The sequence below is a fragment of the Athene noctua genome, chromosome 12, assembly GCF_965140245.1.
Source record: "Athene noctua chromosome 12, bAthNoc1.hap1.1, whole genome shotgun sequence".
Lineage (NCBI taxonomy): Eukaryota > Metazoa > Chordata > Aves > Strigiformes > Strigidae > Athene > Athene noctua.
The window spans coordinates 17451840-17593012 of record NC_134048.1 but is presented as its reverse complement, the minus strand read 5'-3'; the positions used below and the strand labels follow the sequence as shown (position 1 = coordinate 17593012).

Below are 141173 nucleotides of genomic sequence, written 5' to 3'. Positions count from 1 at the left end.
AGCCCAACTGAAGCAGTGATCAAAAGGAATATGAAATTAAGAAAAATGTAGGGAATGCACATAAAAATGTGACCTGGGGCGATTTATCTTTCAAGAATTGCAAAATCAGAGTTTCTATGATTCTTAGGAGCGCATTACTGAGGCTGACAAAAAGTGGGCTCAATTGGGAAATGGCCATGGTTTATGAGGTAGGCCATGAAATAGAAAGTAATGTAACTTCTCCATGGCCAGTACCAAAACTGGATAGTCCCTGACAATCACCTACCGTGCAATTACCTTGGCACCAGAGCATCTGGGAGGCGTATCTAGCCCAGCTCCTGTGAGACTTCAGCATCGCTGCAGCAAAGTACTTCATGCGCGTGTCCTCACTCTGTGTCTTAATGCTGCCTGGAGGAATGTGATGTCTGTGTGGTTTTATGCCCCATCAAATCAAGTTAAAACTAGCCAATAGGTTAAAAAATTAGAGGGAATGGTACTGAGACAAGCAGACCAATCAGCAAAACACAGAGCCTGGGATCATATAAACCATGTTCTTTAGATCAAAAAGTGGTCTCTGCTCTAGAAAGGCTGGGAGGGCTTGGGCACGGTAGGATGGGATGGGATGGGAATGGGATGGGAATGGGATGAGATGGGATGGGATGAGATGGAATGGGCAAGCATGGTGGAGATGTAGCCCCGAAAGGGGCCAGGGCTGCATTTTGTGAGGCCACGTCTCGCTGCTGCTGAGATGCTCCGCTGCGAAGGGCAAAGCCCTGGGCTGGCTGATGCTCCCGCGGGAGGGGTCCCTGCTCCCGCCCCGTGCCCGGGCAGTCCCTGCCCCAGCTGGGGAGCTACAAATGCGCCTTCCTCGGCCGGGGGCTGCCAGCCCGCCCCGCTGCGCTCCGGAGCAGCTTCCCCGCGGCGCCGGGCTCCGTCCCTTGCCCTGCCGCTCCCCCCGCCGGCCGCGCCGCGCCGCTGCCGCCGCGATGGGGATGGGGATGGACCGGGGAGTGGAGATGATGGGCCGGGGGGTGGAGATGATGGGCCGGGGGGTGGAGATAGTGGACCGAGGGGATGGTTGATGGATGGGCTGGGGGTGGAGGCGGAGTCTCCTCTCACAGCTTGGCGGGGGGGCAGAAGGGTGTCTGCCTTCCTCCTCCTCACCCTCCAGGCTGGCCGCAGGGAGATCCATCCCCTGACATGTTTTCCTCTGGCGTTGTCTCTTCACTGGGGGTAGGACTTGTTTTTACTGAGTTTGTCCGTCTTTGAAATATCTTTTGGGCTGGTTTAAGCCAAAAGAAGGCTCCGCAGTGGATATGGGCTGTTCAGGAGGTGCTTAACAAGCCAGAGCCGGGCAGAAGGGCAGAGGTGGTCCTGGCACTGTCCCTGCCAAGCACCATGAGACCCACCCTGTGCCAGACTCAGCGGGTCATGATGAGATGCCCCATCAGCAGCAAGTCAGGCTGTGCTTGAACTGCTGTCAGAGATACGTAACCGCTGGAAAGAGTAATTCCAAAAAACTGCTGGGTAAACATCAACCCCCCACCATGGGGCAGCTGAATGTGAGTCAAAGCCCTTGGTTATATGGCTCGGTCTTCCTTTGCAGAACTGACTTTAGCTAATGAGGTATGAGCATGAAATTCCAGCCTTCACACATGCTTCAGGGTGGCTTTAACCCTGGCACCATTAAGATACAGAGTGAGGACACGCACATACAGACAAGTACTTGGCTGCAGTGATGCTGAAGTTTCCAGTGGCAGCGTTAGCTAGAGCAGAAGCATCTCCGGGTGCCGGTACACCTTGCAAACAGTGAGCCTTGGTGTCCAGGCTGTCTCCAGGCATGTGACTGGAGTAGTCACAGTGATCCTGGTTTGTCACCTTTTTGCATCACCTGCATTTTGAATATTTAAGCCACAAACCTAAATGCAGCATTTCTGCCACAGTTTCTTTTGTAAAAGCATAAGAAAACCAGAAATGAAAACACTTAATCTCTACACAAATCCTTGTCTTTCCCATCTTTTCTCTGTTGAATGCAGGACAATGATCAGTCAACTGCTCTGTGGTGCTGCCCTGAGCAACTACAGCAAAATGAACCACCTCTGCCTGCAGATGCACTGTAGCACTCGGGTCAGATTGTGCTTGTATCAGGCTGGTTTTGGATCCAGATTGCTCCGTTATTTTTCTATTTTCTTTTTTTCAAGTTTGCAAACTGTGTCCTCAGTCAGTGCTAACCACAGGGAGAATTTCCACATGAAAAGTACAGGAGAGTTTCTTTACTGCTGTGAGGCACTGGAAAGCTCAATTTCAGCTGTAACAGGGAAAGTGCTGTTCTGTTCCACCCTTGCTGACCATCTAGGTCTGAAAGCTTAAAAAGGCCAGCTTATTCCTCAAGTCCTGACGTAACCCCATGTATGGCATTTCCCCCAAGGCGGTGAAATTCCAGCAACTTGATACTTCAGGCTGTGACCTTTGAAGGGTTAAGGGAGGCCCAGCTGCAACCTCGGGAGCTCACTTTGATGCTCAAAGCCAGGACAGCTGCACTTGTACTAGCGCCGAGTTGGGCCCTGTGGGCTCTGCCAGACCGCAGGGACATGAGTGTCACCCCCTGGGATGGGACATGGCCTTAGAGACAGATTCCATCGCCTTCCTGAGCTGTGATAACCCGCTCTACTGGTGGAGCCTGCTGAATTTCCTGAGCTTGCTGTGATTTAGAGCCGATTCCTGCACAGGAGGGGAAGGCAGCGGAGAGGAGGGCTGGAAAGCCTTTCCTTGCATGGGAGCAAAGCCGCCCTGTCTGTCCGGCGGTGCTGGCAGGAAGGGCTGGAGCTGGAAGGAGTGCGGCTGCGCCTTGGCGGAGGAGTCCAAGTGGGAGTTTCTGGCTGAGAGGGAGCGACTGGAAAGCAGGTTTGCACAGGGCAGCCGATCTCCTCTGGTCCTCGCCTGTCTTTGTGTCCTCCCCCCTGCCCAAATCCTCTCTTACCAGCTCTTCTGGCCCGCAGGTGGTTCAGCAGATCTTGCAGATGGGGGCCGTGGGCAGCAGTGCCCCTCGCTGTGCCAGGTCTGCCAAATCACAGTGGCAACCTCTGAGGGGGAGAGGCGTTCGCTGTGTCTCCATCGAGAAGCCACCCCCCCTCTGGCTAACAGCTCTGGGAAGCAGCATGACCTGATGGAAAAAGTCCTGGGGTTCAAGGCGGGGGTGAAAAACCTTTGCCCAGTGCCTCTGGGCACCACCTTTCCCACTGGGTTCAAACAGCTTGGCAAAGCACTTAGGAAGTGACTGTCCTTGATGGGACGTGCCCAGGGCTCTGCACTCGGGAGTGACCCTGTGCAGGATGTGACCCTACAGCTCTGCTGGGAGCACAGCACATCCAGCAAGGGGCTGTTCACAGGGGGACCTCACAGCTTACCCAGAGCTCTTGCAACGCGGATATTTTTAGCCCATGCAAATGGTGTTTATTTTTCTACTGTTGCGCCTTTTCACCTTTCCCAGGGATTTTATTGCGCATGAAAGCAAGGGCCTTAGAGCCGTGAGAGTGACTGTGCTGGCTGCTGCAGTGACCCTGTCTGCCTCCATCACACCAGCTCCTCCTTGCCCACACATTACCCAGCCAACATCCCCCAACGAGCCCGTTTACAAGGAGATGACAAGCTGTGACTGTGCACCTCAGCTTACCTCAGACCCTTCCCTGGGGATGGGATGTGTGTGTGTTACAACTTAAAATCATGCGTGAGGTTGGGTATGTGTGTGTGATCCTCCTCACTGGGATGGGATGAAACAGAGGAACGTTGCAAGCTCATTTATTGTCAGTGTTTCAAATCAGTATTTTTTATTACAGAGACTCATCAGGTTGCTCACACTGTGGCAGGAATTTAATAATATAAGGCACAGGGAACATTCAGAGGTAAAAAAAAAAAGAGTTCTCAGCCTGTGAGACTTAACCATCCCTTCGCTCTTGTCAGGACCCTCTCTATAAAGCAAAATCCAAATACCTTCTCCCTTCCCTCCCGCCCATCCCTTAAACCCCAAAATCCACAACAGGAAAAAAATATTACAGCCTTTCCCTCGAGCGTGTTGCAAGCATGCCTCTTTCTGAGCAGAAATGTCCCTTCCAAGCCTGACACAGCTTCCCTGGGAGAGCAGGGCTGGAATTTAAGCACGACCAAGGCAGAGATGGGACGTGCTCAAGGGCACGGTGATTTGGGGAGAGCCAAGAGCTTTGTCTCAGCTACACTAGAATTGCCACAGCAAGGTCAGCCACGCACACCCCGGGGGAACAGGCGGCCGCACCCCATCTCCCTTTGCAGCACAGAAAACACAACGGCAGTATGGTCATGGAGTAATGGTAAAGCACGTAGCACTTTCAAACCTTTATTTTTGAGGGGATTTTACAGGATGTGATGCGTTTTGTTTTATTTGTTTTCATTTTTGTGCGCTTTCCTATTTGTTCATTTGATTTGCCTTTTTTTTTTTTTTTGTGCCCAATGATTGTTAAATTCAAGCCCTGGGAATGAAAGATGAAAAAAAAGGAAAACAAAATCTTGCCACTCTATGTCTTTCTCACCACTACTGCGAGCTGGGTGACTGCAATGTCACCCAGAGCTGCTCTGCTCGAAAAGCCCAGTCCTCCTACATCCTCTGGCTCTGCCTTCCTTTGCTGGTGGTCTGTAACTGGGGCGGTGAATCGGCTGAGAGATCTTTGTGTCTATGCTGACATGTCCAAGAACGTGTTGTTAGTAAGAAGTTAAGAGAAGTCAATCCGAGAGCGGATACCAAGACTGAGCGCGGATATTTAGGACAGGAACAGGGTTGGTCAATGGTAAAGACATGTCAGAGAGAGAAAGAGCTGGTAAGAGCATGTGGAAACAGCCAGTGAGTAATCTAGTGGTAATAGATTAGGCTATGAATGAGGACTGTTATTTCTCTTAGCACCGTTACTACATATGTTTAGATCTATATTAGCACCTTGTTCCCAGGGAAAAACAAAACAAAACAAAAGCAGTTTAAAAACCAAAGGAAGTGGGAAGGTTAAAACAAGACAAAGTTGGCAGCAAAGAAGGAAGCTGGGGGTTTAGATCACAAGATCCTTGTCTATGTCCTCTGTGGAAGGAAGAGAGACACAAGGTTAGGAGGTGGATGCTGCCAGGGTCCCACTGCTCCTGTGATCCCCCCTCCCTGCTCTCCTCCGCTTTTCCCTCCCCAGGACTGTCTGTAACACGTTGCTTCACCCCAAGTGGGGGCTTTTGGGGTGCTTTTCAGTGTCCCCTCCACTCCCATTCCTTCCCTACGCAGTACTTACGCTCCTTAATGCCAAAGCAGCTGGCCCACTCCTCCAGGGCGATGTACTTGTCGTTGTCCAGGTCACAAGCCTCGAAGAAACGGGTGGTGCAGTGCTCCATGGGGATGAGGGGGGCACGGAGGGGGGCCAGCTCAGTGTGGGACAGGTACCTGCCGAGGTGACCACATGGTCAACGCGCCGCTCGCCAGCACCAGCCGCCCTCCCACGGGAGGGGAGATGCTCTGCCGGGTGCGGGGGCCAGCGCAGGGCAAGATGCTGTACCCAGCTCTCCATCTAGTTTGACTGCTGTCCCAGTGCCCTCCCAGTATCTGCCTCTGAGTGTCATGAAGGTCAAGTGTCTGCTTTTGCAACCGGCTGTGCCAGTCATAAAATAGGCAGCAGCTGGGGGTCCTTGCCAGCTGCCCCCACCCTGTGGGTCTGTGTGTGTGATTGCTCTCGCCCCCATCTCCAGCTCACAGCTAAGCCAGCAGCTGATATTTCAGCTGCTGAAGTTATTCCAGGCCTTTGGACTGAGGTATTTTAGGGAACTATCATACAACAGTTAATCTGAGAAGACAGAAACTCCACACGCAAGGGAGATGGGGGCAGCTGGGACTGGGGGAGGCCCCTCTTTCTGCAAAAGGCAAAACTGCCTCTACCCCATCCCGGTTTGCCCAGGCACCTGCCAGATGTGCACAGGAGTTGTCCCTCTGCAGGGTTTTGCCTGTGCCTCTGCCACCAACCACCCACTTGTGTCACACCTCTAGCCTGCCTTGACACCTTCTGCCACCAAATCACTCTAGTCCTCAGGCAGAAGGGGGTACTGGTGGAGGCCTCCATCATGCTCTGCCAACACTCACCCATCAATGGGGTGCTGGTCCAGCTGCCCGAACTGCCAGTGCACGGGGAAGATGTACATGTTGTAGTTCTTCTCAAAGTCACGGGCCAGCAGCTCCACAGTGTGGTCACCAGCCTCCAGGCGCTTCTCGTTCTCATGGATCTTCTTCACCTGTTTTAGGAAAGGCCAGGGGGACCTTGTCAGCAGGGGAACGGGGTGCAAGGCAGGACCCCAGGAGGGGCTCTACATCAGGTGTCCACAGGTCATTCTGGATGAGCTCCCCATGTGTGCTGGGTTCTGCTGGTGATGTGAACTCCCAGGCTCCCTCCCCAGCCCCTCACCTTGAGCTTCTGCTTCTCTGTCAGCAGGTTGTTGTCCTCATCGCGCTCGTACAGGGTGATCAGCACGTTCTTGAGCCAGTCCCGCATGCGCAGGGGGAACTCAGTCAGCTCTGTGTCCAGGCAGGCGGGGATGACTGGAAGCCAGACATGGTGATCAGCACAGCACCTGGACATTCAGCCCCAAACTCCAGACACGCAGTCCCAGCGCCCTCCCTGGCCCTGCATCTGCCTGGACATTTGCTCTCCCTCAGCCCATGGGCAAGGGGGCTGTGCTCAGGTTAGGGGTCCCCTTGTCTAAGGGAATGGCTCCGCTTACATTTGCAAGGCCCAATGTAGTCCAGGTGCAGCTTGTGTCCCTTCTTGGTCCCCTCCAAGGTGCACTTGGTGGCAAAGAAATGGCAGGAGGAGTCGTAGGTCTTGTTGTCGGTGCCGCAGACCTGCACAGGATGGGGAGGTGCTGCGTGAGGGACAGTGAAGCCCAGCTGTGCTGGGGGGGTCAGCAGGTAAAGCCTCCAAATGAGAACTTGTTTCCTGGCGTGAACAACAGCACTGACCAAGGCCAGATGGGGATCTGCCACCCTGACTCTGACTGTCCCCCCCACCCTCTGGCAGTGTCCCGTGTGAGGACCCTCCCTGCCCCGGTCCATCAAGCAGCTTCCGCCCTCACCTTCTCAAAGACACCGGCGGTGGCTGGGCAGCTGGAGGGGTCCTGGCACACACACATGGGCGAGTTGTTGTCATCCACCTCGCACACCTTGCCATGCTTGCAGTGGTGGTTCTGGCAGGGATCTGGGAGAGGGCAGGGAGCAAAGTCAGAGCCTGCCCCATCCTCACCTCCCACAGGCTGCCTGGGGCGTCTCAGCACAGAGGGAAGACAGAGATTTCACCAGGGACAGCCCTGAGCATCTCTTCTTGCACTGGGAAGATGTGAGGATTGCCAGAAGACCACATTAGCCCTCGGGTTAATCCTGAGCTCCTTTCTGTAGCCACACAATGCAATGTTGTTTTCTGTTGCGAAAAAGGGCTTACAGAGAATCCAGTGCTGGAAAGCGGCCATGCACCTCTTTTGCTTTTAAATGTGCATCTAGGTTGGCATCGTCCTTGTGCTACAGCCCTTCTCAGAGAAGTCTCTCACTGTTTGGGGTGGCTAAAGCTCCCCCACCCGGGGAAGGGACAATGTCTCTGCTTGCTGGGGAGGGCAGGAGAATAGCGACTTACTCTCTGCGACAATCTCCTCTACATCCTCTGTGGGTTCCTCGAACTCTCCCACCTCCACCTGGACGGGGTTAGCCCCCACGGGCTCCTGAAAAAGAGTCCAGTGTTTCTGGTGGGGGTGCACAAAGAGCCCAGCCCCATCTCCCCGGGAGGCAGAACAGCCCCCCTCCTCCCCCCATTGCCCCTGCTCCCCCATGCCTCGGAGATGCTCTTCCCAGAGCAGTGGGTGCTGCCAGGGATGGGTGACGAGGAGGAGCAGAGTCACCTACCTCTGTGGTGGGATCTTCGATGACCTCCGTCTCATCGGGCAGAGCCTCCTGCTGCGGGGGAAAAGGAGCATGAGCTGGGGTCTGTAGGGAGGACAGTCCCATGGGGGTTGGCCCACTGGGACAGGCAGTAGGGTCACCCTTGGGTTTTCTCTCCCCTTGCTGTCCCCCTTCCCTCAGGGTTTTATTTGTTATAAAAGAAAATCCCCATCAGATAACATCAGACGGACAACCCTCACAGCAGAGAGGCTCCATTGTCCTGTACTTACTGGAGCTGCCAGGGCTTTGCCTGCCAGGCAGAGAACGAAAACCATCCAGGCCCTCATCTTTCAGCAACCCTGAATAAAGGAGAGGAAAAAGAGGGATGAGGAGGGAGGCCGCTGTGTGCCTCCCAGCTCCCGGCTGAGCGCACGGCAAGCAGTCAGACGTTCACAAAAGGGTGTTCCCTTGGTTTCCTGCCCCGTCTGTTCAATATTACAGACCCACATGCTGGCTTTTCTCGCCAAAACCTTAATCCAAATCAAGTTTCCAAGAGAAATTCTTTTGATTTTACAAAATGGAGTGGTGGGGGTTTAGATTTCTGTTGCTTTCCTAAATGCCTTTAGAAAAATTGCAGTCAAAATGGCAGTTTCCCTTTCCTTCACAGGAGAGTTTTTGGACCAAATCCCCCATATTTTAATGTTAAAAGCCCCCGACATGAGCCCCAGGTACAAGCAGCTATCTACCATTTTATTTATCAGTCAGAGGGAAAATATAAGTGGAGGAAGGAAAGAGATAACAGAGAGATGGTGAGACGGAGCACTTAACAAATCCTTTAGAAAGCCCCTTCTCACGTGGACACAGGCATGCGTTGGGGTTTCAGGGACCGGTCCCCCATCCCTAGCACCCCCAAATGTTGGGGTTTCTACTATAGTTTTTCCCTTTCCTGCTCAGACCTGAGAGTCCCCAGACTGTTTTGGAGGGATCCAGGATGCTTTGGGGTCGTATCCTGCTGAGAGATGAGCTCCAGGAGGACGAGCCCTCTGCACCCTCCCGATTTGGGCGGTTGCAGGGACTCTGTAGGATGAGTGAGCCAGGCAGCCCAGCTAACAGCGGCCGCGATGCGAGCCAGGAGGAGAGTGCAGCTGGTGAAATCACGCTGTCCTTGTCCCCCCGCCCCCGGTTCCTGTTTGGCAGGATTGAGCCCCTCTGTGTGAGGGCAGAGACGAGCTCAGCTGGCCGCTTACTATGCCAGTGGCATCCCACTCCTGACAGTGAGGGCTGCCCGCTCCCTTCCGCCTGCCGGGAGAGCGAAACACCCCCGGTTTGTCTCCTGCCAGTGAGGGGACTTGTGCCCCTGCCAAGGCTTCCGCTGCCTCCCTTCCGCTTGCCCTTCTCTGCTCCACCTGCGTGTCTGGGGCATCGCAGCCCACCAGCTCCCTGGGGCTGGGCAGACCAATGGCTTTGCTGGGACAGAAAGTGTTGGGCAAGGTGTCTTCTTCTCTTCCAGCAAGCGTGGATGGATACCCAATTTACCGGTGCATCCTTTCCCCTCCTCCCCATGCATGACAGCTCTCTGGGTGTATAACCACACCAATGCTGTGCTGCCAGGGCACCAGCCAGGCTGGGCTGTGCTTCCTAATTTAGCAAGGTTTGGCCACGCAGAGGCTGAAATCCTCCTTCCAATCTCAGCACCTCACTCAGCCCCAGCGGGGTGCCCTACAAAGTAGGTATGAAGGCATGGAGGGCAGCTTTCCAGGGATGTCGGAGGGCTGGGAGCATGGGGTGGTGGGGATGGCTGCTGTGATGGATGGAGGACCTGTGGGGAGAGGGGCTGCGGGGGGGGAGCCCATTTGCTCTGGCAAGGCTGCAGCTGAGCAGCTCCCTCCTCTCCCGCTCAGTACACGCCGTCCTTTGCCCTCGCCTTTGTTTGCTCTGGAGGCTGCTGAGAGCTCTCCCGGCATTTGCCAGGAGACATCGCTGGTTCTTCACTTCTGAAGGGGTGGGTTGGGGGGAGAAGGTGGAAAAGTACTGGTGAATCTGGGCATCTCCTCCCTTGCGGCTATCCCCTGGCTTGTAAAGGCACCTCCTGGGCTTCTCCCAAGGGGCTTGTTTGCTTTGGAAGATGCTCTGAGGTTCAGTGATGTTTGTTGGGCAGAAACACAGCAGTGCTCAGCCTGGAGGAGAGGGCAGTGCATGTACCTGTGGAAGATGGCATTGAGAAGAACCCAACCACAGACCAAGGCCATCTTAGATCATTTCCCCAAGCCCCAAAAAAACCCTGAATTTCAAAGTCTGGGCATGCAGTAAGAGCTGGGGTCAGGGATTACATGCTTGCTAGCAGCCAGCAGCCAGTCAGAGCTGCCAGTGTTGTGTTTGGAGGAAGAAGGAGCACGAGTCTGAGCAAACAAGCTTTGCAGAGCTGTCTCGCGCCGGAGATGGGAAAACAACTTTATTTGAAAAACAACATCCTCCTGGAGGCAGAGCCTGTGCAAAGAGGACATTGCAGCGTCTGTGAGCCCTTGTCTGTTTGGCAAAAGCATGGTCTTTCCTGAATGCTTGATGGCCAAAAGTCCTGAAATAACAGCTCAGGAGCTCTGCGCATAGAGCTGCTCCGGCAGAGGAGTCTGGCCCATGGCGCAAGAGTCCCTCCTTGTGGACCTAACATGGTCCTGCTATCCAGGAGGATGCTCTTTGGAGCTGGCAGTTGGGCCATACCATGAGCTCAGTATCCATCCCCCAGTCAGAGGGGCTTGGGGGGATCCCTGCGAGGGGCCCTGCACTGGCAATGGCTGGCACTGCTCTGCAAGAGCCCTGCGGGGGGCAGAGGGCAGTGTGAGGGGCAGAGCGATGGGATGCCGCAGGAGGTCATTCTGGACAGAGGAAAATAGGACTGGGAAAGAGATTTTAGCAAGGAGGGACTTACACCCATCTGTATCCTAAAGGAATCAACGAAAGCCAGCACTTCGCAAGATGCTGGAAACCAGCACATCGTGGGCACAGAGAGGGCTGCTGAATATAAAATAAGAGAAGCCTCCACGGTCACCACCCTCTCCTCAGGTTGGCCCTCCTGACTGCTGATGATGGAGAAGACACCCTGGCACTCATGGGCTGGAGGACCCACAGCCCGCACTGCTTTTCTAATGCTTGACCCCACTTGCATCCTAAGTGGGGACTTCAGTTCCCAGGCGCTGTGTAAACAGAGTCTTGTGGTCCCCATAAACCCTTCTAGCATGGCCCAGGTTATCCCTCAGAGCGGGCTGCTTGTTGCAGACATATCCCTAATGAGAGCCATGAGGTGTAGCGAGGTCTGAGACTGACCCTCAGCACCTCCATAAATTCAAAGCAGGATACTCTGGCAAACTCTTTTAACAGCCAATACTGTGGCATAAGCTTCTTCTGCTGCGGAAAACACCCCACAGTGATGCACTGAGTGGTCTGTGCCACTGGGTTCTGTTGGTCCCTCTTGTATCCCCCCTGCCCAGCCTGGGGGCCTTTGTGGGCTGGGGAAGGGCAACGACCAGGCGGGTGCAGCCTCGGGAGGAGGCTCCATGGACTGTGAAGCATGGCCCATGTGGCGCTGGCCCTGGCCAGAGTTGCATAAGCCCTCTGGGATGCCACGTTAGCGTGGGGAGGAGTCTCTGCCTGGCCACTTTGACAGCTCCTCCCTGAGGCCATGGGGATAAGCCCAGCTGCCTCCACCGCTAACCCGGGCCAGGGGCCCTGCTGCCACCTCCCATCCACAGCAGCGGGGAGCAGGAGTGGGTAATCATGGGGCAAAAGCCCACCCATGTCTCAGCTCCCTACTAGCACCCCCTCCCAGCCCCGTGGGGGCAGCCAGCCCGAGCAGCAGGGTCTGCTGCACCCACCCTCCGTTTGCTCACGGCTCTTCCAAGGCTCCGCAGGCTCTGACATGCCCCAGCACCTCAGACTGAATGTAAAGGCAGGACCGACCCACAAAAAGCTTCTGCCCACAAACCCCACCATGGGCCGTAGTTTTCAAGATGCCGATGGGCAGCCAAGCGTGGCCCCCACAGAGACACAATGCGAGGGCTCTGACCTGGCCCTGACCTCCCGATGCAAGCAAGACCCTCTGAGCTTTACTCAGCCAGCCACTCCCAGGCTAAAATTCGATATGAAGTCAGAGTTGTTTGTGTGAGTCCCCATAAAGCTCCCTGCTGAACAGGTCCCTGCGTGTCTGGGCTGTGCTGCTGGGGGTGCCGGCTCACCCAGATGTGCTGCATCTGCTGGGGCGCAGGGAGCTGGGCAGGAGCAGAGGACTGGGCAGGAGCCAGCCTGGCTCCTTACACCTGCGCAATCCCTTCGCAGGCAGCGAGCAGGGCTCAGAAAGCCAAGCTGGGTTTAGATGGAAGTGAAATTCCCTTCAGCTCATGCACACACTTACACACACCAAGTAAAACACAGGAAAAAAGAATCTATCTACCACATCTGTCCGTGCAGAGTCACTAAAGACACATCTACGCTGCAACGTAGTGGTTAACCTATTTCCTTGCAGGGAGTTGAGCAGCTGATTGTACTTATAAACGATCTTACAGGGTTTATTGATCTAAGAGCCCCTGTGCCACTATAGTTGTGTGCTGGCTTGACGCTGTCATAGCTTGTCTAGGTTGCAAATTGCATCCGTAATGAGAAACAATTAAATTAGTACCAAGAAAAGTGCATAGATGAGACCTGGGCTGCAAGCAGCAGTTCACCAACGAGCCCTTCGCACACCTCAGTCAGAAGGACAGGTGCTACAGCATTTTACTCTCCTGCCTGAGCTTTTTCTTTTGTTTGGACTGGACACGGGGCAGTGCCAAAAGCAGCCTGGATGCTTCTGTGCCAGGTGCAAGCGGTCCCTCTGGCTCCCGGGGGATACCGCAAGCTGATCTCGCACAGCTCCACAAAGGAGGGGGAGAAGAGACTGCCCGCTAAATATTCTGCAAAAATGCAAACCATCTTCAAAGCATTCCCTGGACTCGCCCTGCCACAGCCGCTCCAGCGATAACAGCCCCAACATCCCTCCGACCAGAGGACCCAGAAAGGGTTTCCATGGGAGCCGACATTCCTCTGGGGCTGAGTCATGGAAGAGCAGAGGGTTGTGGAAGGAGGGGTTTGAAAAGTTTATTTCTCCTCTTCCCCCTCCCAACACCGCCCGCATCCCTGCTCCTGCCTATGTGGCAGACAATAGCTTGGCTTTAACTGCTGCGCAATACGCAACAGCCTTTTGTTTCCAGTTAAACCTCGCCTGATCGACCCTAACAAACGCCTGCGATTTACTTTTGTCCTTTTGGAGCGTTGCCGAGTTTTGGGGCTGTTTCATGTTAGTGGTAACTGAGGGCTTGGAGTACTGGTGACCTTCCCAGTGCCCTCGATTTCAGTTCGACTTGAAAGCGTTGCCTTTCGGTTGGGGTGGGAATTCAGCCCCTATCTTGTTAAGTTTCCTTTTCTTGGCTGGATGCACCAGAGTGGCGCTTTCTTAGAGGAGGAACACAAAGAGCAGAGTTAGACTGCCACGCACGTCACCGGGACGGGAAGGACAGCGGCTGCCTTTAAAGGAAACAACCCTCGGCTCTTCTGCCTGGACTTAAAACTCTGCCCGAGTGAGCCCAGGTTCTTAAAACTTTAAAAAAACAAAAACAAAAAACAAAAAACAAACCAAGCGAGCTTTGTTCCTCCTGTCCTGCAACCTCCATCTCTCTAACAGTTGAGCAGCTGGACTGAAGCAAACCACGGCAGCGGGACTTGAAATGGTTTCAAAGTCTGCTTGGAACAAAAAGCCGAGTGTTTGGTTTTTTTGGGTGTTTGGTTTTTTTTTTGTTTGTTTGTTTGGTGAGTTTTTGGTTTTGGGTTTTTTTTTAGGAGAAATAAGAGCGGCTGTACTGAAAAAATAAAAATGCTGAGATGAAGTCGACAGCTCTTTTGTTCTTCCTCTAGATATCCTGGTGAGTAAAACATCACCTGCCAATGGACCTCAGGCTGGGAGTAATTGGGACTAGTTTGTAACTAGATCTGATTTGCTCTGCAGGTTGGTTTGATGTGCCCAGACGTTGGTCTCATGCATCTCGCTAAGGAGATACCCCACAACTGAAAACCCGGAGAGGAAAAAGGTGGGAGAGAGAGAGAAAAAAATTAGGGTAGGTTAAACCTTTACAGTCAGATGCCACCAAAGTGTTAAAGCTAGTAACCTGGCAGTGAAATACAGTAACAGTTCAGGAGCGAAGATGCTGCGAAGAGGAGACAGAGAAGTCGGGGGGGGTCTGTAAATGCATCGCTCGGGGTGGGGAGCATCCACCTCTTCCCCCCAAGTGATGCACTACCGAGCACCGTGGGCTCCCCACGGGCTGGGAAAGCAGCTCCCGGGCCAGGGACCCCCGCGAGTGGGGTATGGGGGACCCCCACGCTGGGAAAAACAGCACAGCAAAGGCAAACACGAAGGTCTCGGGCCATACCTCGCAGTCCCGGCAGCAGGGCTGAGGAAACTTCAGGCGCTTGGACGGGCTGGAGGAATCTGCAGGTTTTAGAAGGAGGCAGGAGGAAACCAAAGGGTGGGCTGGGTTTCCCGCTGCCTCTCCTCCTCCTCGCTATCTTTCCAAATCGGTCTCTTCCTCTCCCTCTCTCCTCAGTGGGCAGTCCCACCCACTCCGAAAGACAGGCTGAGGCACAGCCTGGGTCTAAAGGATAGACCAGAGAAATCAAGTGGGACTGGAGATCAAGGAGGTCTCTCGCAGGGACAGATGAGCCCCCAGCACAACCTCCCAGCAGAGTCATTGTCACAGCAGCTGCCTGCACTGCTGCAATGAGTTGATCGGTTCTCTGGCTCCCTCCGACTAACAGCATGGGGGGAGCAGGGAGGAACACCAGCTCTCTGCTCGGGTTGTGCCTACACCCGACCTACCACCTGATCCTACCACCTTGACCTACTGCAATTAAAATGTTAAATGCTGTCATTTCAGCATTAGTTCAGTCCCTGAAATTCAGTCCCCGAGCTGGTGTTTCCCATCCTCAGAGGGATGCAGAGGAAGGCAGGAGAGTCCTCGTTCCTCCATCCTCTCTCCTAACAGTGCTGCTGTCTGGGACTGCCTTGCAGGAAGGGAGAGGAAAGAATGATCCAGCGAATGTGGAGAGTTATGACATGTCTGAAATATGCACCAAGTAGGCAGAAAAATCTGGTGCTGGTAGATGTGACCCTCAGCATGTTGGTCGTTCTGCTGTGGTTATCATCCAGCAGATCTGGACTGATAGAGCAAAACCCACATTAAAAATTTCTGGTCAGTTGAATCTGATGGTCTCTTCAGACCTCACGAAGTATTTTGACCTTACAGATCATGTCAGCTGGAGCAGCTGCCCAGCCAGAGGCAGCCAGACAACAAAGCTGTTTGGAGTTGACTTCCCCCATCTGTTCCTTTCTATGCTCAGGGTGAAAATCCAACTCTCTCCTTGAATCTTACTGTGACTGAGAGGATTCAAGGTTCATCTGGTCCCCTGACAGAACCAGACAGAATGTCTTTATGTGCCAGCATGGCCATGGCACTGCATTGCAAGATAAAACCAGCAGCCAAAAAGAGAAACTGTCAAATTGCTGGATTTTGGGTGTCCCTGAAGAATGTCTCCATGACATACAGGGCTGTTCTGAGCACTACAGATAGTGCAGCTCTTTGCAGCTTGTGATCCACCCACAGCATCAACCCTCGCCCCATCCAGGGTGATGCAGGATCTGCTGGAAAGATGGTGGCTGGTGTAGCCAGTAGGGCTGAGGACGAGTCATCTGGGCACCAGCGGTCTGATTGCAGATGCTGGGTGAAGGACATCCCAAGCCCATAACAAAATTCAACATCGTGTTTTGTCTTGGCTGTCTGGGGTTTGGGTTCATTCCTCATGATTACACGTTGTCTTTGATAGGGGCTGAGACACCGGTGTGGATGTTTGACTCTTCTCACTGATGTTGCTGAGGATTTAGGTATCAACATAGAAACTGGCCTGTCACTGAGCCGTGCTGGCTCCTTGCTCTGTGGGGTGCCAGTTACTTTGTGATTTGTGATTCTTTATCAGCTCACTCCTTGTCTGGCCTCACAGCGCTTCTACTGCATGTGAAAGAAACAGATGTAAGGCTAATCACCCACATGGCCAGCAAGAAACGAAAAATAAACAAAATGGAAAGGGAAAGGGGAGAGATAGGGGAGGGGGCTGTGAGAAACCATCATCACTTCCCGGTGAGATGGTGGATGTCTGTGATCAGGCAGCGCGGGAGGCTAGTGGCAAAGAACAAGATAAGAAAGTCTCCTTCACTCATTTCTTTACTTGTCTACACACTGCTCAAAAGCCATCCCTGGGTGCTGATATATGGATATTGATATCACTCACAGAGACATCCATAAGTACCCCACACAACCCTCTCAGGTCCATGTGGAGGTCAGCTTTGTGGTGGTCCTTCTAACTGTGCCAACCACCTGTGGCATCTGGAGCATCTTCTCCTCCCACCACAAGTGTCCGCAGCTCTCACATGCAGCTCAGTGCCACTCATAGGTCCAGTTTGGCTCCAGAGATCACACATCCCCTAAGCCCAAGTTTCATTTGCTTGATTTGCACTCCGAGGAGTTGAATAGTCTTGTTGAATGCTCTCTGCACTGGATTAGTCACGGCTCGCATTGAAATTGTACAGCTGCTGGTGCTTCTCCTAAGGAAAAAAAAAAAAAAAAGACATCTGGAAAAAATTTTAGGGAGAAAAAAAAAATGAAAAGAAACCACATCTTTTCTAACTGACAACGTGGCAATTGCTCAGTGCACTTCACTGTAGCCTGAAGCTAAACCCTCTTCTAAGGGCTTAGACAAATGACAGTGCCAGGAAGATAATTATAACAGGGATTTCTTTATATACGTGGCGGCTTAAAGCCTGGTTTTGAGCGAAAGCAAAAAGCAGCCTGCCGCAGTGATGCAGTCACATCTGGCAACAGCCCCTGAGCTCATGGTGGTGAGCCCCGGGTGGTGGGAGTGAGGGGTCCCCGCTGTCCTCCACACACATGGTGGGGACGGCCAGGTCCTGCATCTCATGAGGGGCATGCTGCCAGGCCCGGGTGTGCGTTGTCAGCCGTGGGATGGACGGGGATCGCACAGAGAGGGAAATGAGCCTGGAGCAACTGGCTGACTGACTCTTTAATCTCAGCAGCTTTAAGAAGCTCCAGAAATGACAGAGCTTGCAAAGGGAGTCCTGAAAAGTTCTCTCCGCAGTTATAAGGCTTAGTGGGACTGTCAAAGAGGTGTCAGGCTGCCAGGAAGAAAAATGGACCTCACACATGCTAGAAGGTCATCTTATGCCATCTGGGGATGCCCTGGGAGCCCTCGCAGTGCTGCTGGCCTCACAGCTCCAGCTCGGGCTCTCTGACCATGTGCCAGCAGGGTGGTTTGGTCACAGCTGATGCACCCCAGGGCTCCCAGCACCCACTCCCAGCTCAACTGCACAAACTCCAATGGAAACAGCAAACAAGACCCCTCAAGGCTTGAGCTCAGTTTACAGCAAAGCCAAGAGATTTTCAGGGCTGAGGTTTGAACTCCAGCTAACCCCAGTTCAAAATCCAAATTTATTTCTTCGTCCCATTTTAATCCAGGTTGGGCAGATCTGGGCTGGTACAGTTAAAAAAATCCTGGTGCTCTCCAAGAGGGGAACAATTCTGCTGCAAGAGGAGGAGAGAAATTCAAGTGAGTGGCTTGGTGGAAGTGATAAAGGTGTGGATTAATAATCCTGCTGTCTCCTACTCACAAATCTGTCAAAGGAGCCTTTCCTTTGCTCTGGTCTGGGAGGGACTCTTTAATGAGTGTTTCTGGAGAGGATGTTTCTGCATTAATTGCTGGTGGACGCTGCTGCAAAACAATGAACCCAAAGTGCATGTAAATAAACAGGATGCTCTGGAACCACTGCGGAAATGTCATTTACTAAGTCTTCATCACTGGGTGTCTGGCTGGAGGCTGAGCGCCTCGCAGACACAGGGCAGTGTGGGGAAAGGCAAGGGCAGCTGGGGTGGGAATGCAGCACCCAGCTCAGGAAAAGGCAAATGAGACAAGTAAGTGCAGAGCAGACAGGAATCTGCTTATCACAGGAATGTCCCAGCTCTCCTGTGATCTGGGAGTGTGTCAGCAGGTCCTGCAGGAGTGTTTCTGTTTTTTTCCATTTCAGAAGCAGATCAGAAGCAGAAAGGCTGTGCTCTCTAGACTCACACTAAGCAGATGCATGGCCACTGGAAGCACCATCTGCACAGGACAGAATGAACCCAAACTGCCCTGGGAACTTGCCCAAGAGTGGCTGTCTTTGTCCTGCACTGGGCAAGGATTTCTTCCCAGTGGGGTGGGACTCTCCCCCCAAGCTCAGCAGTAGAACTGATGCCTGGTTCAAACTGAGCAGACTGACACCCAGCCAAGGTCTCTTTCCAACGCCTGGACCAGGAGAGCCTGAACCTCAATGATCTGCAGATGGACTGGGAGTGAGTTGGCTCACTGGGGTGATGCAAGCAAATGGGGTGCTGGCTCTGTCAGAAGCAGATGGAGAAGGAGCAGGGGATGTCATTGCGGATTTTCAGCTGTAAACCAGAGGCCTGTGGGGCAGGGGGTGGAAATCCAGCTGTGCGTAGCTCTGTGGTGAGTCATGATCTGGGAGCAGGCTGTGGAGCCAGGAGGCAGGACATGCTTGTTGGGGGATGGTTTGCTCTTTCCATGGTGTGTGTGGGCTCACAGCTGTCCCCTCTGATCGCTGGTGGAAGGCACTTCCCATGCCCCGTGGGAGGGGTCTCTCCACCACCTCTTTCAAACTACCCCTGCAATGATCATCTCACTCACTTGGAAACGTGTGGGGCTGCAGGCTTGGGAGAAGCTTATCTGTCCTCCCTGAAACCAAACTGACCCCAAAGAAACAGGGGAAAAATGATCCGTCACCTTCCTCAGCCCAGCAAGCAGGGAGCTCTGTGTGCTGCAGCTACCCCTACCCTGCCCTGGATGACTCTTGTGGGTATCAGTGCTGCACATGACAGCTGTGCCTGCCCCCAGCTACACCCCAAGCGGGCGGTGGATAGAACCCCTCTGGCTGTAGCCCTGCACCATGTCCCAGTGGCAGAGTCCCCACAGGGCTGCCTGGAGCCGTCACACCAGGCACCAGCAGACGGGACAGGTCTTCAGCTGCTTTGAAGTGCCCATGTGCAGTCTGGGCACATCCAGCCTGGCTGATCTTGGTCCCAGTCCAATGCCTCCATTATCCAAAGGACCTCATTGCCTTCCCTAAAAGCACTTCTCCCTTGCTGCAGGGGGCTGTTGTTTATTAATCCTGAACACGAGGATGTTGCATGCCTGAATTACAGTCTGGTGTCTCAAGCCACTTTTGTCAAGACCTTGCGTTGGAAATGTGTCTATGACTTGCAGAAGATTCAATAAAGCTTCCAAAGGAGAAGGGCAGCAAACACCGCTAACTCTGGGCAGTCCCACCTTGCTCCTGGTGTTTACCTAAAATGCATTTTTGAGTCTTCTTGGGCCTGACAGATGCGGCTTGGCAGCTTTTGAAGGCTATGAATAGAGCTGCTTAAGGAAATAAACAGGAATACACCTTCAAGCCCCTGGGACATGCGGGGAGAGGGAAGCTCCTGGGCTGCAGTGGCAGCTCTTTTGCATGGATAAACACAGCCCAAAAGTCTCTCCTGAAAGGCACAGCCATGATGGGAGTACTCAGTTGAAGCTGTGCCAGCTCCAGGACATCCAAACGTCATCTGGAAAGCAGTGGGCAATGAAAAGACCAGAAAGGCAAATGGCAGGGTTCACAAGGCTCTCTGTGGCCAGCTGCCCCTTTGGTTTTTTGGGTCATGAGTGTGAAGTCCTTTAAGAAAATCTCAATTCTCAGATGAGTTGGCTACCTAATTCACAATCGCTGATAACTAGATCCCTTTTAATTCAGCTTAATCAACTCCACAACCTTAAAATTTGGGAGTGAAAGCAGTGGTTTGCCTGGGCCATGTCTTTGCTTGGAACTCTTTGGTGGTTTGCTGGAAGCCCATTTAGACGGCTCCCCTGCCAGGGATGCAATGCAGTGGGCAGACTGGTGAGGGTCCAGTGGGGCTGAGTAGGGAAGGGGGAGAGCTGCCATGAGTCAGGATCATGGCTGAGGCAAAGCAGGGCTTGATGTTGTCCTCAGAATAATTTGATGGCTGCAGGAGCATGGTAGCTGAGAACACGGGCTTCAAATGATTGCTCCAGGCTTGTGCACTGCTGGAGGTGAAGAGGAGCACAGAGAGAGAGTCTTGAGGAGGGCAAGACACGCTGGTGATGAGGAGGCTGGGCTGCTTGTTAAATTAAAGACTGGAAAGTTTAGTAGTTCCCTGTGGAAGCTGAAGAACAGGACTTTATTGTCCTCCTATTAACCATCATTGCTGGCAAAACCCTATCAAAATATCCCCCCTCCCGGCCAGCCCTGCCCCACAGTAATTCAGTCTGTGTATGGCTCGGAGCTCCCAGCTCCATCCCCATCCCCTGCCAGCTGTACAGCCCCGGCCGGCCTGCTGTTGCATAAGCCAAGACACGCAGCCCAGAGCCATGCAGAGGGATCCCAGGAGGCCACATCCCCTCTAGCACACCTCACGGATGAGCTATTACAGCATCCCGGGGTGGGAAGCGGACTGCGCCGGCGCTGCGGCTGCATCGCAGCACAGCAGGCAGGACGCAGCATGGGGGTGCCTGGAGTTCTCAGGCCACCCCTGGCTGAGCCTGCACGTATCCACCCTGAGAATCTGCATTTTCCAGTCTACTGCTCTGACACTTTCTGCTGGAGCTGAACTCGCTTCAGAACAAGCCCTGGCTTGAGATGTACCAGATGAACGAGACAGGCTGCTGGATGCAGGAAGGTCCATAAACAAGGTGTCTCTTAAAGGAGACAAAATGGTATTGATTTTGGCAACATGCATTTGGGAGAATCCCATGCAGAGGAAAAAGCCAGTCACAGGTAGGCTTAGAAGCTGGCAAAAGGGGAGACAATGTGGAATGCTTTTTGACAGCAAGGCTTTGGAGCAGGATGCCTTGGGAACAGAGCCGTCCCTGCCATGAAGCAGCTGCATGAAGGGCTGTTGGGACAGGGTAGGTCGGGCTGGTAGGGGCAGTGCTGACAACCACTCGAGGATTTTAGCATCTCATGGTGCTGTGATTTACAAACACAGATGCTCCAGGCCAACACCACCAGCAAAAGCACTCACCTCCCTGCCAGGTCTGCTTGCAGGCTTCCTCCAGATCATCTCCAAGTGTACTTCTGAGCTTCTATAAACTCCTCTGCCAGCTTGGATTTTACCCTGGGGAGTTAAGGTCCCTTAAAATTTTCCTACTTTGAGCAGTCCAGATCTTTATGACCACACATAAATATCCTGCTCCTTGCAAAGGCCAGTCAGTGGAGTCATTCGTATCATCTGTCTGGACTTTGATGGGATTTCAGTGATCAGAGGGTAAAAGAATCCCAAGAGGACACAACCCCCTTAGCTGGATGAAAATACAGCTGCCACATGAGGGCATATGCAGATAATACCTCATCCGTCATTGCTTCAGTGTGATGAGTTCTGGGGATCTCAATTTAGCCTGAAACTTGTTTACTTCCCTTCAGAAACCACCATCCAGTTTGGCCGGGGTTTGGCAGGAGCTGGTGTTGTGGGCAGGAGCAGCACTGTGGGCAGGAACAGCTGGGCTGCGGGAAGGCTCGGGGCTGATGCTGCACCATGTCTGTGGGTTTGGGGCAAGGTGGGACGTGGTCAGCCCCAAAATAGCGAGGTCATGTGGGGCCCTGAGCGAGCGCTGTGACTTTCCATCCTGTGCCTGGCCCAGAGCTGAGTCCTCCCTTGGGATCTTCTACTAAAATTAGCAGCGTTTCCCCACGCCGTATGCCTGCATATGTTATCAGCAGCTGTTTAAGGAGATGGAGGGACAAGAACCACAGCTTAGAAAAACATCAGATTTGGAGAACTCCCTTTTAAGCTTCTCTTTTTATGGGAAAAGCTCATGGAAAAAATTCTTCCCTGAGATGGGAGGTCTGGAGAGGCCCCTGGACTCCTTCCTCTGTGATGCTGAAACTGCTAATGAACATTCATCGTATCAGGTATGTGCAAAGAGTAACCAGAAAATTATTGAGGCAAGACATGAGTGTTGGTGATGTCACTCCCCTCAGCCCCTTAATTCAGACTTGCCCAAAGGTGCCCACTGCATCGTCTCTCCTGCGCTAGCCTGCCTGCCCACGTCACCCCAGGGAGAGAGCTTGCCCAGGATTTGTTACCAGGATTAATGGATTGTGATTGGCATGGATCTCCAAAAATACCTGTTGTTCACTTGGGGGGAAAAAGTGGGAACTAGGATATTAAGGAAACACCAGTTTTCTCAGTGGGTGGGATGGTGCAGGGAATCGTCTGGGCCTCTCTGGAGATACCCAGCTGCAAAACAGGAGGGAAACCACACTGTGCTTTGGGATTATGGACGGTCACCCAGCTGGGTCCATGCAGATAGCACCATACCTGCGCGGGGATGTTCAGCTACCTCCTCTCTAATGCACACAGAGACTGATGCAGCTGCAGACAGCACAGGTATCCCTGCAGCAAGTGAGGGAGCTTGGGTCCCACTGTGCCCAAGGGCTCCTTTCTGGCTCCTCTACCCCTGGTTAACGCTGAAAAGTGGCAGTCCTCGCTGCCTGAGGTGTGCCTGGACTGACACTGATGTCATCTCGCTCAAGATTTGGCCATTCATGCTGTCCTTCCTCCAAAGAATTAGAAATAGTGAGTGCTACTGAGGCAATGTGTGCTGCTTCTGGATGGAAAGTGCAGGTGAAAAGGCTGGATGAGAACAGACATCTCTGTCCTCTCCCCAAATCCTTCTGTGTTCAGCCTTTTCCAGTGGAATCACAAAGTACATCCCTCCCCCTGACTTTTCTGGAGCTCTGTGGAAGAAAGGAAGAGAGGGACTAGTAGGGAGTGAGATATCCTCTCCTGGCCCCTTTTCTTGCACCTACCGATGGCTTTATCTGGAGTGGTCCCAGGCTGATGTGGCAGGGAGTGGGCTCCAGCCACTCGCCCCTAGCCCGGGAGCAAGCTCTGCTCTGCAAACCTGGGAGGGCCCATTTCAGCGTGGGACAGGGACCCTTTCCCTCCCCACTCCTCCACATGCTGTGAGGCTGAGCTGCTGCCCAGCCAGGGGCCGGAGAGACAATTCCAGGCATGGGGAGCAATGCCTGGCTTCCATTTTTAGGCACACACACACACACAAACAAGTTTGCTTCTCTGGCACGAATTGGCAGGTCCTTTGTTGGGTTTGTAAATCTGGAAATAACAGCTGGAGGTTTTCTGCATTTTCCTGCTTTAGGGATTAATTTTAACCCCCCCCTGCACTGGGTTGCGTTGGGTTAGATCTGTTGTTTTCCACAGCAGAAAGCGGTGCTTGTTCATGCCCAGCACCCTTTACCTCAAAGTGGGTCTTTCAGCATCTATCTGAAGTGCAGCTCCTGATGTCCGGTGGAGCTCTCGGCGGCTCACAGGGAAGGTTTTATGGCATCTTGCTAATCCAGCCTCTGCTGAGCTGCCTGGCGTGCAGCTGGGCAGCCACGGCTCCACCGGCACGCTGAGACCCTGTTTAGAGAAGTTGTGGACAGACTGGCTCTGCCAGGGAGAAGGAAAGCAAGTGGATGGCAGGAAGGGTTTGGAGGCACTCAGCTGAGATGATTGGTGAGGCCCCCCTTTTCTGTTTTTCCTCTGGACACACGAGGAACTGTAGTTTCAGCTGTCCCCAGCAGGTTCAGGGTGGAGTTGGCTCTGGGTGGCCAGTGCTAGTGGCAAAGGATGGAGATCCTTACCTGGGGATACAGGTCCCTGTCTTCAGCACATGGACCCTTGGCGAGAGGGCAACAGCTCAGCACACAGCTTTTAAAGAGTCAGAGCTGGCCTCCTGGCTTCCTATGCTCTTGCTTTGACCATACTTTGACAATTTGACCTCAGGGCAGGGCAAGCTTGGAGGGCTGCTCCTGAAACTGGAAAGCTAAAAATCCCCCGGCAGTTGTAAAGCCAGCAGGGAGGACTCGGGATGTGCCACATCTCTGCTTTTTTGGCTTCTCCCCTGGCATAAGACAGGCTGATTTAAGAAAGCACATGGAGAGGAAACCAGGGAGAAATAAGAGCAGCACTGTGAGTTGAGGACGTTCTGGACTCAGTCCTGTCCTGGTTGCCCTGGAAATTGGATCGTTCCCACTGAGCCGCCTGCTTTGCTAGCTGCTCCTGGGAGAGCACAGGCATTTAGCACTGGTCAGAGGCAGGGGAAGTGGAGAAGGAAAAAATAAACTGAAATACAGATGCAAATACTGGTATCAGGGTTTTTTCAACCAAATGGAGACCCTAAGATCTCTGCCATTTGTGGGGATGATATGAAGAACTAACCCCCACCAGCTCAGCTGAGACACAAAGGCAAGGGAGAAGCCAAAGGACCGTAGGGTCTCTTGGTAGGGCTGCTCCCTACAGTGCCACCCTGAGCAGGCAGCACCCCAGGCACCTCCCCACTGAGCCCTGCCTGCCCTCGAGACAGCCCCGTGTCCCATGCAGACTTCTGATGCAATCAGTGGGATCACTCTGACAATAGCTGTGCGGGTTGGGTTTTTTTAAAGCTGTGCACAACAGATTAAACCAGCGGCTGCTGTTGTGATTGCTGGGCATTGTGCACCATGCTGACACTGGCTTCTGTGGGCCAAGCTCTGCCCACAGCTGAGCCGGGGCTTTGGAGGGGGGGAATTTAGTTTATCTGAAATGGGGCAGGAGGGTACTTGGGCACAGTGGATTCCTGTTCCCATTCAAGCGTCTTTCATTCACAGGGGAATGAGCTGCATTTGTTATTTTAACGTTTTCTCATCCATCTGTTGAAAAAGGGTGAGCTGACAGAGAGCTCTGCTCTGAGAGTTCCATACCTGCTGGGAACTTTGTGAGGAAGTCTGAAATGCTGCAGCATCTCTCTTCTGGCTGTGCCCTGCCCCAGTGACAGCAGAGCAACCCACTGGCCTGGACTGGTGAAGAGGAAACCCAAACCCAGCTATGTAGCACCCAGCAGTCTTTCCAGAGGGGCTCAGGATCAGGCATGATGAGCAGAGAGACAATAGAAGGGAAGGCCAGGCTGAAGGCTCCTGCCTATGCAGAAGGGTTTTCCTTATCCCTTCTAGGTGACCTGGGAAAGGTCCATGTAGGAGAACAGTCACAGAGCAGATCTGCTCTCCCCAGAGCATCCAAGGACTTTGCATCGTGTCCTGTGTATCCCACAGCCCCTCTGAGGGAGCTCCTCATTCAAGAGAGCTGCCTCCCAACCTGCTCCCTATTGCTGCCCCAAAATGCCACCTCCTGCAGCAGCTGCGGGGCTGTGAACCTCAGCTCTCCAGAGTCCAGTAAATTAAGCTTTAGTCCAAAAGGGGCTTGGGCTGTCTTTTGCAAACAGAGGCAGCACAAAAGCTGCCTTTCTCCTTTGCATTTGACTTTGTTTTCTCTCCCTCCCCATCTGCTTTTAGCCAAATGGTTGAATAGCTTCAGTATATAGTGCAGGAGGGTAAAGCCAAAGGTGGGAGCACTGGGGAAGGATGCGGAACAGCAGTGCCCTGTGGCCGCTGCCTTCCGGAGGGGCTGGGAACTGTTTTCTACCCTCACTCTATAACCCAGCTTTGATCACCTTGCTGAACCCTTGGAGAAAACAGCTCCAAAAGAAAATATTTGTGCGCTGGCTAGCATACATGTGCCCATTTCCTGCTCTTGAAGTCCTTAATTAAGCCTGGGTTTTGTTTGGTTTGGTTTATTTTATTTTTTGTATTTACACTGCCACAGTCTTGGAAGGGGAGTCTGTCAGATCCCCATAAGTTTTGCTGTTTTGGAAGCTGCAACATGGAAAGATGCCTGTGAGGGTCACAGAGGGAACGTGCAAGTATTGACAAGGGAGTGGGTACTAGCAAGGGCCTCTGGTATTGCTCTGTACATCAGTGCAGCAAGCATCAGGACAGCTCAGCATATCACCCATTACAGCATGGCCTCAGACTGGCTGTGGCCTCGTGACAGGGAAGATGAGGTCTTGTAGACCATATTGAAAAGATGCAAGACCAGCAGATTTAGTTCAGAGAGACTGTCAAGCTTTTTCCAGTCTGTTCTGGAGCTTGACTCCCTCCAAGGGACCACGTTACCTGGCTGTTTCATCACACTTGGCCTCCATCAGCAGAGATGACCACTTAGGGTGATGCTCATGACTACAGACACCCAGCCCAGTGCCACACAGACCTCCAGGTCCATCTCCTTGGCTCTACTCAAAGAGCAGCTGGTCAGGGCAATGTTGCAGATGTTGACCCCAAAAGCATGGGTGTATGATCCTGCAAGTCAAACATCGGCCATGGTGCTCATCCAGCTCCCAGCTCTGCTACTGCCATGCCTGGGCTGGGAGCAGGCAGGTGAGCAAAAGTGGAAGCCTAAGGCAGGTTGTTTCTTACAGCAAACTTTTAAAAGCAGAGTTAGACTAGAAAATCCTCATCTTTTGGTAATGAATCCCCTGTATAACAGTCTTAACACCCAGACATGACATGCCTGTGGAATTCCTGAGATTGTTGCAGACTGAACCCTGCTTTCCCACCCTGAAATTTCACAGCAATTTACCTCTCCAAGCCATCATCAGGGATCACCATTTGCAGGCACTGAGGGGGATCTCCCATCCCGTGTCTGCTTTCTGCAGCCTGCGGTGCTATTTTGGAAATTCTCTCATTTACTGGGTGGTTCAACTGAGTACAACTGCTCCTTTGGTTAAAATCATCCCCTGCCTGTCATCTGGTAATTAGAAAGCTCCAAAAAGCCAGTGGTGCTTAAGGTGGCTCTGGGATAACCAAGGCAGCTTTTTCTTTTGCGGATAAAGGACTGGGTTTTGTAGACTGTAGACTTGCCACCAAAATCAGATTTTGGTTTTAAAAGCAGGGGAAGGTAACACTGAGTGAAAAATGACACCCAGAAGTACAGCAGCGCTACAAGATGGGCAGCTCTGCAAACACAATGAAGTGGGTGAGAAAAGAAAATGCCTTCTGTTGGAAACACCACGGGTGTGTGTGTGTGTGTGTGTGGGGAAGAGTCAAGAGTCAAAGATAATTTTGAGGCAGATCTTAGTGGTTCCACAGTAGAGGCAGTTGATGGACTCTCACAGTTCAGCTGGAGCTGGGCTGAGAAGCTCGTGGAGAAACCTGAAGTGAACTCCTGCTGCTGGGAGGACATCTTCACTGATGGCAATGCACTGAATCGCAGCTCACCGGCTGCTCGCCCTGCAGCTGGCAGCGCTGACACATCCCTCTTCCATCAGGTCACTGGGATGTCCTGAGGAGCCAAGGTGTCTGTGGTACAGGAAAGCTCCTTTTCCAGGTGCCACCCTTTCCTGTTTGCATTGCAAACTGAGCATTTCCTTGTCTGAAAACGGCCTCACAGCCTCAGTGTCTGGCATATTGTTTCCTGTGGAAACCATTGTGACCATGTAATCTGTGCAGGCTTGCTGGGGTCCCTCTCCATGACATGCAACCTGGGGACCAATTTTGGGCCAACCTGATGAGTGACAATTTTGAAATCTTGGACAGTGGCAGAGCAAAGAGACTCTGCTTAGGTACTGACTGTCATACCCTTTTAGACTCTATGAAGGACTCATTTTTTCTCCCAGAGCTTTTCCATAAGCCACTCTGCAGGCCTGCTGCTCTGTTCAGACTTGACTGTCCTTCCTTAACTTCCCTAGCCCAGCTGTAATCAGCCCAAACGCAGCCCACACACCAAAGCAGGGACTCTCGCAGGGTGTCATTACTCAGCTCTGACTGTGTGTTGGTGGGAGAGGTGGCCTTTCAGGAGGAACCCTGCGCTCCTGCAGAGCCACTGCTCCAGGAACGCTGGTGCAGAGCCTCCTACACTTGCTGTCCTGGAGGTAGGACCAGCAGGTCATCCCCCCTAAACACTTTATCTTATCCAGAGGGAAGGAAAACAGGCAGAAAGAGAGTGTTCTGCAGATTGCCTGGTCTGGCTGAAATGCCCTGTTCCCCTGATAAGCCTACAAGCTTGATGGGGGAGCACACATGATGCTGTCCTGCTGGGCTTTTGGTGGAGAAAACAAGCAGCCGTTTGGGTGTCATCCTCCAGCCCTGCTCTAATAGGAGTTGTCCCAGTTCATTGGTATTTTCACTAAATGTGCCTGGAGTGCTGGGGTTAGTGACCATCACTTCCCTCCTCTTGGCTGGAGAATAAACCCCAGAGCTCCCTCTCCACGGGGCCAGGGGAAAGGCAGAGGGATGCAATGGGAGGGTCTGAGCACCGGGGCCACTGAAGAAAGGCTGAAGCAGGACTCTGGGGAGCCCTTGGTGTGTTCCCAACTGCTCATTCCCATCAGCATCCCCAGGGTATGGCACCAGAGGGGTGGCTTACACAGACTTGTCACCGCTCTGTCCCCTCTGCTCTGGAACAGTGAGTGAGGAGCAGGCCATCAAATGCCACGAGCCATCAGGTATGAAAGCCCACAAACACCGCACACGCAGAGTCTCCATCAGAAAGCAAGCGCCAGGGACACCACAGGGAAGCAGCTGGGGGCAGCCCCTGTCATGCTGCACACCTGGAGAAATTGTAGGGGCTGTAAATGACACTAATGACCAGGCAGAGCACAGCAGCCAAGCGTAATGATTGCTTGCTGCGAGGGACACTTAGAGGCATTTCTTAAAGCCCAGGACAGGGACCAGGAGGGGAAGAGTCCCCAGCCTGGACATCACTGCTCCAGTGGATGGAGACCAGCTCCAGGCTGGCTTTGTGGAGGGTCACTCCTCTCCCCTCTGGGCAGCTTGTATTCCCACCACGCTCTGCAACCAGCTCGGGGTGACCACAGCTCGTCACTGCAGCCGATTTCCACCCAAAGCTGCAATGTCATTTTTGCAGCACACGAGCTTAAAGCAGTGTCTGGCCCCTCCACCCACACTGAATCGTGGAGGGGAGGTCTGGGAGACTGCAGCCCTGCAGATGGGTGCCAAAACTTCATCTATCTGTATGAACCTCCTGCCTGGCTGTGAGCAGAAACCTTTCCTTGGCTGTCTCAGAGATAAGCAGGACTGAACCAAAACAGACAGTTCAGCAGAGCAGGCAGCGGGGAGCAGAGCAGCCGGGGCAGTGTGGATAGCATAAGCTGCAGCTCAGACATCAAGGACGAGTAGCTTGGTTTACAGCAAGACAGACTGTGAGTTCTCCTCTGCGGGCACACACACCACTGCCGGTCCCACTCGCCAGTCTGGCACACAGCAAGTGCCACAGGGACTGCGGGCTCCAAGGCCAGCCATGCCACTGCGTGCCATCCAGCTGCACACCAAACCGCCAGCACACGTCCTCCCCCAGCCCACTGCCACCAGAGCTGAGCCACCGGGCAACCAGCTGCTGCTGGTGGATGCCCTGGCCATGCCTGGGAGGAAGCTGAAAGCAGTAAATAATAATCAACATCGGCGAACACCAGCTCAGACCAGCAAGGGAGTGGGGCTAGGGAAAGGGATTCACCCAGGACCATGGAAGTGTTCTGCCAGGCATGTGAGTGCATGGGCACAAAGCAGAAATAGGTTGCAGTTCCGGGCCTTGGCTCTGGAAACTTCCTGCCACTGGGAGACTTTAATGCAAGAAAATAATGCAGTAATGTTACACTTTTATCCTTTAGCTTCCCTTAAATTAAAAAGTAGTAAAAAGTATCTGCAACACATTCCTTGAAATGTCTCCAGCCCCTGCAGGTGTATCTCCAGCACTTAATTTTACTTTAGATCAATGGTAAGGATGTACTTTGGAGTTCTAAACCACTCTAGGAAAGAATAAATTGCAACTATGTCAAAAGTAATCTCAATGTACAAGTGTGAAAAATCTCTTAATATAGAGTAACCTTTTCCTTCAAACTTTAGTTGGTTTTCCTTTCTGTAGGAGTCAGTTGTGACTGGTAGGTATGGGAGACATCCCCCAGGTGAACGAGAGACAGCAGACTGGGACAGACACGTACAATCCTTTCACTGGGCTGAAAACCTGAAATAAATGGATGAGAGCTGGGCAAAGCAACAGTACAACTGGTCACTGGGCTGAGATATAAGAAGCCTTGGAGATCTCCACATCCTTCCTCCAACCTTTCTGCATTTCTCATCAGCACAGGCATTCCTCTCCTGTGTCTGTGGGTGCATGGAGCACCCGGGGATCCTGCCCAGCATCAGGCCCTCCATTACTTGTTTGGTTGAAATTTTGTAGGTGGGCAGGGAAGGGGGCAAGAGGAACACTTGCTAGGGGAAGGGACTGATCCAGGTGTCTTGAGCTGGGCCCAGGATCCAGAATGATATCTCACATTTATATGGTTATGCAGTGCCCTAAAAAGCACTGTACTAAACCTAGGCTGAGTCCGTGTTCCCTGCTTCTACTTGCAGTTTGGTGGCCTGTGACCTCAATCATCTTGCTGGGGTCCAGTGACTTCTGCCTCATGGTCCCATTTAGCTCTAAAGGACACTTGCTTATCCTTGACTCACAGGGACTCCAAGAGTCCCTTCTTCCCAGCACTCACATCCCAAATGGAAAATTTGTCTGTTCTGTGGTGGAAAAGACAGACTGCCCGAATCTAAGTGACATTCAGGCTTGGTTCTACTGAGACATGTCCCTCAGGCAGAGATTACAGTCAGTTTCTAAAGATAGGTGCAATTTCCTGGGAGAGTTGTCTTGCATGTGAGGGGTAGTTTCCCATCTCTTTTACAGAAAACCACTTAAAGCAGTACAAAGACACACAAGACACACAGACATGCACTGAAAGATAGAAGCAGCGCCTTGATTTACTGTGGGACTAGAAACAGCATATAACCTCTAGATTTCTCCACTTTTTTTAAAAGCCCAAGATGCAGCTGTCTCTTCCTGCCAGCCCTCTGCTTCCCAACATCTGGCAGGGTAGTAAAGGTCAAATGTCAGAGCAAGTTGGGAGGTATGCAAACAGTTAAGCCACCTTTTTGCTGAAGTCATGTTTGAGTTCCTGCAAAATAAATAAATAAATAAATGGAAAAAATACCAAAGCACAGAGATCATGTTATACAAAGATGCCCTCTGCTGGTCACAAGCCAAAGGAAAGCCATCCGCCTGAGCTCTGTGTCAATGATTTGTGACTTCCCTCCCTCCTTTTATGGATGAACCCCTAAAAATATTCCATATGAAGAGAAATGTGCTCTAAAACTTTGTGTTTTTTCCCATGACAGCTGAAGTGATCTAGCAGCAAACTACTAGCAAGGACAGTCAAGCCACTTCTCTCTTTTGTTTCGGATCTTATGATCCTTGGATAAGTCAAATAGCTTCAGTGAAAATCCAGTAGAAAAACAAAAGCATTGAAATAAATGTTCTGCCAGGTCAGCCAGTGGAACTCACTCACTAGCTGCCCTGATGCAATGTAAGGAAAGTGGTGAGACCACAGGGCTGGGGAAAAAAGGGGCACGTCCACATTATTTGAGACTGGCTTTGCTGTAATGGTTAACTTTTGCAGGCATTTGAGACATAATCCACAAGTCCCTGCAAGTTGAAAACAGCTCTTGCAGTCAGTACTATGAGCTGAAAAGTATTTCAGGCACTAATCAGTTCAGAGCATGTTTCTGTCTGTTTTAAATAGCAATATTTTTTGATCATAGCTATAATTTTAAACAATTTCTAAGAAGCATTGAGAGCTTGCTCAGATGATACAAATTGTAGATTTAAAATCTGTTAAGTCAGTATTAAACAGTGCAGGTCTATTGGACACACACATCAGTATCAGCTCAATTCTTTCTTGTATCAGTTTAATTCCTGCTGGTGTAAATCCCTGATTTAATTTACTGACTGGGAATTAAATCAGCATGAACTGTTTCAGTGCATCTGTGCTGGGTATTTGTGATGGTCAAACCAGACCATTTCAAAACAGTGTCATTGGATTAGAAAGCTCCACTGACAGAAACAAGCTCTTAAAAGAGATGCAATATAATAACCTTGGACACTAAAGCACAGTACACACAGTGAACGGGCAGCCCTCTCCTCCCACTTCATTCTTTTCCACTGAAATTGAACCCTGTCTGCAAAAATATTTCACAGTCAGGAAAGAGTTTTGTACATGTTCTCATAGTGTTGGGACTCTAGGAAAATCAACAGGCTGCAACAATCAGGTTGCCTTGGGACAGATGTCCAGTTAGCCAGGGGCTGTGTGTCCTGGGAGCTATTCTGAAACCCAGCATTTTACACCCATGAGGGTAGCAGGGTGCTGTTTTTATCATCCTCGAGTTTAGTGGAGGATTAACAGTGATACCAACAGAATCAGACGTTGGAGGTCCTTGTGCTAACAACCAACCCCCTCCATCACGTACCCACAGGGGTCTTTGTGTCCCACTGCCCTCCCAGGTATTGTTGGGGGCCACCAGTCTCTTTGGTCAGCTGGTGAATGTCTTTGGGATTTGTTTTCATGCATGATACGCTCTGGCAAGCTCTAGATTCACATGGGAAAGGCACAGAGGTTGTGTTCCACCTCTCCTCTACAACCATGGTTGGGATCACACGGGCTTTCCAGAATATCTACGGGGTCCCACACAGAAATGGTGCTGGCTGTATGTGGTCCTGCTGCTTCTCTGAGTTTGCTGAAGCTGGACCTGCAGGTCTTTCCTACTTTGTGCATCCCAGGAAACAGCCTGTTTTACTGGGAGAGCTGGAAACTCTCTCTTCAGCATTTTATGCACGTGGTATATACCTAGCCTCCTCACACCGGGCAAGGCTACTGTGCAGACTTCTCCCCAAGGTAGGAAGCGTTCTTTCCAGTCTTCTTTAGGGTTTCCAACAGGGTGTCAACACTGTGCTCAGAGTCGATGCACACCTTCTTGTTGGGCAGGTCAATATCAAACTGGACACCTACAAGGAAAGAAAAAACCCACTCGCACAGCTAGAAGTAGCTAAAGGGTGTGAGCATGGGGAAAGCTCACCTTCCCACATTCGTGCTCTCAAGGCCATCAGTCATATGTACGGGTGCTTCCTGCCAGCAGTCCCTGATCCCACCACCAGCCAGCAAAACTAAACTGGTATCTTGCCAGCAGTGGTATGAAGGAAGCCAGGTCTCCTATCGATCTGCATCGGGCACCACAGATTCTCAGCTACTTGAAATCTGCTCACCCCACCCTGGATCAACAGAATCACTCATGCAACAACCAGAAAGAGCTGAGTTTAAACAAATCACTATAATCTCCAACTTGCTCAGGCTGTGCTGTGGTTTAGCATGGATAGTCACTAACGAGGCAGTTAGCCTAGGGGTTAGAAGAGGGGTCAGGAGAAGTTTCCTCAGTGGCAGTACCAGCTAACAGGAGAGAGGGAAAAGACACTTTCCCATGTGGATTTCTGAGTGACTAGTAAGGGTGAGCCACTGTCAGCCCAGTGAAAGGAACTGGACGTGAAGTCTCCATCCAGTCACATATTTTCACAAAACTTGCATGTTATGTATCAGCTTTGAGAGCTTTGCCACATCATCACATGAGGCTGATACTGGCAAGCATGTTGAAGAATGGTGGAAGTGCTGACAACCACAGACAGAGTAAGTGGGATCAACACAGCCTGTTAACGGTGTCTGGAAGAAGTTGCAAGGTTGTTGCATCTCTTTTAAGAGCTTGTTTCTGTCAGTGGAGCTTTCTAATCCAATGACACTGTTTTGAAATGATCTGGTTTGACCATCACAAATACCCAGCACAGATGCACTGAAACAGTTCATGCTGATTTAATTCCCAGTCAGTAAATTAAATCAGGGATTTACACCAGCAGGAATTGCACCTTCTCCTTGGTGAGTGAGAGCTCTTCTCACTCTGTGAGGGTGGGGGAGCAGGATGACAGGTCCTCACAACTGGTGAGTGTGGGTCAGGTCCTTCTCTCTTGGTAATCCCAGCTCCAAGGAGACATGGGTTATAATTTTCCAGGTGGTATTAAAAATAGGCTGTACAGGCAACCACCAAATGCTCTGCTCAGCAGCTCTTTGCTGTGACAGTTCTACACGTGGGCACTGATGACACATCAGGGAAGCACCAGAGATACCCTGGGCTTCCTTGGGAACAGCACCTGGCAGGACACCCCTTCCTTCTGGCAGCCCAAGCAGGGATCTACCAGTGTGGTTCCCAGAGGGTTCAGGATGAGGCCCTGGTGATTCACAGCCACCTGCAGCCATGGCAGCTCCTCCCTCCCTTGACATTTCGCCATGTCACGAACAATCAGCAACTCATTACTAAGCAGTAGGCTCAGAGCAGAGCAGGGATCAGGGGTTTCAATGAGCCACTTTCAGCTTTTACCTACAGCGCTACCCTTGCAAAACAGAGGATCCCAGGGCACTGACATCCTGCCCTGGAGCTGGCGTTGCTCGGGTGAGCTGGCTGTCACACACCCAGCACTGACTCACCTCCCAGCCTGTGCAGGACACGGGTGACCGCATTGGAGCAACCTTCACAGGTCATGTCCACAAAGAACTCGTGTTTCTGAAAAGAGGCAGATGAGGGATCAGGGAGGGAGCAGCGAGCAACACACCATGAGCACTCAGTCTCCACACTTGCCTTTTTCCTTGGGGAGGTGGGTTCAAATCCTCCCCAACCAAAAGGTCCACACATATGCCACTAAGGGATCCTCAGCAAAGCCTAGAGCTCTCAGCACTCCTTCCTGTGGCGTCCTTGTGTTGTCCCTCACAGCATAACCCTAGGGGCCTCTGGAGATTGACTGGCCCCTGCTCAGAGCAGGGCCACCTTCAGGGTCAGCACAGGTTGCCACCTCTGTGGGCCTCTGCTGGACACACTCCACTCGTCCTGGAAAGCCCAGAAGTGAGTGCCCTCCCTCCAGCTACTTGCTGTCCTGAGTTAGACTGCAAGATTTTTTTGGTGCTTGCCCATCCTATTCTTGTGTCTATAAGGCCACGGGTCCCCAACATAATAAACTCATAAAAGTATCAACAAAGCTGAAATTTAAGGAACATTAGTGCTGTTTGTCCATCGCTTCACTCCACCCAGGCCCCAGTGCTACCTTCACGAGCTGTGAGAGATACTGGGTCAATATAAACGCGCTTGCCTGTAACACTAATTGTGTTCAGTCTTTGGCACCAGCCGGATCCTAACCTCCTTTTCTTGCAATCCTTTTTACTTTCCTTAAAAAATAAAAGTAAAGCTGTTTTTTATCTGTTACCCGCAATCCATATTTCTTTCTATTCAAAACCACCCTCTGCCCCCCACCACTGAGAGGCTGAAGCCCCCCCAGACACAATTCACCCAGGAAAGCTGTTCAGGAATGGCGGTTCCCATTAGGATTTTCCAGTGTAATTAGCATTTTCTTGATTTTTATTTTTCAGCTGCCCTGCGTGCTCTGGGGGCGGGTGTGCAGGAAGGAGGCCTTGGGACGGGAGGGCCCGCACCGCAGGGCTCTCCCCGGGGACGGCCTATGCCCTCAAGCCCCGGTGGCTGCGGGGGAGGTACGCCGGCTCCTCCCGGTCCCGGGCAGCGCCCTCCTGGCCCCGCCGCCTCCGCTGGCACCGGGACCAACCCCACCATGTCCCCCGGCCCCACCAAGGCCCCCTCGGCCCCACGGCTCGGCCCCGGTGCCCGACCCAGCCCGGCCCGGGCCCAGGCGCTGTGCGGGGCCGGCCGAGGGCCGCGATGGGCCGCGATGGGCCGCGATGGGCCGCCCCCCCCCGCCTCCCCGCCCCGGGCCCGGCACCCACCGGCATGGCGGAGCGCGGCGGCGGCTCCCGGCTCTCAGCGCGGCGCGGAGGAAGGGGCGGGCCGCGCCCGGCTCCAGAGGGCCGAGGCTGGGCCTGGAGCGCCGGGCCCCGAGCGCCGGCCCCCAACAGCGGCCCGGGGCGGCGGAGAGTCCGGCGGCCCCACCGCGGCCCCAGCCCTCCGGGGAGCTGGGCTCGCCCCCTCCCGCGCAGCGGGGCAGGCACCGCCCGGCCTCCCCGGCCCCTCTCGGTAACCTCGGACAGGCAGAACCGTTCCGGCCGCCTTCATCTCTGACCCCGGAGCTCCACCGTCGTCGGGGTGTCAGAAGGTTTTGCAAAGTCACCGGTGGGCCAGGAACGGGGATCAGCTGCAGAGAGGGCAGCGAGGTCGGAGACAGCTGCACAGAGACGGTTCCAGCACAGCAGGAGTTTGGGGCTGGGGGCCTCAGTTTGCACCGACATGAACTGGCTCAGGCTGTGGGATGCAGGAGTTCGGACACTCTTTGACCCGTTCTTAACACTGACCAAATTGGTTTTAGTAGCCTTTTGGGCACAGCGATTTAATTCTTATGAGTATTCATTGCTGAAACGCAGCTCCACTTCTCACGGTTATGTTTCTCTTCCCATTTTTCTGATACTGCCACCCCTTGTGAGGAGATGCACTGGGGCTGCGGCTGGACCGGTGATGCCGCCCAGGTTAGGATGAAGCCCAAGGTGGGAGTAAGGCTGAGGTTATTGGAAGGCACGAGATGGCAGAAAGGGTTAAGGAGAAAGTGGTGGAGAAAGTTTGGACTCGGTGTGGATCCCTAACAGCTGCTGGCACCCTGCCCGGTGTTCTGCCTGCTTTACGGGCTAAGAGACAAAGCGACTGCGGAAAGTGGGAAGAGTCATAAAGATGGGGCAGGAGGCACGAGGGTTGGCAGGGCTGCTTCAGAAAGCTTGTTCCTCTCTGTCTTTTGAGGTTATGAGATTTATTCACTTAGGAGAGCTCTGGTAGACTGGATTATTTAATGAGGGAGGTTTGGGGGGGGGGGGGTTATTCTGCTTCAGAATAGGTTGAGAGAAAGGATGCTGGTCCCTGAGGATGTTTTTTGTGTCTGCTTTGGGGTGGTTTGTTGTTTTTGTTGGTTTTTTTTTGTTTGTTTTTTTCCCCTGGGTATTTGTCCCTTTGAAGGAGAATGGGTCCTTTTCTTAAAAACTCGAGTCAAGGTGGAGGAGGCTGTGGTGGGGGCTGGGAGCAGCTCGGATGCTTTGGCAGGCTGTGGGTAACCAGAAAAGGATACAGTGCAGTACGTAAGGGCTGAGAAGAACTGGCAGAGCTGCGTGGGGGGCGACACTTCCTGACCACGTGCTGGGCTTCAGCATCTTCCTGTTAGCAAGCTGCTGCAGAAAGAATAACTGAGGTGGTTTTGGTTATTTGCTACCACACCAACTGGAGCTGCATCCTGGGATGTCAGCTGGCCTTGGCTAACCCTTCCCCTCGCACGTAGTTGATGCTGAACAGCTGAGCCCCTGAAGACTGAGCTGAAGATGATGTGAATGCCTTTTCTAGCAAGTTTCCGTTGCATGGAGGGAGCGAGGGCATTCATTTTAATGTGCATAGGACCCTGTTGTTGTACTGACTTTTTTATAAAAGAGGCAATATCTGTCCCCTATTGCTCTAGGAGAGATGTCAAAGATCCCCCCCCGGCAGAGTTTATTTCGGACGGCTGTTGTGCTGGGTCACTGGTCTCATGTTAAACTTGGTAAAGTCCGCGCTACTGATTTATGAACTGGCAGATTGCAATGTGGCTTAGTCTATAAATAGCCAGGGTGTGTGTGGGGAAAGGATATTAATGCTGAGCATGGCCCCATGCCAGTCCACTGGCTGTATCTCTAGCTGCAAGACATAGCAGGGAGGGTTTTAGGCAGCTTTTAGGGACATGGTGGTGGGGAAGAAGTTACTTTTACATGGTGAAATATATCTCTGACTGCTTCATGTCATAGGTACGTTTGGGATGGGATGTGACACAAACAAGTGGAAAACCATGGCCTTCTGGGAGCTGGCTGGTTCAGGCCAACTGTCTGCTCCCTCAGCCTCCTGCTCTCCTCAGCCTCCCTGGACCAGCAGCTGCTGGTGGTGAGGATCTGTGAGCTTCGAGGCTTTTCTCCTCTGCCTGACTACTTTGCCTTGCGAGGTGGGTTAGAAAAGGTCCTTGCTTGGCTTATCTTTCCTTTGGGGCAGACAATCCATCTCTGCTTTACTCAGAAGTTGTGAAGGAAGAGCAGCCTGGAGATGCTGACCACAGCCTTCTGCCTGTTTCTGGTGCAGTGCTGCACGGGAGCCCTTTAGCGTGAAAAGCTCCTTTTATCCACCCCCACTGGTGGTTTTTCTCAGGTGAGAGGGTCAGTTGTGCTGGGACCATGGATGCCCTGGCCTCAGGCTGGGTGAGCACCTGTGGTGCAGAGGAGGTGGCAGCAGCTGGAGGTGGCGCAGCCATCAGAGGGGCAGGCCACGGCCTGTTCACTGTTCTGGATCTGCGGCCCTTCCCTGGAGGGGGCTGGGGAAAGCAACAGCCCGCCAACACGCCCCGCCGCCATGTTGGGCGCCGTCCCCTTCCTCCAGCAGGGGGTGGTGCCGGGCGCGGAACACCGCCCCTCGTGGCGGGCTGCCTGTCCCTTTAAGAACGCCGGAGGTGGCCTGTCCGTCAGGGCCAGCCGCGCTCTCCTATTGGCTGCCGCGCTCTGTGCCGCACAGAAGGGACCGCCCCGATCTATAACGGGGTTTACCAGCACCTTCTCAAGGGCGCTGCTCTGCGGTTCAACCATACTACGGCGTCAGGCTTGCCCCGCCTTTCGCGCCTGGCAGCGCGGGTAGCGTCGTCCTATTGGCTAACGGGGAAATCCATTAGGTCTCGTCCCACCCCGACAGCGGGAGTGCCATCGCCTATTGATTCTGCTAGGTGTCGGTCACTCTTACTGCTCCGCGGAGCCAGGCTGTATGGTTGGTAGACTGAGCTGACTCTCAGCTGTTCTCCCGCCTCTTTTCCTGTTGTGAGCCAATTAACATCCGAGCGAAGGACCGCCGTTCTCTGATTGGCTGATCCGCCTACCGTTGGGGTAGGCTGCGCGCCGGATATATCTAGCCGGCGGCAGAGCACGCCGTTGCGTGAGGTGTTTCTCGTCCGCCGGGCAGGCCTGTGGTGAAGCGACGCCTCCCGCTCCCGTCCCGCTCCGCCCGCAGGTGAGGGGCAGGGCCCGCGGCCGCAGGGGGAGCGGGCGGGAGCCACCGGCGGGGTCGTGTCCTCCCGGGGATGGCTGTGGGCCGCACGCACCGGGCCTGGCCTGAGGCGCCCCCCCCACCCCGCGGTAGGCCGCGGTCTGTTGGGGGAGGGGGGCTGCCGGTGCACCCCCGGGCTCCCGGCGCCGAGGCGCCTCCCGCTCTCCTGCGCCCGCGAGCGGGGCCCGCCCGGTCCCGCCGGCGCTTTGTGGCGAGCGCCCTCCCGTCCGACCCCGCGGCCGGGCTTTCGCAGCCCCCTGTGGGATTCTGGAGCGGGGCCCTCGGGCGGGAGGAACCTCCTGGTCCCGCGGCGCTCTCCGAGACTTCGGGGCGGGAGCGGGGTACGGTGGTGCGCCGCTGGGCCAGCGGTTACTTAGAGCGTTATTTGCGGCGGGGGCGAGGGGGGGGGGGATCGGCTGTTCACGGGCCTTCATTGTGCGAGTCGAGATGTGGAGCTGCGAGCTTTGTTCTCGGTTTTACAGACCGGTGTGTTTTCATCCGCTGGTTTGCTGGTTTGTTTTTGGGTTTTTTTTTTTGAGGAGGGTGGGGGTTAGGTATGAGACGGCCCAAAGACTGCCGTGTAGCTGAGATAACCTCTCAATAGTTAGTTGTAGCTGTAGATTGAGGGAGTAATACCGGCTGCTCACATAGTGAGGTCGTCCGTGCCGGTGTATCAGATCGGAGGCGTCTCCCTGCTCTAACTTTATAGATGCTGGGAGTCATAATTCGGTCAGAAGGAGAGTGTGTATCTTACACTTACTTACCGCATGACCTTGGCTGAATCCGAGATTAAGCCAAGATTTAAATGTGAACTAGTGCTTGTATGAAGACTTTCCAGCCTCTTGTAACGCCCTAGATATACTTGCTGGAGCAGCACCAGAGAAAAGGCTTCCATACATCTTTCAGGTACATTTTAGTCTTGATTTAGGTGATCTAATGTGTTACTAATTCTCAGTGGCTTACCTGGTGACCTTTTATGTTAAGGGTTGCACACATACAATAAGTATGCTTTCTAAAGAAAATGATATTTTTTTTTTCACGATTGGTTGAAAGCAACATTTGCAGTAAGCCGCCATGTTTCCAATGTATGCTATTTTTGTCTAGCCTGTGCTCTCACAAGCCAGGAGTGACAGCTTTAGGAAATGTGGACACTGCTATCAAGCTCTGAAAGCTAATGCTTCCACGTGCCATAAATCAAATGTGGTGGGTGTGTGTTGGATTGTTTTTTAGCTAACAGGACTTTTTAGCTTGGTGCCCTAAAGAGAAGGGAGTGCAGAAGTTGACAGACAAAAACTGCTTTTTAAACCTTTTCTGAAATAATCCCTTTGACCAAGTTTTCATTTTCCTTATTCCCTCTCTGTACAGAATAAGCCTAATGATTTTCTTAAACAGTTCCGTGATACTTATGTGATACTGGCGGTGGCATGTTCACATCCTGTGAACTGAACTTACCTTTTCCTGGGGTGTTTCAGTCAGTGTACTTAGTGTTGTGAGTCTAGCTTTACAAAAAAAAGCTTAATAGATGGAATATGTAGCTAAATTGAAAGCTGGCTCTAAGTATATTTATATTTAAGGTTTTATATCTGAATAGTCACAGAGCATCTTTATGATGAAGATCTCTCAACTTTTTTGATAGCATCACATGTTCCAGGGACTAGTTTGCCTGAAAGGTAATGTTAAAATATTCTAAAAAGTGTAATTATACAAAATCTGTTAGAAAAAGAATCAAGTCAACATTGGAACCTTTGCAAATGTGTATCCTATTTTTAAATGTAAGTCTTAATTTAAAAAAAAAATCATGTGTTCATCAGATGCTAAATAGCGGTCTCCAGTTCTTGTGTGAATTAGGCAACTACCTTTTTTTTTGCTAGGCTGTATTTTTTTATAAGTGCGAACTCCTGAAGTTGAAGGCTGGAAAACATGATTAAAGTTAAGGTAGAAGACCTGATGGACAAGATTTCCTTTGTCTGGGTCAAGTGTAAACATCGGGTTCTTCTGTAGGGATTCTTTGCGTTTACAGTCAAAAGAAACAACAAAAACATGTAAGAGGACTTGTTTGTCCTGTGACTGTAAGACCACTGCTCTGCTGTTCATTTTGCTGTTGGCACAATAGAGTTCAACACAACTGATGATACTCTTATGTTTAAAATTGAGATGTTCAAACTTAAAATCTTTATGCACCTGATAAAACAGCAGACTCTTTGTTGGTTGAGAAAGCTAGTGGGTTTTTTTTTTTGGCTTGCAAATTGTGAGGGGAATATCTACAGTGGGAATACTTTTTAATGAAAGCAAAATAAAGCAAAGATGTTACTGTAAGTACATACTGGTATTTGTTTGTAACAGTAGTGCCTGTTGAGCACTCATAAGATTAGGATAGATGGCCTGTTTGAGTTAGAAAACATCTGAACTGATTATTCTAGTTTTTAATAGTAGAACCTGGGCCTTTTCATCTAAATAACGTGACAAATGAAGAATCATAGTAGAGCAGGGCCTTGGCAGCATGGTGCTAGCTGTTAATGCTGGCTGTGGTCTGCTGTACTTGAAACAAACCAAAGGTGAAAGTGATAGTTGTGTCTAGAAGACTGGATACTTCTTTACAGGTGCCTGTGTAAAATTTCCAGAGTTGAAGTAATTATGAACTTCTTGCTGAGACTGCTAATAGACTTGATAATCTGCAGCTACTTCATTGAGTAATTTAAAAAAAAAAAAAGAAGAGACAATTAAAAAGTCTGATCTTTAGCTACTTTAAAAGAATCCCTAAAACTTTGCAGGTGGTGAATGTTGCACTGGTCTGAGGTCCCTGTTTTGCTATATTAAGTTTGGACCTCTTCCAGAAGGACATAGCTGGTGGAGTACTGCTTTCAGAGCTAGAAGATTGTGAGCTGTCAGTTATATACAAATTATGAACCTGATTCTTTGCTGAGGCAAATGTGGAATACTGCATTCTAAAATACTGGTGGCCATCTCCCCTTTTCTTCTGCATTGCCCTCTACTGTTTTTTCTGCTATTAGGCTGACTTTCTCTTTTATTTTTAAGTGTCTAACAATGTAACGATACCATGATGGATCAGTCTTTAAGTGCTAGGATCCAGTTGGTATATGGAGATTAAGAGTTTTCTGTGGCTAAAATGGGTAGAGGTGAAGGAGTTGACTCTCTTTACACGTATCTGTTGCTTGGCATGCAGAAAATATTTTGTTAAATCTTAATACTGGTGATTTTTAATCCAAGTGGGAGTGATACTGAATTTCATTGTAATGTCTGTGTAGCTAGGTGTTCTAATCTGCCTCTTCTGAGTAACTTTTGCTTTTTACTTTAAGAAGCTGCAGTGGAGCCAGATGGAAAAATTGCAGACCTAAGAGAAGACGACTGGACCTGCTGCCAACTTCATCGAGTTGTTGGAGCAGCTCTTGGATGTCAAAACAAAACCTGTTCTAATGGCAAAATCATAGTGTCTAAGTAGCTACATTATCATGAAGTGGTCTGGAGAGCATAAAGCTGACTGTTATATTTCATATTAAAAAAAAAGTAAATGAGCCATTCAGACTAGCACTATCCTACCACCTTTTAGAATGAAATTTGCATGGCTAAAATGTATTTTCACAGAAAAACATAGCTTCTGATTGTATGGTAAATGAGGTTGGCATATGTCCAGTTAGAATTGAAAAAGTCCTTCACCCAGGTGTAGCAGAAAGCCTATTCAGGAAAATCTGATTTTAGCATTATTAAAAAACAAAGTGTAGGAATATTTCTGTGAATTCTTAAGGCTTTGTATTTTGAGTGAACTTGGATTTTCAAGAGGAGTTAATTTTGGACTTCTGTCAAATCACAAGGGCCATTTTCTTCTGTAATGCTAAATGCAACATAGCTATCTTTTTGTGACTATATGAAGTGTTACTAGTTAGGCTCAGGACAGATCATCTTAGCTTAATGTTGCAGCAGGTCCCTCTACAGCAGCAGTCTTACCCTTTTTTAGTGGCGAGTTTATTTTCAGTTTTTTTCTATCGAACTGAAGCAGGATATGAGCAGCTCCCAGAACTGTTCTGATATAAAAAAAGAGAGGGGATGAGGCATGTTCCATTCATTTTGGAGCTGTTCACCTAATATACCTACTTTCAGTGATTGAGAACTCTATACTTCTGGAAATGCACAAAGGAATTTAAAGGAATTAGTGCACGTACGGACTATTGTGACTGTCTTGGGGGAACCTGTTATCTGAGGATGATCAAATTGACTATGTGTACTTTAAAAATAAAAAAATATTGACTGACCTGTATGCTGAGACCTATTGCAGGTGAAGTTGTCTCATGAAAAATCCCCAAATAGTGATTGAGCTTCAGGTTGTACTTCTGAGAATGTGCAAGTCTGTTTTTAATGGCAAAGTCCTGCCACAGGAGGAATTTAGCAAGGTAGCTATCAATCCAGAGCTCTCTTGCCTCTTGGGCATCTAGAAGTACCAGAGATTAAGATGTTTAATTTGATTCTTTGGGGGTTTTTTTTGTTTTGGTTTTAGGCAATAAAGCTTAAATAAAGGAACTTAAATTTGTGTGTTTAGTTCTAGAGCTTTCACCTTGCTTACTCTCTATCAGTTCTCTGTAATGAGTAGGAAACTTCTGGTGACTTCTGGTGACTTGAGGGATGCAAAGCCATAGTGAGACATCTGAGAATAGACAAAAATTTCACTTCCCCATCATAAATCTATAGTGTATTATTGAAACAAAAGTAAGTAATAAACTGCGTGTGAAACTTGATGTGCTGATCTGTTTGTAACATAAGAAAGAACTTAGATATGTATCTTCTAAGTTTGAGTATTTTCCTTCTGTACAGCAGAACTTTCCAAAAAGTAATGCTAAATACCTGAACTGCAGTCTAAAGGGGAACTCCATGTATTTGGCTACTAAAAAGTGACCCTTGCTAGGTCATAGGCATAGCGCAGCTGTTACAAACATTAACTTGGAATAAAACCTCTTTCTTGCTGCTACTTCTAAGCAAGAACTCAAATGCTTGTGCTGCTCTGCAATAATGCTATCCTCTTCCTCTTCTTTGAATTGCTGGGGTTTTTTGTTGCTGAATGGAAGTGATGATTGTGTGATACAAAGTAGAAAATTGGTAGCAGTTTGAGACTGCTTTAAAAAGAAAGAAGCAAAAAAAAAAAAACCCAAACCCACACCAAAATAGGCCCTGCACTCAGGGAGAGTAAAGTGTTTTGAGGGGAGAATCCCAAGAAAAACATCTTGGTGAGAAACTTTTATGATATAACTTACCTTTAATACCAGATTTTTAATATTGGTCAGATTCTTTTTTCCTCCTCTCTTAAACAGGACCTAATTTACTGTTAGTTTTTGGACCATTATGCTCCTAACTACTACAGCAATAGTATCTAGTATCTTTTTCCTTCCCCAGATGAGCATTCCTTACTGTACAGGTAGAGATGCTGGTCTCAACTACCTTAACTTATGCTTTAGGTAGACTTTGCATTTTGTTTCTCTGCTTTTGAGGTTGATGCTCTAGAAATTATATTTCTCTGAAATGGTCACTGTTCCTTCAGATTCTGAATAATAGCAGTAGAAGTCTTCAGTTTGTCTCTTGCTTTGCAGAGTTGAACAATACAATAAGTTCTTAATTTTGTCTGCAAACTGGCAGACTCCATCATATCCATCAACTTGTGGATCACACTTAGGTTTGTTAGCAAAAACACAGGCTGACTTCTAGAATGACAGCTCTGCTGCGATTCATGATTTGTTTATTTGTATTCTTATAGTGTTTAAAGGGCTGTGCATTGCTGCTGAGTAAGGCTTCCCATCTGCCACTGGCAAGCAGAGGGGTTTTTCAGTACTAGCATGGGCAGTGTTGAAGGCAATCCTGAATTATTTTTTAATCTTGTAATGAAAATGTTTTTCTTGTGCTTAAATTTTGATTGATTGCTTGGGTACTTCGATTAGAAAATAGTTAAGCTTCTAACTTGATTTTTCTTACCCATTTGTTGGTGTAATGTCTAGCTTTTCTGTAATGCCCTTGTTGGTGCATCCCAGAGAGCTTCAGAAGGGGGTTCAGGTAACGCTCTGCCTTTCTTCAGTGTCGGGACAATTAAGTACAGAAAGCTGTTTGCCCAAGGATGCAGCATTCTGGTTGCTCCATGATTATTTTTTTTTTTAGGATCCAGCTCCTTGTAACACCAAGCACCCTATAAATTTAAGCACGGCCTGTCTTTGTAGGTTGTGTGGTTGTCATACAGTAGACAGTAGTTGCTGTAGTGAATGGAGAAACGACTGTGTTAAGTTTGAGGATCCAGATCAATGTTTTAGGTGTTGGTTTTGAAGATTAATAAAGGCTTCTCTGTGTGATGTGTCTAGCACTTCACACTGCTCTGATCTCAGTTGGGGAGTGTCTGCTTCTGGGTGTTTCTATTGAATATGTGTATCTTACAGAATTTCTCAGTGTTTCCAGGAGATAACTAGTAAGAGTTGAATGCTGGTAACATCACAACTTGTTCCAGTTTGATCTTCAACTATTTCAATATTTATTGGATAAGTTACCCCATCGCTTAGCTTTCAGTCTCTGACTTCCAAGCACCTTTCTGTTTGTGAGATATTGCTACCTTTAAGATAACTTTTCAGACAAAATATGTTCCCTGTCAGATACAAAAAAAGTTGAACTGGTTGCAGGCAGGCAATTCTCTGTAATGGCTTCTGTATAAAATACAGGCTGTATTGCTGTGACACTGTTCCCTGTGACATTGTCTATTGCTGCATCCAGTGGGAGGCAAGTAAAAAGACCCTTTTTTTTTTAAAAGGAGACTAGTGTTTTCAGACTTTGGTTGCCCACTTGATTTGAGGTGTTTTTTCAGCACTTAATAATTTAGGCTTGATGTCAACAACGGGGTAGTCTTGGTTTTGGTGGATTTTGTTTTTTTGGGTTTTTTTTCCTTCCACAGATAGTTAAGAGTCTACTAAAATAAGAGGGGTATCTTACATCTTGGTGTATCTGGTATCTTGTAGTGTTTTAATTACACATTTCCTTGAAAAGGTTTAAATTACTCTTGCTACTTGAGAGCAAGCTGGTGTAACAATATAAATACCTGGTTGAGATGGGCACTGGAATTTGCCTAGTGATGCAAGTTTAGCTTGTGTTTCATTGTTCACTCTGTAATGTTTTGTATCATAGTTCACACAGGTACCAGCTTCTCTCTTTTTTTTTTTTTTTTTTTTTTTTTTGGTTAGTCAGCAGCACTAGCAGATGCTGGTTGTGTAAAATGCATAGAGAGTTGGAATTAACTCAAATTGTTTTGCTTTTGTTTTAACTTTTAATCTGTATCATGCTTGTTGGAGACATATTAGGAGTTTTTGTCATGATTTGATTTGTACTGACTTATTTTTCTTTTGTCCAAAGCAGCAGTAGTAACTGCTTATAGTGGTGGTTACTCCATGTAGATAAATGGTTTGTGTCTTTGAACACTCTCACCTGTTGCTAGGCAACTTGGAGAAATCCCAAATGACGCTTAATTATGCAATCCTATTAACTATTGACCAGACCTTTAATGTCTGGCAAAATTGATGTTTGCCGGTTTTGTAGTGTGATGTGCTTAGATACAGATGCCTCTTTTCCATGTGAGCTTCTCTGGGTTTTTCTTAAGTTTTGAAAAAGCCTTTTTATGTTAAGGAATTAATTGATATCAAAATGAGGGAGTAGAGTTGCTTGAAAAGTTTGGCATTCTGATTTAAAGGGGAAAAATATCTTTGTCTGGGTAACACATCAATTGTACCATCAGAGTTGCTTTTGTGTAGTTAGAGGTAATGTATTGTATTTCATAGGAGCTGATTAAGTTGCTGGAAACGCTGTAACAGCTCTGAGAATATCTTAGTTAAGCCTGCAATTAAAAGGGGGACACACATGCAACATGACTGTTTTGGTACTCTGTCAACTACTGATTTGTAGAGATAGGCAGGAATGTAGTATCAAATGGGTCACCTCATAGCAGGTGAATAGCCCAAAGAGATAGTGTGAACTGTTACGGAGTTGTTCTCTGTATCTGCTGTGTAATATTCCAATCACACAGAACTATAATGTGTTGTAGTAACCCTGGATTTTCTGAAACAGTTTCTTATATTGAAATGCCAGTCAAAAATACGGAAATGAAGATGGCAGAGAACAAAGGCATAAGGATAATGTTAAAAACAAACTATAGCCTGTTTAGAATATACTTCAATGTAAATTTTCCTTGTATTTCTGTTAGTACTGACATTTTTCTTAACAAAAGATGTTTAAAATTGCCACAGATGTTAGGAAATTAAGTTTGGGATTTTCAGACTTCTGTGTTTTATTTCAGTGGAGTCTGGTCCTCTGGCTTGTTACATCAGGCTAAGCGGGTTCTGCAGTCACTGGTTGTCATGAGAGCCTGAACACTGGGATGTACATTAGAGAGAGACTTTTGTGTAGGAAGTCAAGTAGGAACAAGAATCAGACTTGTATGATACATATTCCTTGTATCAACATACAACATACAAATTCCTTGTATGATTTGAAAAATTAAAAAAAAATAAATGGAAACAGCAGTGGCTAGTTCACTTTCACTGTGTAGCAATTTGAGAAAATACTAACCAGTGCTGGCTGTTGGGTGTCCTTTGAGTCCATTATTTTTCTGAATACTAATACGCTAATAGGTTTTATGGACCTAAATCTGAATTTACTAATACAGATTTTACATAAATGGCTCTAATTTACATAACTGTACTTTAGTAATTCAGTGCCTGGCACTGATTTTCTGCCAAGTAGGAGCATTGTAACAGATGGTGGAATTTTCCACCAGCCAGGTGATAACCACTGTAAAGGAGGTATTTGTCTTCCCCTAAGTCTCTTGGCTTAAGGAAAAGGCTCAGTTATATTGCAGAATTGTTCTAGTGTATTTGTTATAATTTGAATTATCCAATTTGCTTTACATGGATGGATTAATATGACTGCATCTTTATGAATATATCTTAACTCACTGATTTTTCAGCTTTTCCTGTCAATTTTCACCCTTTCATCATTATCTCAATTGACACAAGAATGTGTGGATAAGCTTCTGTCAGGAGTAATGTAGTGACAGTTCAAGCATTTGGAAGTATTGTGCTCCATGCAGTAAAAATGCAGTATAAAATATTTGCAGTTATTTTTAGGTTGAGGAATAGTGGAGTAAAAAATTGCTTGGGAGTTTTAGGGAGAAAATATTCTCTCTGGAGATGCTTGGCTTCTATCATTCAGGTTGTGCTGGCTGGAGAACAAGAACAGATGGCAACTGGCAGTGTAGCAGCAGGTGCAGCAGGAGTAAAAACAGATTGTTGTCCTCTGATTAGGTCACGTAAAGGTTTTTCCCATTTTTTTGCAGATCCGCTTAATGAGAATTGGGCACTCTCCTATTCCTCTTTCCATGTTAAGAGTTCTGATTGGTATTTTTTTCACCCTTAGTGAAAAAGTAGGGAAGTCCTTTGATTATTTAAAAAAAAATTTTTTTTTAGGCTGTAAATATGACAGACATAATCAGCACAAGCCACTTCGCTTTCGATATGTCTTCAGTACCGCATTGGGACAGCTCACAACAGCATTTAAGATGAGGTGGTAGTGGGTTAACACAGGTGAGGACTCTCTCACTGAAGAAAAATCTGAAAGAGCTTTTGGTGAAGGAGCTGTTGAGATTTAAGTGCTACAGGTTAACAGTTTACCATTATGCGAGGATGTCAAGCTTTGTACATTCATATTCTAGAAGCAATTGAAAATAATTCTCAAAAGAACCTGATTCAGCACTTAATAGAATTGAGTAGAAAATGTGCTTATTGGCATCCATAGGAATAAGCTTGAATTCCAGGGGAAAGTAGTCCTTACAAAGAAATTAAATGCACCCCCTGTACATTCCCTATACACCCCCACCCCCACCCAAAAAAAAAAAAAGAGTAAACAAGCAACACGTCTATGCTCTTTATATAGAGCTTTTGTCATGTTCCAAATGGTGATCTTGGGGGATGTGGTAGGACTGGCTTTCTAACTGTAAACTCGCAGCCCAGGGGCAAACTTTTTAACTGTTGTGGAGCAGTTAAGTCTTGCATTGTCAGTTAAGCCATTTGGATCTAAAAGTGTGAGAGTCCTGTTTGTCTGTCATTTCTACTCCCACTGCTTTAGGGTCGTCCTGCCCCTTGTATTAATAGAACTTCACAACTGCTTGACATGAAACAAAGCTAAATGAGGAAATCGGCAGTGGTACCACAATTTAGCCTTTCTTTATGTGTGTTTTTTTTTCTTATTGTCTGATAATATTTTGTGGGGATCTCATTTAACATGCACTAGAAGGCTAAGAAGTTCATATCTTTAAAGGTTTTTTGTCACTTCAGACTGCTCAGTCTTGGACATCTGTATCTGTAATACATTAAGCTTACAATTCAAAGGCTTCTTCAAAACCACAGATACTGGGAACTTCCTAAAATGAAATCAGTCTGCAGAATCTGAGCACTTCTGCGGGCCAGACCCAACCATGGAATATCACTTTCTGCATGGTTAGCTATTGAAAACATCCTCAAACGACCAAAAGCTTCTGAATGTATTGAAAAGCCTTTTTCAGCTCTAGGTCATGTTTGGTGTTACCCTTTCTGGGCATTATCATGTAGTATTTCCTAGTATGGTGGTTTTACACACACTTCCTACTGAAGGAGCAGGAGCTTGTGTGTACATGTCTGGAGCCTGACAGATCTTTCTCCCTTGTGTTTAAACTTACAAAAAGTACATTTAAAAACCAGAGTGGGTAGACTTTGCATTTATTTTAAACTTTAAAGGTGAAAAAAAAGTGTGTATGGTTGTGTTAAAAGTAGAGCAAAACACATCAGTGTATGCAAAACTACAGCAATTCCTGTTGTCGTATTAATAGCATTCTAGTTATATCTTCTATTTTGAACCTTAATCTGTGTATCTCCCAGGATAGGAATTTGTGTACTGTGTCTCCAACAAAGCTGGCTGCAGTGCATGCTGACCATTGCTGGGGGGTTGGGTGTGATCACATCCTCAAATATATTAACTGTTATGTTCTGCCAGTGTGGTTAAACATTGCCTTGTGTCTTTTCATTAGAGTATGTTTGAGATAGGGAATTTGCCAGGTTGGTTTGGACTTAGTTTTATGCAAAATACTGGCTTGCATGTTGTCTTTTTTTTTTTTTTGTATGTTCTTCTCTTTGGGGTTTGGAGCTTCTGTTTTGCCTTCCTGGTACATCCAGCAGTGGGGTTGTAACTTCCTTTGCAGGCCTATCTATGGTAGGCATTTGAAACTGTCACTGTAATAACACTAACCTGGTAGGTCACCTCTGTCTTTTGAAGCCATAGTCCATTGTCTGTTCTTAGCACTTAAAGGCCGCCTACTCTGAAATACAGCAAATGTAATGGAAGTGTCAAATAAGATCCTTGGATGAACTGGATCAAGGCTTAGTACAAGTACACGGGAGAGGCAGTCTGTTTTTCTTTTCCTCTTGCTTTGTTCAGATGATAGTTGTGGGCAACTGTTTACCCAGGACACAGGATGCTGTTAACTGCCTAGGCATGAACTTTGTGGACTCCATCTGGATTAGTCTGTGCTAGAGGACCACTTAGATTGACTTCCTTTTTTTTTTTTTTGTTGATATTGCCACTTCTTGAAGCTATTTATAGTTGTGCAGTCTTAAATAAAAGCAGATAACTAAATGATGACTCCTGAATTGCTCTTTAGAAGGCTCAGGTTAGTGGTGTGTAGCTTTTGATTTGCACAACACACCTGAAATATGTACATATTGAATTTGCAATACCATTTGTTTGGGAAGGTGTTGTGTAGGGGAAGGGATAGTGGGGAGAAGGTTCTTTCAGCAGCTACATGTGGTCTTTTAATGCCATCTTGGTTGACATCTGCTTGACTCACTGCGAATAGCACTTTCACTAGCTCTTTAGCTACTCTCAGCACTGCAGGGCCTGAATAGTTGAAGGAAAATTAGCTATCATATATAGTCTGTGATATATCAACAGCAAAACTGCTAAGCACCCATTCTGCTACCTGTTGGTATAACAGTATGAAGCAGAAAATCTACTTTCATTTCTGTATTAGGTAGCAACAATATGCTCTGGTATTGGTGGTTTTCCTTACCAGTTTGAACCTGTCTTGTATGAGTTTAAACAGTGTGTCTGAATATTTGAAAGCAAGAAAACCCAGGAACGTGCTTTGGTTTTGACTGACGTGGACTGAAGATAGACATACTGTGTAATCTACCTGCAAAGGCTTTATTTTTGTAATTTACAGATCCATGGAATTTAGGCAGCAGGTACCTAGATCGATTTGTCCCTGGGTATGGGTGGTGCTGTTCATTTGACTGATCTGGATTTAAGTGAGAAGTGACTTGCTGAGTTTGGTGGAAGCAACGGAAGACCCGCATGCATTTGTCTGTAGCATAGTAATTTTGATATAATCCAATATTCTTCTACAGTGCTTGTCACTCACAAGCAAGGAGTGCTGTGCTGCTGATAAAAATAGATTGGACTTTTTCTGACCTTTTAAAAATGCCCCTAATACACTAGCACAGGCTTTGCTGTGGAACATCTGACTTTTAATACTGATTGTGAAGCCAAGTGAGGTAAGTAGAACTTGGATCGACTGTAAATGACTTAGCCACTTAGTAAATCCTCTTGAACCATGCTTGCTACCCGCTTTTCACTAAGCGTATGGAGGATGGTTAAATGCTGGTATGTCATGAGGTAATCTCCCTCTGTCACCACTGGTTTGGTATCCAGTGGCCCTCAGCACCAAAGACTGATGACTCTGAAAACACATTGGTTAAACTGCTTACTGTGGTAAAACAGCTAATGGGTTTTGGTGCATGCTTTCTACTGTGATTATGTGGCTTATGCTATCAGTATGTGAACAGCAATGTGAAGTGCTTATGTTTAACGAAGCTTTTGATTTTTCCATAGTTTTCAGTTGACCAAAGAAATGGTGATGGAGAAGCCAAGTCCCCTGCTGGTCGGGCGGGAATTTGTGAGGCAGTACTATACTCTGCTGAACCAGGCACCCGACTATTTGCACAGGTAAAGCTCTGCTTCACTTCGATCTGTCTTTTGGTGTAAATTTTTTAATTTGCATGTTAATATTGGTGAATAAGCTTATTACCACGTGGCTTGCTGAATTTGGACACTCAAATCTGTTTTACTCAAGACAGACTGAGTGAAGTTTGCTTTCAGTTTTGATCAGCTGGGTTAAAACATGGATAACAAAGATTACAGGAATTCTTTAAATATGTGTGTTCTGGTTGTTACTGAAATGCTGTTGGGCATGTATTCTAAGCAAAAAGGAAAATATAAGTCAAAATGTGTTGCTACTTCTGGTTGTAATCAGTATAAATGAAAGTTGGTTAAGTGTCGTTTAGTTATGAATTTTTGTAGTTTTATCTTGATACAGTACCCCCTGACTAGGGAACGAATGTTGAAAATTATGTATGCTTGTATATTAGTATATCTCAGCAGTCATACCAGCAGCTCTTTCTTAAAGGAAAATCAGAGAAATTATGAATGAGCAGCAAACTACAATCTGTTATTTAAACAAATTGGTCCTGTTTGATTTGGCAGGTATCCTACATTGCTAGAACTAACCTCATTTTTGAAGATATTCTTTGTTTTGCTGTACTTTGAGTAGCTAGACAAACAATTTCTGAAACCTTCCTTCTTCCAATCTCAGGAACACTTACTCACAGTATTCCTCCACTGAGGTGGACAGCTGACCTTGTCCGTTTGGGTCAGAGGAAGACTTAGTGTGCCATGGAATTCAGTTCTAGCCTTTTATCTGCTGGCAGAACGCAGTCCCATGATGTTTATGACATTTTAGCTTGTAGTCCCCGAGTTATAAAATGGAAGATTTAACTGCAGTACTTTTTTTTTGGTGTAGATGAACAAAAAAATACCATTGTTCCTTGCTCAGGCTTTAAACTAGAACTTGAGGGGAAGCCTTCAGCATCTTGGGTGTTCAGGGTATTATGCTGCTTTAGGGACTCCAGAGAAAAGGGGAGCTGAGTGATCTAATCCCATCCTCCTGTTAGTGCTTGGGTATCTGACATATCTGAACTCTACAGTTTACACAGGAGAACTTTTGTGTTTTCCCTTTTGGTCAAATTCCCCCCCTGCCTGCAAATTTCTAACAGGATTATGGAATTGTATGGCCATATTCCAAATAATTTAGACAGAAAACTTGCTTGAGAGTATGTTATTCATAGTGCACTCTGATGTAGGGGATCAGTGTTCTTGCATAAACAAAGCTTAGTGTTAAAATACTTCTTTACAACAGGTTTTATGGAAAGAACTCTTCCTATGTCCATGGTGGCTTGGATTCCAATGGAAAACCAGCTGATGCAGTCTATGGACAGTCGGTAAGTACCTAAACTTAGTGGTTTTGCCTTTTTTCTCACCTTTGTGGCTGAGAAGAGGTACATACCAGCTGTGATCCATCCCCCTTTGTCCAAGTGTTTTTCTGGAGTTAGGGGATATATTATGAAATAGTGTTTTATGGTTTTGCTTTCTTTGAAAGCTGCTACCTTAGCAGGAATGGCTTCTGCAGCATAACCTGTATACCGTTCTTTCACAGGATATCCACAAGAAGGTGCTGTCATTAAACTTTAAGGATTGCCACACAAAGATTCGTCATGTGGATGCCCATGCAACTCTCAATGATGGTGTTGTAGTCCAAGTGATGGGAGAACTCTCCAATAACATGCAGCCTGTGCGCAGATTCATGCAAACATTTGTACTTGCACCTGAGGTATGCTGCATTGAGTGCTAGTGTTGTTATAGTGCTGCTGGTTTCGTGTCAGGATTAATGAGGCCTGTCTGGTTTAGTGTCGGAGTCTGAATGGTTAGACTGGGAAGGTAGTTTGCCACAGAATTCAGCAGTAATGGTCTGCAAATTCCTTAGAAAGTTACACCACTTCTGTATGGTCATATGTTAACCCTGGAAATCAGTTACAGGGCTTTTTTTTAGGATATTTACAGTTGTAAATATCCTAACTTTTGGCTACTAGGTATCTGCAATGCATATATTTGTTTAAGCATTTGGAAGTTATTTTACCTTTGATTTGCCCTCATAGTAACAGGTCCTTTTACTACAAAGAACTAGTAGAAAGAGGAAAATGCTTCCTGTCATTGAAGACATGGGTTCCAGACTTTCTTCTTGTATTTGAGCATTTGAGGTGGCTTTTTTAATAGACACCTTTTTTGAACAAAATCAGTTCACATAATTGAAAATGATAGTGAAAAAGGTGTATTGCAACATCACTTTATTTTTCAGTTTGACTTGGAGCTAAGAATGGATACTTTAGACCCCAGGAAGTTCTCACTCCTGCTTTTTCAGTGTTGTGAGCTATTGGAATTAAAAGCACTACTATGATTTCTTTGTCCATTGTTCCAGGCATACTTGCCTTGCTAGTGTTATCCATCTTCCTCCTGCCCCACGCCTTCCCCTGCCTCCAGTAACACACATTTTGTTGAAGGAGGCTAGTTTGGATGTATCTTTTGTGGGAAGGATGATTTGCTCCAGCTGTTCTTGTTTTCTCATTATTTCAGTTTTTACACTACTGCAATTGATGTAGTTGACATGGTTCCTCTCTTTGATTTGTTTCCAGGGTTCTGTTGCAAACAAGTTTTATGTCCACAATGATATCTTTCGCTACCAAGATGAGGTTTTTGGTGACTCTGACACTGAGCCTCCAGAGGGTGAGTAGTATGAATTTTTGGATGGTTCTACTGGTATTTGTTTCTGGGTCTACACCAACACTCCATTCCGAGACCAGAGGAAATCTTGCTGGAGAAGGCAGATAAGCATTAAACTTCGTGTTCTTCAGGTTTTTTCCTTTCCTGTAGTTTCCTTGCACTCCAGCAATGAACTGTGACATGCAGGTGATTGTTATTTTTCTGTATCCTATTAAAAGAAAAGTAAGACTTATTTTATCAGTCTTGGTCAGATTTGTAGGCTATAAATCTGCTTCTCTGAAGGATTTGGAACATATTGTTTGTCCTTGGTCAAAACATAGTAACCGAAGTGATAGCAGAAGTATAAGGAAATGTTCCATGTCACATCTTGATAGTGCTTCCCATGTGCTCTTCGGCAGACACTTCACCTACATGCTGGGAAAGGTGATGCCTTGTATTTGAAACAAGTACTAAAGATGTGTGTGGTGTTTTTCCTTTCCTAACTTCATTTAGAATCAGAGGAGGAAGGGGAGGAACCTGAGGAAAGACAGCAGACACCTGAGGCTGTTCCTGATGATACTGGTGCTTATTACGAGCAAGCTGTCAGGTAATAATAATATCTTAGTAGATGAAGTCAGGTGTTGTGTAATACAGACTGCTTGTAGAACAAATCAAATTAATTTATTGCTACTCATGATTTTCCTCTTTGGCAGTCAAAATATTTTTGTTTATTGGGCAGCTGAAACCGAAGTGCTGTTAGGCTGTGCATTTTCAGTAGATGTAATGCTTTGGCTGCTCTATAGTGTAACAATGTGAAACTTGCAGCCCTGTGCAATGTGGCCTTAATTTAGACAGATTAGCCTTGTTGTTCCTCTTGAACGCAATGCGTCTGACTTCTGTGTTGGACAAATGGCATTCCTTACTACCAAGTAATAGAATGAAATACAATACCACCTCTTTTCTTTGATTTTTGTGGTGCTGTATAATAGCAATGACATTGAGGAACACCTGGAAGAGACGGCTGCAGAGGCAGAGCCTGAGCCAGAGCCAGAACCTGAACAGGAGCCTGAACCAGAGGTGCAGGAAGAAAAATCTGAGCCGGTATTAGAGGAGTCGGCTCCAGAAGAGACTGTGGAAAAGAGTCCTTCTCCAGCTCCTGCTGATCCAACTCCTGCAGTGCAAGAGGACTCCAGGGTAATGATGGTGGATGGCTCTTTTCTATGATGTGGTGGTTTCATCGGTACTTTCCTGCTAATTCTGTAGAGTGTGATCCTCTCTGGCAAGAGGAAAAATACCTGGAATTAGAAGTGTTTACATGCTCTATAAGCCCCCCTTCTCGAATTACTCTTTTCATGACCAGTTGCCTCCTTCCCATTAGTTCCTGTACAATAACAGGTAGTTGAAATTCTAGTTGTAAAACTAGTTGGTTAAAATACCAGGAGCTGCGGCAAGGCTTTGTATATTTGGTAGGTAGGGGAACTGTGGCAGCAGTGAGAGGCTCAGATTGTTTGTAAACAGTTGCTGAAATTCTGAACAGACTGCAACCAACAGACTGAATTGGGAAAATGGGTCAACTGTGACTTTATTTCTACCTGGGGCTTTTTGTCCCTTTTCAGCAATAAGGGAGGCAAAAGTGGACAAATGGGTATTCAGGAAACTAGTACTTCAGTTAACCTTGATGTTATGCTTGATCTTAGGCCGCTGTTGTGTCCTATTTCAACTCTGTAGAATTTAGAGATAGGGTGGAAGTGTGACTCGCTCTCATTACACTTAAGTCTTTTGAATTTAAATGTTTGAAGGAAGTTGTGAGGAAACTGCTAGTGGCTGGACAGTGAATTTCAAGGACAGATTAAATTTTGTTAATGGTATCCTGTGTCTGTTGTATGTACTATCAAAAATATATTTCAGAAGGATAAAAGCATCTGGAGTTATGATCTCCTCTTTTTTTTTCTTTCAAGACATTTTCCTGGGCATCAGTAACCAGTAAGAACCTCCCTCCCAGTGGAGCTGTTCCAGTATCAGGAATACCACCTCATGTTGTGAAAGTACCGGTCTCACAGGTATGAATCCAGCACCTAGAGAAGTTTAAGTGCTCAGTGGGCTGACAGTAAACTGAGGTGGGGAAGAACAGAGTGAAATCTGCTTGCTTATGATCTGAATTCTCAGACTCCAAAGACTTTTCCTGATATTCATAAAAATGTTTTTTCTTGGCTTTTTGGTTGAGAGAATTGTTTCTCATGGAGGAAAACCAGTGAGTGTTCATGCAAGTGCTGGATGTATCTGTCATCTAAAATGATTGCACCCTCTTAACAAGAGGCAGCTTTTCTTTTTCCACTGCCTATTTGTGAATGAGGTTTTGTCATGAATGAGTTTGTGTAATACAGTCTGTGTAACTGCCACCGCACTTTGGGCAGACACACTTTATCATATAGAACAGTGAATGGGGTTATTGAAATTCTGACTTGAAGTGACATGTTTGCTTTTAGCATATAAGCTAACGTGCACTAACATGCATCTTAGTGCCAGGTGAAAAGAATTATTACTTTTTTTCCCTGTATTTTCAATCTACTTTATCAACAGCTTGATAGTGAGCTCTTAAAAGCTGAACCCTACTGTTGGGTCTGATTCTTTCCTGTTAACTCCCTTTTTGAATTTATACAGCCCCGCCCTGAGGCAAAGCCTGAATCTCAGACCCCACCTCAGAGACCTCAGAGGGATCAGCGAGTGAGGGAGCAGCGAGCAAGCATCCCACCACAGAGGGGTCCTAGACCAAGTAAGAGAAGCTACAAAGAGTAAACCGTTTTCTGCTATTTGGTCTTGGGGAAGCAATATGATGACTAAAGCTTTTAAAATCTCATTAATTTTGTCAGTAAGCAAATTATTTCTACTTTTGTGGATATGGTTATTTTAGATGATCTTGGTCTGAATGTCTGTCAAGCTTCAGAGCTGAATTTCCCTAGCTGTTGAACTATCTAGGTTTCTACTCAAGTGTTTGGCTTCAGTCAGGTGATAAAAAGCAAATAGTTACAAACCTGCTAGTGTAGAATGCTTACCTTTTTTATATATGAATGGATAAATAGAGTGTAAATTCTCATTATTTTATAAGGTGCTAATTCTGACCATGGCTTGGTTTTTTTATTAGTTGAGGGACTGTCTCTTTCTTTAAACAAGTTTTAATTTTCTGTTCAAGTTCGTGAGGGTGAACAAGGCGATGTGGAAACTAGACGGATTGTGAGATACCCAGACAGTCATCAGCTGTTTGTTGGGAACCTTCCCCATGATGTGGATAAAACTGAACTTAAAGACTTCTTCCAAAGTAAGTTAGTTGCTTTGCTGTGCTTTCAGGGTTTGGGGGTTGTAGCCATAAGCGTGGTCAACAGAGCATTCTAATGTATGACCCAAGAACTTGGCTTTTCTCTTGCAGGCTATGGCAATGTTGTTGAACTCCGCATCAACAGTGGTGGAAAGCTCCCCAACTTTGGGTTTGTGGTGTTTGATGATCCTGAACCAGTTCAGAAGATCCTTAGCAGCAGGGTAAATAAAATTAGTCAGTGGTTTTTGGTCTGTTAATAACAGGCAGTGTTTTTCAGATTAACAAGAAAAGATTCTACTTTTGGCCTTTCTTGAGCATATTAAAGTAGGCATCATGTCTTTCCCTCCTATTAACAAGGCTTGTGCAGCATTTTGTACAGATTGGACCTTTTGTCATTAGCTTGTAACAACTTAGGTGAACATGAATTTATTCATTGTAGAGTCTTTTTCTAATGGGAAGTTGTTGAGCTCTACCCAGGAAGCAGGTAAATAGTTTTCAGGAAGGCAAAATAGTCTGTGTGGACAAGATTTCTTTGTCAGAGAGCTTGAGAAGAGGAGGTTGAAAGGGAGAAGCTATACTAGTGTGCATGTTGAAAAGGATTTCTGCTAACAAAGGCAGGAGGTCCCTGCTCAGCTTGTTAGCGGTGGTTGCTAATGTGAAATGCGCACCCCGTGACTGTACAGTGTGGTGGTAGGCAGTGAATCTGGATGCACCATAACGGCTGTGCAGTGTGCTTACTTACAGCTTAGCTCTTCACCAGACAGGGACATCCTTTTTTTCTTTATTTCCTTACTGTACAGCAGTATTGCCAGTGTATTTCTGTTCTTAAAGTGAAGGTAACTTTGCAGATTTTTAAGCCTCGAGTTTAAGTCCCAGTTTGGAATATTTCATGTGGCAGGACACCTTTAGTTGTGGGGTGCTGGCAGCACTGGTGGCAGTGCTTGATGAGTTAGTGCACATGAAGCCCAGCAGCCCTAGAACTCTTGCAGGGAGCTGACAATTCAAGATTGGAATGCTGACAGAGATACTTACTTAAGTGGCAGTTCCAGTGTGGTCTAGGGTAAAGTCAAAAGTGATTTGAAACCAGTGCTAAAAGTAGGTTGAGTAAATCTGGTTGGCTTTGGTCTGAATTAGTGTGGGAACAAGTAGTACAGTGACAGTGGGTCCTTAAGCCATTTCTTAGCTTCAGCAATAGGTGAACACCTTCAGTAGTGACTTAAACTTGCATGTTTGAGTTTTTGCTGAAGCAAACTAGAAATGTTCACTCGAGTTTCCTTGCAGTTGTGGGGGTATAACTAAGAGCTGAGTGCCGGACTTCATGTCCAGGGAACACTGAAGGTGCACTCAGCTGAGGGATTTGTGGCCTCTGTTTACTTGTTCAGCTGTGCCACTCTGTGTAATGGAGAGTGGATGCTGGCTTCCAAGTTAGACTTTGAATGTCTAATAGTTGGTGCACTCAGAGTATTGTTTCTGCAAGCCCATGTAAATGTTGAAGATATAATGGATGAGCATGGTTTTCTGGAATAAGACTTTTTATGTATAACTGAAGTCCTGTAGAAGCAGTTTAACATACCTCTTAGCCTGCTTTGAACAGCACTAAATTCTGTTTGTAGTATCCACTGTGTGAATTATTTTGCAGATGGGTCCAGTGCTTTGAGCAAATGTATGTCCTGAAACAGTAAGGACTCTTTTCAGGATGAGCTTTGCTCTAAATGAGTGTTAAAAGCTTTGATAGACTCTTAGCCAGTAAAACTAAACCTGATGACTGCTGCCTGATGTGAAATGTGGGAGTTTACACTGGATTTGGTAATAAGGCTGTAACACGATGCTTCGATCTTTGTCCAGCACAGCTGATGGCTAGAGGAGGGCAATGTGCTTAGATCTGTTCTGCCTCTGTAGTCAGCTCAGTAGAAGTGAGTGGCTAGTCTTTCCATCTGATGAGAAAGCATTGTGCCTGGGCCAAGGATGGATCATCTTTTTCATGTTCTTGTTTATGCAACTGCAGGAATAATTTGAAACAAGTGAGTCCTTGTTCCTGTAGCTTGTGAATTCTTGCAGACTTCAGCTTTTTGTCTGCAGTGAGGTTTGTGGGAAACCTCACTGAAGCAAGAGCATTAAGGAGCAGAGCTGCAACATCCCACACAAACGACCACTTGTTGCTGCAGTTCAAAAAAATAGAACTTGACCTAAGTGAAAAAACTTCACTGGCCTGTATAGGAAGGTGGTGGCAGAGAGGATCTGATGTTCTTCAGGCCATAATAAAAATCAGCTGGGACTCTGCACGGTGGCAGACTGAATTGCCGTGTATTAATGGAAGGTTACTGTTAATAGTTCAATTCCTTTTCTAAAAGGTGTCAGAATGCTAAATGTTAAGCCCGAGACTGCTTTTCAGGTGTCACATCTCTTTTTTTCTTTTTTTTTAATATCTTCTCCAGTAAAGCCACAGACTGGATGCATAGTTTGACTATCACCTTTTTCTAGTAACCAGTCATAAACCACTTCAGTTTTCTTTCCTGTAGAGGAGGATATGAGACAAGGTTGCAGAAATTGATGTTGAAGAGTTACTGGTGAGTCATTAATGAAAGTACCTTTTCTGTTTTTGTTGCAGCCCATCATGTTCAGGGGAGAGGTGCGCCTGAATGTGGAGGAGAAGAAAACACGAGCTGCCAGGGAGGGTGACCGCAGAGATAACAGACCACGTGGACCTGGAGGCACTCGTGGGGGGCTGGGAGGTGGGATTCGAGGGCCTCCGCGTGGAGGAATGTCCCAGAAGCCAGGATTTGGAGCTGGAAGGGGGATCGGGCAACGCCAGTGAATGCATCACGGATGTTGACATGGTGGCGCAAACCCTTTTTCCTGCAGATTTGTGAATTTCAGCCTTGGGTATCTTGGAATGTGGCCCTAGCCTGTATAGACTGCTACGTTTGATACTATTTTGGCCCCTTTTTGTTTGTGTTATGGTTTTGTGATTATTTTTTTTCTAGTCCTTGTCCCAGATTCCAGCTTTGTGGAACAACGTTTTAGGAAAAGTGGATTTTAAAAAGAAAAGAACTGAATTTTCTTGTTCACCTCAAACTTACGGACTGGATTTTTTTGGTACCGGTGGTTTCTCCTAAAGGAATGTCTCTTTTTTTTTTTTCTTTTTTTTTTTTCCTCCCACCCTTTCTACTGAATTTGGGTGCGTTTCAGTCAGTGGAATAATATTTCACGTGCATGCGTTCAAGAGCCTGTAGGAAAGCATAGTACTTGACAAGTATTTCAAGGGCAGAAAAACAAAACTATTGATTTATTCTTTAAGGGTCATATGAACAGCCTCTGGTCCGGAGATATTGCCACTTGAAAAATTGACATTCACCTTTCCCTTTGTGGCGCTGTAAAGTGGAATAATGGGTATCTGTAAAATCTTTTTTTCTTTTGATACATGATCACGGAAAGGAATTCGAACTACTGTTTTACCACTTTAAAATTTTGGATTGTGGGATAGGTTTTAAATGTCTAGAACTTGACTCTTAAAACACTTTTCCTGAACTTGTGAAATTTTTTATTGAAATAGGGAGTTTTTTTCATGTTTAGTTTGTATTTGTATAAAAAAAAAAGCAAAATTGTTGTGCCTTCTATTTATCTCTCATTCCAGTCTTGGCAAATTGTTTTAAAAAAAAAAAATAAAAAAGGTCTAGATTTGCTTTATCAAGTTAAGAGTATGTTGGAGTTTTTCCAAGGGGAAGAGGTTTTTCAGTCATTAGGTTTACTAGGTAGAGGTGGTTATATCTGAAGTTTTTAATACCTTCTGTTCATCAGTTTGGCTGATTTAAATAATTGAAAACAAGTACTTTTTGGTGTAGAAATTTAGTGATATTGATTTGAGGCTGGGCAGGCCCCATTACAATTGTTGCAAAACTACAACCAAAGCAGAAATACCTCTGTCACGTCCTTTACAGTTCAAACTGCAGTATGTTATAGAGTTATTTTTGCAGTTTTAGGTATTAATTTCATCCCTGCTTCTGCCAGTCCTGAAGTAGATGGATGCCATTTTTGTCAGAAGTGCAAAAGGTGCCTGTATGCCCTGGTGTTAAGAAAGATGTTGAATGCTCTCTGCTGCTTCTGAAAGAAGGTGAAACAACATAAAAAAAGTGGGTAATTTCAATCAGAGACCCTGTAAGATTGTACTGCACAAAGCAGTATTATTTCTATAATGTGTGGTGTTAAACATCTGAATGAAAACAGCAGTTTTGAGTCTACACCAGATCTTCAGGAGCTCTTGGTAATACAAAAGAGCTGCTTAGGTAGTTTGCTTATCTGTGTCAGGGTTCATTGTTTCCGTGTTTTCTTGATTTATTAATATAATTGCTGTGCATATGCAATATATCTCTCTTGGCCTTTCCTTGCTTTAAAGCTAGAACAAAGCTGCCCTTGCTCAGAGGGCAGATAGGTATTACTTGTTTCAGAACAGTAATTTTTCGCCTCTTACTTGCTAAACTTAGTGGTTGAGCCAGGTTGTACTAAATGTCAGTGGAGTTTTGGTTTCTGTTCTATTTTATCTGCATCTTCAGAGTTGTTATGCTATTTGTCTCTTCCCTCCTTACAAATGTTTCTGCCATTGACTTGCTTACAGTCTGTTCCTGAAGACTTAAATATCTTAGTGAATTGGAGGGGAGTGAGTTGTGACAACAATAGCTGTGGTATGCTCTCACAGCCAGCATACTGGAAATACATACTGCTTCCTCTTGTGGTGGTAACTGGTATTTTTAAAAAAAAAAAAAAAATTTCTGCGTTTTTCTTATCAGGAATGACTGTGAGGTAAAGGTATGCAATGGAAGTCTTTCACTGAACTGTGTCCTTGTTCATGATATATTTTTCCATCTCATTTGTCGGGTTCCTATTGTTCTTGATGTTAAATCCAAGACTGCAGTAACAGGTTGCACTTCAGACTTATCAAAGTGCTATTTATTAATAGAAGCTTTTATAGCTCTTAACCAAATCTGCAAAAGCATCCATAAACCTGAAACACCATTTTTGTAGTGGGAGTTGGACAGTTCTGACTGGTTTGAAAGAGAGAGCTGAGGAATGTCGGTGAAGAATTTAAGAGGCTATAAGGTGAAGTGTATGCTTGTTCTCATCTATGAATCGTACTCTCAATATGTTGACCCAGAAAGTGATGTTCTTGTCCAAGATGATGGGCAAAATAAAATATTTACATAAAATTTTCCTGGAATGTTTTGTAACAAAATACTTGTCAAAAGCAATTTATATTGACAACATCATGACAAAATGTAGAGTGACTTAATATTTGCATTTTGATGGTTCTGTGACAAGCTAATAACAGTATATGGAAAAGACCTACTGTAGAATGTTGTCACATTGGCTTTTTTGTTTAAACTTTTTAGTAAGCATCAAGCCCTTCTGGTTTCTGTGCTGCTGTGCTGTTAAAACCTCAATGTGTAAGGTCTTCAGTGCTTTGCATGCGACTAGTGGTGAAGATGACTATGAAGAAGTCATGATTCAGTTTGCCTCAGCGAGCTGCCTTGAACTCAAATAGCTACAAGGTGGCTAACCTCTAATAACCAAGGTAGCCTGACTCTTCCAGGAAGGAAAATGCTGCAGGGCTGTCTCAAATGGGTAAGATGCTGTGTGTCTCCTTGCTAGCACCTCCACTTTAATCTAGACAATGAGGTGTTTGCTGAAGTGCTCTCCATGTCCCAGTGCTCTGTGAGGAGCAGGAAGTGGAGAGAAGTTGGTCAAATCTGTCACAGGCTGCTTTTGCACCCACGCAAGCCACATGGACAGTGTCAGCAGCAACCTTAATGATCCTTAGAACTTCATGATCTGCCTTTCTTGAAAGCGCAGGGGTTTCATGTATGACTGGTGTGATCTGGCCTCATAGTGTATAAATAAGACTTTCATTTACAGTAGTATTTCACATCACCTGAACCAGAACTGGAAGCTGGGCTGCCTTTGCTGTATTTTTGGTTAAAGGCATTGCACGTTTAACCAGGCTTCGTTATGCCCTTTTGTGCAGGAGAAACTCCTGGAGTATTCAAGTACCAGCACACTTGCATGAGGCTGTTGTATAAAGCTGAACTGAAATTTTTGTGTTCGAGACTGTAGGTAGTTTGTTCTGTGATTGAGGATACAGGCAGGGAACACTTGCTGTCTCTGCAGGGCCCTGTTTACAGGTTCTTTTATTTTTTTAATTTGCTCAGAACTGAAGCTCTAGTGTTCCTGGGTGTACACTAGCTACATAGAGGCAAGTGTGAGGTGCTGAGCACGCTACTGGAATTGGGGCTTTGCAGAAGGGATTTACTTCTGGATTAAGAAATGACCTGTGTACAACACGCTGTGTGTAACAGTGACCTCTGACTTGAATCTGAATGAGAAATTCATCAGTGCCACATGGAAGGGGTGTCCCTTAGACCTGGGAGTCTGCTTTCCTTGGTGAAAAGGATGGTTCTGGGTGCAAGTATGAAGATTTGGAGTTGTGATCTCTGCAGCTGCTGATTCTGCACATCTCGAAAGGACATTTTTTAACAAAATGTGTGGGGTTTTTTAACTGTTTCTCTTTACATGCTGCTGCCTGGGGCTAAGAGCACATGGCACGCTAGCAGTTTCCTTAAGTTGCGCACGTTGTAGCAGGAAATAATTATCTTGATGATTATTTCATTTCCCAGCACTACCATTCTTACCCTGGCTGGTAACTTGAGAAACTGCTCTCCTAAGATCCTGATAATCTCGTTTGTGTGTTGTGTGGAGGATGGTATGAGGAGGTTTGTTAATAGTTTATCTGGTTATGAGATGTGAAACAATTGAGTAAAATGTTTTTGAACTCCATCATTCCTTAAAGGCAGCAGATTTTAGAGTAATGCTGTGTTCTCAGAATAGATTTGAAGGGCAGGATATTGCCCTTCCGTTTTCTGTCACAAAATGCTGCTTGCCAAGCCAAGTGGGATCTGCTGTTCTGCTGATGATACTTCAAACTTGACAAAGCACCTGACTGTGGAAGGACAAATACTTTATCATGTCCATCTTTGAGATTCAGCATGAGAGGCAGTTCTTTAACGTTCTGAAATGTCATTTTTAGGTGTCTGCACCGAGGTCAGTTGATTTACTGAAGAATTTTAGGCTATGTATAAATAATGCCATGCCCTAGCTTGCAAGATGGTCCATGAGATACCATTTTTTCCTTTATATGGACTCTAGGACCAAACAGCTAAGCTTGCCGGAACCCGTTTTAAGTTGCATGAGAATTTAAGGCATAGTTTGGCTCTGTTGAAAGTACCACTGTTCATTTGTGTCTGACTTTCAAATTCAGGATACTGTAAAGACAACACAAACAGAACTTGCTGTTTGGGTACCTGTCCTTGCTGTGTGAAAGACCAGATGTCCCTCTTGTGGAAAACTTGCTTGTGCTGCCTGGAGTTAGTCTTGAATCCATGGAAGGGAAGGCTAATTGTAAACTGTGTTAGCCTTGCGAGAGCCTGAAACAGTAAGGAGCAGTTCAGGAGTCTGAATGCTATAGCTGATACTGCTGTGGTTGTAGGAATTCCTTTGTGGGGTGGAGCTCAGGAGGTCACAGATGGGAGAGGTTATTCTTCAGAATAAAAGGTTTAACAGTAAAACTGGTTTTTTACCTTATTTTCATGAAATGTTGTGTTAGCTCAAATGCACCAGCAGTGTAGGCTGCAGCATGGAACCTCTGGCACTAAAAATCCATGGAGAGAATTTCAGAAAAATCTTTTATTTTTTTTTTTATTGGAATCAGCATGAATGTATGATTCAATAAATATATTTTATATACATATAACAGCAGAAACTTTACATTCCATCTTCAAACTGCTGAAATAGAACTTCTGTTTTCTAAAATTTTTTACAAGCCAGAAAAATAATCTGCCACTGTTTCTGTGTGGTCATGCAAATCGTATAACTTACAGGTTTATTTTCATAATGATGTAAAAATGCTGCTTTTAAGGAAGCAGTTGCTTTGCACTCTGACCAATGTAGCAAAATATCCTTAAAAGGAGTGTAAGGCCATACCAACTTTTTATATATATGTATCTATAATAAATTCATATAGAAAAAAATAGGGGGTCCCTTTTTAAGTTGGGTAGGGAGAAGACATAAGCACTTCATGATTAAGCTAGTTTATTCTTTTTGAAGAATTTTAGATCCTAAGTTTTAAGCGTAGGTACACTTTATATTCTGTATCTCTCTAGTCCCTCCTCTGTTCTTTAGGGGAGATTAGTGTGAAAATTAATAAGCATTGAGACTTCCCATTATTTTCTTTCAGACTTGTGTTAACGAACCAGTAGAGGTGCTCAGAGAGCACTTCACTCCTTAACTCTAGTGATTAATCCTTACTCTGGGAATACTTTTTTGATTATCTCCTGTGAAATGTTGATATTTTAGCACCTACCTTGCAAGGAAGAAAACTAAAACTGCTGAACAGGAACTATTTCAATGCTTGTTTTAAAGAAGCTTATTTGAGGTTAGGTGAGGTTTGTCCTCTTAACAGCAGCTGCCTCTCCCTATATTTAAAAGAGTTGGTTAAACTGGGGCAGGTTTTAATGCTGCTGCTTCCTTCTGAGGTCTCCATAAGACTGAAGAAAGAAAAGAAAACAATCTGACCTTGTTGCCAGTCCTTTCCTGATTATGACCAAGCTTGGAAAATATGTATCCTGACTTTTAACAAGCAAACACACAAAATTGCAAAAGTAGTTCAACTCTGGATTTAGTATTTACAAAAGATACTGAAAATGGGCTCTGTTGGATGGGTGTGTCAAGAGTGTAATCCTCAGTGGTCTGTCCTGCCCCTTTGTGAGAGGGTCTGTACCCCAGCTGAGATCTTGATCTATGGTGGCAAACCCTCTGTTTTTACTCTGAGCTCCACTGGAGAGTGGAGGGTGACTGATATTGCCCTCTCCGGGGGGGACAGTGACTGCTGGCGGAGGGATGGGGCAGCCATAACACGTTACACTGCGGCTGCTAATCCCAGCCCAGCTCCTTTGTCGGAGCCCTTGGCTCTCCCTGGTATAAACAGCGTCAAGGCGCTGCTTGTATTTTGGAACAAATGAGCTTTAGTAAGTCAAGCTTTGGAAACAAAGATTTTCTTCATACAAATGGCTTACAGATGGGAGAGAAACAGAAAAATAGAACAAAACAATGCCACTACTTAATAGTTTTTTTTTCCAAAGTTTTTGCGAGGCATTCTTCCTAGATACCAGATTTTGGGGGGGGGGGGGGGTGTTTGACCAGTGAGGTGGATAATTCTGGGAAACGGAGACAATGTTTATCAAGGACACAAGGAAAATCTAGGTGCTGAACTGTTCCCACTTCTGTTTTGTATGTTTTCAATTAGAAAGTATTCCTGCTTTGTGTGCGTGTGTATCTCCCCTCCAAAGTAAAATCAAATGTGCAGTGTTGTCCAGAAGAGAAATATGTTGTGTTTTTATTTTTCTTCTAAAGATAAATTCATTTACAAAACAATGTAAATGGGTGTGCGTTTATAGTTGAAAGGGAGGAATTCCTGTGTCCTCCCCTCCTTTTTTATATCACTTAAGTGTTTCATTACTCCTCATCTTAGTTTTAATATAATAAGCATGATATGCTGTACACTGTGGTTGGATGTGAGTAGACAACACAGTCCATAAAATATCACTGTCCACAATGATGTTAGCCTGCTTATGGCTGTTGTTTGATCTCGGGCGGGTGGTTACAAACAGCTGCTTGGGACGGGCTTGTGCATCTTCAGGAATTCAAAGGCTGCTTCCAGAATGGTGTTCACCAATGCTGCAGGGATGGTAAAGTGTGATGAAATGCGCTGTGACCTTTGCATGTCAGGCCATTTTTTGGGTGAAGTCCTTAGTGTGTTGCTTCATCTCTACATCTCGCTATAGATCTCTTAATTCACTGAAGTTTTTACTGTATCTCAAATGCATGTGTGAATAGCTTTTTAGCACAGTTGCCTTCTATTTCAGTTCTTTTGAAACAAACAGTCGTCTCTTTTCTGCAGCTCGGTAAATCCATGAAAGAAGAGGTGAGCTCTGGCTATGATTAGTGCTGTCAGTATGTCGTGACCAGACTCAGGAACCACAAACTTATCTTTTTGCCCATGAATTCCATTTCACAGTAGGCTTGAGATGCTCCAGGCGGTGCATTTTTCAGGATAATTAATTCCACACGCATGTTGTGAGTCAAGTCACTTGGCCTTTGTGCCTTAATGTCTGTGTCTGTCACCTCGTACGCCTCTGGAGTTGGCCTCTGTCTCCTGACCTACTGCACCAGTCGCAGGGAGTGCAGCACTGATTGTACAGCGAGATGCTCTGGCGTTGCAGTGAGCAGCAAAACGGAGCTCAAAGGCAGAGTTCAGGCACAACAGATCACTCTTCCCAGCAAGGAGAAAGTGGGTTACATACCTGTCTCCAGTTTTCACATAACACCATTTTAGACCTTAATGTTTATTTCCCAAACATTCCAATTTGGATACTCTCAAAGCTGACAGATCCCCAAATTAACCTGCTGTCTTGACCTGATCTAAGGAGGGATGTATCAATCATGGATTTGAAATGCATGTGTCTTTCAACTGACCTGTCAAGTTTAGTCACTCTGCTCAGTGCTGGAGGACTGTGAAGGGGGCATCAACCTCGGGATGGAGGTGCTGTTCTTACAGTTCTCCCACTTCAAGTAGGTTAACTTTGGGATTTGTCAGCTTGGTCCATGCTGCTTCTGAGCTTGTTTTCCCTGTTTCTAATCTCACCCCAGAATTGCAAGAATGCAAGTGTTTTGGACAAAGAAGCAGATTTGGGAAGAGGGAGACAGAAAGGAAACAGTGCTCTGCCTTTGCCTACACTGAACTTGTAGAGTGTTTCAAAGCCCTCCATCAGTTGTTCCCCAGCCTAGGCAAGCATAAGGTAAAGGAACTTGTGTTCCCTTCAGCTAAGATTTTGTTGGGTCAGCCTGTAGCTGAGCATTTCTTGTTGAGCTGAGCTCTACTGCTGTGACCAACAGCACTGGCCACAATTACTTACTTAAAAGAGTAAGCAGAAGATATAACAATAACCTAACTCATTGGTGATGGGTTTTTGGTTGTGAAATTTTTTGGTGGGGAGTGTTTGTTTTGGTTTGTTTTTCCTGATTAAAAAAAATGGGATTGATGGCAAGTGGAGGCATATATCTGATCAAGGATTGCCAGGGTTGTTCATTGTACTCCTGCCTGTGAAGGCTGTCCTGGTGTCCCTCACCGAGTGTGCAGCTGTTCGGGGAGATGCATCTCCAGCACTGTTCCTATGTTACAGAGGCTGCCCCTTCACTTTATTTGTCTGCTGGTTTCTGAAGTTTTATTTTTAGAGGTGACACTGCCCATACTGTACCATACTACTACTTGCATGGCACAAGTCAAGCCTCATGAATTGTCTTTCCAACCCCTCAAAGAACAAGCCAGCAGTATTTAAAGCCTCAGCTCCCACAAAGACCACAGGGACTGGAGTTGCAATTGTGACTGCACTACAGTGAGGAGCAAGTACTACAAGCTCCTGTCCTTACACAAGTCTTGATCTCCTCTTCCTTTCTCATTGCTGATCCCTGCCCTCACTCTACTCTTGGGTAGGGAGCTGAACTTTTAGGACTCCTCTACTTTGAACATTGTAGCCTCAGAGGAGCAGAGCTGTCCTAGAAGCTGTGATCGCAATACAGTTGTGGCCATCTGTGGCACATCACAAGCTCCAAGGCTGGCCCCGCTCCTCAGGAGCATGTGTTGGTTCTTTATTCTGTCACAAGCAACTGGGAGGATACTTCTAAAAATGTGTAAGTGCATATCCAGGAGAGGTGGCTAAGGCACCACTCTTGGCAAAATATGTTCAATATTGCATAGTTTTAGTTCAATAAAGTTCAGTGTTTGGGGATTAGGTGTCAAGCAAGGAACAGTGATGCCCAGGCCCCAGTTGTGCTAGCTTTGGAAGTCCTGGCCTGTTGATCTCTGCAGGGCTATGACAGGGTAATGCTGATTTAAGCAACACTACTATCAGGCCTCCACTCTCGAGCGTGTCATCACTGCAAGGTTGATTCAGGCTTGAACCTAGAGCTGTAATTTAGTGCCCAAATTCTGTGGTGTGTTCAACCCAGGCCCGCTGGCTCAGCTGGTCTGCAGCCTAAAGCTTGATTCATGTTTGTCAGACAAGTAACCCAACAGTGCCACAGTATCACCAAGTGCCTAAATAAGACAGGTGTGTCCTCCCACAGACCCACCAGGGAAGGTGATTTTTTTTTTTTTTTTTTTTAGCTTGTTACAGCACTAACAATCCTGGCACCAGCTTCCCAAAAAGCCTTAGCAGCAAAAGCTACTTGTGAGCTCTGTGCCCCGCAGACCTGGCAGCTCCAGGCCAGTCTACCTGTCCCTGCTTGTGCCAAGTTTGACTCACCTGCCATAGCAATGACACACTTGCAACTCTAAGCCAGAGCACGTAGTTAATGATGGTACCTCGTGCCTCAGCCAGTTCCCTGGGTAGGTGAAAAGGGTGTCCTTGTTTGACTTAAGCTACTTACGCAATTCAAGTGGTGAATCTATAAATAAAAGCTAATTTCAAACCAGGCTGATGTCTTATTTATGGTGGTATTATCCTATGCCCAGGAAAAGTTGGATGATTTTATATTTGAACCTCAGGTTGGGGACATGAGGGTTTTGTATCCTCTCTCCTTACTGAAAACTACTGCTGTTGGGAAGCTGCTGGGCTCCTTCTCCCTTGTGCTTTTTGTGGCTGGCTTCTCACTGTTGGTAGGAGTAATGGCAGCATTAAGCACAGCCTGCAAGCCCCAGCAGTGATGCTTTGAGTGCTGATGGGATTGTTAAACCAACATGAAGCCCTCCCTGCCTTCCCCTGAAGTGGTAACTTCCCCTTCTGCTGAATCTGTTCCCAGTGCATGCACTGTCCCTGAGCATGACCTGGCGCAAATCCTGGCTAGCTCCTCTCCAGCACTGCTGGGAGCCAGCCCTATCCCAGGATGGGCTTCAGCACTCAGTCTATAATAGACCCAGGAATATCACAAACATAAGACTCCCTTACAATTTCTATGCAAAAGCCTGGCAGTAAAGTGCATGAGGACTACAGCTTAGGTTTGCTAGACTTGATGGTCATGATTACTTAACACAATGTTGTAATTCCTGCTGCTAGCTTAGACTCTTGCATCATACCTGTTGGTACTGCCTGCCTTGAAAGCCAGGAGAAGATGGTGTTGTGGCAGGAAAACAAACGTCTCCTATTGCTTTTTCCTTTTCCTTCCCCTTTTTTTCTAGGATCCTCTTTGATTACTCTTAAGTATTACTTGATTACTCTTGACAAGTAATTTCCTCTGCTAGGTGCTGAAATCATTCCTCTGTAGGCTACTGTGTGGTTTGTGCCCTTTACCATGTTACAGCACCAGGAGCTTTGGTGCTTTGCTGACAGCATGATGCTGGGACAACATGATAGGGTGAGTGAGGGTAGTGATGAACCAGGATCTGCTTTCTTTCTCTCTTCCTGATGCTGCCTTGCTTTCACACAGAGCACAGTCAAAAAAGACCTTGTTGGCCACCCTTGCATTCCCCAGGCATCCTCTTCATGCACGCTTGGCTATGAGAGGGCTTCCCTGGCACCTGTTACCCTGCCTGCTTAGGGGGAATGCTTTTACTCACATATTTTGCCCTGTATTTCCCAAGGCACCCATCTGTGCCAGGCCCTTGAAAGGTTGCTGGAGCTGAGGGACTTAGCCCCACAGAAATGAAACTTGAGGTGGTGAAAGAAGGGAGATGGACACAGGAAAATGCAATATACTTTAATGAAGTAGGAGATTTGTGTAGATTTATTTGAGCAAGAGAAGTGCAACTGCCCTTAAGAAATAATTGTTGAGATGAAGGGTTGGGAAGATTTAAAAGACCTAAAGTAATTTTGAAGATGCTGAAATTAATGAATATTAGCTTCTGCTTTGGTGCTCATCCTAGCACCCTGAAGAACAATCAAGTATCTCAATTTTCTACTTAAATAGTACACTGCCTCCATACAAATGATGGAAATCTATTGAAGCAGAAGCACCCCAAGATACCCCTTCTATGTCCTTTTGAGAAGAAGACAGGAGAGTGTTGACTGCTTCTTAGCAGGGCAGGGATCAGACCCTTCTTTGACAGAACTGAGCTCTGTGGGATGCTCCAGCAGGACAGGACCTGCTGCTCGCCGTTACCCTGGCAGGAGATGCACAATGTCCAGCTGGCAGGTGGTGACCCCAGGGCTGCAGCCACACTGGTAGGGTTGGGTTTTGAGGGGGAAAGTGTCCATATTGTGTTATTCACTGCTGCTGGTAGCAAGGTTTTGGAGTAAGGAATGGGGCATTGAAAGAGATTGTCTGTCTTTGGCACAGGGGTAAGAACTATGTTTTATTAAGAATGGTAGTACAGTACAAAAATATGATTGTATAACTGTGAAAAATATGGCACCATTTAAAATAGTCTTTTCTCCTTTCATATGTTCCTTTCTTTTTAAAAAATATATATTGTAAATATCTCTAATCTTTTTTTCTACCAGCATTAGGAAGCCAAGCAAGGTCTTCAAATTACAGTCAAGATAAAGGACAACCGATAGTGTAATTTGAATTGTCTTGGGTTTGCCTTAAAATTAAAGATCTTCAGAAGAGGCTGAAGAAAAAAGCCTTCCAGAAAAGTCTGGGCAAAACAAAAAAAATGTTTCTGTTCACTGGGTATGAAAATATTCAGTATTTGAAATTTTTTTATGCTTTTGGGAACTAAGTCACTCGGCCCTGACCAGCAAAGGCTTCTAGAACAGGAGGAATGAGGGCACTACTGGACCCGTGAAGCGAATGTGACCCTGCCTGTGTGTTTAAAGGCAAGCTGGTGCTTTGCCAGGATCAAGGCTAAGCCTTGCAGTCTGTAGCAGACCACGTGCTTAATGATCTGTCTTGGCCCCTCTTCAGCACCTTTCTCAGATTTCCATGGCACTGGGATCCCAGATGGAAAGCTGCTTTAATCGGGAATTAAAGTGGGAAAAACTCATCTACCTGACAAAAAAAAATAGTAAGTTTATTTTACTTTTTTTGTTTCCACAGTTATGTTTATGTATAAGGAAAAATAATTCCTGCTCATGAAGTGATACTTTTCCAGAAACATCTGGAAATAATATTGTTTGGGATAAGGCTCTGTTTTTCCAAAGAGTCCAAGTGAATTGAGTCCCTATTTTCTCTCTTTACTACCAGACTGACTGCTGTCTATTTTATTCAGAGGTTTTGCTTCTGAGCCTTGTTCTTAACAAGAGCTAACAATTACTGAGTTAAATTCAATCAGTATGTCTGGAAGCTGCCCTGTGATATCAAATCCTGTGCATTCTTACTAATAAATGTAATTGCTGGCACTATTAAAGCAGCCTACTTTGAAGATAGGTTATCAAAGCAAGCTCTGTTGCAATACAGAGACTAGAAGCAGTCTAGTACACATGAAAAGTTTGATTTTGAAAACTGCACAGACTTGCCAGGGGCTCCTAGGACAGTCTAAGGTCTTGTCTACATGGTGAAACTGTCTGGCAGGACATCTGTGGGATGGCTATCTCGGCACCACCGGACCTTTGCCAAGACCCCAGCGTGTTTCATCTTGGGATGTGAGTGCTGCGCACTCTCACTGTGCAGGCAGCCCTGGGGCTGGAAAATGGCCTAAATGGAAACTGGCTGCTCAGTGAAGAGAAAATAACACTACTGGTGAGCATCAAACATGCCCAGTGGTTGGTGGAGTTGAACGGACGCGAAGGCGTGCTGGTAAGCGTGTAATTCTTATTTCGGTCCCTAAACTCCCATGGGCTCCACCAGCAGCTGAAGTGCTTCTGTATGAGCAGGAAACACAAGCATCTTCCTAATGATTTCTAGTCCCTAATTTGCCTTCCTCTGGCCTTACTCAATGCCAGAAAGTAACACCGGAGCTCTAGTAAAGCAGTAACTGTGAGTTTATCTGCATCTCCAAGCAGTAAATCTAGGATGAACAGCGGATTCCTCTTTGGTCTAGAGGCCTTTCTCTAAGCTGGAGCAGAATGAAGTGAGGTGGGAATGGATTCCTTCTCTTCACTCTGGTCTTGCCCTTCAGATGTAGGATCAAAACTCACTTGGGTGGGAGGATGGTGCATGGGATTAGTGAACCTACTGGCCACTCCTTAGAGCAGCTCTAGTGAGGAAGGAAACCCACAGCCCTGCAGCTGGCTGTGCCCTCATGAGCCATCCTGGGCAGCCTGGGGAGCCTGAGAAGTTGTACAAACCACGACAAGTGCAAGGTCTGGGCACTGAGGCAGGACACTTTTTTTTTTTTTTTTCCAAAATGACAATGATCTGCGGTTGTTCCCGTGCATGAGCAAGGAGCTGCGGCGCGTGGGCTGCCAAGCTTCTGCCCCGCCGCTGGGCAGGGAGGGGAATTCCCTGGATTTGCTCTTTCATCTCAGACAAGGACACGCCGTTTAAAGCAATCGCACAGCCCGCAGTTGGCACGACCGCCCGTCGCGCATGCAGGGAGAGTTCAATAATTCAGCAAGCAAAACCAGAGCCAGCAGCAGACTTGGGCTCCAGCCAAGACTCGGAAAGTTGTCCTAGCATCAAATAACGCCTCTGCTCGACAGCTTGAGATCTCCCTGCTTGGGAAAGTACTGTCTGCCGGGGGAAGAAGAAATCCTCAGCCCACAGGTTTTCTGCTGCTCTGATGGAGGGAAGGGGCTGTTATACTGGTTCACACTGGTATTGTGTGCTCTTTCCCTGTCTCAGCAGTGCAGAAGGGCATGGAAAGCTCAGTGGCCTTTGCCAAAACATTAGGAAATATTGCCATTTGCCCTAGTCCACACAGTGACCACAATGGTTTTTTTATCCCTTTTTCTTCTTGTTGTTATCCTTGGTTTCTTTTTCTTTCTTTCTTTTTTCTTTTTTTTTTTTTTTTAAATAAAGTGTATTTAGTGCTGGTGAAAGGTGCTGAATTGGCAGCCTCGGAGATGGGTATCCCTCTATCCTGCCGAGGAGAGCCCTGGGCTTTCTCCTCTTGGCGCCACGCCTGTGCTAGGAGAGTTTGCAGGTCCCCATTCTCTCCCGCCCTCTCCCAGAGCTGCCTCTTGCTGCGCTGGTTGGGACACCCATGGCTGAGTATAGACTCCCACCTCCTGTCCCAGGCTTGGGTGCTGCTGACCTGGGCCAGACTGGACTGGACAGTGCTGGAGGGTACTTTGCTGTGAGCTGTTCCAGCTGCCATGGATGATGCAGCTTCTGGAAGCAGGAGCCTGTCTGTTCCCAGAGCAAGCATCAGATCTGCAGCCCAGTTCAGCTGTGGTCTGGCCCTAAGCAGGAGACAGGGGAGAGGAAGGAGAAGGAAAGCCCTGCCTTGGGTGTCACTTGTCTCTCTGCCTTCATCTGGTGCCTAATCCTGACCTGACCCCAAGTGCTTCAGTGCAGACTGATTGTCTCTTCCTTCATGCTCTTTTACCCACCTCGCTAAAGTGCAAATGAACACAACTAAATCACCATGGGTGCTGTTGCCTAGCTCATGCCCAGGGTCCCAGAGAGGCAAGTGGGGCATCAGGACCTTGACTTGCCCATGCCAGCCCTGAGACAGGCTTACAAATAACACCCTGGAGGCATTTGGTGTGTTCCCCCCACCCCCCAAAACACCAATGCCAACCTGTGCTACCACTTGGCGAAAGGGAAACCCCTTTGCTCATGTATTTCCACCACCCTCCCGCCTTTCCCTGTCCCCACCAAACTGTGACAGCCTCCCCTGGGACTCTGCTGGGCAGGAGAGAGGGGCAAAGCAGCCTGCTCCATCTTCCCATCCACATTAAAGCTAAATGCAGCACCAAAACAGATACAAAAATAGAGTTTTGGGTCCATCGGCCCAGTTTCACTATTAATATTACTGCTATGAAATGTCTGAAAATAAGAGCTGCTCTCTCTGTACACACCTTCCCCCCTCCCACCCCTTACTGACAGTATTGCCGTTCGCCCCATCTTATCACAACAAGGCATGAATATGCCTGTTTTCTCTATATTTTAAATATAATTGAAAATAGAATTTTAAATATAATTTCTGCTTTAACTCATTCAACACTTCCATCCCCTCATTGTAAACAAACATGGCAGAAAGGGGTTTGGGAAAAAGAAAAAAGCCATTTTAAAAATCCTTCATCATTTCTAGTGTTCTGAATAATATTTCTACCTCCTGGGACTTGAATCCTGTTAGGTCATTTAAAAGGACAGAAGGTACCTGCAATTTCTGATGAAGGCCCTGATGTCCTTCTCGGGTTTCCCATTGGATGCTCTCTGATGGGGATGAGAGAGATAATGTATTTGCTTTCCTCTATCCAAAAGTCACAAAGTGTTTGATTGGCAAACCCGTGACTAAAAAAAGTAAATATATAAAATAAACAACAACCCACAGCCTCTTTCTTAAGTTTCCCCGTCTATCCAGTTTTCAAAGTGCAAAACCTAGAGAAGCGTAAGATGATTTTCTTGTGTGTATTTTTTTTTTTTCCTTTTGTTAGGGCTTTTTTTTTCCCTACGTGCTTGACTGGTATGGCCTTTCTATAGCAAAAGTCAGATAAAGCGTAATTGCAGTCATTTCTGCACATGGAATTATGAATCATTCCAGTGACTTGAGAATCTAAGCTGTTAATAGGCTAAAAAAAGGATTTTTTTATCTTTTTTTGGATTGTTTTCTTTTGCATTATAATTAAGCATGAATATATATTAATATATTACACTGCTTGGATTGCAGCTGGAGCAATCCAAACCTTCCTATGCTGTAAAACTAACCCCCACCCTGCACTCCCAAGATCAAGAGGGTTTTTTCTCCTCCCTGTGCCGGTTATCCTCTGTTCACATGATTTGAAGTCCCTCCCAGCCCCCCCTCCCCATTTTTTTTAGTAGATATTGCCACATTCTTAAATTCATGCATTGCTGCATTGCTATTGCACATATATAAAGGACTGCTCGCTCCCTCCCAGCTGCTCCCCTTCCCTCACTGGTTGTGCACATCCTCTCTGCGGACGATCTTGTAGATGATCCAGTAGAAAATGTTGAAGATAAGGAACGCCATGGGGAAGCCGATGCGTGAGATTTTGTCGATCTTCTTGGCTCGCTGGATGAAGAGCTTTCGCATCTCCTCGGGGGAGCGGGATGGCGGGGGAACCGGGTTGGCTGTGTTGTTGTTATTGGCGCCCTTGACAGAGATGCCGTCCTTGGCTTGTAGACAAGCTGGTCCCATCCCGTAGGCAGTGAAGTTGAACCTGCCTTCACCAGTTTCATCCTCCTGAAACAGATTCAGCATGGGACTCTACTTAAAATAAGATATAGACAGTGCACCCTCACTATAAGGCTCTCCACCGACAGCTTCCTGCTCTGCAAGGGTAAGATGCCTCCGTCATGCCCCAGCCTCAGTGCCCTTGGACAAACCCTCTGCTCTTGGGAGATCAGCCTTATAGAGGGGTGCCAGCTGTGTGCTGCACAGATGCAAATCAGGGGATCCAGGCACCCCACAGAGAACAGGACCGACTTCCACCCCATTTGGGTATTTGACATACTTGAAGGGTTTATGGTACTGCTTTCATTTTTCCAGTTGCATCCCCTGTTTTGCTTCTGCCTCTCCCTCCCCCTCACTCCTATCAGCACCTTCTTTGCTTTGCCTGTGCTGGATCAGCTTGCCCAGAAGGAGTGGGCTCCATGTAACTCGCGTAGTTGAATCTGCAGCGTGAGACTTCCTACAGAGTTACATGGATGCGCAGGCGCAGAGACCTGTCCAGGAAAAGACCTCTGCAGGCAGCGTGCAACCAGCCCTCTGCTCGCCTGCCCGTGGGACCCCCTGAGCCCCTCGGGCCATCTTTTAGGTGAGGAACAGAAGTGCCCTTCTGTGGGTCAACAGCAAGTCATGGCTGCTTGTGTTAATTCCAGTTACTGAGCAAGAGAAATAATTTAGTTTCCAGTCTAAAAGCCAATGCTATTGCTGGGTTTTGGTGACGGCCTTGCAGGCTTCTCAGAATGATTTAGCCCTGTTTTATTGAACACGGGGATGTAATTTGGCCAAGTCTGGCCAAAATAATGCAACCAGTGAGTTGCAGAGGCAGGGTCAGAAACCCAAGTCTCTTGACTACAGGTCACCGAGGCTAATTGTTAGACCAATGACACTAATTAACTGTCACAGAGGCTGATCCATGCTGTATCCCCCAACTCTGAGTTACTGGCCCCCTCCCTCCTAACCCGCCAGCCCGATGTTCCCTGCTGCCCCTTCCTCTCTCCTTTGCAGAGTGTCTTTTCTGGATGGCCCCTGTATCAAGCAGGTAGCTGCATGGGATGGAGTCACTGTGCTGGGGTCTGGGGCAGAGAAGCAGAAGGCAGAGCTCACTGGCATATCTGAGCAAAGCAAAACATCCCAAACAAAATCAAACCTTTGTTTTGGTTGTTTTGGGGAGATTGGCAAGCTGGTGAGTTGTGTGACCTACCAGCAGGCTTATTTGTTTCAGAGTCCTTGCTGAGAAAATTTTGCAGGCCTTAGGATAATTCTTCCCTCCTCTGGTTGTGTCCTCTTGGTGTATCTCTGACAGCCCTTAAATGTCGTTGCCTCCTAACAATGCCTCTGCAAGGGGGCAGTGCTCTGCTTGGAGAAACTGAGGCACCAACAATTAAGACCCAGCTGCTCTCAGGGCTGGGTGAGTCCAGGTGCTGAACATCTAGTAAGAGATGCTTTGTGAGCTGAGAATCAAGGTTCACAGAAACTCTTCTCTTGGCTCCCTTGGAGAGTTTTCTCAGTTAAAAAGTTGATTTTCCCATGATAGGTGATGCAGAAATTCTGCTTTTCAGGTGGCTAGAACCTGCACTGTGGATGAGGTACTGGCAGCGAGGGTGGGTGGGGACCTGGAGGGGTACAGGCTGCAGGGATCACTTCTGACCCTCCCACTGCCTGGCGATCAGCAGATGCCTTTGGCCATGCTGCCAGCTCCTGGCACAGGGCAAGGCAGGAACCCCAGGCGCTGGCACAGTGGTGGCCCTGGGGACTGGCATCCCTTGGCTCTGGGGCAACAGGGGGAGTTTTGCAAATGTCTATCTCACTCCTAACTTGCCCCCTTTCCTTAACTGGACTCCTTTGAGCAGCTAATGACGGGTGCATGGGCTGCAAAGGCCTGAGCTGCTCGGAGCTTAGAGACCTCTTCATGTGTTTGTGTTATGGGGGTTCAGGTAAAGCTGCCTCTGCTCTTCTCTGGTTGCACAAACACACATACACTGACACATGTCTGGCTGTACCCTAATTTACTGAATTTCTTTCTCTTTTCCTTGCTGAGGGGCCACTGGCTGTTTTCTGTGGCTGATCTGTTTTGTGTGAGTGCCGTGCCTAGGATAGAGCAGCTAATGGTGCCTTTTTGCAAAGTGCCATTTCAAATGAGAAAGGAAAAGACATGACCAGCCACACTGGGCTGGCTTTCTTGGGCTGGGTTTCCAAAGTGGGTCTGATGATGGTGTCATATTAACCAGACTGGTCCATGCCTCAAAGGGACAGTAACTCTCCCTAGCCATCACAGTCCCTACGTCTCCTCAGGCTAGGACCCATCTGCCCCAGTAAATACAGACAGCCTAACGAGTTCAGAGAGCGCTGTCTGGTCGATCCTTCTAGTCTAATCCTTTCCCTCCTTCCAGAGGCAAAAAGGTAAAAGATGGCTCAGAAATGGAAAGGGCCACATGTATTTATTGATTTGATTTTTTTTTTTTTTAGAGAGGAAGGAAGACTCTTAATGAATGAGAATAAGCTAGCACCTTGCATCTAACTTTGAGGAAAGCAAGAAACAGATTTGTCTGGATTCACTTATATTAATGCCAGACCATGGCACATAGTCTGGTGCACTGAGCTGTGAAGAATGGCTAGTAGGTTCTGATTTGGGCAGACCTAGTAAGTGTGGGCATGGGCTGGTCCTCTCCCCAGCTGCCTCCACGAGAATGGACCACTGCAACATCTCACTTGTTTTTAGCCTGGCACATCACGCCTAAACCAGGCAGAGCTACCCAGACAAGTCAGAACATCAGGACAGAGCAATTAGTTTTTTTGGCAGCTGCACTAATCCATTTGCATATTTGCAGTCAGCTCCTAGTTTTCTGATGAGCCTGCAAACCTTGCTCATTTTGCTTTTGCAAGTGTTTTTGTTTATGCTTTGTTCCAATTAAATTGCTGTGAGATTGGGCAAGGATTGCAATAGCAGCCTTGTGTTCAGTGGAACATCTCTGGCAAATATCTTTTAAACTCATCTCTATATTAGTGGCTTTTTTCTCCTTATTGTTTTATCAACAGACTGATCTGCATACAACAGCATAGATTAAGAGACAGGATGCCTGAATCTAGATGAAGAGATAAAAGCACTACGAGACACCCATGTTGGGTGGTTTTAGCTTTGGCTCTATTAAGCAGGCTGCATCTTCTGAACCAAAACAGCCTCAGATGATTTGGAGATGTCAGGGTCTTGCTCTGGCCAGACAAAATCAATGGATGCTGATGGTCTCATCTGTTATTTCTTTTCCCTTGCATTTGTCCAACACTTTTCATCCCTGATCCTGACTGGGTTGGGGACAAATGGACAACTTTCCCGTTTTGCAGATAGGTCAACTGAAGCAGAGAGGCAGATCTACAAGGAGACAGGGATTCCTGCTCCTTAGCTCCCACTGCCTCCTAGAATGGTGGCAGTTCTCCAGGCACACATTGTGAACTGTTGTAGGACAGGTTAGACCCTGGGAATGACTTTTAATGGCTGGGACAGTGAAGCAGTGGAGTGAAGGGGGTCTCTGGATGGGATGGATCACAGAGAGTTCTTTAAAATAGAGGATAGACAAATACCTATGAGGAATATTTTAGGCAGACCTTGGAGGTCTCTTAGGGGCTCTCTTGAGATTTCCATCAGAAAAAAATTCTGTGGGTTTTTTTTTCTTAGCAAATGTACTGTTTTCTTAATGCTAGCTTGAGGGCAAACTGTCAGGTCTGGTGCTGAAAATTCGATACCACGTACCTGATTCTACTAGTTAATTAAGGACAATTTTAAAGTGCCTTTGGTCTTGTGATCACAGTCACCTTTATGTTTCTTTCTAGTGCATCCTGTGAGGTGAAATCTTTGCTGTGGTACCTCAGCCTAAAAGCTAGTAGAGTCCAGGCTGCAGGAGATGAGTATCTATGTGATGCATTCATGCTCGTATTGGCATCAGCCATGGCGAGTAAGCATGGAGCGAGGCTAAGGTTGAGAATAATGCTCTTTCTTTTTGAGAGGAGTGTGCAGTCTGAGAAGCAGATGCTTTTGAACACAGAGATGACAAAGATAAAAGAGGTGTCACTTACCTCCGGGCTAATGTAGACTGTTCTCTGATAGACATCCCTCAAAACTCCCTTCCTGCCTCCCCCCAGCCCTTGCTGTGTCTTCTGAAGAGAACTCAGACCAGAACATTGCTGTGTGAAAACTGTTCTGCTGACAACAACCCTTTTGGCTTAGACCACTTGGCTAGCAAAAACCAGCTGTTCCTGGAGTCAGCAGACTGTTAGAAGAGACAATTTGTTGAGGTAGCCCTGCTTTTTGATGTGTGACCCTCTTTAACATCTGACCATATACTGAGGACTTCACTGGGAGCTAGTGGCTTGGTTCAGTTGGCTATGTAGTGATGTTCTGCTGGGACAGGTTTCAGCTGTGTCCTTCATGCTTTATGTATTACCTTATGATGCCTCCTCTTCCTTCTGAACCTGAGCAGCTCTTTGTGCTGCCGAGACACGAAGTTGACGGCAGCATACTCTAGAAGAGCGGAGAACACAAACAGCAAGCACACGGCCATCCAGATGTCTATGGCCTTCACATAGGACACCTAGGAGTCAGAGAGAAAGGCTGACACAGTGTGGCTTCTTCACCCAAATGCCTTTTTCCTTGCTATTTTACATGTTACTCTCAGGGTCTTTGGAAGGAGTTGATCAAGCCATGATATAGTTGACATCTGCTCTTGTATACCAATATCGAGCTCATTTAATATGAATGTATTATCGGGCCACTGTATTTGATCCTGGGCTCTTAAATAGCAATAATTCCACAGTTTTAAACTTATCCAGGTCTTGACTGTGATGGTTTATAAGCAAGGAAAATAGTAATTCAATCTGATCATACCAGAAGCTCTTAATAACAGGGAAATTCAGTACTATTACAAAAGTATGATGGTCAAGTGAGTAAAAAGCTAGAATGTAAAGTGCATTATCCTTGTGTGGTTGTTGCAGGGGTTTGTAAGGTACAGAGCTCCTGGATACTGGGAGCTCTGGTGGATCTTGGGATGAGTGCTGGGGAAGCTTCACTGATAGACATAGCAACTCTGCTAAAACTTTTGCAGGAGGGGACTGGAATTTGTTCTGCTTGCTCTTAAACTGAAATAGTGCAATGGCAGCAGAATCTCCTTGAGTAGGAGGATCTATGTGGTGACTTACTTATGTGCTATCCCCAGAAAGTGCACATTTTGCCCCTGTGTGAAGATAAGTGTGTTATGTACCTTGGGCAGTGATGCTCGGGAACCAGAGCTCTGCGTGGTCATAGTGAGCACTGTGGTGATCCCCAGGCCGACACGAGCGGGTGCAGCATCCATATTGATCCAGAAGGAGATCCAGGAGAGGATGACAATAAGGAGGCTGGGGATGTACATCTGGATCAAGTAATAGCCCATCTGCCGCTCCAGGTGGAAACGAGCTTCTATACAGGTGAACTTGCCTGAGAAGGATGGGAAATACATGGAAAATTACTGATAAGGCACAGTGAGCCTCCTGGTTTCAGCTATTTTATGGGTACTTTCCTTGCATTGTCTAGAACCAAAGTCTTGTTAGAAGAGGAAATTAACAGCTATTGTCCAGTTCTGAAATATGAGTGTACTATATCAACATAGCAAAGAAAGCTCTTGGCAGTGTGTTCTTTGTCACTTAAATTTGATCTGCTCCCTTGCATCAAAGACAAAAGAAAACACTGGAAGAGAAAGTCCAGACCAAACACCCTTGAACTGATGCAGATGTTACTGGGGGCAAGAGAGTTCCAAGCATTGTGTCTATTAGTTTTTTATCGGCTATATATGTGTATATTTACTGACAACATATCTACGTGTATTCATATGTATGTTGTCCCTGGATGTACAGAACAAGGCTTATATCACCTGTGCCATCAGACATAGCAAGAGACTCTGGCAAATGCACAGTCCTGAATTCCCCTCTAACGAACCCAGCAGCTAAGCATAAACAGCACTGACCTGTGTTGTAGTGTTTTGTGCAGTATCTCAAGTCTTTTTCTTCTTTGAGTATGAACTGAGGCAACGTCAACCCATCAGCAACTTGCACGGCTCCTTTTTCTTGCCACTCAAATATGAGATCATTCATTGTGTAGCCAACTGTTGAGAGGAGGGAACGAATACCATGTGAAACATATTAAATACTGATCTGGAAAGAGACAGACTTTTAGAAGAGAGCTATACTTGGAGACAGGGGTTTATCCTGGCCTTCCTTAGAAATGCTGTAATGAATGGGATTTGGGTTGAGGCAAAACTGCTTGTACGTGTGATAAAAGCTAGGGCAATGACCTGCGCTGGAGCTGTGATGGTGTGCAACGAATTGTCTGCAATAAATCATATTTTTTCTTGGATTTGGCTTATTGAGCTGTTTGCTGGTTTTTCAGACTTGACCTCCTTCTCTGAAAGAAGTTGCTCATTGTCTTTCCCTCCTCTGGGATAAGCAGTACAGCTGAAAGCACTTTCACCTTTCTCCTCCAAAGTGAAAGGCCAATGTAAATACAACCAAGCCAGAGTTCCTCTCATGGGATCTGTTAGGGTTTGGCTTTTCTACAAAATGTCACATGTGCTGAATGAATGGAAAATCCTGAGCAAGGGGTTCTTGAGCAAGTCTCCAGTGAAGGCTGAACTGGGAATGGATTGCAGCTGGGGAGAGAGATGGCAAGGGAGAGGGAGAGGGAAAACACATTGTCTCCTCTCCAAAAAGGAGATGTGTGCAGGACTCACAGCTTTCTAACTGCATGATGCACGTCTGTACGTCCATGGGGAAGTTCTTCAGGTCCATGGGGCAGGCCAGAGTCAGCGTGATCCTGAGGAGAGAAGACAGCACAAGGGAATGTCAAACGGTTTGTGGCACTGATGAGGGGGTGGAACCCTCTCAGGTTCTGTCTGCAAACAGGCTGGCACCTTGCCTGAGACACAGGGGTGTGCTGGGGGAGTGACTGATCAGTCACCTCTTCCCTGCCTGCTTTTTTCACATGTGGTGTTGGAAAGCATCAGAAATGCCAAGCATTTGGGTCTGTGATATAATTCCTGGCAGAGTTGTCTGTTGCAGATGGCTTTTTATTACAATGTTGTTTTGAACTGGGCAGAACAAAGGGTTCCCACACCAAACAGTTTTGCTGCTTCGGTCTTCATTTCTTGCCTCAAGCTCACAACAGTTTGGATTAGCAGCCAGCCCGGCCCATTCTCTGGACCCCGGCAGATGCATTTCTCGAGACTGGGACTGTAAATCTTTAAACGGAAAATTTCTGTATCAGAAAAAAACAAATAAAATTTGGTCAAGATTACACACTGTGGTGTGGGAAAAGAGAGACTTTAGTGGGATTTTCTGCAGGGAAAATGCCCTGCGGTAAGTCAGTATGGACCTCTGTATCTTCCCAAATTCCTGCTGTGCCTCTTGAGATCTCTACTTCTGCCTCACAAGCTACATTTTCCACTAGGTGCAGGCTGAATTTTCTGTATTATATTGCTGTGCTGCCTTATACCATGATCTATACTCAAAATGTTTGTTTGGTTCAACAAGCTGATATTGAACGATTTGATTCAGATAGCTGGACTCCCATAATTTGGTTTGATAATGTTGAAAACTATGTTCCCCGAAGTGTTTAGATTTTTCAGCTTCTTGCCTTGATGTAGAAATAGTGGCATTTCTTGGGGAACAGGAATCGAATTTTTCTATCAGCAGACCTACAAGAAACTTAACAGGAAGGAATGATACTTCAACTTAAATCCTTATGTTGGAAGAAATAGTTGAGTTTAGAGGCATGCTGGGACAGAAGATGTGACAGTAGAAAGAATCAACACAATTCAAGTTTCCTCTTTATGAAAGCAACTACATTTTCCGTATTTAAACAAACACCTCACTAGAAGAGAGTCATCACTGGCCTTTGCTCACTTTGTTTTTCTCATCGCATCGCTGGCAGGGAACTCCATCTCTGATCAGTCAGATAAGCCTTCAATTACATCTTCAGACAAGCCCCTTGAGAAGAATTTACTGTAAATATCTGCCAGATATGAAACAGGGGTGACTGTGGCTATGATTAGGTCATGAGATGCTGCGCACATGCAGGACAATTGTGTGCTGAGAAGGGATCAGAGTGAAATCCTCAGGGGTGATTTTGGGTGAACCCAGTGCTGAGCATGCTGACTCTTGGCTCCGTGGGACAAGTCCACCTTCTTGTAAGTGCCTTGACTAGAATTTTTCTATTGCAAATAGTAAAAGCAAAGAGCCAGTGAGAAAATGGCAGAGCACTTTAGATGGAAACTGTGTTTTAAAAGGAAAAGACTATTTCTCCTTTTGGAAACTCTTTGTATTTACATTGTGCTCTTCCATCATGAATGTCCTCTTTCTTTTTGATTTTCACTGGAAAATGTACTTAAAAAGAAATCTGTATTTTCATTTGGAGATGAGGGAGATAAGATTATTTAAAAAAAAAAACCAACCAAGAACTGAAGTGTTTTCAAGTTTTTGCCTTGAAAACAGTGATCAGCTCAGCCACATTGCTCCATTTCCCCTGCTGAGTTGTTGCTCTGCAGAGCAACCCCAGGGCTGGGGTGACCCATTATTCCCCCTCTGTGCTCCTGCAAACCCACCTGGAACAGGGCTATGTGCCATGATCACTGCCAAGTTGCTGGTGGCAGTTTTACTACGTGCCTGTTTTTAGAAATTGAGAATGTGAGGTTTCTTCATTCAGCCACATGCCTGGCAATTCTCTTACTGTTTTGGCCATCGGGGAGCTGGTCTTTGGGCTGGAACCGCCTTGATGTTTGATGGAGGCTGTCTACCTTGCAGCATTAAGCTGTTTTCTTTCCATTTTACAGCTCTGTGCTGCTTTTTTCTTCCCCATGGCTGTCACTGGGAGCAGCAGTGTGAGATAGGGTGTGCATACGTTAGGCAAATTTACATTATACATGAGGTGAAAAAGTCTTTAAGATAGAGTTAAACTTTCCTGCTTTAAGCTCATGAAGTTTGGTCTTAATTTCATTGGTTTAAAATAAAGAGTGGATGGGGTTGGAAGTGAAGTGAAGGTGGGGAATTGGATTGATTTCCTGTGGGAAATTCAGTGCAATTAGTTCAGCTTCACTGATGGATTCTTGGATCTAGCAATGAAGGGATAAATGGGAAGAGTTATGGTGAGACAAAGACATGGACCAGTACTTAGGAGTTTCCCTAATTTTTTGTCAGGAAATGCTGCAGCTTTCAAAACAGAGTTTTCATGGACTGTTTTTAGGCTTGTGCTAGTATATCTCAAGTAATTTTACACTAGGGATGTTAAGGAATCTATTAGTGAGAAGCAGAACTCTCAGACTGAGAAAGGTAGAGATGAGCTAGATTCCTTCCCAGACCAACCCTCTGTCTTGATATGCTTTGGCGAACACATTCCTGGTCATTACTTTTCTACCTGTTGTACAAGCAGCAGCAAGTGGCAACCATCTGGCTGAAGTACTGACATCCTTCTGCTCCAACATGATTCAACTACTGATGTAAAGAGGCATTTCCCAGCCTCCTTTTTTTCACTCCAGTTTTTTTCTCTCCCTCCTTCAAATTAAAATGTTTCTGAAAGTAAGTACCTTAGGCATAGCTTTGTCTTAGCAGGTCTTGAAGATGGAGTACTTGCCAGGCTGCCCAGTACTTTTGGATGGGCATCTTCTTACTTAATGATGAAGAAAAATAATGATGTTTCTCATGCTTTCTTTTAAAGGGAAGCTACTAATGTGAAATTAGGACTTGAAGCTCAGATAGCTGGTGGCACGTTCTCAGAAAGATTCCACAGTTTTGACAACCTCTTCTTCTTGGGGTGGCTGGAGAAAGACCTCCTGACTTACAGCACATTGCTCCCACAAGAATGTGTTTACATGTGCAAACAGGGAACTGTTTATCTCACTGCTCTTAAGCAAAGGTTAATGCTGGATATAAAGGTCTAGATGAGGGAACTGGTTACCGACCTGTTTCTTTCTTTTAGCTTGTGTATCTGTATTTAACTCAAAAAACATTGAAACAATATTGGCTAGGGAAATAAGGATGTGTTTCACTTCTCAGTGATTTTTGTGCAAAGGACTCTGCTCCAGGAGGATGAAACACTGGTACAGGCTGCCCAAAGAGGTCATGGGATCTCCATCTGTGGGGTGTTTAAATTTGGCCAGACAATGCCACAGCTGATCTGTCTTGTTGTCATTGTCAGGATGAGGTTGCATGGGAGACCTCCAGAGGTCCCTTCCCACCACATTGCTATGACACTGCTAATTGTATGATCTCCTACTTTAAACCCCCCTCAGTTTCTTTTATCAAATGTCATTCTCAGAGTCTCATTTTAGGCTTGAACAGTGGGAGTTTAGCTCTGCCCTCCCCTACCTTGGTGGAGCTCTTCCCATTGAGTCCCCTCACCTGATGCTGTAGAGGACATTGCCATTTCTGGAGATCCTCAGAAGCTTGTTGTCTGTGGTAATCTCATGGAAATGGGCCCCTTTCTCATTTGCAAAGAACAAGTCAGGCTTCCAGATGGAGTCCAGCATAGAGGGGTCCAGGTCCAAGGAGTCATCAGGGTATTCGTTGTACGCCAACCGTGGGTCATTCCATTGCTGTCTCAGGAAGATGTTCACCCTGTAATCCTGAACAGTGTAAGCAGGGAGCAGAGAAACACAGTTAGTGCTCAAAGCAGGCTGAAAGTGCTGAAAACTAGGGAGCATGTACTAGAATCACTCTCAAAACTAAACCATGTCTAGGCCTACATTCCCAAGCCATGACAAGCCTTTTCCCCTTTATTTCTCAAGGACCTGTTGTTAATTTTTAGCTCTGTAGCTTACAGCTATCTCATAGCATGAGCAGCTGCCTAACCTTGCATCTCTCTGTCACAGCAGTTGTCAGCTGTGTGTGAAGTGTCAAGACCTCAAGTCTGAACCCCCGGGCTGGAGAAGTGATGTTCAGTTGCAGAGGCTGTAAGGGCTGGTGTCAGCAAGACGACTGTTGCAGAGGATTAAGGGGGAAAGAGACCAAAGGCAACTTCCTTTCAGTGTTGAATCATCCCGTATTGTGACTATCTATGATTCCTCCAGACTTGTCAAAAGAAAAGGCACAGTGAGACAAGCAGTCCATGGAAGGGATTTTCCCTGTGTGTCCATTAATATAAGGGTAACTCAGATGGACTGATGGGAGCAGCTGCACTTGGTGAGAGTATGTGAACATGAGAGGGATGTGCATGAAGTCTACTCTCCTAATCCTAAGGGAGTGTTCTGGATTCTCCTCTCTAATGTCAAAATGCCATAAATGCTACAGATTTTATAGGACACTCATCTTTAATTGAAGCTAGTCCTCAAGCACTATGCAAAATGCTATCTGCCTCATAACTGTGGGTCTTACAGCTCCCCTGAGTTCCCCAGGCCAAGGCTGGCTCCTGAGGTTGAGCTCAGACACTTTCCTGGACTATTAAAGGCAGTTTCTGTTCCCCCTGTCTGACCAATAGCTTCCCAGGGTGATCTGTGTGCCCCTTTTCTGCTGACTTTCACGTAAGAAAATGAGCCAACAAATTGAAATGGAGAGAGGACATGCCAGCTATCAGGAGAGGGATAAAAGCTCCACGTCCATAAATTAATTGACATTTTCTAAGTATAGAGGCAGACTGTGTCTGAAGAGCAGAATATAATAAACCAATTTCACTGCCCTGGCCCAAACTAATAGTTGCTATCATGATTAAGGGTTTCTTTGGTGCCTTTCTAATACTAATATACTGTGAAGACTTTTATGAAGAGACAATTAATGGACGGTGTCTGACATGCTTGCTGATATCTAATACCTGCTGCAGGCACTGGAACCTTTATTTCAGTGAGGCTATTTGGCACCTCTGAGGGGATCTCCCTGACTCCCTCAGGTCTGTTCTTTCCATTTGGAGAACACAAAGCTCTGAAGGGTGCATGTGGGGAACAGTCTTTCTGATGTTGCTGCCTCAAGTGCTTGCTTGAGTATGAACCTACAGCCTCTTGTCCAGGAGGACATGACTTCTGTGAAGTCCAGTCACACTGGAGGGTTTGGCTTGTGTCTTGGGTGCTTTGTGGGTTTTTTGGGGGCAGTTCATAGCTAAGCCCATGGTCTAGAATCTGTTCCAAGCCACTTAATGCCATCCACATCCTCAGAGCACAGAAGCTGCTAATGACATTAATGATTGTGACAACAGCAAATGGACCAAGGACTTGATGCTAAAAGGAGCAGACTTCCGAACATGAAAAAGAGTTGCAGCACTCTCTCCTTCTGCTGGTATTCTGAATGTCACCTTCACAAGTCCTAGTCGGTCCCGCTGATTTAATTATTCATCTCTGTCCACCATGCATAATGTGTCTTGAGAAAATGTGAATAGCAGTGGACAGCTAGGAACCAGGGTCTTAGCGCAGGACTAGACAATCATGCAAACCTAAAGACAAAAGCAACCCTGAATCTCCACTTCCCATGGCACGCAGCAGCTCCTGGAACAACTTGTACACTTTCAGTTCTCCCTTTTCTGTGTATAAAGATCTGCAGCCATGGCAGTCAGGGGAAATCAATGTCACTGACCTAATAGGTAGAAAGCAAAAGGTTGTTTTGCTTATTCAGCTACAAATAAGCTGGATGTTAGCAGGTCAGCTCCAGTTGGGGGCTTATGTCATGTATAACACAAATTAAACTCATGTTTGGAAGAAACTTCAGTGGTAGCTGCCCAGAAGTGTTCTCAGCCTGATGGAGTGTTGAAAGCAGGCGGGGGGGAAATGGAGTCAATCTCCCTGTAACAGCTTGTGTTGCTGTGGATAAGCTTTGTTGCTGGAGTAAACTCACTGCTTTAGCTTCAAAATCCGTTGAAAGGAAAGGGTGAGAAGAGCGGTGTAGTGTGGTTTATGTTGCCACCACAGCAATTGTGGCAAATATGGCATTGGAGGCCATAGACAGAATGATTACCATAGTCACCATGATGATGGATCTTAATCACATGTTTGTGGGCCAGATGAAAATAAACTTCTCACAGCAGACGGCTGTGAGAAAACTCCTCCTAACTCATCTCCAGAGACCAAGTGTCCTGTACTCATGTCCTGCGTGGGGACAGTCTAGGGGCATGGCGTGGACACACGGTGTGAGAGGCTGCCCTACCTCCCTCCAGGGGATGTTCATCAATGTAGTGAGTAACGCTGGCACGTGTTTCTCTTTGTGCGTCTCCTTTGGAGACAAGTGTTTGCAGCGGATATTTTATTTTTATTTTGGAATATAGACAACTGAACATTTATGTTGTGATATAAAAAAGGCAAGGACAAAGAAATATAATGCACGCACTGAATGTAATTCTCTGGTTTTGCCATTTTATGGCATTAGTATTTCACCTATCTGCGCGTGTGTTTATGAAGATCTTCCTTCTCAGGGGGTTTATTCCACAGTCCTTGCCTGGCTACTGAGAATGGTTGTTTCCTCCCATATGCCTTTTCCCTTATGACAGACAGCTGCTTTGCACTGCAGTATTGAAGGTGCTAAGCAGCCTTTTATATTTCTTGTGGCCAGGCTTATTTGAACATAAATGTAAAAACAAGCCCTGTGACTGCAAACTGGAGATGGCACTGCCTGAGGAGCCAGCAGAAGGCATGGAGAGCAAATGGGGTATGTCTGTGGCCGTGACACAGGCTAAGATAAGAGTTACAGGATCCTGTGTGTGGAAAGCTTTATGCTTAGGCATTGCAGTCAAGCTGAGGGGTGACGAACCAAACACCACTCATTCACTGGCTACCTGGAGATATACAGTATTTCTCCTGGATGCTGTTGTATGAAATCTTAATTAGCATCACCAAGAAGTCCACAGTTATTCCTAATTGATGGACAGAACAGACCAATTTCTGATATGAACTTCCAAGCAAAAAAAAAAAAAAAGGTTTTACTGGGGCAGCAAAAAAAATCTTTTTCCATATCCTTCTTATCACTTGAGTTCCTCATTTGTGTGCCAATCACATCCAGGCATTGATTATCTTGTGCAGCTTGCTCCCCTGGCTGGTTTGGGAAAGGAGAGCAGCATCTTCATGTCATGAAGGCATTCAGGAGTTTTGTAATTTGGCACAAAGGCATTTTACTCCCAAGGGTGAAATGACACAGGGCAGGAAGAAAATAACTGAAGTGATCAAAGTAGTTCAATTTGATAATGCTGAAATGAAATTCTGCTTAGTGACCTCGCAAGGAGCCAAGGAAATGGAAGATCATTTGAGACCTTTCCTTCCCAAGATACCAGAGTCTTGGCATCTGATGAAAGTAGGGACGGGCTGGAGGTAGTGCTGTGAAGGAGGGATGGAGGCTGTGGGGAAGGTCAGTGGGTTTCAGCCCCTGATTCAGCGGTTCTGTCAGACCAGCCTCCACACTGAACAGTTTTGGTGAGAGATTTCATTTTGATAGATTTAGATTTTGCTGATGGAAAAAAATGGGGTAGAACTCCCTCAGAAGGGGATCCTGGTAGCACACCTAGAAGCAGGGAACCAGGGACTTTAATAGCATTAAGTTAATTCTCTAGAAGGGGAATGGACAAATGTTTTTAAGGCTACTTGCCCTACAAAGGAGCAATACAACTGACAAATTGCAAAAAAAAAAAAAAGTGCACCTGGAGCTGACCTTTGAAGGGTTAATAAGGGACCTCATTACCTTGCCACAGCTGTAGCCAAGTAGCTAGTTTGAAGATTAGTGTGAAAGCCACAGCTGGGCCAAGGGGAAGAGGTGCTGCTGAGGAGGAAGCCTGTTGCTTGAGGAAGGTATGCATGCATGCAGGCAGGCAGGCAGGCAGGCATGCAGGCAGGCAGGCAGGCAGGCAGGCATGCATGCATGCATGCATGTGGTGAGGGAGGGGAGTGGTGCTCCAGTGTTTCATAGGTGTGGGGGTTTTGTGCTGGAACCTAAGGCAAAGTTTTACTGGTGTCCCTGCAAAAGGAAGGGAAAATATATCTCTCTAAGCCAAGGATGGAGCTGCTAGGGGGTGAGCTGTACCTAGTATCCTGAATTTTAAGATTAGATGTTTAGTATTGAGGTCTTGTTCAGCTTGGGTTTGCGTTCTTATTTTTGTGTCCTTGTGTTTGAGCTGTGTAGTCCTATTTCATGTTTTGGTTTTTTATCTCTTCCCTTCTCCATTCAGTGCAAAGACAAATTCCACCCACATAGATAGCTAAAACACTGTGGGTTTAACATTGAGACTGCAGCAGACTGAGATGATGTGAAAACCTTTTCATTTTGTGTTGTGTGACTTGTTATATGCTTATCATCTCTGTGGGACTGATGGTTGGCTTTAAGAATGACTGACTGCAGAAAACTGAGCTCAAAGCCTAGCCTTTGCTACAGGCTTTGTGTACTGATACTTACATCTTTCACTAATCTTGGGGTGAGTGAACCCAATATTAAATGTGAGATCCATACACTTAATCAGTCATATTTGCTATCTACTGCACTGTGGCTTGTGAGGCTGGAGTGAATTGCTTAGTCTGTTTTGCAGGATGGTTTGTTATCTCATTGGAAATCTTATATATAGATGTCTCTGAAGAAGTATTTAACATTTGGGCAGTTACAGCCTCCAGCTTCCCCTGTCTTGAGAACATGCTGGGAGACCAATTGTAGCTGGGTCGCAGCTGCCTGGAAGGTCACATCTGGTTTGCTCTTTTCAGATGGGATAGCTATGGCATGAAAACAACAAAAACAAATCTGCATATATACACCCTCTCTAGGAGACCCTGTGCTGGCTGTTTTGTGGTTTTCTTTCTTTTATACTCTCTTGTTTGCTGTGTGTGGGTCCTCTTTAAAACATGAGACTGTGAGGGGGGGTTATCTTGAGCATTGACTCCAGCTCCTAGCAACTCTAGGTGATGAATGATAAAAAAAATTCATCCTTCTCCATGTGCCTTCACCGTATACAAAATGCTCCCAACTGCCTAAGCCAGAGAAAGAGCCACAAAACTGCAGCTTCCATTGGAAGAGAGGTCAAGGGCATAATTTAATTCCCAGTTTTCTGTTATAGCAGGAAATCTGTGAGATGAAATGTTCAGATAATCCTGCCAATTGTCTTGTGCTACAAAGAAAAGCTGAAGATGGTGCAGTTCATTCACTTAAAAACAAGACCCTGTTCCTTAAGTGCTTGACTTCTATTTCATTTTGAATGAAGAATTTGTAGCTTTGGTATAGGTTTCTTACTCTGGTATGGCTGGGAGGAAAGTGTTTATGATTTTGAAGAGCAAAGATGGATTTAGAAGTTTGGGGTTGGGGTTGTTTCGTTGTTTTTAATAAAAATAAGTGGATAGAGTGGATGGATCTTGCATTTGTCCTCCACAATTCCATGTTGTTAGATGCACTACTGCAGTAATGCTTTGGGACAGAAGGAGGCTGCCTGTGCTTCTCTGGCTGCTGTACTTGGTAATATCTTTCCCCTTGAAGCACTTGTTGGGTTCACAGGGATGTGTTCCCATTTGCCGGTTCCCTTGTCCTTAGAGCTGATTGCAACTGAGGCTGATGGATGTAAACTATGAGCTGCAAAGTCCAGTCAATTATATGCAGCACTAGAGGCTTTTATGTTGGGTCTCAAGTTCTGCAGGATGCTTAAAGCTTACTTCCCTTGTTCTAAGTCAGTTCTGCTTTGGGGAATTCAGTTTGGTGGACGACTTTGTTGTTTGTTGTTTGTTTTCTTTTTGTTTAAATTTCTTCTATCCCTGCAGCAGTTTTCAGGTCTCCAGTTCTTGCCTTATTCATTCTGAATCTTTGTGGGGCAGATATTGGCTTTCTGCCTGCTCTGGAAAGTCTGTGCCTGCTGTTGGCCCCAACTCATTATTCTCCCTTCTGAGGTTTGTAGACCCAAGTGGTTGCATTAAATGACTGTTTGTTCTATTTTCCTATTATTTTGTCCTCTTCCTCTACCTTCTATGATGGCTCAAGCTGTAAGTGAGCATTCACCTTCAATTTCTCTAATTCTCTGCGTGGTGAGCTCATGATTTTTGCTAGTTTGTGAGATTCAGGCACTGTGAATGTATATGGTAGTGATGGTATTTTTTGTAGGAGCTAACAGCACACTATGGAGATATTCTAAAGCCTTCTTTAATTGCACGTGTGGTATCCTTAAAGAGCTCTGACTTTTACTTCAGGTAGTAGTACAATAGTAACCAAATATAAAATGATGTAGTACTCAAAACCTGAACCTGGCCTAGGTTGCCTAATGGTTGAGGTTTAAACCATAATGTTTTTCTTTAATGATCAGTGAAGCAGCTGGGGGAGTGTTACCTTCATTAGTTCTAGGGGTCAGTGATAGACTACTGCTTTCCTTAGAGCAAAATGTTGAATTACCTCTCTCCGCCCCTGCAAGCTTTCCCCCCACCTCAACTATCTGATCACTTGTTTGAATTCAAAGTAGTCAGGTCTGTTTCAAAATCCCTTCATGATAGGACCTTCTGCCCTTCCCAGAAACTGTGGTGGGGAGCTGACACTGCCTATCTGACCTGCTGCTTCATCAAACAGTGGGGAGAGACTGGCTTCTCTGCAGAGTAAATCCCAGGTTAGGAAATCCCAGACTGCTCTAACTTGCTGAGCTCTCATTTTCAGATGTTTCGGTACCTGTGTTGCTTGTGTTCTTGTCAGTGTTTACAAGCAGAATTGCTGTCCCCAAAGAGGTGCATTATATTAGGTTGTGTGCAATGCTGTGTCAGCCTGACATCTGGACTAGCTTGTCAGAGCTGACTTGGGTATTTCTAGACAAAGGAATGTGCCCAGAGGGTGTTCTTGGGTTCCCATGGGAATTCTTTCTATGGAAGATCGACTATGAAATGAGTGGCATCTGGAGAGGATAGCAAGTCCCTGCAGCATATCTTGGAGGTGAACTGCATCTCTCTCTCTCTCCCGTACTAGTCTATGCTAATTTTATGGAGCATCCTGCTTGCAGGATCCTGCGGCGTCTTTGTACGACTGCTCCAACGCATCTCGCAATGTAGGACAGATATATTGAAAAACATGTCATTGTAATGTGCTCTGTACGTTGCACAGGGATCCCTTGTGGGCCTGCCCCTCTCCCTTGAACTCTGCATTGTCTCTGCTAGATTGTGTAGGAACAGAGTATTTATTGCCTGTAACACCAAAGGAGGTGTCCAATAAAATAACACATTAGGAACAGATGTGTATTTTGGTTCGAGTTCTTTCTCTTTTGCTTTACATACAGATGAATCTATGAATACACTTCTCGCCTATGATCTCTGACATATTCTGCAATCTTACTATGAAATGTGTTTCTTTGTGCTTAGACAGAGTAACAGATTTTTTTTCTACTACTGGAACCGTACTGCCCCCAACCCCAAACATTTCCAGAAGAATGGAATAATGTCAGAAAAGATTTATAATCCCAGGTATATAGCTGTTTGTCTCCTCTGACTGCGGTGTGCCTGACAAGTAACTTGAACAAGTCAAGGAGTGTGATCTATATGTAAAGCCTATCACATCCTGCCTGAATGAACAAAACACCTGAAGCTGGAGTTTTGCATTCTTCATTCAAAACCTTTCTAGAAAAATAATTACTAAAGAGTAATTAAACACCATCTTTCTGGATTATCTTTAATTAGCACAGAGGTAAGTCACTGTATCTCCAGAGTGTTCCTTTGCTGTTCACTGATTATGCCACAACCAATCTTTAATAGTTTTCAGATGGAGCAATTATCTCCTGTTCTAGTGATCCTCTGCTCCCACTGTCTTGCCAATTAGATACAGCCTTTAGCCATGTTCACTAAGTTTGTCTGAAGGGAACTTTAACTTGCAAATATTGGTTTAGAATATTTTATTAAGAATCATTGTCCAACAGAAATATGTCTTCAAGAAAATAATCATCTGATGATTCTCTTAATCTTTGGGAATCTGAAATCTGGTGCTGACTGAATTTGAGTTCAGCTGACTTCCCGTCACTTAAAGTGTTGATTCAAACTTCTGGATTTATATGCACCTAAACACAAAGTATTTGTAATTGTCTCTGAACTTGGAGCCTTAAGCAAGTTCTTGGAAAAGACTTTGTTTCCTTTTCTGACCCTTACACTTTGCCTGTACTGTGTTTTCACAGAGATACAGATAGAAACTGTGTGGTCACACTACATGCAGTGTGAGTCTTGTGTGTTGACCATTAATCTACTGAAATGTTATGTAAACTTGGAACATGGAGACAGTATTTTCCTCTGGTCATACTAAAGAGGAGGGTGATGCATTTGCTGGGAGTTCAGTGAGGCTAAGCCAGTAGCTGAGCAGCTGTGCTGTGATTTTTACTTACCATAGTTGTTTCTGCAATCGAACCGAAGCTGTTGATGAAAATGTTGCAGCTGACATTCACTGGTGGGCCTGCATGACAAATACGGATTGGAACAGCAGTTCACTGTGTGGTTATAAGACAAAATATTTCCACTCTGTAGTGTTAAAACCTATTGTGGGAACAGGGTGACTGAGGGGTGAGTATGGGAAAAAGGTCTGGATGACCCGGCTTAGTTTAGTCTTGGTTCTGATGCCTGTTTAACATCAGACAATGCTCTTGCTTTGCCTCTGTTCCCCTGTGTGAGAGAGTGTTTATATATCTCTTCTGTTGGCTGTTTTGATGAAAAGGAGTGGATCACAGCCAGACAGGACAGCTTTCTAGATATCTCAGCATTGCTGTACGGGTGGCAAGCTCACCTCGAACATGAATAGGAATGTATCCCAGAAAAGAGCTGAGAGACTGTTGACAGGCCCTCTTGTTTAAAGCTCTATACTTTAAAAATACTCATTTAAAGCATCTAGATGTTTCTGAACTAGGCCCATGTTCCCTATGGAGTGCAGCAGAGTGTGCTGTAGGGACCAGGCTTAGTAAAGGAGCAAGTACCCATGTGATAATGATGTCTGCTGAGGCTCGCAGCCAGATAGGAGACTTTAGGCGTCTGCCAGCAGAAATTCTCTGGCTGTTCTGTTTCTGGAGAGGATTCCCCCAGACTTTGGGCCATGCCTCTCATGGTCTTTATTTGTTTTCAGAATGAAGCTTTGTTTAGCCTGCTCATATTAGAGAAGCTAAGGGGCCATCAGAGGAGAGGAGTGAGGATTAAGGGCTTAAAAGATTGTGGTTAGAGGGCACAGGGGTCAGTCTGTTCATGTGGTACTGGCAACCAAAGGTATCAGAATGACTGGAAGTGAATTGCCTGGCAAATCTGAGGTGGAAATGTTGCATTTGCATTGAGGGGGATGCCAGGAGCTGCAGTTCAACACAAAAACCTGAAGAACATTTTGGAACCAGAGCCATACCTTGTGGCTGGCAAACCAGTGGCTTGCACTCGTATACTGAGTTGACCTCCTAGATGACTGCATGAGCTCATGACTCTGACATGCATGGAAAATTTTGGCCCTCCTTTTCCTGATCCTTTGCTGATATGAAGCTGAGTGTGGGATGAGCTTGGCCCAGTACATGTGAAGAAGACTCTCTTCTTGGGGCAGTCCAGCTCTTGTTGAGGCACTGTGCTCTTCCCACTGCATCCAAGAGAATCTGTGAGCACTCTGCAGGGTTTGGGGTAATTTAGCTTGTGTGAGGCTCTAGAAACTTCGCTGCCGAGTGCTGAAATGTGCCACCTCTGCAGTGGGATGCAGCTGTGAAGGAATGTTGTTTTCCAGCAGCAGGGGTAAGGGTACAGCCTGGGTGAGAGGTCCCTTGTCCCACACGTGTTGGATTCAGTTCTGTCCCTGCACGAGTTACTGACTTCATCCTCCAACTTAAACCAAAGCCCAAATGCTTTTTCCTTGTTCTCAGAATCTGAATCCACATCTAAGTCCAGACTTTACAGCATTTATGGAAAAGCTGCCATCTTATTTTTGTTAATCTTCCCCTCCCCAATAATCAATCTGATAGGGATCTTTGGTATTATTTTAATTTAGATCTAACCCATTAAAATGCCCTTATGAGTTACTGCATCTAATTTAAATGACATGCTTTGAGAGCTACAACCCCAAGCTCTGTAAAACACCTCCTATGCCTCCCATATAAATTGGAGCTTGATTTATGTGGGAGGCTAAGCCAGCAAAACTGCCCTATGGGGAAGGTGTAGTTCATTGAAATAAAACTGAAATTAAATTATCTCAAATAAAAATGCAATACAGCTGCCTTCAGCAGGAAGATAATGTATACATTTCATTAAATATTAAACTTTAATTTCTTGTGTGTGTGTGCATAATTTAGTGGTAGGCAGGTTTGCAGGGTGTTTTTTTTTTAAACTCTGATTTGGATAAAAACAACAGTGTTCTCTGTTGCCTAGCTAATTTCTAGGACATAAGCTTTCCACCTATATTTGGGTTTAAAAGCCCAGTATAGAGCTTATTGTTTGAAGCTGGATGCTAGGTGCTGTCACTGTGATTAATGGGTCCTGGGAGTCCTCTGTTAGCATTGCCAGTGACTTGGGGGCGGAGGAATTGGTAGTAGGAAACAAAAGAAGTGAATGAAATGAGCATTGAAGAGGGCTGGACAGTGGCTGAGAGGGGCAGGTGCTGCTTCTTCTCTGGGTGTGATACAAGGGAAAGTGAGCTCAGTTAAAAGGAAAAGCAAACAAAAAAACCCCAAACCCCACCCTTGTTAGAAGAGGTGTTTTGAGAAGCAAAAAGGTTCTGTTGTCCCAAGGCCTGGTCCGATGCTGCTTGGCTAACAGCGAGTATAGGATGAACTGGGGAAATCGGGTATGATATGCAGCTGTGCTGGGCACTAGCTTAAGAGCCCCTTTACTATGGGGAACAGTGATGGGGCAGAGCTGCCCCTGGCATCTTGCTGAATTCCTCTGGAGCTGATGGGAGAGGTTCCTCTTGGCTCCAGCAGGTGCCGGGGGGGGGAGCGTTGACCCCCATTAGAAGGTGCTGTGGGTAGTGACTTAAGGGGAAAGTTGAAGGTTTTTTTTCTCTTGATCTGCAAGATGTTCAGCTCCTGCCAGTCACTGCTTGGTTTGGCAGGATCCCTGATCCCTATACTGAAGCTTTTCCTGTATGTAAAGGTGTTACAAGGTTGTTTCCATTCTGAATGGAAGTCAGATGCCTTTCCAGACATCTACAAGGGATCTATGTGTCAAACCTCTCATCGTCATAGATATTTCATATGGACATTACAATTGTTCATATTTTATATACAGTTAGGGAAGTATTCATGAGGATTGCATGCAGTTTTCAGTCTCAAAATGAAACAAAGCCACAAAGCAGGGGTTTTGCATACCTTTAAAATTTGGCCTGATCCTGGCATCATATCCTGAAGTTCGCCCCATCAACTTATCCAAGAAATCGGAAGGAGACATGGGTTTGGGGGCAGATCGTGCTGCTGCTTCAGCTTCTTTGGAGGCTGCCAGGCTGTGTGAGTAGAAGGAAAGAGGAGGTTTTAGTGTACATCCCATACTGGGGAGGGTTTGGGGTCCAGACATGGAGCAATCGGCATCTCATTCCTGCTTCAAGACAGGACGGGTACCCATGTAGATTTCTAATAAGGCTGGTCTCTGCTAATTTGTTTACCCAGCCCAAACATCTCTGAATACAGCATCCCAGTTGCCACCGAAGTAGAAGTGAGATAATGAGTGGAGAAAATCCTTTTGTGAGTTTAGGTATAGCTCCTTGGCATGCCACTAAATTACAAATGTGAACTCTGGCACTGAGCTCTACAGGTAAAATATACTTGAGATTAGCCTTGGGCAGCAATTACTGCTTAATTACATGGCAAATAGTAAAGAACATATCTGGTACTCTGACAGTTTAATTTTCCAAAAGGCAGGTAGGATCAGAGCAATCTGTAATTTGAGGCTTAAATGAGTGTCATGTGATTGTACAGCTCCTGCAGAGCCTTTGCGACCATAGGGGATAGATGCATTTTTATTTCCTGCTTCCTGGTCAGTCCAGCATTTGCTAGTGGTACCTGCAATGCAGCGGTCTGAGTTCAATACAGCAACACAGTCTCTGGACTGGGAGGTGTCTGGAGTGTGATCCTGAAATGATACTCCTGTTGGGTCCAGGATGAAAGGAAATGAAATCTTTGTGGGACCTTTATGGTTTCTGGGGCAGAAAGAGTGAAATGACTCATTTATCTGTAGAAGATGAAAATCTAAGGTTGGCAATGTGCCCATGGGAGTGTGCAAGATCTGCAAGGTGATGATTTGAGTTTAGAAAGTCCCTGTTGTTGCCATCTACACAGAAACAAGTGGCCCCTGGTACGAGGTGCTCATTCTCAACTTTGCAGGGAGGTTTCATTTTCCAAGACCGGAATAGACACTATTCGGTTCCTTCCCTATGGTTATATGGTTTCTACTTGAACACAGATCTGTTCTCAGGCTGAAAGTGAGGTGTAAAATTGCCTAGATTAGAGGAAAAAACAACCAAACAAAAATCCCTCCCCAAAACCCCAAACCACGTAGGTGACGTGCAGTGTGCTTAGGCAAGAGCTGTCTCTGCCTGAAGGTTCAGATGCCTGATGCTGGTTAAAGCCTACAGGCAGTATTGCAATGCAAATATATAATAAGCCAAAGAAAGCTGCTCAGGAGGAAGTAAGGCTTATTGCTTCACCTTTTAAAAACTCCTGAATTCGAAGTACAAAGGCTCTGTGGGAACAGTGGGAAGCCGCTGTATCAGAGCACCTGAGAGGTCAAAGCATGTTTACAACAGACACAAGATATTTAGCTCCGTATGTCCTCACAAATGACACCATGGAGTCCTCTTGCAGCATGAGGACGTCACCTTGGGAAGTTCTTCATTTCTTGTCTCAAGAGACTCTGAAGTAGCCAAAACTGCTGTCTTTCAGAAGAGGAGTGCTAAGTACTGATAAGATCTATCGGGAAGAATTTAGAGATGGTTATTATGCATGGTGTTAATGTGAGCCTGTCCCCAAAGACCTGTTCAGACAATACAGGTTTGAGCTGAGACCTCAGATGTAAATGTTATCCACATGAGGCCTTGACAAGAGCATTCTGAACCACCAAGTTCCCCAGGATTTTAAAAATGGATGCGATTCAAAAAAGGGCTTGGGTGTCATAATTTCAAAATCTGTATAACCTGTATCGCATTGACTTCTCTTTTCCAGTGTTAGAAGTGATGTCTTGCCAAGCCTTGGTTTTCAATCCTGCAAACTCACAGCTGCAGTCTGGCTTCTTTTGCAAGCTGCAACTGTATTGAGATTCTCTGACTACTAGATTTTTAACTGTTAAAAATTGTTTCATTTCTGCAGTAGAGAGGAGAGCGAAGTTCCAGATCACTCCTAGTGAGTCTAAAACCAGTATTTCATTTCATTCACCCTTCATATGTTCACAGTCCACTCCCACAGTTGACCTTATCTGAGCTGGCTGATGCACACTCATGCTTGGATGTGATCTGACAAGGTGTGAATTTAGATTTTACTTTAACCGTGTGCTATTTCTTGTCCTGTCCCAGTCTCTGCTCTAAGGAACTACGCAAAGCCAAACCAGTGTGTTTCAGGGGTAAATGAGGCTGTGGAATGGGTGATGTTCTTTAATTATTTTTTTTTTCTTTAGAAGGAAAACAACAGGGTGCAATTGAATTGCAAATGCAGAAGAAGAAAGCTTGGAATGGAAGAACAATCAATACTGGGCTCAACTATTGCATTCCAATAGAGTGTCTGCATGGCAATGAGTCGAGAGAAGATTTCAATTAAGCAACAAATGACTTGGTAACCAAAGACTCCTGCCACTTCAGCAGCAAGATGCCAGATAGTGCAATAGAGTGATTTCTTCTCATTAACTGTAGACTTGAAGTATATGGAAGTGGAAAAGTGGGGGGCAGGAGGGAAGAGACAATACAAATCTAATAAGCTTTAAGTGCAAAAAGATAATTAGAAACTGCAATTCCCCTGGCATTTATTTTTAAAAATTAGGTGAAGAAGCAGAATCAGTGTTCAGCTTTCCTGTAAACTCAGTGTGAAAATCTGTTCTGAATATGTTCACTTCGCTTCCAATGACTGAGTCTGCTGTATTCCTTGGGTCCCATTTTCTGATTCTTTCTGCATCAACGTTGCAAGTAAATTAATTTCACGGGCTTAGTTCCTACATGGAAGTAGGTATTTAGAGAAATGAATCTCACAGGCATCTGGGAGAGGGTCACCCTCTCACAGCCCTGCTGCGTTCTGCAGCTTCACGTCCATCCCTGTGAGCAGTTTCTCTGAGCACCTTTTTGGATGTGCTAAAACTGTCAAAGACCATCTCGTGCCTCCTGGTGTGTGTTTTAGGAGCTCTGTTTGAGTGCTGCATTGTTACCCAAATGACCTAAGAATGATGAGTTCTGAGTTTCTTCCAGTTTCTGTTTGGTTACTAAATGTCTTGTTAAAATTTCCCCCCCACACGCTCTAGATTTAACAAGAAAAGGCAAGAAAGTAGGGGATGATGGAATACCAAAGCCTTTCCGACAGCAGGCTCTATGGGCATCAGGCAGATGTGTCTGCTCTCTAGCTCAGAAGCAATAGTAGAAAACACCACTGGGAACTACAGAGAGGCTGTCCCACCCCACCACGCTTTGGAGGGTTGGATTGCATCTGACATAATTCTGGAGTGTTCATTCTGGTTGTGACAATTGAGCTTTGATATGCCAGTTTATCTCAGACAGCACCCAAAAGAGCTATCAGCTTTTCCTATTGTCTTCCAGGTGTGTTTTGACCAGTGCCGTGTGTGCTGCCTTGAGAGCTTTCTGGGATTTTCTTCATTCCTTAGTTCTTGCAACCTTGAAAGTCCCATAGGTACTGTCCATCTCCTGGTCCAGCAGAGACAAGGAGAGGGGAAAACTGCCAATTGATTTGAAAATTATTGACGGTAGGAGAGAAATGGATATTTAGGTGGGTGGTTGTGTGGTTCAGAGAAAAAAAAATAATCTATGAATAAACAAAAGGAGGCAAAACATGTAACAGAACGACTGAGGATGTAGTTTGCATTGGTGCAAGAGTGTTGTCTGAGCTGAGAGCATCTTGGTGCATTTTAATAGCAGCCAGACAACAGCTTATTTTATTTACGAGGGTGTAATCCCTAGTGCATCTGGCTGAGGAAGTGCCATCGGGCAATCATCACAGCAACAACAATGGAAGAGATCCCTTCAAAGGGTCGATGAACCAGCATAATCTTTTGTGCTATTAATGCTGGCATGTGAGCAGACATCACCAAGCCCCTGGCAGGTCCAGCCCGCTTAGCAGGCACGTGAAAGTGGAAGCTGGTGATGAACCGCCCAACTGCTCAGGGTTGCATTCCTCAAAACAGAGCAGTCAGGCTTTGCAGGATACCTATTACTGTTTTGTCCCAGCCTCTACAGGCACTGTTTGCTCTGTCGGCATTATTTTATAATTTTATAAACAGATGATATATTCTTGTAAAGAGTTATTTGGTTTAGAAAGTGGCTCTTCTACAGTCTGGATGTGTCAGTTTGTTCTGTTCCCGGCTCCCCAGTCGGCTGTTTTCTCCTTCTCCCCCCATTTCTATGGCTCTTCTGCAATATTTTCATGCCTTTTTTTTTTTTTTTTTTTCTTTGGCTGTGCCCATAGTTGTCCATCTAATTAAGTCCAACATCACAAACTGCCCTATTCTGGTTGAATGCTGATACTGAGAATTACTGATTTTTATTTTTTTTTTTTTTTCCCGAAGAGCAATGATGAAGGAACTTAATTAGCATGGGGCCTCTATTCCCCTGTCATAATTTAATCGTTAGTCATTAATTCTGAGGGTAAAAAAATAACGTCTGGCAGCAGAAACATAAACTGTTGCAAAACCAGTGTTTGCAGAGGAAATCTATCTCTGCAAAGTGTGGAAGGTTCAGGTCCCTGCAGAGATAAACTGGTGCAACATCAGTGGCTCAGGAGAACAGCACTGGGTTCGTTCCTCTGGGCACTCTGTGGGCTGGGGAAATAGAAGATACCTGATCACTTTTCCTGGTTCAATGCTGCTCAGCAAAGGTTTCTGAAGGGGGTGTTTGTTTGCTTGTTTTTGAAACACAATGCAAGCCAGAAAGCTTGTCGGGGATGTGTTGGGAGTAGTGTTCAGGTGAGCTGGCTCTCACATTTGTCAAATGTGATGTTTTCTGTGAGCAGATATCCCAGAGGAGAGGAATATCCACCAGGTCTTTGAGGCAGGCTGAGGTGACAAATATAACTGTTTCCACAGTTACCTTCAAAGCCAGGCTAGAGCAGTGTGGGCTCCTGGGGACACAGGAGAATTCACCAGCTTAGTTTTACTGACTCCAGCAGGCTCTGAGATGTGTAGTCACAGAGAGGACATCAGACGGTTGGGCACAAAAAGGCATCATGTCCTTCGTGGTAACTCTCCCCCTGCTCTTCCCAAACCACCTCCCTGGTCCCCGAGATGGTGCCTCTTGGGCACAGAGTCCCCTGAGCAGAGACTGGAGCTCAGCAGAGCCCAGCCTGTATTCAGGCGCTGCTGATGCTGGCGCTGCCTGTCTCCATCTTGTCCTCAGCAGCTGGAGAGAGGGAGGAAGGACAGACAAGAGATTTTTTTCCTGGTGAAAAGGAAAAGGGACAGCCCTAAACTCTGTACACAGACTGTTATTTCTGACTGAACGTCAACATGTTATCTGGAGGAAAATGCTGCCAGACACTGGCCTGGGAAGGCTTGGCAGAGGCTGCAAGCAGGCTTTTTTTTAATGATTAGATTTACTATCAAAATGAATAGCACAATCAATATTGATATGCAATTCAATTAAAAAGGATGAAACTCATTGTCTGCATGTTTTTCTCTGTCACTTTGTCTGAATTCCCGGCCTACAGCAGTAGAGGTTCACAGGATAAAAGAGGAGTGGAGGTATGTGGGGAGGAGAGTCCCAATGCTTTGTTTTTGTCCCAGCATGGTGCAGAGTAGGAGCTTTGAGTGCTACAGATGTGCTGATTGCAATCCATGTGGTCATGCTCAACTGCTAGTAATTACAGTCCCTGCAGTATGGACATGGGGTGTGCTACAGGGGTGAATTTGCAGATTCCAGGAGGTGGGGAAGAAATACAGACTTGTTTTTTTTCTTAATTCAACTGAGAGGTTATGAACAGAGGCATGGAGCAGACCTGGATGTTGGGACAGGATAGGAAACCAGTCATGTACAGCAAAACTGGTGAAATATGGAATTCAAGAACATGCAAGAAGGAATTTTACTCTGGGAAAGAAATGGGCAATAAGCCATTACTTATTCCTATTCATGGCAGGAGGAGGGGGATGGGAAAGAAAAGTAGGCTTGCTAAATGTTGCCATCTCTGTCTTGGATGGTTATGCTCTGTTGCTGTGAGCTGTTTAAACCAATTCTAGCTTTTGCACCAGAAGTAACTGCATTGCAGTAGTCGCAGGAAGTAATCAGTTAAAGTTTTAACCCAAAGAATCCCAAAACACTCTCAAAGGTCCTGCACAACAGTTTCACTGGACCCTGTGGCTGTACAGGAGGAGAGGAGCTGGGAGACACTTTTCCATGAGTCTTGGGGAATTAACCCTCTGTGAACATTCCCATCCAGGGAAAGCTGCAACAACTTTACTAGAGTAAGAAAAATCTCTTCTTCAGACTGCAGCATTCTGATGTCTCTGTGTTCCACTGACACATTCCTGCAGCTCGTCGCTCCTATGCCATATGGCAAAACACCCCGTCCAGAACTATAAAACATCCCCATTACACTGATTAACTCTATGGAAAGACACCAGCCCTTGCAACAATTGCTGATGTTGCCTGGATGGAGAAATAAGAAAATAATAAATGACTAGACAATTGGCTGGGGGGTTAAGGGAAAAATCTGCGTGTTGTATATAGTTGAGATGGGAAGTACACAGGGAGATCAACAAATTGCATGGAAATAGTGCTCAGTTGCATGCAAGATCCCTGCTCTTAAAAGGACTGTGGTTGGAACTCTCATGTTGTGTGGTCACTCTTGCCTATTGCTTACTTTAAAAAAAAAAGTGTGTGTTAAATTCGGGTTTGAGCCACATGCATTTTCTTTTGTGACATTTTCAACTAACGCCTCTTCCAGAAGCATCCACAGTTCTTGGAGCACAACTTTCTGGAGATGTATGATCCTAAGACACTGAGATAGGCTTGAAAACATAAACAATAGAGAAGCAAAGTCAACGCTCAGGTTCTAATTACTTGTGAAATAAATCCAGAAAACACCAGCATTGACTTTTACACATGTGTATACCAAAGGGTTTTTTTTAAAAAAAGTTATAATTGAATTTTTCATTGAAAAATAAAAGAAAAAAAAAAAAGTCCTGCAAAGACAAAAGCATGTGTCTAGCTTCACACACACTGAATATTCCCATTAAAGTCAGGGGGGCTAGTCAGATAATTTAAAGTTATGCATAAACAACCTTCCTGAATGCAGTAAATGGGGGAAAAATGTCTTTACAAGACAAGGCTTCACATTCTAGGTAACGATACTCTATCCACTGATGTGCTTGGATGGAGAGCTGTGGTGGGAACCTCAATTGACGTCAGAAGGCTTTAGATCACAGACCAGACAAGAGTCAGAGAATTACGAGAAATCTTGGATGCTCTTCTATCTATAGCTCTGCAGTCGCACTCTCAGTTGCATTTTCATCAGTTCAAATAGCTTGCTACGGCAGCTTTTTAAAAATTAGATTTTAGTTTAAGGATTTATGCTGCTTGTTAAGATTGAATCACAATATTGTAACTGATTTTTTTTGATAAATCAGAGGTAGTATGAATAGAATTCTCTTAAAAGAGATATAACATGCAGTGCAGAGTGGTGGTGAGTTTTATCTTCTGAAACTTTTGGCTACAGATCCTTTCAAAAGGCCTCCTGAGCATAACCTACCTACAAAATCGTGGGTCTCACAGTAGAATTGGGACTCTCTGATGTGTATATTTTGTACTGTGTAAAATGAGTGGCACGATAAGAGAGCTCATTTTGATATTTTCTGATGGAATTAGTTGTTGCCATTGCAACACCATTACCCTGCTGGAGATGAATGTTACCTCTGTGCTGCCTGTGATTCCTGGTGTAATTTATCAGTTTATTCATGAATTATGATGAAATGTAACTTCTGGAATGAATGGCTAAGCTCTGGATCTCCTGCTCAGGAGGGCTCTTCTCCTCCCCACCCGGGTTGTCCTCTGACTTTGGTTTCTTCAGCTCCCTGACAAAACCCCCCATCTGTTCAGCCCTGGCAGTGCTGCAGGGCCTGTGTGGGTGCAGGAGAGCAGGCTGTGTTTGATGAGGCTTGTACGTTGTCAGCCGTGCTCCTGGGAGATGATTTCTGAGCCCATAGCTCTGTGTCAGGGCGTGATGGATGGGGCTGGAAGATGGAGGATACTTGTGATTCTCAGGCATGTGGGGTGGCAGGAGAGGTGCGACGCACACGTTTTGGTTTGTAAATCACATCTTGGGAGCTCTGGTGCAGGAAAAAAAAATTCTGTGTGTGTGTGTGGATATGCCGGGAACTCTTGCTCTGCTCAGCAATGCTTCCAGGGGGTGAAAGCACTGGGAGTGAATAAAGAGACAAGATTGTAAACAAACCCCACAAAAAGTCACTTTTTTTTGGTCCACAGCCTGTCTTTGCAGTTCATAGAAGATAAGAAAAGGTTGCCTCACCCAGGAATTCAGGGCATCTGGCTTCCTTGCTCCCAACTGTGGTAATACATGTGGTGCACAGATCCTGCTGTAATGGGGACGGGACCCATCTTGCACAGGGGATCCTGGCACCAACAAGGGCATTTGGAACTAAGGATTTTTTAAAGGGTGCTTCTAACAGCTGACCCTTGTATGCTTGGAGGTTTTATACTTTCATGAACGGGGAGGAGGGGCCTGTTCTTGGGGCTTTGTACAAAGCGTCTTTTTATTTGCATCATCTGAAATAAAAGAGAAAAAAAATCAAAGGAAATTGGGTACAGGTGAGAAGTCACGAATATTGTTGGATTTTTCTGCATGATTCCTGTCTCAACTGCATTTTGCTGCTGAACCAGACGCGTGCGACTGTGGTCTGATCCACCATTGATTCCACCTCTGTTGCTCTTTATTGATTTGTGTGCTTGCTCCAGCCCCACCGGGGCTGGGGGACAGGATCTGCATTCTGGGCGAGTGGTGGCAGGGGCAGGCATCGCTCGCAGGGCAGGCGATGAGGGGAGCTGCTCTCGGCAGCTCTTGTCTGAAGGCAGCGTGTGTGATGATTGATTGCACTGCAAGCCCTGCTGTTCCATGCATGCGACACTCCTTGTCTTGGCAACCTCTTGTTAGTTTTTTCCCTCTTTGCTCACCCTGCAATGAGGCACTGATAAAAACAAGAGAGTTCCCTGACTGTCTGCTAAGGCATTTGGGATTTTTTTGTCTTTTTTTGTTGTCTTTTTCCTAGCGTGCTGTGAGCCATAGTGGAAGGATGAAGGAGGAGAAATCAAAACGAAAGCAGGTGCAAAAGTGTGTTCTTTTGTTTCACCCTCCTTCTCAAAATTGAAATTTTGTGGGGTTTGGTAAACTAAGATTTCTCCTGCTTTTCTCCACTGGCACTTAGATCCAGCAGAGATGTATTTACAGGATGCCAACTGTGTCTGTGTACCAGCCAGATGTGGTGCAGTCCCCAAATCAGCAGCTTACCATGGTGCATTATATGGATGAAATAATTGTCTGCATAATGGGGAGTGCTCAGCGCGTGTAAATGACGGGTGCATCTGTCTCTATCTATTTCTGTTCTCTGCAGGCCCTTTCTGTGCTTTAGCCTTACCGAGGGGACAAAAGCTATATTTCTGGTTTGCTTTTTTATTTTCCAGTTTCTGTGCATCAGTCTCTTGAGGTATCAGGAGAGATTTGGGAGCAGTTTGAGGTGTGTTACCTGATCTATAGCACCAGAGGGATCAAAGTGTGCAGCTCCACGACCAGACTGGCTAGAGCAGATCAGCAGTTTCCCAAGAGGTTAAGGGGACTGCATCATTTTGTACCAACTGATCAGTTTGGCTAAGAAATACCAATGCAAACCACTTCCCCTCGAGGGAAATGGTTTCTGTTGTCTGGCTTCGAAAACACAAATGTAAATTGTTTAGCTACATTGGGAGGAGGGTGAGAGAAACTAAGAAGAGGTGAATTTTTTTGTTTGTTTTTTTCCTCTTTAAGGTGAACTGACCTGCTGAATTAGCAATATTTTATTATGCTGAGTGCAATGAATCTGGACTGTGTAAGTAGGTCTAGAAGTCAGGAGCCAGCCAGCCTGGTGTTGAGTTGTCTGGTCATGGCAGCTAGTAATCCTTCCAGTGCCTTGCACTGGAGCAGCAGGAGGAATTCCTGTTTCTCTCGCTCCTTCCTTTTTGCTTCATTTATCCCAAGTTTTTTGTTTTGTTTCCAGATGGAAATTACCAAAACCTCTTGGAATGGTGTTGTTTTTGTTTGGTTGGGGTTTTTTTGTCAGTCAAAAAAACTGAATCATACCATGGTGGGGAGAGTCTGCTGGAATGATATTTTTAGTATGTGAAAGAATGTGATGAGCCATTTTTCTTGAAAGGTGTGAGGTGCACAAGTCTAATCATACTTTGTAAGCATAGATATCATTGTGCTCTTGCTGATAGATAAGGGTCAGTAGAAAGTATATAAGGTAATGATAGCAAGAGGGTAATTTACTGGAAATAGTGAAACCCTGACTTAATGTGTCACAACAGTGAGAGCTGATACAGGCAAATAAAAGTGAAAGAAGCCAAAATGCATTATCAGCCTATCTGTTGTCTGAATACTAGTCACTTTGGGATTCTCAGAAAAGCTCCTGGTTATAGAAAATGAGCAAGCAAAACTCAGTGAATAGATTTAGATGATTTGACATATTTAAATGTTGTGGGTTTGATTTGGATATTGTGATTTAAAAGCATGATTTATTTTTTAAAACCCTTGTCTCTCATCAGTACCTAAATAGCAATTACATTCATTAGGTGGTCTGACATCTTGTTCTCAATACTGAAATTTGGAGAGCCCTTTTAACCTGCGTGCTAGGATGAATTGAGAACAGACTTCTCTGCTGGTTTTCTATCACAGATGAATGATCATTGGGATAATAAATTAATTTAATTTTGGACATTGATTAACATCTTAATTCAGATGTTGGAATCCTTTTCTATCCAGGTCAGCTCATGAGGATTTGGTGAGATGAATTTCATAAGCTGGCAAGGAAAGTGTTTGCCCAAGACCAGGGGAACCGCAGTGGGCTGTTGCTTAAACTGCTTTCCTTTTTGATTTGAATCTTTTGGTCAGTAGGAGAATGAGCTTCTTGGCTTTCACTCTATGCTATTATATCTGAGACACTCGAGTCAGAGGGCCCTTTGCTGACTTGTTTCATACATAAGGGTCTCCAACACCTCCTTCACAGGAGAAGAGGAATAAGTGGAGACCAAATTCCCATGCCTAGATTCTTGTTCTTGAAATCTCTGTAGATAAATCGTATGATCTAATGCTCTTACGTGTACAGACAGGATCCTATGATTCCCTCCACATATTGATCTCTTTCCAGAAGCAGCTTCCTTCAGGTATTTGAACAGTAAATACGTGTCCTGCCAATGGGGCTTGCTGCAGTATAGGGTAATGTTCAGTGGGACTCAAAGTGGACAGCTGGTCTGTATTACCTAACACCTGTGCAGCACCAGTGCCTCAGAGACAAAGGGCATTTTATTAGTGCATGTGAGAAACAGCAACATTGTCTGTTGTTTTTGTTAACCACAGTGACTATCTATGGTTTTCCTGCTCCTTGCACCCAACATAATGGGGTGGGGAAATGGGTTTTGCCCAGACACTTCTGAAGCATTTCTTTTGTTCTGATCTATCCAAGGAGCAGGTCTGGAGTTTACAGCAGCTGTTTAGAGAGGAAGGTTAAGATTAGACTGCGCTAGAAAATGTTTTTCGTGCTTTATGTTGATTTGTCTTAATTGCCTACAATGCAAGTGAATTGTTACAGATGGATGGAAGTGTGCATCAAAGTCCCTGAGGAAGGCAGGGTCTCAAACATTTTGTGTTTCTACTGGGATGATACCAAATTAATCTTCCTTTGTGGAATGATTTATAAGGGTTTCTAGGTAGAACTGTCTACCTCATCACATTTTCAAATATTGAATACGTAACCCTTTTAGTAGGGTCTCTAATGGAGCTATTACAGGTTGCAGACCCAAGAAACTAGAGTGTCCTTAGAGCCATCTAGTCCAAGTCTTTGCTTAATCATTTTTATTTTGTGGAGGAGCCGACAGATTCAGTAGAGGCACAACAGGTCATAAGGCACAACTTCTAGTAGATTTTAGTAGGCACAAGGAAAATACTCTTTAACTACTGAGAATATCTGCTATGTTGTTTATCTTGTGACTCTGGAATTCTCTGGTTAGTATTATACTTCACTCAGAGGTACCTCTCTAATGCTGTCTAGCACTGCAGAGCTGTAGCAGAAGGTTTGGAGATAACATGCCCATTACTCTCCTTTTCCTTCCTCTGCCTTTTCTTTTGTGGTATTTCCAAGGGGCTGAAATCGGCAGCTCGCCCATCACCTACTTTATCTCACAGACACTTTTTCCTAAAAGAGACTTGAATTTCAACAAAGTTAAGATGCATCATATTCACAATGGCATCTTCTTACTGTTTTAAAAACTGGAATCAAAGAGCTCTGTTACTGACAGGAGGGAATATAAAAATGCTCCTTAGAGCAGTCTGGTAGGGTCTGAAGCTGGCAGCAACCTTTAGCCTGTGAATCACTCAGAGCAGTAGCCTTGAATCACTCCTGCTTGCTGACAGATTGCTGTTCAGAAGGGGCCCACTCTGACCCTGAGTCAGTGAAGGTCATGCTGCTGATTCCTGATACACAGAAGTGCATTTAGGACAAGAATCAGGCCCAAACAATTTCAGAGCTTCACAGGACAGTGTCCAGTTGGGTGACGTGCCAGTTCTAGCCTGTCTTTTATGTCCTACCTTGTACAAGGTGCATTCCTACCTCAGGTTTATGCAGTGATGTTTCTGGACCACTACAGCTATTAAAATGCAACAGTACAACAGAAAGTCCGGGCAAGATCATCACAGGGTAAGGGTAGCTTTTTTTTTCTGTGTGAAGGAATTAATAACTGCACCAGGGCACAAATATGCAAGTCTAGTTAGACTCTGGGAGAACATTTGCATATGTCTCCACAGATATAAGCAGGACATCTGGAAGTTGCTGTGTAAATATTGTCCAATCTATTTTTATTTTAAAGAAATAGCGTTTTGCCTTACATAAATATGTGCAAGGAAGGGTTGGTCAAGCAGTCTGCTAGAAGACTCTTAATCTCCCACCCCATCACAGTTTCCATCCCTGTCTCTGTCCAGGTTCTCAGTAAATGTCTTAGTCACAGCTAAGTGTCTGCAGTCTGAGAAGGCAGGTAGCAAAAGGGAAAATGCTCTTCCAGAAAGAAAGATATATCAGAATAAGCCGCTTACCACAAATTCCTTCAAAAACACCCCAACTATAACAGCAACAAATATCATATTGGCAATAGCATAATGTTTGCATTCACACAGCAGCTGTTACTCTTTCCCACAGGGTCTTGTTTTTTTAAAAAGCTGGTGAAGGACATTTTTGTTAAGCAACAGATCTAGTGTCATTTCTTATATTGGCTGTATCTAATTTTCCTTTGGGACTTCGGATTTTTCTTTGTTTTTGTTATATATGTGCTAACATATAATAGACTCCAGAATATTTTCGACAGGCGGGCAATAAATTGTGGTACACCCTGTAATTTAAAGCAATCCATACTTCTATTATGGATTATTGGATTATCAGCTTGTGGGTTTTTTAAACATTATATATGACTGAGTGCAGGAGTAATTGGTACACTAAATTTATGAATGACTGTTAATGAATAAACTTCACTTACTGAAACTGAAATAGCAAAGCTATTCTTGGACCAGAAAGGCTGGTAGATTTTTGGCCTGTAATAAATTGAACACATAACACAAAGCAGGAGAAAAAAAAAAAAAAAAAGAGAAACATTGCTTAGAGTCAGTTCTGAGCAGGAATTCCTGATTTTTTTTTTTTTTTATTTTATTTTTTTTTCCCCTTGCTTGGAAAATGATTGCAGTGTGTGTGTATATACACACACACATATATATATTTGGTTTTAACAACTCCCTGTAATTAAAGCATTTAAAAATTTTCTTAAACATTATTTTCAGGGAAACCAGACTTCCAGAAATACATTTTGTATGCAATATGACATAATCCTATGTAGCACGTGTGTGTGTATGCGTATAATTTATAACAGAAACATTTACATCAGAACCTGAAAGGACTGGTTTACCAAGGTTTTTAATCCTCAGGACTTTCATTGACGTGCCGAGAATCTGTAAGTGCTTGCATGTGTTGGATGATGCATAAGTGTGCATCATAGAACAGGATCAGTAAGACAAGTAAGTACCAATTTCACTTGTTCAGGCAGTTGAGAGGAAAGTCAGATAGATGCATTAGTGCCAGGGCCATAGGAAACTCAAGCCTGGGAGTATTCTTTTTTAAAATTTTCCTTTTGCCTTCTAGCTTATTTATGGACATCATTTCAGAGCACTTATGTATTGTTTAATCTTGTTTTTTATCTCTATGCTTCAATGTTGTTTAACTAAAGAGTTCATTGCACAGACATATGCCTCCTGCTAGTCCACCCCACTGTATTGTGCAGTGCTGCTATACACTTGTGACTGAATAAGATAACAAAGGATGGCTCTGAAGTATTGGATATTGTGCATTGCTCTTCAGATATTGATGATTTTAGTTATTTCTAGAACTTCTCTCTTGGCTTACCTAACATATAGACATTAAATGCTTTGAGTTCTCACTACAATCTTGCTGTCGTTGATTTTCTGTGGAAATACAAAAGAAGTGGGGATATCCCAATTTGTATGCCTGGAAAGACTTTAGTGTTCAAAAGGAAAGAGACTGCTAGCTAGAAAAGTCTGGCCAGTATCAGCAGGTCTGCTACTGTGATTCATAAAATAATATGTATTACACCAATGATGTATATGTAAATAATCTCTGTTCTTTCCCCTTAAACTGTGAGACTTTGGTAAAACAGAGAAATGCAGAAGTAAGAGCCATGCAACTGAAATGAATTCTGACTGATGACCAAGTTCAGGTCATGAAAGCAGTTTAGGTTTTTTGTGGGTTGTTTGTTTTGGTTTGGTTTTTTTTTGTTGTTGGTTTTTTTTGGTTTTTTTTTTTTTTTTTTTTTCCCCAATTGAATTGGTCTGGCATCTATCACTTGATAGCAGGCTCTGTTATTTGTACAAATAAAGAAGAGCTTTTACCTTTCAGGGTGGTGTTTTGTGGTTGTTTTTTTGGTTTTTGTTTTTTGTGGTTTTTTTTTTTTTTTTTCCATTTAATAAAAGCACTGCAAGGTGAGATGGACCAGAAACAATTCTTTGAGACTAAAACTGTTCCTTCTCCTACCTTAGCCTTAACAAACTGAGCACATCTAAAACAGTCAAAATACAGCTGGGTACTAAGGGATATAGTTATAAAAAGCTCCCCGCATCCCCTTTGGCTTTCACTTAGATTCTGCAAGGGAAGGATGCTGAAAGCAACATGAAATAAAAAAGTTGGGAAGGAAGGAGATTATTTCTTTGCCTTCAGTGACAAGCTGAAGAGATAAGGTGAGCTCTCCTTGAATAGGAGCCCTACACAGCTAAGCAGTGAAAGCATCCTACGGAACTCACCTTAAACTGCAATCTGAGGATGGGGAGGGGGCGAGGTGGGAATATTTACCCGGGCAAATTCAAGTGCAGCATTCCCAGCCGCCACTAGTTGTCACTTTGCAACCAGCCGGGGTCGGTGTTTTCAGCACTGCGGTTAGCGAGATTGCGGTCCTAATTAAACGGAGTAACTCCCAAAGCCGCGGAAAGTCCCGAGCCCGGGGCTGTGCGGTAGCCAGTCTCGGAGAACCGAGAGGAGGCGAAAAGGCAGCTCGAGAAAGGCGGAACGCCGCGGTCCTAAGGCTGAGGCTGTGCCTAGGGGCTGTGCCCTGTGCCTGGGGCCCCGGCAGCGCCCGGTGCGCACACACTCCTCCCGTAAAGCCGAGCCTTACCTGAAGAAAACGATCGTCTCCCACACGTAGACTCCGAGCGCGTTGACGTTGCACATTTTTCCAGTTGTTGCTGGTTTTGGTGGTGGTTTTTCCTTTTTTTTTTTTTTTTTTTTTTTTTTTGTACTCCGTGAGGGGTGGGCCGGTGGGGTTGGCCAATAAAGTAACCCGGCACTTGGGGAGAATCGGTAGGGGAAGCGAGCCACCCCTCCCGAGGCAGGCTGGGCAGGGGAAGGCCGGGAGGGCTCCGCTCAGCACCCTGGACAGTGACAGGGAGGGCGGCTCCGCTCAGCACCCTGGACAGCGGCCGGCGGGCGGCTCCGCTCAGCACCCTGGACAGCGGCGGTGCGCGGCGCTCCGCGGGCGCCTGCGGAGCGGCCGGCGGCTCCGCTCCGGCGCTGCCTTGGCTCGTCCCTCCGCTCCGCCTGTGCCCCCGCCACCGCCACTGCAGTGGTGGTGCTCGGGGCCGGAGGACCAGGCTTCCCGCACCGAAATCTCCCTTCAGCGGGATCTCGCTCCGGACATCAGGCTGGAGAGAGGGGGAGACGCAGGGGGTGTAGGTTTGCCATCAGGGTGGTGGGGGTAAGAGGGGAGGGGGGGGTGGACGCGACCCTCAACAACCCAGGGCTTTAATCTCCGCTGCTAGCCGCGGTGTCTTCCTAATTACATCCACAGGAATTTGTCAGTGTGGAGCCGTGCTGCAGTCCCAGTTGTGCCGCTTTCCTGCCCGCCGTTTGGCTGCTGTTGATCCCTGCTTCCTGGGCTATTTTCCTCCCAAATAAGTTATTGGTGCTGTAGGGAAGGTGTCCCATTGCTCAGGGCTAGAGCGGAGGGGAGCGAAGGGGAAGTTTCTTGGGAAGCACTCCCATTGTGCTCAGAAAGAAAGTGGCTCAGTGTCCTCCTAATGCATCTCATTTCCCCTCTGCCCTCTCTCCCCTGCTAGGACTCGCCAGATCTTGGGAGTTTCTTGCTGCATTAATTTACTAAACTAAAAAAAAAAAAAAAAAGAGGGGGGAAAAAAAAAAAGAAAATCATGAGGAGGAGGTGGAGAAGAAGGAAGGCAGAGGGGAGGGGGTAACTCAGCCGCTTCACCATCCCAAGGCCCTCCTCTTAGCTGTGCTCATTGGTCTCGGGGCTGAAAAAACTACACTAGGACGTGGTTGGATAAACGCATGTTGTTCAGCAGAAGCTGTTAACCTTTAAAGCGCTGATACGTTTTGGTTTATTTCAAATTTTTTAACCCGAATTGCTGTCTTTTTAAGAAGTCTCTGAAATCGTCTCCCTTGACAGGGCAAGCGTAAGTGCCTTAAGTCTCCATCTCGTGGAAGATCTGCTTGGTTGGCAGTTGCTATGTGTTGCTGTCGGCTTTTAAGGAACATCTCTGGGTTGGGTTGGGTTTTTTGGTTTTGTTTTTTTTTCCTCTTTGTTTGATTTGATTTTATCCCCCCCCCCCCCCCCCCCCTTTTCTATTTGGTTTTGCAAAGAGGTTTGGCAAACGCCAGAGCCATCAAGGCCAGGGCAGGTAAGGAGCATTTAGCAGTTTCTTATCGCAGCTCCAGCTGTGCTCGCAGTCTGCTGAGTGTGGTGGTCGGGGCGGGGAGGAATGGGCTCCTTAGTCACTTTGTCAGTGTGTCACTCTGCTCGACTTCTCAACTTCTGAGAATTGAAATGAAAACTTAGCTCTTCTAAATAACAAAGGATTTCTTTCTTCTCTCTTGTCCCGGTGTAATGGAATTTTTCTTCTATAAGTTCCGTTTTCTTCACTTGTCCTGTGCTTTGCAAAACTCCTCATGGCAAGGAAAGAGTCTCTTTTAACTCCCTTTTAGCTGTTTTTAATCTGTTCAAAGACTTGTTCCATCCCAGGCTGGGAGGGTGGAGGTGAAATGGACTGCTTGCTCCACCACTACTGTAACCCTTCAGGCTAGGAAATAAACAAGTTTTTCTTCTCACTTAGAGTTGTATCTCAAAGGACCTTACTGCTATACTAAAATTCACCTATGTTTTTGATTTCTTTTTTTTTTTTTTTTTTTTTAAAGCAGCATGTTTACTTAGGTAAGCAGACAGAAATATCCCTTGGGTTATCATTCCAAAGAGAAGAAAAACCTGCTTGGCTTCTAGCCATCGATACAGGAGTTTAATTTGATTTACCCCAGCTACTGGGTCTCAGTGTCTAGGTAGATTAATAACTGGCTCTGATTTCAACTCATGGAAATTCCTGGGGATGCAATTCCATGCAGGGTTTCCTGCCTGCTACTTGCTGGCTCCTTTTTGTACTTTCTCTCCTGGTATTTATCCCCACATGGATGAGCTGCTGTCACTGTGCTGTTCCAGCTCCAGTGTGCTGACAGACCAGAGGAGGAGCTCCAAATTAGAGGTGTTAACAGGACCTGCACAGCAGGAGAGAAATGGTGTTTCCCTGCATTTTTACTGGGAAGCAGGACAAAGAGCAGGAGGCAGAATCATCTCTTGGCATCTGTGGGTTAAATCTAGAGGCAAGCCAGCCTTCTGGTTCCCTTACAAATGGGTTTTGCAAGAGATATGACTGTTTTATGTAATTTGTCCCTTGGCCATAAGTTTAATCTTTATACCAAAGGAATCCAGACTTGTTTCCTTTTGTCTGTCCCCACTTGCTCTCCTTGCACTACCTTGGGTTAGGGGAGCAGGGTGGCTGTGTGTCAGATCAAGAAAGGAGATGAATCTGTGTGTATATAACACAAAGAAGCTTCACAGCTATTCCTATCAAAGGGTCTCAAAACTGCTTTTCCCGGGGAAAGGACTCATCTGTTTTGCTGTCATCTGTCCTGGTGATGGTGTCTGAGTGATTTGTGTGGGCCCAGAGACTCTTTTGCTGGTATTCAAACATTTCTTCTCATGGAAAGAAAGAGGCGTGTTTTGCTTTGGCATTTGGGGAAACAGAGGCAAAGCCAGGTTGCAACAGATGTTTGGAGCAGGTCTAGGCATCAAGATGATTTAGATCAGGGAGTAAAATCAAAAGAAATGTGAATTTAAGGGATGTGAGTTTTGCATGTCTTATGAGGAGGTCAGGAGGACCCCAAAGGGACCTGTACCTTCTGCATTATGTGTTTTGCTGTCATTGGAAAAGGAATGTGTTCTGGATAAAACTTCCCTTGTCTATTCCTTTTTTTTTTTTTTTTTTTTTTTTTCTGGAGATATTTGCCTCTAGGCTGTATGTTCTTATAATGTTCTTATATCTCCTCCTGATGCTAAGGCAGTTGTTACTTGCTTGCTTTGGTATGTGCTACTTGCATGTGTCAGACCTTGGTCAGGGTCAGTCCTCACTGAAACCCATCTACAGGGATGTCCGTGGTGAAATTACCTACATTGGTTCTGTACAATGCCTGATTTTTAGTTTTCTTTTGCTCTCCAAGAAACTAAGGGCAGATAAACTGGAAATCAGGTCTGGAGATCTAATAATGGTTAGAAGTCAATTTTATCACTCTTACTGTAAGTAACCCCTGTCATCAGGTACCGATTGACAAGACTCCTCTTCCCAGACCTGTCCTGGCTTGCTCCTAGATTGGATTTTATCCCTCTACTTGCTTTTGCTGCAGTATTTTGTGATTTTTTTGCGGGGGAGGGTTTACTTGCCAGGCCTCTTATGTTTCAAGCAGAGTCCAAATGGTTTTAAGAGACATTTGTCTTTCCCTGGTGGCACTTGTACAAATGACAGAGTTGAAGATAACTTATCATGATGTGAAATGAGGCTCTTAAAATCAGAATTGCCTGCTGTGTATTCACCTTGTTGTTGTTTTTATTCGTGTGTTTCAAAGTGGATGAGTCTTGTAAAACTGTAGGTGAAGTTGTCTGGGAAGCTTCTGTGTCATCTTCTTTCTGGGTTGTGAGTGATGAATTCTGTTAAATGTAAGACACCTCAAAGATGGTTATTGCAGGGTAACCCCTGGAGTGTAGGATAAAATGTGTTCTGATGTAAGAGGTCAGTATTTACATCTAAACTTTCCGGAGCCAGTCAATATTTTAGAAGTTGTGACTGACAGTGAAACATCACTGTTGCAACAACCAACAGATGGGACAGTTCTGCGCAGTTCTAGGCTTACCTTGCTGGAAAGGAAGTTGCTGGGGCTGCAAGATTTGGGCTGAGGACACTTGTTCTATGACAGAGAGCTAGATCTTATCATAAAAATCTCATTTCTGTCTTCACTGCAGGGGAATTTGTCTTTTATCCTTCTTTGTGGTGATTCAAACTTTTCAGTTAGTACTGATGGCTGAGGAGTCTGTAATGACTCAGTCTAACCAGAGCAGCTAGTGATTTTTCTCTTTCTCTCCACTTGTTCATTAGTGGTTTTAGATAAATGGACAACTGGTTTTCTTTTCTTTTCTTTCTTTTTTTTAGGGATCACTGGCTTCTGATGTTTTCTATATGAGATCTTAATCTTCAGGGATATTGCGGTTGGCTATTCTACAAATGCTGATTACCAGAAACAGGATATAACTGTAATCAAGAATGGGCCATTAGGTGGCTGGTGGGATGAGATGCAGCTGTGGAAGGAGATGAAGACAGGAATATGACAAAGAATTTGTGAAATAACACTTTTGCCTTGGGCTCTCTGGTTCTGAGTGCTAACGAAGTTAAAAGTGAGTCTTGCCAAGACAGTGAGGATTATGCCCTTGAAGGGTACCTGCATGTTACGACTGTTCAAGGAGGAGCTGCTGTTGTATGTTGCTGGGAGGACATTGTACCCTCAGCACTGAAATGTGGAACTGCCAAAAGATCCCCTGAAAGCCAAAGACCCATAAACTGAACAAAGGGATGAGTTGAAATCATGGTTAATTATACAAGGCTACTGTTCAAGATATCTCCTGGTCTATCTCCTCTCCCAAAAGCACAGTCACTGTGTCTGATTTCCAAATTTTATTGTTCACAGCATAGCAGTTACTAAAATGCACCTATAATGATAAGTGTCTGTTTCAGTATGTCTTCTTGATTCCTTGTGCAGTAGGAGCAGATGAGGCTTTTTGATAGAAAGGATCACATCAGACTTCTCAGGGAATGCAACAGGAGCCGTAGGAAACAGAATGCTTTAAAAAAACCCCAAACACATGATGTTTTCATAATGTTTTTATTTTCTCTTTGGCACTCAACTAGAATTTGGGGACACCTGCAGAAAAGGGTATGTGTGAGGAGTAATATATACTCAGATGATATGTCTGTCAGTAGGTACAAGTCTCTTGTGGTTGAAAAAAATCTACTTTCTAACTATGCCCTTTTCTTATTTATTTTTTTTTTTTTTTTTCCTAGCTATGAAGTCAGGGAATATCTGCTCTGCCAGTTTCCTTCATGTAGTTCCTCCCTGATCCTTTCCCTTTGAATAATGTGCGTGAATTTCTTCTCTTCTCTGTGAAGAAAATGAATCTTTCAACATTCCTCATAGTCTGTGAGTTAACTTTCTTTTTGATAGTTGATAGAATCACTTAAAGACAAGGGGAACCCAGAAGGCCTTGGAAATCATTCTGTGATGAGATGAACATTCACCTTATGCTGAGAATTAACCTAAAGCTTCATTCACAACTTCAACTTGATTTCATTCTTGACCTGTTTTTCATCTACAGATTTTATAGCAGATAGAATAATTTTTAGTTTCTTTTGCTTGCCTTTTTAAAATGAAAATTCTGATAAGTAATTTGTATGTGGGGGTAAATTCCTTCAAGTTGAACCTGCATACACACTGCCTTCCTTCCCCAAATAAATTACAGGATTTTCAGTGAAGATGTGGCTAGCATAGTGGTAAAGAACACTCAGCATATCTTGGGAATACTAAATCCATTATTGTCAGTTTGTTCTTTGGAGAATGGCTAATGAGGAAACAGTGCCCCAAGAACTTGGATTGTGCTTCCCAAGACAGAAATGCAAATTGCTACAGCAGCACTACTTGTCTTTTGACACTGAACAAATTAAAAACAAATTTGAAATTCAGGTTAAGTTCAGGGAATATTACAAAGGATTCTATAAAGTAAATTCCCGTTCAGTTAATTTCCACGTATAATAAGCTATTTCTGTGCAACACAGTTCAAGTAAACATGGTTTTCTTAGAAACTTAAGAATCCAGGATGCTTTTTTTTTGCCGCTTTTTTTTTTTTTTTTAAAGCTATAGGAAAACTTACCTTGATACTTTGAGCCAGGGATGGTTTTTACAGCCATGCACACCCACATCCACCCACCCACACAAGGTATTGCTGTATACAATATTTGTGTTTTCATAAATGTAATAGTCAAGCAGAAGTGTCTCGTACAGAATTGCTGAGGTTACTATATCCTCCTTCTTCCCTACAGGTTGTACAGATACTCAACTGAGGTGCCACATGGCACATCTAAGTTTACTATCCTGTTTCTGTCAGTGCACATAAGCTTTTCCTTCGTGTAAGGACATATGCACACTGTATGCTGAATGTCTTAAACATGAAGTTTCCTGCCTTCATAGTTGTTTGCAAAAAGAGCCGTTGTATAGATTGTCCTTGACCTTCATGCTCCTGGGCAATATGTTTCTTGACAAGTAGATTAGGGGCTGTATTGATTTCTCATCACTGGAAGCACAGCCCCCATAAGTCTAGTGATAGCCAATCTGTGGTCATAGGCTCTTTGGAAGGGATGTGAAGCCCTGTGCTAGGATGACTTCATGACAGTCTGTATGTTTGCAGAAGGCCAAGTGAAATGCTTGCTGAGTGCAGCATTCAGGTCCTCCTGACCTCAATGTGTGTTTGCCTCCTGTGTCAGGTGCATGAATCAGGTTAAGGCAGTAATCCCTGAAGAAGAGGAAATAAAGAAGAACGGATGGTTGTTTTTCCCCTAGCAGTGCTGATTTATTAATAAATTTCCACATCTCATATGTCATATCAAGACACTTGACTTGAGCTGTGCGTAGTCTTGCTGCATATCATAGGTTTGTCAATGTTATAATTTATGTAGTGTTAGGTAGTAAGAAAGCAGCGTGGACCTTGTAGCCCTGAAGAAAAATACAGTGCTACTTCCATTAGAAGCTTGATTTGTAGGTCATAAGTTAATTATTTTTGACCCATGCAGAATAATTACCAGGTGATCCCAGAGTGCCCAAAAGTACTATTTCTTTCAAAGATCTTGACCAATAAAACTTTTTTTGGTTACATTACTGTGTGAAAGAAAAATAAGCCAAAGTTGTTTTTACAGTCAGTCTTGCCAGAACTTGTCAAATGCTGAACATCATCCAGGTGTTGGAAGTATCTTAGCTTTTAGTTTTGTGAAGCTCATTGCTCCTGCTTTAGCAGCCTTCAAGTGCTGCAGGAAATGAAAATTTTCTACCCTGTACCTTGCTTGTAAGTGAAAGAAACTGTCTATTTTGAGGCAAGCAGGCACCAGGTTTTGAGATGCTTACAGAGAGGTAGAAACATACAGGGCAGGCCTAGAGCTATTCACATCACCCTCTTCACTCCTGTTGTCATGGATTAAAAAAACCCCAAACAAACAAAAACATAAGAGAATGAGGGAAACAAATATGTTGCGTATTTTCATTGCTTTCTTTGTCCTGTGAATTCAATAGAGTGCCTGTGGGAGACACCAGGAGGTGGAACCCTTTAGAGGAAAATTTTTACTACAAACAGCAAATCAGGAGACAACAGCCAGTGATGTTGAAGTGGCCCCTCGGTATCCAAGTGCTTAGGTAATGAAACATTCTCTTACATGCCCCAATTCGCTTACAGAACCAAGTAGCATAATTTATCTTCTGGAGTGAAAGAAACAAGCTGCAGCTTTTTTTTTTTTTTTTTTTTTTTTTAAGCTTTTGGCAATGGAAATATTTGCATGTTAGACATCTAAAGGATAAAAAGAAACCTCGGTAGAATCCCTCTTCTTTTAATGATTAAAAAAGGTCTGATCCTCCATCCACTTTAATGAAGCTTTTTGACTCTGAAGGGAGGTATGGAACTGCTCATGTTAACGATCTCAGTTTTCAATGCACCAGAAAGTGCTGATAATAAAGTAGATTTTCAAATTGCATTAGCAGAAGAAAGGGCTTTTCAGCCATCTGAGATGCCTTCACGTTCGATAGCACTGCTGAGATGTGATGTATCAGTAGGGACCTCCCTCTCATAGAATGTGTTTCTTGCTTCATTATCACAGTCTTCTTGAATTGTGCAAGTTAGTGGATGCACTTGGAGGTTATTTTACTCATGAGGAGTGGCAGCTCTGCCTGCTTCATTGTCATCCAAAGCAGTCATTCCCTAGTGGGGTAAGCAGTAATTCTGAGAAGTCATTAGCCAAAAGACTTATTACCCGGCTGTATTTTATTTCATTGTTCAAAGCTGTGGCCCTGTGGGCTTGCAGTAATTTACCTGAGCATCACTGACTTGAGTTACTTGTTTGGTCTTCATAAAAACATCTTGCTTTTACCCTTCTATTTCAGGCAGAGAGCTGATGTAGGGTTGGGTTACTAAGGGCACTTCTGCACTAGGTTTACTGATAACTGTTTCTGTAAATCCTGGTGGAAGTGAAAGGTGTCATCTAAAAATCTCGGATGGGTTGTGGGCAAGTTGAGATGCTTACCTCACCTAAAATCCTTGCCTCAGGTCCAGTATCTCATGCCTCAGGTGAAAGACAGAGAACAGAGATTCTGTTAAAATCTAACACATTTGTGAAGTAGCTTGTTATTATTGCCTTGAGCTATATATTTCTTTGCAGCTTGCTGAGTTAAACCCTATGACAGGTACAAACCCTCATTCATGCCATCTCTCAGCCTACTGTTTGCCTAGGGCTTGGGTAAAATTTCCCCCGCAGAGGGGCTGCAAAATCTGTTCAGCGTGTTCCATTTTTCACATTTTGTGTGATACTACTGATTCACCAGTTGGAGAAAGGTGTTAGACAGCGTGGACTGCTCAATGGATTCAGGAAAGGGAATTTGGCAGTCATCTTCACTGACTTGTCCTCTGCCAAATCTGAATGGAAGGAACATTCCTCTCTGAAGCAAGCTTGTCCATGCTCTACTTGATCATGGCACTTGATGAGGCTCCTTCTCTAAATGACTGACACCATTAATGAATGGAATCTCTTGGTTTTCCTAAAATACTAATGATTAATGACCTTTCTTTTGCACAGTGAGCATTCCTAAAGGCTTATGTTGGAGAAGGACACTGACCACAACTCTTTTTGCCTTAACTGCAAGATTGCTTTTTCTTCTAGAATCAAAATTATCTTCCCTCTTCAAAATATTTAAATAATGGCGGGTCTAATGACTCTTAAGGTAGATAGCTTCTGTGTCTACAGTTCAGCTCATGCAAAGACGCTATAATGCTGCTAGTTACAAGTTTTGCAGTATTGTTCTGTTGCTGCCTTTATCTGCTGCATGCCCGACAAAGATGAAAGTTGCAAACCCTTTGCAAATTCCTGCTAAGCATCAGTGTCCTGTATTTATTGAAAGGTATGGAAGCGTAAAACCCAGGATGTAAACAGAATGGATTTTTTTGGTAAAAATATGCTAGCTCTGATTTTTCTTCCATGCACCAATACAATTCTTTATGGTAAAAAAATTGGAGTGATGTGATGCATTTCCTTTGGTCAAGTCAGAGAAAAGGAATTGCAGCCCATTCATGATGTTGCACCATGCCAGCATTTTTCTTTTATATAGCTTTCCCTCCCCATGAAAATAGTTCTCTACCCAAGGCAATTGAATCGGACAAAAGTGATTTATGTAGGCTGTGCGGAGAGAAAAGGCTTTGTTAGATTTCAGGGTAGACGTGGAACACTGAGGGTGAGAAACAGCTTGGCTGAGACATGGGGAATCACAATCCTCTCATTAAATCTCCATGCCTATGACCAGACGTGGCCTCACTTTGCATTTGCTGCTTGATTACAGAATCTATGAAGCTGTTGTCCAGAAACAAAAGGCAGTAAATCAAATCAATGGGCATCTTTCAATGGGAACCGAAGAAGCTTGTGCTGTTGTATTCTCCTTTGGCTCATTGTCCGAAAGTGGCAGATGCTAAAACCTGTCCATGCACAGTTCTGCTTGTACATGGCAGTGTAAATATATCTCAACTTTTTAACTCTTTGTGTAATGAGTCATGGTCTAGGAGAGACTCCTCCTCGTGAAAGGCTATCTGTTTCTCTTCTCCCAGATAACTTATCCACGGGAAAACCCCTTCAACTGGTGGAGAATTTTATTTGACAGCAAACTTTTTTTTTCTCTCTTTTCTATAGTGCTGGTTTGAAGCAGTCTCATTCAGTATTAGGGAGAAACAGAACCGCGGTGACTATCCCCTGACTTATGTGTGGACAAAAAACATTGCAGACGTATCTGATATTTCATTCTTTGTATTCACATTATTTGAACTGGAAGAATTCTGTCAAAGAGCTGGAGCTTAGTTACTAAATTAAATTTTTGAGAGCTTTATTGTATAGAAACTAGCTACTCTAATGCACTTTTCCCTGGTATTTGAGAGCTGACTGAATTGTCTGTGAAGGAATAACTAAAATATTATAACATATATATAAATATATATACTCACACTCAAATATATTACATTATTATGTTATTTGTGTGTGTGTGTGAGTATATAAAATAACCAGTAATACCTGCATGGGCTTTCTGGATAGAAAATACAAGTTGAAACCATAACATCTTTTGTTTTTCTGTCATGTGTTGTGAAAACCCAGCTTAACATCATAGCTCCCAAATCCTTGGTAGCATGGTATGTAATCTATATATATCACCACACTACAGGTAGTGTGATATGGAACTCGGAGAGTAGTTCTGTATGTAGAAACATTCCTGCAGGTTTGGTAGAAGTTTCCCCTTTCTAATCCTTCATGAAAAAGGGACAGACACTTCTTTCTTCCCAGTAAGGTATTTTGTGGTACCTCCAAGCTCTCCTTTGGAGTCTCTCACAGGGAAAGTGCTTGCAAATATGGGCTGTGTTGCGTGTCCTACCACAAGGATATGCATATTCATTCTCAGAAACATTCAAGAACATCCAAAACCTCTTTTTCCCACATAAAAGTGCCATCTACCTCTTCAGAAAACCTTTATAATTTCTGGACTTTTAAACCAGAAAATACTTCTTTTCTAAATTCTGAAGCTGCCTGATTGCAACTGTCTGGCTTGTTGAAATCCTCTGGGCAACTACTGGAGTAAAGAACTAATATTCAGATTTGACCCACTTCATGGCTTCCAGAGGTGAGCTGTCACAGTACTTTATTTTTATCCCACATGAAAATTCAGATCCTGGATGTGGGCTGCTTCTCATTTAACTGACTGAAATGCTGGGGTTTCAACCCCCAGCCCCAAATTAAGGTTGACATATGGGTGATTCCCACAGCCCTTCCCAAGGGGGGTGAGTTTCCCTTTAGGCTTCCCCCCAGGGTGCTCTGGCCTGGCAGACAGAGCCGTTGGGTAAAGGAGCCCCAGGGGTCCCACATTAAGTAAACAAAGGTCAGGTGTCCCACTGAGGGATAACAGCTGGGACCCCTTGCAGGCAGGGGCAGTGTCTGTGTGTGAGGTGGATGCCCTGTGCAGAGTTCCCTGTTGGGGAAGGACCTCCCGCCTCCCTGGGACTGGGCTCCACTCAGGTCTGGCTTTTGTAAATGTGGGCTGTGTAGAGATTCAGTGTGTGGCTGCCTTGGTCTTATGTGGTTGGCTTGTTGACTCGCTTGTCTCCTGTCCCTTCTATGGGAGACTGCATTTCACCATTTATTCCACCCATTGTTGGTCGTGCGGTGTCATTGTTGGGGTCAGTGGGATTGATGTCAATTATGTATAATCTGACTAGTTTGTACCCCCAGTGCTCACCCATGTACTGACCCTTTTGTATCAAATACAATTTGGTTATTGGTTCATCTTTATGCTGGGCCTAATAATTGGCAAAGCACTGACATTCCTGGCAAATCCAGGGAATCCTAGAAAAGTCTCTTGAAGATTTCAGCATTCAGAAAGCTCCAAAAGTCTTGAATCTGAGAACCTGAAGACTGTGCAGGAATTACTACATCTGCTGTTTGCTCTGAGAGCTGCATTTGCTGTCCTAGGAACGTGCCCAAGCAGCTGCCTAATACCAATTGAGTAGAAATTTGTGAGAGCTTCTATGAGTTTATGGGAACTGATGCTTTCCAAGGACTCATAACTTGGCTGAAGTTGGACAGGTCTCCTTGGGAAGTGCAAGAGGCACATCTCCCAGCCCTACTGAATCTAAATCTTCCCTCAGAATTACTGGGAAGAGGTTAATGTATATACAATTTATACAGAGGGGTGCTCTTTTAGCATTGGTAAAACAGCATATTTCCCTCAGAAGTCGGCACTCTTCTGGTGGAAAGCTCAGGAGAAATCCACTATGGAAATTGCCATAATAGCAGAAGGTGGACAAAGTAATAAACAAATGAAACGGGGTGTTACAATGGACTTTAGGCATTCTGAAGTATAGTCTCTGCTCCTGGCACTGGGTAATATGATGTATTGTCTCGTAAATTCCAGTTGATATTACATCATCTATCTATAGAGGGTGTGTCTATGTTCCTGTATAAAACCTGAGACCTCGGGGACCTTGTCTGTTAAACAGTTTGTTGGCCCAATAAAATGGCTCACGTGGCAGTGCTGTATGTTAGAAATCAATACAGCTGCACTTTCCTTGTCCTAGCAGAAGAAGGGAAAGCTCAAGGGACTGATTAAGTTCTCTTTGCTGAAAAAGCTGCTGCATCCTCAAACATTTTAAATAAATACCATGTGTCTACAGGTAGTTCTGCATTTAATTCAGATTTTATAAGAGGCTTGCTGTACACTAAGTGCTTCTTGTTTATAAATAACGTATTCACCGTAAGCATACATCTTATTTCACAGGTTTTAAATTCTATGATAACATTGTTTTTAGTTAGCATGATAAGCTGTCATAGAGAATTGTTATTGGCCAGATTTTCTTGGTGATGTTGTGAGTGTCTAAATTAAATTATCCATTTACCATCACAGCCCCAGAAATAGTCATTTACTTACAGAGTGTTTTAATAAACGAGATAACATACATGCTCCTTTTCACTTGGCTTGACAGGCTCAGAATTATTTTACTTTTTGTCCAAAGGCCTCAATGACATCAGCTGGTCAGATTCTCCCCTGGGGCTGGTGCTTTCAGGAAGGAGACTCTCAGCTGTCTCCCATCTGTCTCTGGAAAAGTGCAAGTGATAGAGCGTGGAGTATATTTGTCAGATTATGTAGGTGGCCAAAGATTTTGGCAGTGAATGGAGTTTTTACATAGGGACTAGCACTACTTGCTCTTTTGGACTTGTGGTACATCTGGACGCTACTGTTAATGAGGTGTCAGACTGGGGACTTGGAGAAGTTTGCCTGTGGTGGTTCACGGGTTTTTGCGTGGTTGTATGTGTGCTGGTGATGTAGTATGTGTACTTTCTGCCAGCTCTTGTGATGCTGAAGGCAGGTGATGTGTCTGATGAATCAGAATGCCCCTTAAGAATTCAGGGCTAAAATATCACAGAGTCTAGCTGGGAAGGGAACTAGAGCTGCCTCAGGTCCAACGTGTGTTTCTTTCCTCTTCCAAGAACCAAACTGGAAGGGTCATGCAAATGGGAATGTAGGTGCACCCCCACACTTACATGTCTATATGGGCTAGTATTTTATGTGCATGTGTTTGTCACTGAACAACAAAATCATGCCAAAGAAATGGAGAGAAAGCCTGTTGATTTATGCTGCCCAGGAAAGTACTTAGGTGAAACTTTATGTGTGTGATTTGTGTGATTCACAATTATCATTCCCATAGGAGGAGCAGAAGGAGGGAGAAAAGGGTAACCTGCCTTGTTGGTAAAATGGGAGTTAAGAACCAGTTTAATTCACCACCTCCGGCTCTTCAAAGGAGTTGCTAATAACGGTTTGTCTTCTCTTTCCCTCCCACTCCTTTCCCCTAGGAGCTAGTGAGATGCACAGACAGCACTGATCACAGAAGCAAAATTGTAAAGGAGAGACGAAATCCCCAGTGGTAACTGTTTAATTTGCCTCTGGAAAGGGCAATTTGTGTTAACAGGACAAAACTGTAACGTTTACTGCTAATTACAGGGATTTGGGGAGGAGCACGTGAAGGGTGGAGGCAGAGAACGGGTTGGAGGGAAAGAGAGATCCGATTCCAACAGTCTTTTGTTGCAGTAAGAAACAGAGCAGCCTGTCTCTTCGGTCAGGGAGGGGAGTTTATCTGGACCCCACACCAGCTGAATTCCGGTAGCAGAGAAGCTTCATGTGTTGCAGACAGACCCAACTTCTCTGTGTATCCCTTACGGGGTTGTTGGAGATTGCTGAGTTTAGTCAGCAAATAATAGGGTGTGTAAAAGATGAGAAAAAGTGTATGGATTGGATTTCATGGTATGGAAGTCCCTGTTTACTTGGGCTCTAGAGTATCTCAACACATACAACTTTAGTACATTGGAAGCACTGTAGTAAATCCATTTTAGCCTAGACCTGTGTCTCAAACTGATGAGAATATTGGATGCCGAGGCAGGGGAGTATGAGGACTGCAAGCAACTCAAGGTACTGCCTGAAATCTCCGGCAAGATTTCTGGCGGAAAATATGTGACAAACCAAAGGGTGTAAGGCAGAAATATCAATGATCCTAGTGCTCGAAAGGATACTCCCTGTTGTCCCTTGGCCTCTTTTGTTGTGCTGCTTCCCACTGCTTGCTGCTGCTTTTCACTGGCATCAGGACACTCTGAACTGAGAGGCATCAATTTGCAGCTACTATTGCTTCTCTTTGTCGTCATGTTTATTCTTTGTCTGAGTGCTTCGTGTGTTTGAATGCTTCTAAAACCCCTAATTGCATTTAGGCCCAATTCCCATACAAGCCCATCAAGGTGGATTTAATTACTGTCAGCCATTCAAGACTTTGCACAACAGTTGAGGATTTTCTCAGGTTATGGTCAACAAGTGACATTCGATTACGATGCCCTGGGGCAAAATGAGCACACAGAATCTCACTGACCTCTAGATGAAAAAAAAAAAAAGTAGAACACAAGCGAATCAACTGGCTTGTCCAGATGATCAAGCACCCAGAATACCTGACGTTAAGCACTGACTGCCTCTAGATGTTCAAAAAAGTGTAAAAGGTGGGAACAAAACTATGTTTAACAGTGCATGTGGAGATTAGGCTACCTAGATGTGGCTACACTGCCATGTTCTTCGGAGTGGAAACAGCCTTCTTCAGCACGTTCCTACCTCAGGGTTTCAATGGGTTATTTGACAATGTTAGCTAAATGCCCTGGAAGTGGCTGTTTTCCAACACTTGTGTCTTTCAGTTCTGATCAGAAAATGGGTTACTGAGAGGAGAAAACACTCTGGTCCAACATATTCAATATCCTGGTTTCTCCTTTGAGTTTGGATCCTTTGGTGGCATCAGCTCACGCCTACCATGAAAAGCTTGTTTCCGCTGCAGTGCAAACCTGCTCTTTAATACAGCTTATCCCGTTGTGAAAAAGGAGAAGAATTGGTTGTTTTTTTCCATTTACTAACCTAATACAACACAGGTGTAAAAGGGAACTGATATATGGTTCAAAGGCCAGTTTGTGTGGCTTGTGGACCCAATGTCAAGCAAAGGTATGGTGTGGGCAGCTGAATCGGGCCGGCACAGAGCAAAGTGAGAAGAATGCGTCTGTAGCAGTAGCTGGTCTCATGCTCATCTCTTGCATGTTTGAATTAATGCAGCCCTATCAGTTTCAGCTCTTGCTTCTGCTGCTCATGTGAACACTGCATTTTGTTCCCATTTCTTTTCTCCAAAGTGCGATAAAAAGATGATAGGAGATTTAATTTCCAGGAAGGGACACCCAGACAGGCAGCAAGATGCCAGTTGTTGAGCAGATTAATGTGGGAAGGTTTTCTATCAGACATTTAGAGTCTCTGTTACAGATAAGCAATTTTTCTTAAAAAAATAAAAATACATATAAATGCCCTTTTGCCGATGAAGCATCTTGGTGATGTTCCATTATAAGCAGGATGAACGTGAGCTGGATTTCATCTGACCTTTAAATTACCTCCATTTTATCAGTTCCATTTTATCAGCAGCTCTTTAGAGAATGAGCACCTACTTGGAATTAATAGATTCCTACGTTGCAGGAATCTGCCACAGGCCTGTGAATAGCCCAGCCAGAGTGTGTTTTTACAAAAGAGATCACATCTGGAGCAGAGGAGTACATTGATGTGTAGGAAGGGTGCTTAATAGGGTTGTTTTTGCCCTGATTTGTCTGTGTTTCTTAGAATAAAGTTTGTTACTGGCAGTGGCAAAAAATCCCAACTATTTTTTCTTTCTGTACTGCAGACCTGTGTGGGCAGAAGATGGACTATCTCCTTAACATCCAAGAATGAAATAAAATAACTTCCTAAATTCTGGAGATAGAAATCAAATAACTAGGTGTGTGAAGAGTTTGGATTTGAGGATTGGCAGGGAATGATGCTGGAGATTTCTGTTTTCTGTGGTGCCTAGTGCTGACTGACTTCTGCTACACCTTACCACTGCTGACTTTTGCAGTAAAGGTGGTTGGATGTGGGAGGAAAGGCAAGCAGCCAAGTGTAGCCCTTGCAGTGAACTGGTGTCCTGGGGGAGGAACATGGGGTGTGCAGGGGCTTTGTCCCTCCCAAGCTTTGATTTACCTCTAGTTGGCACCATTTCTGGGACATATACAGACCCCAGGAAACATTGAGACTTTGCCACTGCCCTCATACAGCAGATCAGATCCAAGTCATAGTGGTAAATGGAGTTCTAATTTCACAGAGAGATTGTGTCCAGGGGATGAAATGATGCAGGATCAAACCTGCTTGTGGGGGCCACAGTGGAGTGGAGGATACATCCTGTGCTTGTGCAGATGTTAAATTTCAGTGGTCTGATATAAGACCTGTATGATACAAAAAGGATATGAGAGGCTGGTATGGGTTTCCAGCAGAAAGTTGTTTCATATTTAGTTGAATGCTTTTCCTGACTGACCTTTTGTTGTGTGATTAATCACCGGTGTATACGTGGAGAGATGGTTTTTGTTATCTACACTGTGCTCTGTGCTTTGTCATATCAATTCTTGGCAGCCTCATCTATGTGCAAGTTAAACTACTTTTTTTTTTTTTCAGTTGTGCTATTAGAAAACTCCAGAGTGAATCGTGGTCATAGTGCCATGTGTTTTCTTTTGCAGTCATTTTCAGATTGATCCATATATTTATATAGCAGGATGTCACCTCTCTGGTTGTCCCTCCCACCTTGGATCACCTTAGGGCTGCTTTCAACAACGTTACTCCTGCATTTGGTGAGGAAGATGGAGTTTTATAATGGAGAAATATCCTGTTGATAGTAGTTAATCTCCTTGTTTAAAAAAATAGACTCATTTAATCTTCTAATTTAATGATAAATTGCAGTGATTCATCAGGGAAGGAGAGTTTATTATTAGAGAGGATAATAAATGGGCTGTAGAGAGATATAAGAAAATAGTTTTGTCAAATAAGAGGCTTAGGGGAAAAAATGCAGAGTGTGAAGTCAGAACTGAAATCTTCAGAATTATTGTAATCTCTCTGTACCCCACCCATCACCCCAAGGACCTTTTCTTCTTTGTCTCAGACTTGCTACATTAGGTTAGATTTATACTGTAAATGATTCAAGAAGAGAAATACCTAGGGATTCTCTGTATGCTCTTCAGGTCAATGGACATGTCCCCAGGTACAGAACAGGCATGAGAATATTCTGAGGGGAACCAAAACCATCTATGAAGTTGGGTTGAATTTATGGAATTGTGTCTGACAAAACTTCCAGCTCTGAGTTGAAAAATCCCAAATACTTAATTTTTCATATGGAAAATGGAATCTGGAATTCTAGAGTCTGGTGTCCACTTTGTAGAGACACTGCAGGCAAAGTCATCCATGTAGTGATTTCCCTCCAGTACCTTGAAGTGGGATTCTTAGATTCATGTTAGTAGTGACTTGTCAAGTTTAACATCTGTCCCTGCAAATAGATGCTGATTAAGTTTGTTGGGGACAAAAATCGGGGGTGAAATTTTCACAAAGTCACTGACAAAGTCGTTGTTGTTAGGAAATTTTGCTTAGGTGTGAAGATACATTTCTTATTTCTGCAAATGGAGGGGAAAAAAGATGAGTCTGCATTTCCCCCTTTCTAGTAGGGCTTTCACTGAACAAGGGACAGGCAGAAGCTGTTAATCTTTTGAGAACATTTACCTCTTTGAGTCCTTTGCTTCTCTCGTGAGAGACTGAGGTAGAACATTTTTCCTGTAGACCACTTGAAAGATTTCATTTGACACATAAATGAGATGCTTTAAAATTTATTTTGGTGAACAAAAAAGATAAGTTTTGGTAAGATTTGTGTGCTGTCTTTTTCCTGTTTGGGCCAGCAGCTAAACTGGTTCCCCAGCACTCAGATGCTTTCTCCATTCCCAGTGCCTGTTCTGACCAGGCAGACTCATAGTAGCCCAGCATTTCTGTCTGCCACGCTTGTGAACTGATGAGTGATCCTCCTGGTGCTAGTTAACAAACAGTTATTAATCATGCTTGCTTTCCATCTCCTTTGACAGAAGGAAAAGGTTGGGAGGTGCAGTACAGTGAGTCTCTTTCCCTCGGAGGAGTGGAGGAGATGGGTCAGAGAGAGGCATCACCTGCTGTGGCATGGGAATGCTACTGATGTGTGTGATGCTATTTAAGGAAACATAGATTAGAAGCAGGGCGGGAGACGGAAAATCCCTCTATTAGCGAACTCATTAGTGCTGGGAAAAGTCAAACCAAATTGCTCTTCAGAAAAGCACTGTCTAGCTGGATTTATTATTCTCTGTAATTAGGGCCAAACCAGGATGGAGTGTGGTACAAGCAGGGGCTGAGAGAGAAGAAGTGGTCTATTCAAAGCCTAATTACTCAAGTTGAGAAGTGACATTTGCACCAAAGAGTGAATAAGATCACAGTGCTATTACCTCACCTAGAGAGTCTGGGCTTTGCTTGCAGGCTGTCTATAGATCAGAAACATTGGAGGGGAGAAGGTTTAAAGGGATTTGAGCACGACAGATGGCAGGTAGGATGCTTGGACACTTTTGGACACTTGGATTGCATCTGGACCCACACCGGTGAGGTGCACATACATGTTTGTTGAGTCGTATGGCCCTGAGCGGCAACACTAGCTCTGAGAACCATTGACAGGCTGGTAGAGGTCAGAGCTGGACACTCTCTCTGGAAGAAAGAGCCCTGTGTGGAAGTGATCCCAAGCCTCAGCTACTGTTGGATATCACACTGCTTTCCAGGGAGGCCCTTCTCTGTTGGACTTAGTTGAGTGCGTAGTGCCCTGCGGTAACAGCCTGGTATGGAGCAGCAAGGAGAGGAGCAGAACCTCCTGGAGAAGGAAACATGTGTTTGGGCTTCATCTGCCCCCGCTGGGGAGTCCTGGCAGAGCTGCCAACAAAGCTGTCCTTTGCAGAAACTGAGGCAGAAAGGAGGAAAAAACGGGTTGTACAGAGAAAACTGCCATTTAGTCGTCGTGACCAGGAGTGTCTCTGAAGACTGCAGTAGTTGCAAAAGCTTTTGTCTCTGCCTCTTCAAACACAACCACCCGGAGGGTTTTCTTTGAAAGAAGCTTTTTGGTGTGTTTCTTTCAAGTGGCAGGAGTTGTGTGTTTGAGCCGCAGGTGGCCCGCCTGGAGTCTGAGCAGAGCGTGTTTGTAGGGGCTGGGTAATACGAAACTTCGAGTAGAGAGGAAACATCAGAGACATTTAAGGTTTATCTGTGCCAGGATGTGTCCCTGACGTCGAAACCATAGTGCAAATTTAAACTGCTTTCCTCGAAGAACTGTAAGCTTCTCTGTGGAGACTCACAGCTGGCTTTAAAAGTGGCAGATTTTTTTAATGTAAGATATTGATCACAGTATAATCAGCTTAGTTTAGTTTAAGTCGTCCTGAGTTTAGTAGTGTCTGTTTAAAATGTATTTAAAGCACATAAGGTAATAAAAACTTAAGCTGGTATCATTCCTCTTCTTCTGTGGCTTCCGTCAGTATGCATTGTACTCTTCACCTTGCAAATCTAGCTCACACTGTCCTGTGGAAATTTCTAACCATCCCTTGCACGTTTACTTCTCCACAGAGCCTCCACCCAATGACCAGCCATGGGTATGGTAGTTTGAAAGCTCTGCAAGCTGTCCCTGGCCTTACTGAACGCCAGTAGCTGTCCTGAGACTGGTTTGAAATCCCCTGTGGAGCTCTGGTGGTTTCTGTTCCTTGGCTGATCCTACAGTAGTTGTTCTGAGCTGGAGAAAGGTCCAGCTATCAAATGCTGGTCTCCAACAGTATCAGAAATGGATGTCTGTGGGAGAGTTGGAAGAACAGGGAAAGGGTTTCCAGCAGTTTCCAACTCAGCAGCTGCTTAAACCAGACAAAATATTTTTGTCTTGGTAGGACTCTGTTCTTCCCCCAAACTTGTCCAGTTACTTTCTGAAGCCTGGTAAGCATTTGGCATCCTGAGCCGCCTGTGGCAAGCAGTTTCAGAGCTTAATGAAGTGCTATGTGAAGCTTCTCCTTTGGTCTGCTTTGAACCTGTCCCTTGTTAGTCCATTTGATGCCACTTTGTACACTGGGAGAAACGCTGAAAATTTTCCCTCTTTACATTGATCAATATTATAAATTCAATACTCCTGCTCAGCTGTCTCTGTTCTGCTCTTTAGTGCTAGGCTGCTTATATATTTCCTGTGCTAAGGCTCCAGGGATTTAGTAAGATTGCAGAAAGTGGGTTGGAAAACAAGGTTTGGCTGGAGCCAGCATCTACAATGCTGTACAGGCTGGATGGGAGTTTTATTCTCTTGTGTTTCCTTCTCTTCTTGAGGACCCTTACCAGGAGGCAGCTGCTGTCTGAGCTGCAGAGAGCTTGTGTGGCAATAACCAGCCCTGATGGAGTAGTCAGAAGGAATAGGGATAAATTCTGTCCAGATGTCACATTGATCTGCATGGAGGGCAGGGAAGGGAATTTCTCTGTTCAGCAAGTTGAACAGAGTTCTCTCCCAACCCATTAAAGCTCGGTTTCCCATGAAGTGCCAGACACATGTATGCACTCATTCAATCACTCACTTGTGTTAGATGACTGGAAAGGAACAAAGCCCTCATGCTGCTCTCCCTAGCACTATGACCTGATTTGACACCGTCACTAAGGCTTGTGGACCTTTATGGGTAACATAAATATCTGTAAGGCTACTCAATTAGCTCTGTGTCTTCCACTTGTACAACTCCCATTACTGTCACAGCTGAATGTCTTCCACGGCATCTCACAGCAGCATCTGACAAGCCCCTACTTTACTCACGGCGTTTGGAGGAGCCCCACAGGGGCCTGGAGCCTGTGGGTAAGAGAGTGGCTGGTACTACCAGAGGTGCAGTGGAGTTTGGCAGAAATTGTCTCTTTCACACAATATTTTTCTAGGAGTAGGGAATATGCTTGTGGCATAAAAGACGTACTGTCTTCTACCTCATGTCTTCAGGAGCATCAAGTCTCCCAAAGCCCAGCCTGGTAATTGAAAGAATGCCTTTGACTGGAGATGTTCTCCAGAGGTAAAGAAACGTCATGGTGGCAGGTGTCAACTTGAACAGAGATGTTGATATGCAGCTGGGCTCCCTCAGCACTACTGAAATACTAGATTTTCTCAGCAGATAAATGTTAGTATTTGTGCAAAATTCTGCTGAAGAGAGTGGCACAGCTTCAAAGTGATTGACAAAAACTGTCCTTTAACCAGGCAATGTGGGTAACAGGGAAATAAAAAGTTCATAAACCTTGTTGCTCTTTCTAATGAAGTTGGCTTCTTCGTCTCACATTCACTGAACCTGACTGTATGAAGCAGCACACACAGCTCAGTGCTGCTTCTATCACCCACTGCACTTGCAGACATCGGCCTGTCTCCATGGAAGTGAATTTGGAGGAAGTAGCTCTGTCATTTGAACCTCAACTGTAAATTGAAAACTGCTGTAGATGTGGCCTCTCAGCAGCACTGGTAAGAAGCAGGTGGTTTACAGAAACATTTCTTGTATACCTCATTGCAGTCTTCTCCTGATCTTATGTCTCTGAGCTGTTTCAGATAGCAATAGGGGTGTGCATATGGAAGAGTGGAATTTCCCATAGTAACCTTGCATGTTTGAAGGCATGCTTTTTCCACCATGATGAAGAAGCACGTTCATAGCATCTGAGTACTTGGATACCTTTATAGAGGATTTGTGTCACTATCTGCTCTGTTTTGTCCTGCATCATCCTAGTTCTACAGAGTTGGATTTCACAAGCAACGGAGTCTTAGCAAGTGAATTGAGAGCACTCCTGTTCAGGTCTGTTACCCTGTTGCACACCTGTTCTTGGTATGGCTTGAGGGCGCATAATATTCCTTATAACTCTAAAACAGGGTTGTAGGGTGTTGGCCTGATAGTTTCTTTCTAGCATGTTCCCTTTTTGTCCACTACAGAAGCGTGTACACCAAAGATCTGATGTTGCCTCTAACACTCTGCCAGCACTAGTCACTCTTATTGGCCATATTTCCCTGTTCTAGTTGTGCATGTAAAAACCTGCCTTGGCCACAGATGCTTCCTCTTGCTCCTTCTTCCTCCTCCATTGGGAGAAAAGGAGAGGTTACGTTTGAGTCAGAACCATTTGGTAGGCCAAAATGGCTCCGGAGAAGGTGCTGTGAACGCGCAGAGTGCAGATAAATCAGCAGCATGCAGTCTCATACTTTGTTGCCCTCCTTTTAGTTATTTACTGAGTGTGTGAATTCTGTTTGAGGCTCAGTCCTACACAGAAATGGGACAGCTACTTCACCCTTCACTGTCCTCCTAGATGGTGTCAATGCTGCATACATTTCCCTATGGTGCTGTTTCGCTGGATATGTCCGTGCTGCAGCATAGACAGCTTTAAATTAACTTGCTTGGATCTTTGTAGCTGTCAGACATTTTACAGAAGTAACTGTCAGACATTTTGCAGGTTTGGTGCTAGTCTTCATGCTGCTGCATTGACAGGGCTGCTGAGTGCAAGCTTGGGGGCTTTGGTGCCTTTCGAAGTGCCTCTGCCCTATGGCAGATGATGGGACTGTAGCACAGGTTCTCTGGCTGCCAGAACACAAGCCTCGTGGTAGGTAGGACTGTGTGACAAAACTGTGCAGATGTCACCTGAGTTCTTGTGGGTCTACATAGCTAGCACAGGTAATGGTAGCAATGAAGACCTCTCAAGCAGCATGAGGATATACCAGGGTCCTTTCAGAACTCCTCTGCACATGCTTGAAACTCTCCTCTCACAGCCCTCATATGGGTTTGACCCTCTGGTGTGCGGGACAGAAAAGGTTTTACCTACAGCCTGGCAGTTGCCAGTGATGAAGTATGTCACACTCCAGGACACATCTGTGGAACAGTCTCTGTGCTAACCAGGTGGTGATGGGGTAGAGAAAGTCTCTCACCTTGCACATCCCTGGTACTTCCAGGCTTGAGAGATGGGAACCCTTCCCCAGTGCATTTGTTAACTGTAGTGTTAGTCCAGCACCTTGAGCTTGCAGTTCAGTCCTCTTCTTTCTCAGGGTGTCTTGCAGCTCAGTGAATGTATAAGCATGGAAGAGCTTTCTGTCTCTGCCTCTCAGCCATTTCATGGTAAGAGGACTTGGTGAGATCTAGCCTGCATGGTGGTAGAATCTTCTTTCTGTTTGGAGATGTGTCTGTGCCGCAGGGAGCTGCCGGGCAGGAGGCTTGGCAGGGTGGATTGCTGCATTGTGGAACTCACCTGGCACTTTGCAGAGGCACCGCTGCAGGGGTTGAGTGCAGCATGAGCTCAGATTCCCCCTGTGTGGTCCTAGGAGCATCTTTCAGCTGCCTTCATCCTCTCCCTGTTCCTCCTCTCCATCCTTGATTTAACACAAAACCTCCTAATCAATTTTGCTTTCCAAAGTCATGCCTCTCTGCAGCACTGAGCTGTTTCCAGAGGTGCTCTGAGAGTACAGTGAGGGGGAAGGGAGATCAGTTTGTTATTGATAATAGCTATCTTTAACTCTACAAATATACCAACCTCTGGGGATGTGCCTGAGCTGATGGAAGAATGGTTTATGTTGGTCCAGTTCCTGTGCAACGCTTGAAAATTGACAGGAAAGTAATGCAAAAAATGTCTTTCTTCTCTAGGAAAGCAGAGCATGACTCTGTGCTTTCTTATGTTTCCTTCAGGGAAAATGGGGATAAGAGCTGATTTATAGAAAAAGAAAAGGGGAAGAAAAAAAGCACCAGTGTAATACAAACAAGGCTAAAGTCCGTACGTTATGAGATGGTCGCACAAACTAGTGGGGCAGAGGACAGAATAAATTGGGTGCTGAACTTCTGTAGGGCAGAATGTCTATCAGGCAACTGTAATTTTTGCTCTTGCACCTGCTGGGCCAAGCATCCAGAGAAGATGTGTTACAGTCGTCAAGGAGCTTGTTCACCCTCTGGAAAGCACAGGTTTTGCAGCTCAAGACAGCAAGCCAGAAATGAGAGAGGGTGAACCAACACCTGAAGTCTTGCAGTAGTAGAGGCAAGGTTGCCATGCAGCCACCATGCAAAGGACTTGTAAGGGATAGAGGGGGATGGCAGGAAATTTCTAGAGATGAGGTGACACTGTAGAGGGGGAGAAGGTGTTTGAGTTCTGAATGTTTTGGTTTTCTGTAGAATCAGGTATGTCTTGTCTGTTTTGGCTGCTAGAGACAGGACCCTGAGTTAGAAAATTCTGCCAGATATTGTGACAGTTGTTATTTCTTAATCAAGTTCCTACTGCAGCCCATCAGAGACTAATGAACACAGATTCTCTTCAGTCTCCATTCACGTATGAACCATTATCTTGTACTTCTTGGAATTCAACAGCTAGATAAGTGGTTTTTGTGGGAGGGGGACACTTGGACATAATAAAAGTAGGGATAAAATGGGTGTGTAAGGTTAAATCATGACAACCTAAAGAATAAATTTAGTTCTTAAAATTTGTAGAGATAAGCACTTTTTTTTAAAAAAAAAAAAAGAAAAAGAAAAAAAGCTTTAGTGTATGTACAAAATTGTTACAATATATCCTTAAATTTGACACAGATCCCCAAATTGTTTGCAAACTGTTCCCTTTGACCAGGTCTTGTGCTGTCCATTATTCTTGCTGTTTGAGGGGCCATTGAAAGTCCATGGTATCATTAGTGAATCTGGACTGGAAGAAATCCAGACAAAATTGTGTCTGGACTATTATGAAGATGGTGAAAGAAAATGGGCATTTCAGATGGCTTAATACTAGCAATGCTTCTGAAACTATCTTTCTGTTTGTGCATTTGTGAGCTCTTTACTGCCTGTGAATTGCTCTGTGGGGAAAACAAAAAAAACATTTCTGTGCATGTTTTTGGGTGCTGTTCAATAGCACAATACATTTAGATGAGTCTGTTCTTACTGTTTTTTGTGAATATTCCTTTTATTTTTTCCTCTTTTTTTTTTTTTTTGGTTTTGTTTGAATGTTTAATTCCAAGGGTTACTTGCAACACATATGCTAAAGACTCCTTCTCCACTCTGTTGCAGTGGAAACAGACTCATTAATGGACTTATTAATAATCTGTAGCCGGACACTACCCAGGGAGATCTATGTGCTCTGAGTTAACATGTCTCTGGCTACCTCTGCCAAGTGGACATCTATTATTTTCTCACCTCAGCCACAGAAATGGGTCCCCTGACAGAGGCACTTTGCTATACCACAATACCCAGAGATTGCTGAATATTCATTATATCTGACTGCCGAAAGTGCTTTGCCAGCATATGGTATTGGAGCCAAGATGTTTTATTAGCTCTTGCTTTTTGCTTTCCTCAGAGAAAGTGGTGTGGCTTATATCGTCAGTTCAGTTAACTTTCTCATCTGAGCTCCTTCACTTGTGCTTTGCTTTGAGAAAGGGAACAGAGGGAAAAACTCTGATTTAGCCCTAGTGCTTTGGTTTCATGAAAGCGAAATTTACAGCCCTGTTAGGCTGCTGGAAGATTGATTAAAGA

The 141173-nt window shown here is 45.4% G+C and overlaps 4 protein-coding genes across 7 annotated transcripts; 1 reads left to right on the top strand and 3 right to left on the bottom strand.

Annotated features, from left to right (window-relative positions):
* Positions 1 to 3761: 3761 nt before the first annotated feature.
* On the bottom strand, positions 3762 to 14495 carry SPARC (secreted protein acidic and cysteine rich). The gene is made up of 10 exons (XM_074916287.1): positions 14347 to 14495; positions 8185 to 8253; positions 7919 to 7969; positions 7653 to 7737; positions 7102 to 7223; positions 6751 to 6871; positions 6435 to 6568; positions 6116 to 6264; positions 5277 to 5425; positions 3762 to 5077 (listed from the first exon to the last, which is right to left on the bottom strand). The coding sequence occupies exons 2-10, from the start codon at positions 8239 to 8241 to the stop codon at positions 5049 to 5051; spliced, it is 897 nt and encodes a 298-aa protein (XP_074772388.1). The 5' UTR covers positions 8242 to 8253; positions 14347 to 14495; the 3' UTR covers positions 3762 to 5048.
* A 16208-nt stretch (positions 14496 to 30703) lies between these two features.
* Positions 30704 to 35951, bottom strand: ATOX1 (antioxidant 1 copper chaperone). Its single transcript, XM_074916330.1, has 4 exons — positions 35630 to 35951; positions 34328 to 34403; positions 32648 to 32805; positions 30704 to 30922 (listed from the first exon to the last, which is right to left on the bottom strand). Exons 1-3 carry the CDS (start codon positions 35633 to 35635, stop codon positions 32672 to 32674), a joined length of 216 nt encoding a protein of 71 aa, XP_074772431.1. The 5' UTR covers positions 35636 to 35951; the 3' UTR covers positions 30704 to 30922; positions 32648 to 32671.
* Positions 35952 to 38735: 2784 nt separating this feature from the next.
* G3BP1 (G3BP stress granule assembly factor 1) lies at positions 38736 to 61594 on the top strand. Of its 2 annotated transcripts, none has more exons than XM_074916206.1 (12): positions 38736 to 38849; positions 51831 to 51944; positions 53194 to 53275; positions 53491 to 53664; positions 54524 to 54614; positions 55104 to 55197; positions 55580 to 55784; positions 56549 to 56650; positions 57252 to 57363; positions 57781 to 57906; positions 58015 to 58124; positions 60512 to 61594. In XM_074916206.1, the coding sequence occupies exons 2-12, from the start codon at positions 51850 to 51852 to the stop codon at positions 60716 to 60718; spliced, it is 1398 nt and encodes a 465-aa protein (XP_074772307.1). In that variant the 5' UTR covers positions 38736 to 38849; positions 51831 to 51849; the 3' UTR covers positions 60719 to 61594. The 2 variants fall into 2 exon arrangements, with proteins under 2 accessions (XP_074772307.1, XP_074772306.1); XM_074916205.1 differs by having other exon boundaries at positions 57994 to 58124.
* A 13268-nt stretch (positions 61595 to 74862) lies between these two features.
* Positions 74863 to 115295, bottom strand: GLRA1 (glycine receptor alpha 1). Of its 3 annotated transcripts, none has more exons than XM_074915783.1 (9): positions 115202 to 115295; positions 99396 to 99526; positions 96462 to 96529; positions 87593 to 87816; positions 83932 to 84014; positions 83170 to 83307; positions 82429 to 82643; positions 81616 to 81762; positions 74863 to 77218 (listed from the first exon to the last, which is right to left on the bottom strand). In XM_074915783.1, the coding sequence occupies exons 1-9, from the start codon at positions 115255 to 115257 to the stop codon at positions 76904 to 76906; spliced, it is 1377 nt and encodes a 458-aa protein (XP_074771884.1). In that variant the 5' UTR covers positions 115258 to 115295; the 3' UTR covers positions 74863 to 76903. The 3 variants fall into 3 exon arrangements, with proteins under 3 accessions (XP_074771884.1, XP_074771885.1, XP_074771886.1); XM_074915784.1 differs by having other exon boundaries at positions 74863 to 77194; XM_074915785.1 differs by having other exon boundaries at positions 74863 to 77191.
* Positions 115296 to 141173: the final 25878 nt, after the last annotated feature.

What these genes read in the sequence shown, in the direction of transcription:
- SPARC (XM_074916287.1), bottom strand. Translation starts at nt 8,241, where the DNA reads ATGAGGGCCTGGATGGTTTTCGTTCTCTGCCTGGCAGGCAAAGCCCTG. An exon ending in GCAAAGCCCTGGCAGCTCCA is followed by an intron (nt 7,970 to 8,184) that starts GTAAGTACAGGA and finishes TTTCCCCCGCAG; the next exon opens with CAGGAGGCTCTGCCCGATGA. An exon ending in TCGAAGATCCCACCACAGAG is followed by an intron (nt 7,738 to 7,918) that starts GTAGGTGACTCT and finishes ACTCTTTTTCAG; the next exon opens with GAGCCCGTGGGGGCTAACCC.
- ATOX1 (XM_074916330.1), bottom strand. An exon ending in TGTCCTGCACAGGCTGGGAG is followed by an intron (nt 32,806 to 34,327) that starts GTGAGTCAGTGC and finishes CTTTCCTTGTAG; the next exon opens with GTGTCCAGTTTGATATTGAC.
- G3BP1 (XM_074916205.1), top strand. Translation starts at nt 51,850, where the DNA reads ATGGTGATGGAGAAGCCAAGTCCCCTGCTGGTCGGGCGGGAATTTGTG. An exon ending in TGACACTGAGCCTCCAGAGG is followed by an intron (nt 54,615 to 55,103) that starts GTGAGTAGTATG and finishes AACTTCATTTAG; the next exon opens with AATCAGAGGAGGAAGGGGAG. An exon ending in TGAAAGTACCGGTCTCACAG is followed by an intron (nt 56,651 to 57,251) that starts GTATGAATCCAG and finishes GAATTTATACAG; the next exon opens with CCCCGCCCTGAGGCAAAGCC.
- GLRA1 (XM_074915783.1), bottom strand. Translation starts at nt 115,257, where the DNA reads ATGTGCAACGTCAACGCGCTCGGAGTCTACGTGTGGGAGACGATCGTT. An exon ending in GAGACGATCGTTTTCTTCAG is followed by an intron (nt 99,527 to 115,201) that starts GTAAGGCTCGGC and finishes CTACTCACACAG; the next exon opens with CCTGGCAGCCTCCAAAGAAG. An exon ending in AATGTCCTCTACAGCATCAG is followed by an intron (nt 84,015 to 87,592) that starts GTGAGGGGACTC and finishes TTCTCTCCTCAG; the next exon opens with GATCACGCTGACTCTGGCCT.